General features: G+C 38.3%; 11 protein-coding genes, 2 long non-coding RNA genes and 2 other non-coding genes across 15 annotated transcripts; 7 read left to right on the top strand and 8 right to left on the bottom strand.

Moving 5' to 3' along the window:
• Positions 1-1,356: 1,356 nt before the first annotated feature.
• On the bottom strand, positions 1,357-2,181 carry LOC116296180 (adenosine receptor A2b-like). Its single transcript, XM_031704156.2, has one exon. It carries the CDS (start codon positions 2,179-2,181, stop codon positions 1,357-1,359), a length of 825 nt encoding a protein of 274 aa, XP_031560016.2.
• A 6,258-nt stretch (positions 2,182-8,439) lies between these two features.
• On the top strand, positions 8,440-16,026 carry LOC116296183 (uncharacterized). The gene is made up of 9 exons (XM_031704160.2): positions 8,440-9,120; positions 11,837-11,951; positions 12,026-12,139; positions 12,207-12,320; positions 12,386-12,499; positions 12,568-12,681; positions 12,756-12,865; positions 14,333-14,469; positions 15,494-16,026. Exons 1-9 carry the CDS (start codon positions 8,761-8,763, stop codon positions 15,897-15,899), a joined length of 1,584 nt encoding a protein of 527 aa, XP_031560020.2. The 5' UTR covers positions 8,440-8,760; the 3' UTR covers positions 15,900-16,026.
• A 19,478-nt stretch (positions 16,027-35,504) lies between these two features.
• On the bottom strand, positions 35,505-41,586 carry LOC148904620 (uncharacterized). The gene has a single exon (XM_089025036.1). The coding sequence runs from the start codon at positions 41,584-41,586 to the stop codon at positions 35,950-35,952; it is 5,637 nt and encodes a 1,878-aa protein (XP_088881162.1). The 3' UTR covers positions 35,505-35,949.
• Positions 41,587-41,903: 317 nt separating this feature from the next.
• LOC148904619 (uncharacterized) lies at positions 41,904-45,000 on the top strand. The gene is made up of 2 exons (XM_089025035.1): positions 41,904-41,993; positions 42,343-45,000. The coding sequence occupies exons 1-2, from the start codon at positions 41,904-41,906 to the stop codon at positions 44,293-44,295; spliced, it is 2,043 nt and encodes a 680-aa protein (XP_088881161.1). The 3' UTR covers positions 44,296-45,000.
• On the bottom strand, positions 44,571-46,358 carry LOC148904618 (uncharacterized). The gene is made up of 2 exons (XM_089024854.1): positions 45,890-46,358; positions 44,571-45,595 (listed from the first exon to the last, which is right to left on the bottom strand). Exons 1-2 carry the CDS (start codon positions 46,099-46,101, stop codon positions 45,178-45,180), a joined length of 630 nt encoding a protein of 209 aa, XP_088880980.1. The 5' UTR covers positions 46,102-46,358; the 3' UTR covers positions 44,571-45,177.
• Positions 46,359-59,159: 12,801 nt separating this feature from the next.
• On the top strand, positions 59,160-68,757 carry LOC116303213 (uncharacterized). Its single transcript, XM_031712711.2, has 7 exons — positions 59,160-59,548; positions 65,365-65,482; positions 65,595-65,708; positions 65,775-65,894; positions 66,444-66,553; positions 67,814-67,938; positions 68,230-68,757. The coding sequence occupies exons 1-7, from the start codon at positions 59,195-59,197 to the stop codon at positions 68,642-68,644; spliced, it is 1,356 nt and encodes a 451-aa protein (XP_031568571.2). The 5' UTR covers positions 59,160-59,194; the 3' UTR covers positions 68,645-68,757.
• Positions 68,758-70,202: 1,445 nt separating this feature from the next.
• LOC116308147 (uncharacterized) lies at positions 70,203-89,702 on the bottom strand. Its single transcript, XM_089024852.1, has 34 exons — positions 89,303-89,702; positions 87,488-87,596; positions 86,961-87,185; positions 86,634-86,729; positions 86,473-86,526; positions 85,823-85,966; positions 85,495-85,745; positions 85,058-85,148; positions 84,523-84,782; positions 84,301-84,391; positions 83,832-84,221; positions 82,168-82,484; positions 81,572-81,716; positions 81,189-81,317; positions 79,099-79,333; positions 78,821-78,948; positions 78,276-78,503; positions 77,916-78,187; positions 77,677-77,788; positions 76,534-76,774; positions 75,690-75,796; positions 75,551-75,577; positions 75,334-75,442; positions 75,004-75,075; positions 74,509-74,580; positions 74,152-74,223; positions 73,992-74,063; positions 73,800-73,871; positions 73,387-73,458; positions 73,194-73,265; positions 72,940-73,017; positions 71,783-72,819; positions 71,289-71,401; positions 70,203-70,907 (listed from the first exon to the last, which is right to left on the bottom strand). Exons 1-34 carry the CDS (start codon positions 89,498-89,500, stop codon positions 70,755-70,757), a joined length of 5,844 nt encoding a protein of 1,947 aa, XP_088880978.1. The 5' UTR covers positions 89,501-89,702; the 3' UTR covers positions 70,203-70,754.
• Positions 89,703-89,805: 103 nt separating this feature from the next.
• LOC116308154 (uncharacterized) lies at positions 89,806-93,974 on the bottom strand. The gene is made up of 11 exons (XM_089025034.1): positions 93,954-93,974; positions 93,791-93,856; positions 93,590-93,679; positions 93,136-93,481; positions 92,711-92,904; positions 92,398-92,561; positions 92,146-92,315; positions 91,706-91,783; positions 90,282-90,457; positions 90,099-90,177; positions 89,806-89,981 (listed from the first exon to the last, which is right to left on the bottom strand). Exons 1-11 carry the CDS (start codon positions 93,972-93,974, stop codon positions 89,806-89,808), a joined length of 1,560 nt encoding a protein of 519 aa, XP_088881160.1.
• Positions 93,975-94,247: 273 nt separating this feature from the next.
• LOC148904617 (uncharacterized) lies at positions 94,248-94,630 on the bottom strand. Its single transcript, XR_016118837.1, has 3 exons — positions 94,568-94,630; positions 94,409-94,474; positions 94,248-94,315 (listed from the first exon to the last, which is right to left on the bottom strand). It is a non-coding gene; the product is annotated as an uncharacterized LOC148904617 (long non-coding RNA).
• A 29-nt stretch (positions 94,631-94,659) lies between these two features.
• LOC116303211 (CD5 antigen-like) lies at positions 94,660-98,139 on the bottom strand. The gene is made up of 6 exons (XM_089025033.1): positions 98,088-98,139; positions 97,502-97,828; positions 97,230-97,339; positions 95,064-95,129; positions 94,904-94,969; positions 94,660-94,689 (listed from the first exon to the last, which is right to left on the bottom strand). Exons 1-6 carry the CDS (start codon positions 98,137-98,139, stop codon positions 94,660-94,662), a joined length of 651 nt encoding a protein of 216 aa, XP_088881159.1.
• Positions 98,140-103,799: 5,660 nt separating this feature from the next.
• On the top strand, positions 103,800-110,068 carry LOC148904616 (uncharacterized). The gene is made up of 3 exons (XR_016118836.1): positions 103,800-103,866; positions 104,775-104,846; positions 109,666-110,068. It is a non-coding gene; the product is annotated as an uncharacterized LOC148904616 (long non-coding RNA).
• A 9,813-nt stretch (positions 110,069-119,881) lies between these two features.
• Positions 119,882-122,423, top strand: LOC148904615 (uncharacterized). The gene is made up of 5 exons (XM_089025032.1): positions 119,882-119,974; positions 120,707-120,782; positions 120,864-120,992; positions 121,358-121,608; positions 122,250-122,423. Exons 1-5 carry the CDS (start codon positions 119,882-119,884, stop codon positions 122,421-122,423), a joined length of 723 nt encoding a protein of 240 aa, XP_088881158.1.
• An 8,194-nt stretch (positions 122,424-130,617) lies between these two features.
• Trnay-gua (transfer RNA tyrosine (anticodon GUA)) lies at positions 130,618-130,705 on the top strand. The gene is given in 2 exon segments: positions 130,618-130,654; positions 130,670-130,705. It is a non-coding gene; the product is annotated as a tRNA-Tyr (tRNA).
• A 35-nt stretch (positions 130,706-130,740) lies between these two features.
• Positions 130,741-130,812, top strand: Trnad-guc (transfer RNA aspartic acid (anticodon GUC)). Its single transcript has one exon. It is a non-coding gene; the product is annotated as a tRNA-Asp (tRNA).
• Positions 130,813-131,039: 227 nt separating this feature from the next.
• Positions 131,040-132,337, bottom strand: LOC148904612 (uncharacterized). Its single transcript, XM_089025031.1, has one exon. It carries the CDS (start codon positions 132,228-132,230, stop codon positions 131,040-131,042), a length of 1,191 nt encoding a protein of 396 aa, XP_088881157.1. The 5' UTR covers positions 132,231-132,337.
• Positions 132,338-142,984: the final 10,647 nt, after the last annotated feature.

Raw genomic sequence — 142,984 nt, 5'->3', positions numbered from 1 at the left:
GATTGCTGAAAATTTTAAATGTCTGTCTTAGGATCAATGCATTATAAAGGTGCATTTTAAAGGAAAAAATCCATAGCTGCCAAAATATCTCATGAAATTAATCGAGTTTGTTGGTTAGACATTCTGTATTCCATTGGGAAAACTACCCGATTGTTGGATGGACACTCAAGATAGCCGGCTTGAATTCTGAAATTTGAAATAAAATTCTTAATTTCGAATGAATATTTTCAATAACTAGAGGCATGAAGGTGGGATGACCAGAGTACGTTGTTATATATTTCCTGATCTTTGCGAGACAGCTGCCGTGGTAGCGGATAAAAATATTGCTCTTATTATTGACGTGTAGTTTCACTGAGATGATGTCTTAAAATAAGTGTGTTGAACCTCTTGAGGGAAACTTGAAATTCTTGTTACAATAACTTACAAATTTCTCTCGCGCTGATTGGCTATTTTTTATCATCAATAAGAGAATAGACAGATAAAGCTGACGTCAAGGAGAGCGCGCTTTTTCAGTTTTTTATGTGTCTGTCCTCTTATTTACGATAAATTTCGTCATCACATTTTCAAAGTACTGTACTACTATGCAGATTTACAAGGCGTAGCCACACTACTTTGTCTTGCCAGTGCTTGACATGTTGATGTCTTTTTCACTGGCTAAGAAAACTGATAATGCTGTCAAGTTGAATGACAGATGATGTATTCATTCTAGCTCATCCAATCTAAAGATAGTATTTATAAAGATATTGAACTTTATCAAAATATAACGATTCTTTCGCTATAATTTTTCGATCAAAAGTTTCGAAAACACTGATTCTATAGTTCTTATTATTATAGGTAAAAAATTATCGTTGTGTTGTGATTAAAAGTTCAAAATCGGCTTTATTAACTTTTACATCCCAACACAGATGAATCATGTAAAGGTAATGATTTTTGTTATTCGTATTTTAAAAAAGAAAGAGAAAGGAACTTGCTTGGTGTGATGTTTATTTGAAGCTATAAAGCACTTGAGGATTTGCATAACGTTTGGAAAGTGTTAGAGAAGCACTCCGCTACGCGTTGTGCCTCTCCTAACACTTCTCTCTGTTCTGCGTAGGAAAACACTTAGCAGAACTGTTTCCCCTTTCTCAAGTGTTATCACAGCATCCCAAGTGTTTAGATGTATTTTAAAAAGGAAAACATTTTTACAATTTTGCAGTTCTGGAATCGATATAATGCATTTTCCCTAACCATTCTCTTCGTACTTGCTACGTTTAATTTCTTGTCGAATATGATGTTAGTCTGAGTTCTCCTAAAAGATCTTTGCGAAACATATCGGGAATGCACGCGGCTGATAATTTAAAAACATTTACGGTAATATTAAACGCTTTCAGTATCGCACTTCCACATCTTCTTCAATAGGTTGTATGCAGCCTTTCGCAGCTCTTCAATTCTCCAGAAATATAGAACTGGATTTAAGACTCCGTTGGCGAGCGCAAGAGATTCTGAAAAGGTATACATGTAGCGGGTAACTTTGGTGTCCTTTCTAAAAATCGAATGTACGACCATCGTGATGATTAAAGGAATATGACAAAAGAGAAATACACCAATCACATAGTACATGGTGTTGACGGATTTCTTGTATCTGGGCATGTCTATAGACTGTTGTACTGATTGCTGTTGGGCTTGGATCTGCAATGAGTGTCGCCGGATCACTCGAGAAATTTTAAATAAGAAAAAGGAGTTAGCACAAATTAAGGTACCAATGATAACCGATCCAGTGATAACCAAGGGGAACGTCTTGAAGACAAAGATTATGGTAGACACGGAAATTACTAAACCGATTGCCCAAATAAGTATAAGAACTATGCCATAGCGCTTTGTGGTGACCAGCTCTTGATATCGCAAGTGTAGTTCTACAGCTAGAAAACGATCAGCAGTAACGGAGATTAAAGTCGCAAATGATACGGGCGTGAACATCCACACACTCCACGCGTATACCTTTCCAGACTGGCAAAAGCGATGGACGTCATGTTGAATATCCGCGAACAAAAAGAAGCAATAAGAAGGCTGGGCCAGAAGACTGCTACCAAGGTCAGATAAGGCCAGACCAAGGATTAGGATATTGGCAGGTTTACGTAGAGATGGCGTTCTAGCGATGGTACAAATGACTAGAACGTTATTGACGCCTGCTACAAACGCCATGATTGAGTTGAACACGATGAGGCCGTGCAAATACGAGTAATAATGGTTATCGTAAGATAAAATGCGAAAATAAATCCTTACGGGCTGGCAAAACGTCTTGCTTTTCGCAAGAAACGTCGAGTTGTTCATGATTGCTTTGAAGGTACTAATACTAAGGTTTAGTTAATATGTATCCTTTAGTAGCTTGTCGTTTGACGTATGCTACCGTGGTAAACTCGACAAAAGGGAAGTTTCTTTCAGAGACTCTTACTCTTACAAGGACAGTTGAAAAAAATAAGTCATTCAATAGGCGACTTGCACTAAGAGGTCACGTGATGAAATCGGCCATTGTAGCTGGCATTCTACAGGATTTTAGCTATTCGAGAATGTAGTAAAAAAAAAGATTGCGGATTCGGGTAGTTTTTTCGTTGATAAAAGGTAAGTTAGCGCACTAAATAACTATAAAAATCCCCTTTTCTTGCAAGAAATATATTCTTAGTAGATATCTAAAGTAGATTTTTGCTATTAACTCGCCAGGAAGAGTAAAAAATATCGTATCTTTTACGCTACGATTTGTTACGTCTTGTTTTGCCGACTTCATGACCTCAAAAAAAAAAACGACTTCTTGTCGAAAAATATCAAGTATTTTTCAGATTCATTCTTGAAAAATGCATTTTTTCTTGCAAGAAATATATTTTTAATAAATACCTTAAGTAGATTTTTGCTATTTATTCGCCAGGAAGATGAAGAATATGGTATGTTTTGAGGTCATGTAGCCGGCGAAACAAGACTAAACACTTCGTATGGGATGGCATCCCTGATATTTTTTCAGAAGGCAGTAGCGATAGAATACTCTGATAGACAATTTTGTTCAAATAGTATTATCTCTGTGAGCTGCACAAATAGACAAACGAGCGTGCGCATGCGCACGTTATATTCACCTGTCACTATTCTTTCTTTTCTTTTCTCAGTTATTATCTATAATTTCATTATCTAAGGGAGCGTGAATCTGTCAGTGACGAAATATTCTATTATTTAGAAACCATTTGTGCGTTTAAAATCGATTACAGTTCTAGGATCACTTACCACTATTTTGTGCATAATGCATTATTGTTATGTTATAGTGCCAGAGAATGACAGATGACGTGTTCATTAAACTATTTTGGAAAATCAGTACATACACGATAATACATACAGATAATACATACACAGGTTAAATTACTAATACATTTTTGAGACTATTAGAAAGAAATGCAAAAGCTGGAACAACGAAAAAAGAATAAAATAGCTTTCTTAGAAAATGCAATGTTGAATCATAGTACTCATCAGAGTCAGTGAATGAGGGAAAAATATATTTATAAATGGGAAGGGGCTACAAATGCCACCTCCCATTCCCCCTCAGACATTACTGCTTCGCAGCAAAACAGTGTAGTTTAATGTTTAATCATTTTTATGTGTCCAAATATTGCGTACGTTATTAAACAATGCACTTCGCAGTTCTTTTCTCTTCGAAAAGTAAATAATGGGGCTCAACAAGCCGTTGGTCATAACCAGAGACTCGGTGATCACATACAAGCACAGCATCTCGTCGGTCAGTTTTCTGACGATAACTTGTGCAATCATAACTCCAAGGAATGGGAAATAGCAAAGTGCGAAAGTACCAATCACATAGTACATAGTATTGACAGATTTCTTGTATCTGGGCCTGTCTATAGACTGTTGTGCTGATTGCCGTTGGGTTTGCATATGCAATGAGTGTCTGCGGACGGCTCGAAAGATTATTACCAGGAAAAATACATCAGCCATCAATGAAAAAAATAATATTGAAATAGCTACAATGTGAATCCCATGACTGACAGCAAGTATCCTTAAGATCGAAACAATAACGAAAACAAAAACCAAACAAACAAACAAATACCAACCAAAAGTATTCCATACCGACTCGAAGTTACAAGTTCTTCGTATCGCAGGTGCAAAAATGCAGCCAGGAATCGATCGGCAGTGAGAGTTGTCAGGGTGAAAAAGGAGATCGGTCCAAAGGCACCATACGCTCAACATGTGAACTTTTCCAGCGGAACAGAACAAGGAAACGTTCTTTTTGAGCTCTGATAACCTTAGAGCACAGTATAAAGACTGCGAAAAGATACTTCCTCCGAGATCAGAAATTGCAAGCGCAAGGATTAGGATATTAGAAGGGGTCCGAAGAGACGGTGTCTTGGAAATTGTGTAAACAATTAAAAGACTACTGATAGCTGCCATGAATGCAACAAGAACATTAATGACGACAAAGACAAAAACAAAGTTTTTGTAAAAGTCTCACGTTGGACCTGAATGATGGAAGTTTTCAATGGCAGACAAACTGATCTTGAGGTCAAGGTTTGGTTTGAAGTGAGATTGGTCATCGGCTCCTGACAATGCTGTTCAATCAAGTGAGATATTGCGCGATAAATACAGACGAATCTACTGATTTGGATGAAGGGTGACCTTTCCACGCTTTCTTGGTGCAATCATCCCTTTTTTTACCAAACGAATCAAGGTCATGTTTTTTCGGGGCGATAAAGTACTATCGCGAGGAAGAAGAAGGTGTTATAGCCAACGCAAAGGAGGCTTTCAAGAGTTTATGGGTCATATTCAAATGGGTAGCTTCCCCAAGTAACACATGTACAAAAACATTCTCATTCTCGTATTCTCTGAAATGACTGAATATATTCTTTTTGAAAATATTTGATGTCAATTTTTGTTGAACATGACGATTATTCTATATGACGATAGTGCAGATCAATGATCCACTTTAATATTTACTTTGTCTGGACTACGATTTGGCATTGAGTGGCATAACACTAAGATTATTCGATCTGACATTTAATTGTTGCGTGGGATTGATTCTGAACTGAAAACATATCTATTTGAAATAAAGAATGAAGAAAGAAGGAAGGAAGAAGGAAGAAAAAGAAAGGAGAAAATATTTAAAAAAAAAAAAAAAATCTTAAACCAGTTCCTCAAAGAATCATAAAAAAAGCTTAAATTAAGGACGATCCATTAAGCAAAATTAGTGGCACCCGATTTCATATCGCCTTCTCTGCTTCCTTCAATTAAATCAGTGAAAATCCAGTGCACAATCAATAATAATATGTTAGACTATTGCCTTTTGAAATTCATTTATAGGAATCCTTTATCAGCCTTTCATTTTCTCATTCTTTCAACTCTGGATTTAAGACTTTGTGTTTGCCAGCACAATGACAAGAATAACTAGACTTCATGGCTTCTATAACGTGTACGATAAGCTCATACAACCTCACAATATGTGCTCTTTGCGCCATTGGAGAAAAAAAAAATGCTTTTTTGAATATAGGAATTACATTATAGAATAATTTATCAACTGCGGAAATTACAAATTGACTGACCTTAATGAGTTTAAGAATAAGCTTATATATTGTAATGGTAATGTATTCTAAGTACTTGAAATAAACCTAAATAGGAGATATACAGAGAAAATAATGCTAGTCCACAGTGTGTACAGTGGTATTCGTGTTAATGTGGGAGGTTGCTCCACGCCGTTGAGGTTGGGTAGAAAGTTATTCTTCTGTTCCAAGAGAGAAACCACCACATAGGACTGGGAGCGGTTTCATAATTACTCCGTATATTCTTCGCCACAACCTTTGCACAGGACCTCCCCCATAGTCAAAATTTTGAATGACCTATTGCTGGTATTGATTCTATGCTATATATTTACAAAAAAACCTTAGCATAAAGTCTACAAAATTTTAACAAAGTCTATTCATTTATTTATTTTTTAAATGAGTGATTCCTTTTTCCCGAAAATTAACTAAATTTTCTCTTGAAAAAGCTGTTAGTTTCATTGCTCATATTGGCAAGCAATGGACCTCTTTAACTAAAACTGCGTATGCAAATTGCCCCGGATCACGTGGCCTTCTCCTGAGAATTCTTTTATGATAAAAATGTTAAAACATATTAACACATGAAAGAACTATTCAACTCCCAAAAGTGGCATCACATGGTCTTTAATAGGGCAATAAACAACCAAGGTAAAAAGGTCTATTAATATTCCAATATACATTAGACTAGCTTCCAGGCTATCTCATCTTTTCAAATGCAATCCACGCCTGCTTAAGTTAAGCATACTTGTCCGCTACAGAAAAAGAATTCTAAAAACATAGCGGAAACGTTATGCTTGATTTAAAAAATCAACCAATATACAGTGTTATCTTGGTTCTTTTACAAATAGATGGAAATCTTTGTCTTAAGAGGTATATATCAATCAAACAACTTACCAGCTGAGCGGTGAACGCGGCGCGCAAAGCATGAGTGTACAAAATGACCGGCCCTAAGCATTGAAAGAGCTTAAAAGTACGAAGCAAACATGGCAGAAAAGTGAAATTGTTTTTATCTTATCTTTCCATATTAATGCTTCTTGTAGGCACGTGTATATTATATTTTAGTCAAAAAAAAAAAAAAAAAAAAAAAAAAAAAAAAAAAAAAAAAAAACCAGAAAAATACGTAAAAGTTGGGATACAATATCCTGGGACCGAGGGCCGGCAGCAAAACAGCTTAACGCGCTGTGATTGGCCGAAATAAAATTCATCACTTAGCTGGTATAGTTAAGAATGACGAGTGGTGCGATAACGTCTTTTTAATTAGTCTCACAATGGTCTTATCTGACCTCTAGATCGCAGTTACATCATACTTTTAGACAGATTTTTCAATATCAAGAATTGCACAAATTTATATTTTCAGTCATTTAGTGCCACTATGTGTACACCTTTAGACAGATTTTTCATATTAAGAATTGCACTAATAATTACGTTTTCAATCATATTTGTGACACTATCTATGTATACGTGCACTTTAAAAACTTGCTGTAAGACAGTACCGCACGTTCAGCAGTATCTCTATACTGCATGTATAAACAGATAAAGGAAATGTGTCAAAAAAAAAACACAAACAAAACAAAACCAAACAAAACAAAAAAAACGCCGTATATATTTACAGCCATTACTTGTGCTAAGGGGCTCATTTTTGGCCGAGGTTCCACATGCCATACCTGACTATATCCACTATTTACGCCACTCTCGTTCATGCCGCTATTAGAGAATTTACTTTACTTTACCTTTTACAAACCTTCTCACCAAGCGCAAATATTCTTTTGTTTTCTACTACTTGGACTTTTTTGCAATTCTTTTTTAGTAATTTAAAAGAATTTTTTACTGGTCAACTGACGTTTCACGTTTGCCGTGAACGTAAATCTAAAACTCTCTATTTTCGTGGATTCCCTGACGCGATATTAACTGTTGTTTCGATCTCAAAGGAGGCACACCAATAAAAGGTTTTCGTCTGGGATACTAAATTCTTCAGTATAAATCAGATTAGACCAGATTGAATTATTCCTGTCTCCCGTCATGGCGGCCATTACGTGATGGTGGTTGCTACGAGAAACAGACATTCTTTATTCGTATTCTATTTTAAGCACTCTGATTATTCGTTGTTTGTTAACATGAAAAGACGAAAATGTTGGTGAAGAAATACGATTTTGCCGCTTCCACGACGGGATGACATACACCTATTTCAATACACGTTGTCATCACCAAAGGCGATAGGCAACAAGCGATAGGCGAAGGGCAATAGGAGATAACGGGTCATTCCAAGATCTAACAATAGATCGAAATACTTTTATTTCTACATCTTATTCTCGTCAAGAGCATGGACCTTAGTGTTGAGACTGATTCAATATGTTGTTTAATTGTAGTCGACGAAACCCTTTCCGTCTAGGAATGATCTATCGCCCATCCCCTTTGGCAATGACAGCTTTTTTTTTTTTTTTTTTTTTTGAAATGGGTGTACAAGGCAAAGAAGGATCATAGGTCCCTTTTTAAAGTTTTGAAGGTTTCAAGTTACCCCCCTTCCCCCATTGCCCCATTTCTAGTTTTGGAGCTCTCGCTACGTCACTATAACACTTCTTCTGTAATCAATACGATCTGGGATCAGATTTCCAATTCCACTAATGGGTTACCATCGTATCCTTGAAACTTGCTGACAGTTGTTGACTAACGTTATTGATTCACCATGTAAGGTGTCACATTTATATCACTTTTCCACATGAAGTTTATATTTTAAAACATTTAGGCAAATCCTTGCCACGTTCATACAGATTGACGGGTTTGATAAAACCCCTTCAATCTCATATTTGATTTTGTTCGGGCTTTTTAAAGCCTCATTACGTCAAAATATCTTATGTACATAGAATACAACAGGTCTTTTATACCTTTTATACCCCGTTAATGCTCTTTTTCCGTCCATCTTAATTATTTTACCTCAATACATTCAAATTCAAATAGGAAACACTCGAGTATGAAGGCACAACTGAAAATATGATTCTAACTAAGCAACCGAATGACAAAGAAAACCTTGACAAATAAGAAGTTTGATCTAATAACATAAGCAAGAAGGCTTTTGATTTGTGAATGGAACATTTTCGAATCAGCTGCAGTTCAGACTCTTACAATGCCAAAACCACGTGATTTCAAGAGACTAGAAGTACTCTATTCCAGCCCTCATATTTAGGACTTCTACTTGCCTTCGACAATGTATAGAGAATTTATTCTTTTGTATTTTGTGTGGTTTGTCGTTCAGATCTGCACAGGACAAGATGTGCGAGATCTCATTTGTCCAACTCGAGATTCGGTAGGAGCCCTGATCAGCAAGACAGACATGGCACTCAAAGGACACGTTAGAAAAACCCTGGAGAAAACCACCTTTATTCAGTGTAGTCTTCGCTGTCTAAAGGACGATTGGTGTGTCTCGGTCAATTGTGAAATCCAAAAGAGAAAGGGAAAGTGTGAGTTGAATGACTATGGAGTTGAAGACGAGACAAGCGTATCGATAGAGAAAGGAGAATTTGAGAAGAAAGAAGGGTTTGTATATACTCAACTCAGACCAGCTGGGGTAAGTTCCATGATGTTGGTTTGATGACATTAGTAGATGGTGAAAAATAAATACACTGGAAAAACAAAAGAAAGGAAAGGAAGATGCAAATATTTAATCAACAATAACAACAAACAAAACGAAAAAAAAAAAAAAAAAAGAAAAGAAAAAGAAAAAGAAAAAGAAAAAAAAAGAAAGAAAGAAAAAAGAAAGAAAGAGAGAATAAAGAAAAGAAAAAACTTGAAAAAAGGCTGGCTGAACTAAATAAAGTTGATCAGTTCCTTAATATTTAGAGAAGCAAAACTGTTTTCTTTTCCATTGAGGGATATGTATTTACATTATCTAAACATTTTCTTATTTGGTTCAAAATAGCATTTTAATGCAAAGGCAAAGGAAAGGACTAAAAAAAATGAAAACTATATTAAGAATATTTTGAAAAGATTTCTTCAAAGGAAACTTTCGAAAGTAAATGATTTTTCGAATATCTTATATCTGAAAACTCCCGATCATTTGCACCAAGCCGAGCTTTCTGAGCATGAGGCTAACAGGCTCATGAACGAAGCAAGTATAAGAAAAACGGTGAAGTCGCATGTTTTCCTGCTTGGTCTGCGCGCGTGAACTAATAAGGAGATGAAGGACTTTTCGAAATTCTAACCCAAGGACTGAAATATATATATCGATGGAAAGTGAGATGTTAAGGGTGACAATAATTACGAAAATCTCTTTTAAACGGGGAAATAATTTACATTTGATGACATGAAGATGAAATATTGCCAGTTCAAAAATGCATGTTTAAAGTGTAAAATTCCATCTACAGATCAAATAGGTACTTTATTCACACATACACTGTTACTAGTTTGAAATCAAGATTGCATCTTGTTGTGAATAAAAGATGGATTTGGTAGAGAAATTCATTCAATATATGAATGTATTGACAGCTTCAAATTAATCAGATTTGTTTTGTTATATTTTATGAGTCGCAAAGGTCGAAAAGCACAATCGCTACTTTTTGTCTTGATGACATCTGAACAATGAAATGAAAAATTCGGTTCAACATTGGGGAAATAACAATTTAAAATGAATACAAACGCTACTAAATTACAGCCTTTCGTCCGATGTCATTTATCAGTATTCATTTTAAACTATTATCAAAAGCTAAACTTGTCGAAATAACAATTACTAAATCAATTAAAGAAGTTGGAATAAAGACAAAAAAACAACAACGAAACAAAATAAAAGAGCCGAAGAAAATTGGGGGAAAAAAACAATGACAACGTTATGAAAAGTTTGGCAAGTGAAAAAAATATTTGTGTTAGAAACAATGGAGTCCAATAAAGATTAGATTAAATGTAAAATATAAAAAATAATTTTCACATCAATAAGATAAATTTAAATTAAAAACTCAAATCAAACACGCAGAAGATGAACTTCAAGATTAAGGCAGAAGGGGGTTGCTGACATGAATGACATAATATAAGGGCAACCTGCGATGGTCTTTCAGTGCTTACCCTAACATACTCACGATCTGTGGTGTATGTATGCGAACAAAGTCCTACTAAATGTATGTTTCACTGGGGACTATTTTCAACTCACTTTCATCCAAGAAACATTAATTTAAACACAATTATAAAATTTTCCTGATTTCTATTTTCCTTATTTTATCCCACTGATTCATTCTTTTTAAAAGGGTCTTATTAGCACTGCATATTTTTTTATGTTGTGACTTAGAAATTAACATATAAAACTTTTTAATGTTTTGGTCTTGATAATCATGAACATGACACATGAACAAGTTATTGGCTGCTAAAGATCTGATTTTGGTAATAATCCTTGCTAACACGACGAAGTTATGGTGTTGACGGCGGAAATTTAAATAGCTTAAACTAAAATTTTCCCAAAGAAAAGTTTAAATCCTAATAAATGCCTAATAATAAAGGGACATGACGAGCCACGTACCTTGCTTGTTATGGTGGTCCAGGTGCTAATTAGTTTTAATGTTTGGCTTTGCACAATCACGTGTCATTGCAGCCATGACAGAAGGTACAACTATGAAGTCTTTTCCTTCTGGGAAACTGAACTACGATTTTTCATGTAAATAAGATTTAACTTATGAGATTCAATAGGCCCTTTGCAGCTCAGCAATCACGTGCTGATTAATTCACTGAGAGCAATGAATGATCATTTTGATTCCCATGGGTGAAATATACTGGTGAGCAAACACTTTCTACAACCTGTTTCGAAATATTTGATTGAATATAAAAATATTTCATAATTTGCTCAGTGAATAATCTCTATATATAATGTACAATAATGTACAGAGCAAATTATGAGATTTAATCTTTATCTGAAGCGATAGGAATAGCATTTTTCTTTAAATTCGGCAACAGAGGAAACTATAAAATATAATTATACTGAACTAGATTGTTATTGCACATTTAGGTTCGGTAAAATCACATTATTCAAATTTTCCAGTTTACCGTGAAGTCATATCGAATGGTTTTCAATTCACGGCTTTATCACACTGGCGCCGACCCTAAAAGTGTATAAATTCATATATATATATATATATATATATATATATATATATATATATATATATATATATATATATATATATATATATATATATATATATATATAGCTAGATGTTTCAGGCGAAATATTCTGTGTTAATATAGTTCTAATCTAAACCGTTGCTTAACTGACATATGTAAATAAATATGTTTTAATCATTTAGTTTCAATGTAACGTGGAAGGTTGCCAGAATGGCGGCTCGTGCAATGTGGATTGTAAAAGCTGGAAATCAAAATGTCTTTGTGCTAAAGGATACACAGGAACAAGATGTGAGTATGGTACGCATTATATTTCGTGGAATAATACTACTTTATAAAACGCCACGTAAACGTTTGGACTATTTATTTCACAGATATCAACGAGTGTTCTAGTAATCCATGTCTTCACGGTGGAACATGTACAGATCAGGTCAATGGCTACTCGTGTACATGTGCTGCAGGATACAATGGAGCAAACTGTGAAAATAGTAAGTTTGAAGTGATTATGTCTATTGAATAGAGTACAGATCAATATGGAGCCATTTTTTTTTTCAGATATCAACGAGTGTTTTAGTAATCCATGTCAAAGCGGTGGAACATGTACAGATCAGGACAATGGCTACTCGTGTACATGTGCTGCAGGATACATTGGAATGAATTGTGAAAATAGTAAGTTTGAAGTGATTTTGCCTATTGAATAGAATACAGATCAATATGAAGCCATTTGTTTACAGATATCAACGAGTGTTTTAGTAATCCATGTCAAAACGGTGGAACATGTACAGATCAGGTCAATGGCTACTCGTGTACATGTGCTGCAGGATACAATGGAACAAACTGTGAAAATAGTAAGTTTGTAGTGATTATCGTTTATTTAAAAGAATACAGATCAATATGGAGCTATTATTGTTTACAGATATCAACGAGTGTTCAAGTAATCCATGTCTTCACGGTGGAATATGTACAGATCAAGTCAATGGCTACTCGTGTATCTGTGCTGCAGGATATGATGGAGCACATTGTGAAAACAGTACGTTTTTCTAATTTTCTGATACCACTTTAAACCTTTTTTACATGGTTCTCTTTTCATCATGTGTCTCACAGGACGTGTTTGTGAACTATACTTCCCCCATGCAGATACGAGTAGCTACACGACGGGCACTTGGTCAGCATCCTCTTCCATTGATGAGTTCACTGTATCATTTTGGCTCAGAGTTAGTACATTCATTCTATTTCTTAAGTTGTGTGCGATGTAATAGATCAAAAACGAGAGCGAGTGTTTGATCAGGGCATCCAAATACCGAGAAACAAATGAAAACACGATGCCGTAGGCCGAGTGCTGTTATTGTTTCGAGGTGTTTGCATACCCTGATCAAACACGAAGCACGAGTTTTTGAACTTACTTCTCAGTCTCATCATAATTCATTTGTTCTTGAATTTCCTGAGACTAAAAAAGTGATCAGTGTTTGATCAGTGTTTTGATCCGTTTTTGATCAAGTATCAAGGTGCGTGCACGTGACTACAATGCAAAGTCGCATTGACTTCATGAATTATTATTGAGTTTGAGAAGGGCCCCTCAGTAGCATCACTGGTTATCAGCTACTGTCGCATCGGTCCTCACACATCTGCTTCATCTGGGGTCTCATGGGATTGCGCTTTTACTTTGTCGACAATTGGTGCGCTTATCTTGATAGATGCTGAATATTCTGACCCTGCACTCTCAGATGGATTTGTCAGCCCCAATCCACCCATACGCACAGAAAGTGCCAGCAGATCTCTCTCAGTCGGAAAACAGTTCTGTTCTGTGAGTGATGGTATAAGGATATCAGAGATAACGCGCTCCAGCGGTTCCAGTAGATCCTCAATGTCCGGCAAGGTCCCCATGAAGTACGTCCACTTATGCTTTAGCCCGAAGGCTTGTGGTTGAGATGTTGCAAACTCCGCTAGTGTGGTTACTTCACTGAACCACTCCTTTACTTTACTGCCAACATACTCCTCAAGATACGACCTTTGTCCGAGCGCAGCGCCAAGGTGTTTACGCCCTTCATTGGTGATGTTGATCCCAGTCCCCGCAAAGAAATCCTTTGCACCGTCCACCTTCTCCGGCTTTACAACAAGCCAACACTTCTTGACATTAGCATAGTATCCCAGAGCTAGACCAGCTTCTACTAGCTGGTCCTTCCCTTTCCTGACCTATCCTAGCGAACCCGCTCCAGTGGCATCGGCATAACAGCATTGCTTTGCAGAACTACGAACGCTCAAGAGTGTAATCAAAGGTTGGAAGCTGATTGCATATAATTAAGCTCATAGCTAATGGGTCCCCTTGTGTAGTTCCTTCCAAAGACATTAGCTCTTTTCCTCCGATCACAAAAAGGCTTACAGGCTCTATGTTGATTGCATAGATGGCGATAACTGGGCATAAAATTCTGACGTTGTGCAGCGCTGTCGCTCTGTTATGCGAGTGAAAAGCATTATTATTATTATTATTATTATTATTATTATTATTATTATTATTATTATTACTATAATATTGCGCGATATTAAAAATGATATGATCATATCAGCCTAACCAGTCTTGATTATATCTACAACATTTCTTTTGAGAATACGGCTTCCAAAATCGCTCCCGGCCACAACTGGCCGACTTAAGAAATTCATAACATTCCGTCGTGCAATTACAGGTGCCTTCAAGCTGCACAAAGGAACTAGTTGTCTTTTCGTACTGGACGTCATCAATTCCGATGGCCTTAATTGTAAATATAAAGGAGCATGCAACCGTTCATACAAATACGGAAATCGAAGTTATGGGTGACAAAAAGTAAGTATATAAGTCACAAGGCTCAGTTTGCACTGCAGTTTATCTATTTGACTATACCTCTTAACCCCTATCTCAATTCCCAAGTGTATTAAAGTTGAGGCGGCTTTTAAATCTTTATGAATTCTTCAAGGGATGATTTGGGGATAACGAGGTAATTAGATATGCAGGGGAAATTTATATTTAAAAAATTGGACTACGAGGTCGAGTTTTCTATTTTGTGATAACCGAGTTCAATAATTGCTTTTTATTTACATGTGAAGATAAAACATTTCAAGCTTCAGGGCCGTAACCAGAACTTTTACGGGGAGGGTGCACACCGAATAAAATCGGACCATTGATCGTTTCTTTTAAGAAAGCAGAACCAAAAAAACAAAAACAAAAACAAAAAAAAAGGAGATGGATGAGCGGACCTTAAGCTTTTAGGGGAGGGGGGGTGCACGTGCACCCTGTGCTCCCCCCCTAGTTACGGCCCTGAGCTTAGTTAGCAACAACAAGCAAGAAACAGCATGCAACTTGCACAAAAATATTAAACAACATTTTTTAAGAATAGCTGTATTAGCTTCTCCACTTCGAGTCTCGTTAAATCATTAATATATATTCACCGATATTCACTTAGCCTTCGAAGAACAAGTGTTAAATACTTCAAGGGCGGATCCAGAAACATTTTAGGGGGGGGGGGAGGGGGGGAGGGGCTTATTGATTTTCTTCCGTCAACACAACGGAAAACAATATATAAAAGCATCGTTTTTTTCTGCTGAAGGGGGGCTTCAGCCCCCCTTTGCCCCCCCCCCTGGATCCGCCCTTGTACTTCCCCCTGTACACTAAATTAGAAGGAAGTTGAGCACGGCAATGCTTCGGTTCAAGTACAAGCTTAGTAAACAAAAAGCAAGATGCAAGATGCAGCATACATCAGAAAAACAAACCCTCGCCAACCAATTTTTAAATATCTGTAGACAAAGTTTATATTTCCATATTGTATTCCGGTAGACTGCTCGATCGTGAAATATCTCTTTTATTCTATCAGGACAGTGAGATCATTTTTTAAGCGTGACAGCACCTGGCAACACTGTTGCGTGACCTGGGATCGAAACGTACCTAGGAAACCGGGTCAGGTTATTTTCTACCGTAATGGAGCTGAAACCGACAGAGATAAAGATTTAAGTAAAAACCGTGGCATCAGTACTGGAGGCATCTTTGTTATCGGTCAGTACCAAACATCTATTGGAGGAGGTTTTGACGACGGCAAACTCTTGGTTGGTAAAGTGATAGGTTTAAATATCTGGTCACGAGCTTTCACGGCCAACGAAGTTCTTGATCTTTCCAAAAACTGCACCACCCCACAAGGCGACGTGGTGTCGTGGGACAACATTGTCTCCAGCCAGTTACATGGATCAGTACAGAAAACATACCCATCAAGTTGCTCGCCTTGAAGTAAGACTTTGATTATATCGGCCATCTTTGTTTAGGATACTACCACAGAAAGCCCAAGCTTTTTTTTTGTGTCACTGTACTATAGTTTAAATGTATGTGGCTGGCAAGTAAACCAGATATTTAGAATATTTTGTTTTTATGTTTTGAGGCGTTGTTAGCATTGTTAGCATGTTTTCATATTAAAAAGGGTCATTTAATCTCTTACAATTTCGAGCAACTTTTTCAATTACTGGAAACCTTTTTCCATATAAGCAACTTTTTTAACATTGAGCAAATATTACTCTCTTATTTTCCTCGAGTTCTAGCAAATTAGTAAGCCCAATAACAGAATATAAGTTGTTTTCTTGTCGTTCAAAGTTTCAAAAATAGCTAATTTGTACAATTTAAACATTGGTTACCTGTGGTAATCTATGCATGCGATCAGAAAGTCAGCGGTTTTACTGTTAAAACAAAATGGCGGATACATGTTCCAGTGATTCGGAAGAAGAAAGAAAGAAAGAAAAAAGAAAGAAAGAAAGAAAGAAAGAAAGAAAGAAAGAAAGAAAGACAGACAGAAAGAAAGAAAGAAAGTAAGAAAGAAAGAAAGAAAGAAAGAAAGAAAGAAAGTAAGAAAGAAAGTAAGAAAGAAAGAAAGAAAGAAAGAAAGAGAGAAAGAAATAGAATAGAATAGAAAGAAAGAAAACAAATAGGCCCTTTGCAGCTAAGCAATCACGTGCTGATTAATTCACAGAGAGCAAATGAATGAGCATCTTGATTCCCATGGGTGAAATTTACTGGACTGCAAACAAACTTTCTACAAGCGGTTTCGAGAGATCGTAATAAAAGTGCAATTTGTAAGACACTGGATACACATGTTTTCATTCAGTCCTTCTTGAGACAGGGAATATATGACCACAAGAGAAAAAAAAAGCGTTTAATAAAAAAACATTTTAACTTGGCCAAATGATTTGAGAATACCCACCTATGTCCCCTTTTAGGGGTAAAAATGATTAGTTTCCACATGTACCTGCACAATACTCAGGTGCGTAATTAAGGTCATTTTCTAAATTTCCGACAAGCATCCCCGTCCTTCTACATATTCTCACTGAATAAATTAGCGCAGAGCAGTATAAATTAACCCGAAACGCGTGCTTCGTCGCATTACCTCGCAAGACATCGGAAGGGCAAGTTCGCCCACCCCCCTCCCCTGGTGACGGTGGCGTACCTCTTTCCCCTTGCTGTTTACCTCATCACGTCGTGGATCTTGCCCCATAACTTAATTACTGCCACGTGACAATGGTATTCAGTGAGGATATAGTACTATATGGTAGTACGCATCCACCATCCCCTCCCTGGCCCATCGCTAGCTACTAGGCTTGTTCATCCACATTATTTACACCCCGCTCATAATATACATAATCAGGGTAATGATATCGTGAAGGGCCTAGCAGAGAAGAGTAAGGACCTTTGTAAAAAGGATTTGAAATGGGTAGATGCATACGCATAAGGCATTGCAAAGATAGAACTCGTCACCCTCTGTGTTGAACATGCCCTAACAAAATACGTTTAATGGCATATATGATAACTAGGAAGTGAGGATAGGACACCATTGTGTGCTAACTAGGTAGGGAGGATAGGACACCATTGTATGCTAACTAGGTAGGGAGGATAGGACACCATTGTATGATAACTAGGTAGGGAGGATAGGACACCATTGTATGATAACTAGGTAGGGAGGATAGGACACCATTGTGTGATAACTAGGTAGGGAGGATAGGACACCATTGTATGATAACTAGGTGGGGAGGATAGGACACCATTGTATGATAACTAGGTAGGGAGGATAGGACACCATTGTGTGATAACTAGGTAGGGAGGATAGGACACCATTGTATGATAACTAGGTGGGGAGGGAAACACTGTATGATAACTAGGTAGTTAGGGGAACACTGTATGATAAATAGATAGGGAGGGGACCATTGTATGATAACTAGGTAGGGAGGGGAACATTGAATGATAACTAGGTAGGAAAAGGTCCATTGAATGATAACTATAGGTAGGGAGGAGACCATTGTATGATAACTAGGTATGGATGGGACATGTATGTCCAATACTGTCGAACTGATACGTATCGTCTGTGGCTCACGATCCGTACGGTTAGTGAAAGTCATTGATATGCATAAAACATGCATATCATTGGGTTTGTGCACTTAACCTTTCACAGTAACCCTGTGTGAAGTGATTTCATCAACGTCTGTGTAAAATGATTATGGTCACCCTGTGGTAGTTCCAATGATGCCATACCTGGGGCCCTCACCATTCGTGCCATAAAATCTGGGAAACGGATTTGCTCGTGAACGCCTCCTAAAAGATTAAAATGTGAGTTATATTTATGGGGAAAAAATTAAAAAAGGAAAAAAAAGGGCCAAATTAATATTATTGGAAAGACAAATTTAAAAATTAAAAAATTAAGTGTTCTTTTGAACTGGACAATAACCCTTTATTTTCTTCATTATTCTTTCTATAAACTTCATTCAAATGTTGAAACCTTTTTTTTACTTTTACTCGATCTTTGATTGGGCAAAGCGTTTCACAATAAGAAAATCTTTTTTAAACTTTCATTTTGTAGTGGCCATCAACAACATGACAAATACCATGCCCATATTAACTACATCTTCGAAAGTGCACTGAATGTTTTTGTTTTTTCAAAGTAAAGTAGCAGTTTTTTTAAAAAACAAAGCATGCAAAACAAACTTATTTGTACCTTCATAATAAGGCAATGGCAAAAACCAGGTTCAATAATTTATGGCACGTTACTCTCACATGGTTAATAAGAGCTATATACAATGGAACAACGAATCTTCCAGGACATTGCACATATAAGGTCTTTGGTCAAACTTGGCTCAGATCTACCGTGTATTTTAGGCAAAACTGAATATAGATGTCCACATTCACAAATTAGACATTACTATATATACAATTTTGCAGGACACATGTACACGCAAGGTACTTTGTCAAACTTCTCGTGTATTTTAGGCAAAACTAAATATAGATGTTATATTAACCACTTTATCACATACTATATATACAATCTTTTAGGAAACAGTACACATTAAGGTCCTTGGTCAAACTTCTCAGATTTACTGTGTATTTTAGGACACAATCACAAATTAGATAATACAATCTTCCACCAGCACTGTACAACTAAAGTCCATGGTTCCATTTTCTGTTGTACCGTGTATTTCAGACAAAACCAAATATGAATGAATAAATTCATAAATTCATCAAACATGTTCTATATACAATACTCCAATACAATTCTACAAAGAAGGTCCTTGGTAAATCTACTTTGTATTTCATCTAAATATAAATAATCACATTTAAAATTACACATTTTTATATACAATCTTCCAGGTCTTCCAGCACTGTACAATTAAGGTGTTTGCCCCAGGGGCTGTACTTGGATGGGTAACATGACGGGGAGGTCCGACGTATTTTTTTGGGTTGACAATTTTCGTTCCCGGTATTTTTTTGGGTCAAGAGACCAGCCACGTATTTTTTTGGGTCTCGAAATGAAACCCGTATTTTTTTGGGTGATCGTCACATCTCCGAGTTCGATTTTTGTATTAGAAAATTATTTGAAGAGCCTATTGAATTCAATGAATCAGTTTTGAAGTATTTAAGTTTTGAGTTTTTTTGAGTCAGAAATTTGGATGCCATGTATTTTTTTGGGCGTAAAATTTCAGGTTTGAGTATTTTTTTGGGGTTGCAATATGAAGCTCCGTCGGACCCCCCCGTCATGTTACCCACCCGAGTACACCCCCTAGGGCGTTTGCATGGCCAAATATTTTTAATCACTCATAGCAAAAAATGATAAGGCTAATAATTTAATTGATTTTAATGAATCAGTCAATAAAGTTGGAGGCAAATGTTAAAAACATTGTTCCATACTTTGTATTTATGCTGTTTTATACTTGTAAGTGCACCCAATGCATCACCCAGACGGGCAGGTAGTAGGGCAGGATCTTGTAGTACTTCCTTCTAATTGACCTTCAATGATATCAGACCAAGACACAACATTTCCTCCCGCTATTCCAACGCAGCTCGTGTTGTAGAGGTTGCTCACGTCCTGTGCACTAAACACACTGTCCCAGATATTAAGTCCAGCTAAGCTGCCAACCATCAATTTTTTATCGTCGAAGTTTCCACCGTAACTTCCTTGTAACTGTCCAATGATGAGTTTTCCTCCACTCAGTAGCTTGTCGTCCTTGCTCAAGTCTTTGGCTTGGTCTGACAGCAAACCATTGCGATAGTACAAAACCTTTCCCGAATTTGTTAAATCTTCTCCATTCCAAGTAAGGCAGTAATGTTGCCATTTGTTATCCCGAACAACTCCGAAACGAAGCGTCCTAAAATTAGAACATTAAACACGTATATTAATAGCAACCATAGTTAATGAATCGGAATGGTTAGGAAGCCTATTGTTCTATGTTTTGTTCGTCTTTATTCATTGTTATATGACGTTGACAGTGCACAGTGAAGGAAAAGTTTCTCCATTTGTTCACAGTATTAGGGAATATAAAAGTTTTTTACCCTTTAAAATCGTTCTAGGATATGTAATATTTGTTAATTAATCCTATATGATTAATATTAATCGTTTATTTAAAATAAAATTGCCTTTTTGCATACTTTCTTATTTATCATCTAGTATCTTAACTGTATCTGCGCGGAAATATTCATTCGCATGGTTTTTGGTCATGGAATGAAAGTTTTTATACATGAAAATAATAAGGAAATGAGCATTTTCAGCCATACTTGCTTTGGTCCATTGTGAACCGTCAGTAACACGAGATGGTACGATCCAACATCCAAGGCAAAACAATAGATTTGTTCTATGGAGTTTCCTAACCATTCCATTAACTATGTAGCAACATACTGCAAACGATCGTGAATGATACGCAAGCATACGCAACGTATGCACCTAATTCGAAAAAGCATTGTCATCGCCAAAGGCGATAGGCGATAGGTTTTGTTGAATACAAAGAACATTGAATGAGTTTTAGCACCAAGGTCCATGTTCTTGACGAGAAAAGGAAGCAGAAACACAAGTTATTACAGCTATTCTTAGATCTTAGAATGACCTATCTCCAGCTGCTTTTCGCCTACCTCCGTCTTTTTGCCTATCGCCTGTATCAAGGAGCTACCTACTTTTGATCATTCATGATTTTGACATCTGCATCTCCACTTCTTTTTATTTTAATGTTTAAAGAGTCGGTCTCGGAAACAGTGGCATACGAGAAAGGATATACATCATCATTGTAACTCGGGGGAACCTGAAAAAGTGTTAAAAATTAAGTTTATCGTTAATCACCACCGCAAGTTCAGCTGTGGCACATCTCTGCGGGAACGAAATGAAAGCAATGTAAAGTGCCTCTAGCAGCCGAAATACAGTCTATGTATTACCCTGATTTAACGCAGCATTATCCAGTTTGGCTTAGTTATGGATGCTTTATAAAAGGAGGGAGCAAAAGCCGAAAGCAGGAAAAACCCTCGGAGTCAGACTGAAATAGAACCAACCAACTCAGCTTACATGTTGCAACCCCAGGGAATCGGAACTCCAAATTAAACCGAGGCGAGAGGCTAGCCTCTAACAGGCAAGACATCGTGACTTAGAAAATGTAAATGTATATATACATTATTTAATAGATAATTACTGAGGCACGCAGTCGTAGGTATAATGCAGGCAGCTGAGGGCGTAGCCCTCAGCTGCCTGCATTATACCTACGAGTGCTGCGTGCCGAAGTGATTATCTAGTATAATTATTGTTCTTATCAAAATCCAATTGTTTTCTTTCTAGCTTGTTTATCATAGAAACAAAGCCAATAATGAATGAACTAAATTTTTGCTGATTTTCCTCTATGCATTCGTTGGGATAATGCAGACTGAAAACAATGAATTTTGATAAGATCAGTAATTAAAAATGTATATGTATGCTCGCAATATACCTTAATCCAGAATGATAGAGTTAACTTCGAAAGATCAGATGAAGTCGACCAGTTGGCATGAACAAAGTTATTGATGCTTGCACTTGGAAAGTAAAGGTCACAGGTAGCACCTTCAATCAGGTAGGTAAAATAAAATATGATTAGCATGAACTTCCAAGATACAAAAAGTGACGGAGTGCAGTGGGTGCGTGTCTATATCAGTGCACTCACTATAAAAACAAGGAGTGCAAGCACAGGTAGCACCTTCAATCAGGGAGGTAAAACAAAGTATTATAATAATATTATTATAATAAATATTGATATTGTAGTGTCGAGATCCCTGTGTAAGGAACACATTATGGGATGTGAGAGCAAACACATGGAGTGAGAGCTATGTGTGTGGGTTTGAGTCAAGTACAATGTGGGAAGAGAGCTTAAAGACGCTGTTAACTGGTTGTTTAGTTGCTGGAACTCTACAGATATGAATTCTATTCAATAGAAAAATAATAATAATAACTGCAAACTTACTGTTTTGAAATTCACAATTTGTTCCCCTGTATCCTACAGCACAGGCACAAGAGTAGCCATTGACCTGATCTGTACATGTTCCACCGTTTTGACATGGATTACTTGAACACTCGTTGATATCTGTAAATATATGGCTCCATATTGATCTGTATTCTATTCAATAGACAATAATAACTACAAACTTACTATTTTGGCAATTTGCTCCATTGTATCCTGCAGCACATGTACACGAGTAGCCATTGACCTGATCTGTGCATGTTCCACCCTGAAGACATGGACTACTATAACACTCGTTGATATCTGTAAATATATGGCTCCATATTGATCTGTATTCTATTCAATAGACAACAATAACTACAAACTTACTGACATTTCAACATATTAAGTAACCAGCAACACACTGTCAACACAGCACCAATTGGTACCACTTTTTTTATTCGAAGATTCCAAAGTTTAAAGTTAAGTCAAAGCTATAGATGGAGGCTCGCGTCACGGCTAAAAGGAACTATGTACATAATTTATATTTTCTATATTTCTAACGTTCTTACGAAAGGGCAAATACCCAACACAACCAAATCTGCTTTAATAGCTCTGCCAATAAGACTGAGTAATTGCAAATGTGCCAATTACTACAATGATGTTGGCTGGCTGCAGTGGTTCTATGTTACTGTTGATGCATTTCCTAAACCTAGATGGACTCAAGCTGTTCTAAACAAACCCGGCCCGTCTTAAAAATCGCTTGAATCTCCGCTGCTTTTCAAAACATTGGAATGAGTTTTGAAACGACCATTCAATGTGATGTGTTTAACCAAAATTAATTGGCTAAACTCTAAAAGGACGGACTCAGAACTGCACCAAGAAGGAAAAGGGATCGCGGGGAATCGCTGACAGGAGGGGGAAGCGCAATTCCATTGATTAGTTAGAAGTACAGGCCTCCATTCAAACCAAACGCCTGTAACGAAGGTAAGTAATCACGATTTAGAACGAAAAATGTTGCCAACAGAAAAATCTGTAGCATATTGATCCTGGACAATCGTTAACACAACACAGCGTTAGTTTTTCATGATTGTTGATAACCTGTAGCCTGCGTAGCGGCCCAAATGAGGAGGGGAGGGGGGAAGGGGTTGGGGGCCTGTGGAGGAGGGGAGGGGGGGGGGATTCCCCATTTGGGCCGCTACGCAGGCTAATAATAACCTGCAGCTATATTCACATTTAGACTTTGTTCGCTGACAGATTGGCTTGAGTTTCGTTCAAGTTCCTCTACTTTGTCGTGTATGTACATACAACAAATGTCATTCTAGAGTTTTAGAAAGAATGCATATGACTAACCATAACCCACTTCACAGCGATCGCCTTGAAAACCATATGCGCAATGACACTTAAGTGTGAGACCTGCGAAGTCTAGTTTACATGTGCCTCCATTTTGACATCTGTTTTGATTGCACCCAGATATCTGCGGAGATAAAAATTTTTTTTCAGTTCATTATAAACTACAAGAATTTCCCAGTGCTTTGTCAAGAAAGGTTTTTCTTGAAGACTTAGTCTTTCCTCCGGACCAGAGGAGGATGGTCACTTCACTTTCCGAAGCATCATTGGTAAACAATTCATTCTATTATGTCGAGGTTGAACTGTCGTAGAGCTCCGCGTTAACGTGATTGTCCTACTCAAAATATATCCATATTTTTTTGCGATTAAAGAGAGCAGTTGTGATTTCGAACGTAAGAATTTTAAGATCGCTGAAGTGATGTAGCTCTGTCATGCAGAGTTGCATTACTCACACCGCGAAAACCGAGTAAACGTTCTATTATTGCAATATTGCATTTATTCATTACATTTCAAAATAGGTTGCAATGAGTATTTAAGCCAAGTGGACAAAGAGGATATACCACAGGGAGTCCAATTTGGATCTGAGTGAAATGTGAAAATGAAATCGGGAAAAATTGAATAATTATTGTTTTTTAGTTTGAGGTCAAGATAATGTCCTCCGTAATAAGACAGTAAAAAATTCAATAAAAAAATGCACTATCAGTTTTCTTATATGATTCGCCTATGCTATCTGATGTCGTCGATATGTATAAATACTCTTAGTCAAAGCAGCCATCTTGCAAACACTACACACTTTCAACCACAATAAGCCTGAAGCGAGATGACGTTTTACCCTCGTCTCTAGACCATAATCCTTTTCACATGGTATAGAGTCGGGGGTAAAACGTCATCTCGCTTCAGGCTTATTTCACCGTCTTTTAAACCTCGAACTTCGAACTAATACGATCCCTAGGATGGGGGATTCATTAAATACTCTTTTGATTCTTTCTCTCAGGTTTCTCCATACCTAATAGAGGGAAATGGTTAGGAAACCGTTTTGGTATAGGTCTTTGTTCACTTTTTTCAAGCGTGACCGTGCACAATCCTTTGTTTTACCACTGTTTTGCCATTGTTGGCATGCGCAATGACTGAGTGAGCAGGCTAAAATCTTTCTTTTGACTGCTAGTTCAAAATACTTAAAGATTTGTAAGAGATATTTGAATATTCCTTACAACAATAGCAGCAGTAAGTGCGACTCGCGATTTTTGAAAAACCCGTTCGGATTCGCACGGGTTTTACCCGCGAAATAACGACTTTTTTTTTAGCGTCCGCATTTTAATAATTCCGAAATATTCCTTTGCGATAGCGCGTATTTGCACTTACTGCTGCTATGTTGGAAATTAGTAATGTTAAAATTAGCAATTTAAAAAATACTTCTAACAGTGCTTTTAATACACTAGGATATAGACGAAAACTAACTAAAAAAAGGTTGCTAAAAACTAACGGAGAAAAAGGAAATACTTCTAACAGTGCTTTTGATACACTAGGATATAGACGAAAACTAACTAGAGAAAAGGTGCCAAAAACTAACGATTTGAGGATAGCAAACAGTGCCTAAATAACACCTTAGATATAATGGACAACATTCCAAAGATCAAGAATAAGATTGTTAGGCGTTTGCGCGCGCGCGTCTTAAACAATCTAGATTGCGATTTTGCCTTTACGACTTACGCAGAAGACGAATTAGAATACACAATGGACGAAGAAAGAGCAGAACATATTCTAAACCTTATGCCGGAAGGCGACTATCGTTTGGAGTTAACTTTCATAAAGTATTCTGACGGAGAATGGCACATCGAAAAAGGACGTAGACCAATAAAGGCCAGCGGTAAGCAATCCTTGTTCATCTTGAACGAAGATACGCCGCCAGGAGCGCTAATAGGAATCGACAGCCTCTTCTATGAGGTTGCTTACCCTGTCTCCGTGGTCATTTATGCTGCGTACCTTTTGAGAGAGCCTAATCCAAAGAAGCTACAACCAATGCGACATCCTGGAAACTGTGTGGCCAAATTGGTCCGCGAATTCTTCAAAGATGCCGCAAGGGGCGGTAAGTTAACCCAGCAAAGAAAGGACGCCATAAGAAAGTGGGAAGATGCCACCCGCAGAGCAGGAGGAACCATCGAAAACATAAAGAAGTTAGAAAAACTCTTAGAACGGCGCATTTGGGTGAAAGATATCACCGACGGCTTCATTTACCCCGGGACGCACAAGTACGGCGGCCGCGGAGGTCCTATTGTGATATACCAACACAATGGGCACGCGTGGAGGGACGTAAAGTTCCCCCGTAGGAAGGAAGTCAAGGTGTACAAAGATTACCCGCTGCCTGATTTGCTGAAAGAGAATTCAGTTTGGTTAATGGACGAGGATGGTAAGCAGTTTATCACGCAGGATGGAACTTTATACAGGCCGGAATTAGAACACCAGAAAATACTAAGCGTCTGTGAAGATTTAGGGGAAGATCTTTCTAACGAAGCCATGACTGCAAGATCACTAGACTTCTTAGCTGCGAAGAAAAGAAATGGTTGGCGTCCAACGCCTAAAGATATGGAAATACACAAAGCATGCGTAGAACACGGTCACGGAGGATTGTGGAACATGGAATACGACCAAGATGATTACGTTTCTTTAGATATGAAACATTGTTACCCTGCCAGTTTCAAAGGCCAAGGAGATTGTAAACCTTATTATGACCGTTATGGACACCCCGATTCCCAATTCTTCCGAGTATCCTTAGACGGTCATTATGACGCGCCTGCGACAGGATTCGTCCGTTTGACCAGCTGGAGCTTAAAAGAGAACTTACATCCTATAATTTACGCCTGGTATGGTAAGCATTTGCAGGAGAAAGAATGGATTCCTGTTCCTTTGTTAAAGTTCTTAGAAGAGAAAAAACTTTTAATTTACACGGCGCATGAAGCAATATTGGCGCATTCCTCCTACACGAAGTGGTTACCTAAAGACAACACGACCGCCAGAATAGTAATAGGAAAGTTCACACAGGGAGCAAAAGAAGGAGGCAAATACTTACAACGCCGTTTGGTCACAGACGCCGGAGAGCTGGAATTCCTTATCAAACGCGCCCACGAAGAAGGAACTATGGTGTCTGTAGAGAAATGGGATTACCTCGTAGATGATAAACTACACGACTGGAATGCTTTGTGTTATTACCAGGATTACAGGCCGCAATATTACCACCTACGTGCTAGCATGTTGGCTTACGCGCACATTAATTTGTTAACGATGCTTCTCCGCTTCGACAAAGAAGATATTCCAAGGGTTGCAACCGATTCTTTATACGTGCGCCCGGAAGTGTTGGAAAAGGTAAAGGAATATTACACCGATGACGAGATAGCAGAAAGTGGGCAGTGGCGCATAAAAGACGAGGAGATAAAGTCATGGCGACAAAGAGTAACTTACGATGAAACCCACGCGCACGGAAGGACAGACCCAACTGAAGAGATTTACCCAACGGTTAAGGATCCATTATCTTACAACGCCATGTCTTACATTTACGGCGCGGGAGGAAGTGGTAAAACCACGAGAGTTCTTAGCCTTTTCCCGGGCATCAAGGTGCTCACACCAACGCACCGCCTGGAACGCGAGCTCCCGAATGCACAAACGTATCATAGCTTCTTTCGTTACAACGGTCAAAAGTGGGTTCCAGAGGCGGTCGAAGTTCCTCCCATAATTCTTTGGGACGAAGTTTGTACGGTGCCGCTGCATTTGCTTAAAGAGTTCGTAATATTCCTCAAAGGCAAGTGTCAGGTAATATTCGCAGGCGATCCTTGCCAACCGCCTCCTATAGGCGGCCAAATGCCGCATAAATGGCTCATGGAAACGGTAAACTACGTAGACGAAGCCAACGAAGACTATCGTAGCAAAGATCATATACGTCACTTTAAGAAAGAACTTCGCGGCCTTAACGACGAGAAGCAAAGCGAAGTATTACGTAAAAGAGTTGTGGCGCATTCTTACAAAGAGTTTTTAGCCGCTTGGTGTCCTACCGACGTTGTTCTTTCCAGCCGCCGCGCCAGTCAAGCCAGGATAGAAAAGGACCTGCTGCAAATACATCGCCACAAATTCCCTAAAGAGTTAGTGCCCGTTTGTTACCGGCCGCGAGATACCCGGGCGCAAAAAAAGGACGTTACCATACCAGGCACAAAGAAGGTGATGAGGAACGCAGTAACGCACGACAAGGCCTGGGTGCCCATAGAAAAGGTGGAAAAAATAACCTCCCATCCAGATTGGAGGCTTGGTTATTGCATGACAGTCCACAGCGCGCAAGGGCTTACCATAAGAGAAACCTTATGGATCATAGACCAGCGGCTGTGTTGGAGCAACCTTATATACACCGCCGTAAGCCGCGTAGAATATGCCAAACAGTTGAAGAGAAGCTGGGGGCCGCAACTGCGTTACGATGAGACGCCAGAGGACGTAGCCAAAGAGAATATCGCCAAGAAACTCCTTCGCTACAAGCGGCACGACGAAGAAAAAAATATGACGTTCGACCTATGCGTGGACGACGTCTATAAGAAAGGCGCCCGCTGCGCAAAATGTAACATACCTCTACTATGGAGGTTTGACCCAAATGACGATCAGCAGTTCTCCGTGGATCGCATAAATAACAAACGCGGGCATTGCAGAGGCAACGTAAGACTGACATGCCTAGAGTGTAATCGGGCGCGTGGAGCAGCGCTACTTTGAGTCTTTGGGAACTATGAGCAGCTCTTCCATGACAAATCCGCGACTTGGGCCATTTAGGTAATACAACACGGGTTGCCCTTCCTTGGTGACGGACTTCGAAATCTCATACGTTTCCAAAGACCAGTTAGGATCCGTGGCTCTCTTACTGCCACCTTCGAGTTCCCCCGGCTGATAGAGGTATCTGACCACTATGTTGCGGGGGAGCTTTTTTTCCTTCAGTCCGACCGCCCTTGAACTTCTGACGTAGGACTTGTGCTCCACGTGTTTCTTCTTCATAGCATCCTTGGGTTTCATTCCCGTAGCCCTGGCCGCCTCGTTATTTAAAGCCGCGACGACCTGGGGGAGCCTCTGGGTCCATTCCCTGTTGCGTTTGGAGGGATCTTCCAGCTCTTTCCAATACTGGTACCCAAAGAGGCGCTCGGCCAAGGTCTTATTAAATCTTTCGACGATGCTCTGACCCCTGTGGTACTCTGCTTCGGCTCTCCTAATCTTGGTGTCGTGGTCTTTCAGGGTTTTGGTAACCACGCCCATAAACTCTGTCCCCGCATCCACTTGCAGCAGCTTTAGGCCATTTCAAAACGCGCTTATAAATCCTACCTAGGGCTTCTGCGACTTCCCCAGAATCCTTGCTGGTTATGGGTTCGGCGTCCTTGTATCTGCTTGCGATATCGACTACGGTCAAAGCGTATCTATAGGTCTTTCTTCTCACCTTGTCGTGCGGTAAGAAAAGCAAATCTGCCTGATGAACTTCATTGGGGGTATTTACGGTAAAGCTGGGTCTGGGAATGTACTTGGGCACGGGAAGATAAACCTGCCAGAGGGTTTGTTTTCTTAGCCAGTTCTTAGCCGTTTCTTCTGATGCCCTGGCCGCGGTCGCGAGTTTCTTGATGGCCGACGCTCCTCTCCAATAGCCTTCAGGCCCATAGTAAATCCTTTTAAGTTTGTCCTCTGTTCGACCCATTATATGAATTCCAAAACGAGATTGATCTTACGTCCGTTAAAATCCACCGTCTCTCCGTCCACTTTGATGGTGATGTTTATGCTTTCTACTAAATTAGACAAGTCATAGCTTAAAGAAATGGAAGTGTATTCTACCAGGTCAAATGGATTACCCTTAGGTGGAAACTTGGACATAAGAGAAGACTTTTCTCCATTGTTGTAACTATGGACTAAATCGCAATAGACTTCGTAAGAGGATGCGACTTTCCATTTCACATCATATGTACTGCCGCTATTTATCGTGGTACTAGTAAGGCCCAGGAGTTCTACCAATGGACTGCCCTTTAAATTAGCGCTCCCATTATTTTTCTTGAATGTCATTTCATGGGGTAATCCTGTGGTAAGAGTATATCCATGCTTTGCTAGCTCCTTAGCCAGTGTTATGGGGGTGTAATGGGAATCTGGTATTTTTGGTTTGGTGGAAGTCACGACGACAAAGCCATTAATCAAATTATACCAAGAATTGTACAAAGAGCAACTAACCAGCCGAACCTTACAGGCTTTAATGGGAGGATTCAGATAAGTGGTAAAGTCATTCTTGTCGCTTTCCAAAAAGACGATCATTATATTAGATACGCCAAGGCCACGCCTCCCGCCAGCCCTGCGATGCCAACAAATACTAGCTCATTGTCTTTTTGTTTCTTAGAAGGCTGATAGTAATTCTTAAACTGAGGCTTTCTCATTCTAAAGTCGGGGTGCGCCTGCGCATAAAGCTTAAAGGCGTAGTCCGTATTTTCGAAGTTCTTGTCTGCCTGCATTTTGTCTTGGTAGTTCTTGTCCAACCAATCCCTGTAAGCTTGTCTTTTTTCATTCCAAGCCGCCACGTCTCGCTGATATTTCTCCAGCGCCAAATCGTGTCTCTTCCTCTCAGCGGCCAAATCTCCGCGTTTGTCGCCTCTAACTAATCTATCCAAATATTGACCACCATAATTAGCTCCAGTGAATGCTAAAGCTGCAACAATTCCACCTATGACCACGCTAGCCATTATATATTACGCCGTAGGTAGGTACTTTTCCTTCCGTAGGTAATCCTTTAGCATGATAGCCCCACCCACGGCAGCGGTCATCTTAGCAAAATTAGCGAAGCTCTTGCTTGGGTCTTCAGTAAAGTCTTCTTTGAGCACTTTCTTGCCTACCCAACCAATACCCGCAACGATGGAAGTAATAATAGCTGCTTCTTCAACAGTTTTCAACAACGCGGTCGACATTATATTACAAAGCGAGAAGGTTATTCCATTACGGGTATTTTGCTTCTAGGCTCCTGCACGGGTGCGCGATATGTTGCGGCCTCCCACTTTACTTTTGGCTTCGTAGCCCGCCATTGTAAGTAGAGGCTGCCTGCTGCTATAGCAATTCCTATCGCGCCGATGACGTACCCAGGATTAATAAAGGATTCCTCTTCCTCTACCTTTTCCTCCTTTTTTGCCTTGTTCTTCCTGTTCATCTCTGCGAGCTTCTTTCACGCGGCAACTCTGCCTGGAGATTTAGCCTTGGTAATCTTGGTATCTTCTACGGGAGCCTTTTCTGGTTGTTCTTCAGTGCCGCTCATCTTATATTAAGGGACTTGAAGGACTTGACAATGACTTAACGGCGACTTGACTAAGTACTTGACAACGACTTGACTAAGTACTTGAGAATGACTTGACTAAGTACTTGACGACGACTTGACTAAGTACTTGAGAATGACTTAAGTAAGTACTTGACGACGACTTGACTAAGTACTTGAGGCGACTTGATCAGGTACCTCAGCAAGTGCCGCCTGGAAGACCTTTTCGACTTCTCTGTCCTTCTTGAAGTCCTTCCAAGACACCAGTACCTCCTTCAAGTCGACGTGCTGAGCTACGTGCAAAGCCGCAGAGGCGACTGCCATTAACTTACCACACTTCAAAGACAACCACCCGCAGGTTATCTTAAGTTCCTGGGCGATGACATAGTCCTCGCTTATGTCCTTCTGTAGTTGCTCCACGTCGTCTATGGGCAGCGCAAGTCCGAGGAGCTTGGTGGCAAGTCGGATAGCGGAGTCTGCTACGGCGTCCGTGGTCTTACTTGCAAGGGCGGCCTCGTATCTCTTATGGAACTTCTTAACCTCCTCTTCTGACAACTTATTGACCTGCTCATGGGTAAGTTCCTTGCCTATCATTTCTTTACACTTCCCAGAAGACACCAGGATGTTAAGTTGTTCCTTAAGGTTACTTTCATCTAGCTGTGTGGGGACTTCATCTAAGAGCTGCTCAATATCCATATATGTTAATGGAATACGGAAACCTCAAAGAGAAGATCATCTTGGAATGTTGGTGCGTTTTTAAATGCCGCATGTATTCGTGTAACTGTTCCTTGGATATCTCACCGCCGTAGTCGCTTAAGATGGTTTCCAGGTCAGACTTACTTGGAGTGTAAAATACTACGAGAGAGCCTATGTTTTCCCTAAAAGGCTTAGAGACGCTGGTAAGCTGCTGCGAGAGCAACCAAACGCTAATATTGTCATGCCTGCCGCTAAAGGCGAGCTTCACTAATTCGGAAGTGCGCTTTTTTACGTCGTCCCCGCAGGCAATGTCATCCAATATGAGTAGTGTCTGCGTGTCCTTGGGGAATTGTTTGTGCCAAAACTTCAAATGGCTGGATAACTCATTAGGGTCTAAGATATCTACAAAGAAGTCGTCATCTTTCACTCCTATGCCTTCCCAGGTGCGGTTATTCACATAGGTGGGACAAAGCAGCACTATGTAGTCGAAGCGGTATCTAAAGGGTCCTAATAGCTGCTCCACGACGAACTGCGTTTTGCCGCAGCCGGTGGGTCCTACGATCAGAGCGTTGCAGGGAATATGGTTCGGATCCATTATATATACGATGGACCCAGTGGACGCAGTAAGAAGGATTGCCGGCGACGCAAAAGATAAAAGAGACACCATAGAAATGCAAAGGGAGGAGATAGACCGGCTGCGGGAGCGCGTGCAGGAATTGTATGATGAAATGTGCGGTCTGAAGCGCGCGGAGAGGTTTGGCGCCTTGTTGACGATGGCCGGTTGGGCAAAAGAAAGCATTAAGGACTTCATGCGATATCCTATGTAGAGTCGTTTAAAAGATGTCTTAGAACGTTGAGTATAAGGTTGTTAAATTGTTAAGGATGTCTGCATGTGTCGTTTAAAAGACACCTTAGAACGTTGAGTATAAGGTTGTTAAATTGTTAAAGATATACGTATGAGTCATTTAAAAGACACCTTAGAATGTTGAGTATAAGGTTGTTAAGGATGTCTTGCATGTTACTTCTAAAAGACACCTAAGAATGTTGAGTATAAGGTTGTTAAATTGTTAAAGATATACTGCGTGTGCTGTTTAAAAGACACCTTAGAATGTTAAGCGTATGGTTGTTACATTGTTAAAGATATACGTATGAGTCATTTAAAAGACACTTCAGAATGTTGAGTATAAGGTTGTTAAATTGTTAAGGACTATTATTTCTTTTTTTAAGAAAATATACCTAAGAATAAGGATATTTCTTTTCTTAAAAAAAGATAATAATCTTTAACAATTTAACAACCTTATACTTAACATTCTGAAGTGTCTTTTAAACGACTCATATAAGATATCTTTAACAATTTAACAACCTTATACTTAACATTCTGAAGTGTCTTTTAAACGACACATGCAGACATCCTTAACAATTTAACAACCTTATACTTAACATTCTTAGGTGTCTTTTAAACGACACATGCAGACATCCTTAACAATATGATAACCTTATACTTAACATTCTGAAGTGTCTTTTAAACGACTCATATAAGATATCTTTAACAATTTAACAACCTTATACTTAACATTCTGAAGTGTCTTTTAAACGCAGCTGTATGCTCCTGCAGACCTATTTTAAAAGACACCTCAGAATGCTAACAATAAAGTTAAAAATACGTTATATTGTGGTTAAGATACACTTAAGTATAAATGAACTGTTCAATGTGTAAAAAGGTGTTCAGCACCAAGCAAAGACTACAATACCACGTTCGTCGTGGCGTTTGCACAAAGAAACCAATTAGTAAAGTTTGTAAGGATTGTGGTAAAGAATTCAGCACCGTTCAAAAGATGCGACAACATCAAGACAAACGCATTTGTGGGCTTTGCAAGGGCTGTAATAAGGAATTTCCTAACACCTCCGAGCACCTGAAAAGGGGCGTCTGTGAACAAAGCAGACAGTGTAGTTTCTGTAATAAGATACTAAGCAGTCGTCAACGTTTACAGACGCATCGGAAAACACATGAAGTCAACTATCGATTTCTCTTTGGGAGCTACGACTTGGAAGGCGTGGATTGCTACCAATGTGCGGATATGATGAGTCGCTGCCCGCATAAAGAGGATTACTTAAGGAATCGCATAGATTACCATAAGAAGATAGTCCGTACTTTCCCCTCTTTTGAACGCGCAGAAGGCGTTCCGTGGACTAAAAGGGAGTATTGGAGGCAGGAGTGCGATCGTTGTGGTTGCATCAGAGAAGAGGAACATATCTTCAACTGCCTCGACAAATAAACGTCCTTAACAATATAACAACCTTATACTCAACATTCTGAGACCCTTTTAGAATGGGGTTTGTGCAAAGAGTCTCAAATCCCATTCTTATTTTTCTTGTTGTTTGTTAAGTATCATCAAAAACCCCTTTAAAGGTATATGCTAGCCTACTTTGTGGCATTTCTGGGCCCTTTCAATATATGGACTGTATTACGTGCGAACTACCAGCCGATTGCATTACGCCCCCAAAACCGAGTAAAAAATACACCTGCCTTCATTGCGGTAAGGTATTCCTGAAAGGATCCTTCGTTGGTCATTGGTGCTCCGCGGATCCTAAAGCGCAGCGGACTTTAGCAGACGCTAGTCTCAAATCTATGAAATATCTTTAAGTGTGTTGCCAAAGTCTCCGAGGTTTTAAAGCCCTTACAACACCACCTGCAGGGAATTCGTAGGTGTTCAGCATACGCAGTGATCTCCCTGCAAATGACATCGTAGTCGCTGCTTATGAGCACCTTATGGCCGTTTTCTTCATACCTCTGTAAGAGTAGTTGCTGATCCTCAGATAACCTGCCGTTGCCTTTTGGGGTCTTTAGCTCTATGCAGAATCCACAGTAATGTGTATGCGCATTCAAGATCATTAAGTCGGGTTGGCCGCGTTGATATCCTTTCTGCCAGCACTTTATACGTTTGCCGTCCGAATCCTGCAGTTCACCCAGACCAGGGGCTATGAGCATTTGGGGGTAAAACCTGCGGATGTAGTCCACTACTTTTTTATGCAGGTCGAATTCATTTTCTATTTTGAATACTAACTTGTTTGGACCGTCAAAGCGCCTTTCATATTTACCTGTTTTCCTTAGCGCGGGTAGGACTTCCTCAAAGACCCAATCTTGGAACTTTACGGCCTTTGGCATCTTCGAACTACATATCAGCTGATACAACCCAGGTTCGGAAATGAACACTGAATGTGGATGCATAGTAGAAGGGGCACGATTCGTTACCCTTAAAGGGCAACTTACCCCCCAAAATGACCCATTTTTAAGAGAAAGTACATCAATTGAGAAACACAAAAATTTAATTTTTAGAGGGGATAGAGCATCCGTGTTCCTAAAAAAATAATTTCAAAACATCGCATATATCGCTCTGGTGGCCGCCATCTTTGAGCCCGCGATAAATTACCGCATTCAGGTGTGACGTCACAACGTCAACGTGTGTTTGGATATGTAGAGTTTTTCTGTAAGCATGAGAGTTTGAAGTGGCTTTTTCGACAAAATGGTTAATTGTTGCGTGCCTGAATGCACTAACTATTCGACAAAAACAAAAGATGTTAGCTATCACAAGATTCCTAAAGATTTACAAATTCAGAAAGCTTGGATTTCTCGTCTAAGACGAGCAAATCTGCCGCCATTGAAGAATTGCTATGTATGTAGCGAGCACTTCGAGGATGGTTGCTTCGAATCCGACCTTATGGAGCAACTAACAGGCGAAAAAAGAAAAAGGAGGTTAAAGGCTGATGCAATTCCAAGTATTTTTAACTTTTCAACTGTTTCGTTTATTGACGAAATGTTACAAGCTACGGTTTCAGAACTAATTCTCTTCGCGAGTTATATACGAGTTGGTTCGAAATCTAAAAAATGCGAAGCAAAATAAAGCGTTACTTGTGTAGAAAAATATATATAAAGTTTAAGCGATCTGACTTACCCGGTAGCTTGCTCTGAAACTCGACGAACTGAATTTAAATTAGCGTCACTTACTTATATACAAATGCGACTTAATCCGAGGCAAGCTACTCGTGCGTGCGTGCAGAAAGGAATCTATTATTAAATTCATGCTTTTCGCGCATAACGAAACACTCCCCCCCGGCCTAAATAAAGAATCTTATCTTAACCTTAATTCTTGGAAAAACACTTAATTCTAACTAAACAAGATGCATATTCAATAAATAATTCTTATCTAAAGTTCAAACTAGGTCTTTCTAGTGTCCTTCTTTTCTTCATTATTCAGTTTCTTCTACAGGAATCAGAACTACCAATTTTTGGACTGCTCTCTCTACAGTGGTGTAGTTTCTTCCTTGGTAGGTTTTCCGCGGCTCCCCTTGCTTGGGTACTTTGTACTGTACTTGCACTCGTCGAACTTTTCCATCTTGATCTGATTCAGCCTTGGATACCTTTCCAAGCTTCCAGTTTCCTCTCACCAAGTTTGAGTCTTGTATCATCACTATATCTCCAACCTTGACATCTCGTCTGGCGGTATGCCACTTCTGTCTAACGAGCAGACTTGGGAAGAAATTCTGAGTCCATTTTTTCCAAAATGCATTCACGATACTTTGAACAAATTCGAAGCGGTATCTTGGATTGGCTGTCTCTTTAAATGGTCCACTTGGAATTCTTGAGGTCGATCTTCCTAAAAGAAGGTCATTTGGACACAAGTACTTGCCATCATCTGGTTGTGTTGGGAGTCTTCCGATCGGTCTTTCATTTACCAAATTCGCAGCTTCATAACAAACTGTCTGCAACTCTGAAAATGTCATAATGTTGTTTCCAATGGCAACTGTCAATGCTTTCTTGACCGACTTTATTAGAGCTTCTGATATACCGTTATACCATGGTGCATCAGCTGGAGTAAATTTCCATTGCATTCCTTCGGTGGCTCCAAATTCTGCTAGCTTGTCCCAGTCCCAGGATTGAGTCACGCTCTTTAGTTCTTCATTTGCAGCTACGAGCTGTGTTCCATTATCTGAGATAATTTGCTTGGGATAACCTCTCAGGGCAACAAAACGTCTTAGTACCATCAAGAACTTCTGGGCACTATAATCTGGCGAGACATCCACGTGTACCGCTCTTGACCCGAGACAATTGAAGATTACTCCATAAGCTTTTCCAGTGGATCTTTTCTTTACTTCATCGCGGATGCTAAAGGGTCCAAATAGATCGATGCCAATGGAACTCCAGGCTGGTGCAGGCTTTAACCTTTCTACTGGAAGTTTGCTCATCACTTGCTCCTCAGTCTTCTTTTCCAATTTCTTGCAGGTAACGCAGTGAAACTTTATTGACTTGGCCATCTTGTGAGCACTAATAATCCAAAATCGTGCTCTGACTTTGGCAACAGTAGTCGCGACGCCATAATGTCCTTGATTATGTACGTACGTTACATAAAGACGAGAAAAACGATGATCATAGGGTAGGAGAATGACTTCATTTTGATTGTAGCTCATTTGCATCCATTTATCTACTCGTCCGCCAACTGTTATCATACCATGATCCTTGTTGGTTGTAGGACAAAGGCGTTTTGAACTCTTGTTGTTCATGTTCTGTTTCAGTTGTACTTGTGCGTTTCTTATCCAAAACAGTTCAGCTTTCTCGATCTCTTCAGAAGATAGAGGTTTTGTGGCATTCTTGAAACTAGGTTTGCTTTTTGGACTTGCGTCCTTTTGATACATAGCCAGTACTCTTGCTGTCACTCTCAGCAATCTGATGTAGGATGAGAATCGCTCGATGTTGATTCTTACTTCTAACGTATCTGATTGGATGTTTTGTGCCATCATAACAGGTTGAACTGTCTCTGGGAGAATTATGCTTGTGGGTTTCTGGGTTATTGGCCATTCACTTACTGGTAACTCCAAGAATTCTGGTCCCTTTTGCCAGGCACTGTCAACATCTAGTTCATCAGGTTTCTTGCCACGTGTTAACCAGTCTGCGATGTTCAGTTCTCCGTCAATCCAATACCAATCAGAGGGATTTGTCTTTTCTTGAATTTCACCTATGCGCGTGCCAGCGAACGTATTGAATCCGTATGATTCTTTCTGGACCATAGCTTGCACAATTTGCGAATCCACAAGATGGTAGAATTTCACAAAGTTGTATCTTGATTCTTTCTCTATGAAGACCTTTAGACGCTTGTTTAGAACTGCTCCACACAATTCAATTCTATCAATTGACATCTTCTTTACTGGGGTCAGGCGATTCTTCGACATGATTAGATTACTCTCAAACGTATTTTCTGGCATTTCCCATCTGGCGTAGGCACATGCACCATAAGCTTCTTTAGATCCATCGCTGAAAATGACTAGGGAAGGATCACCAACAGCATTACTTGGCTTGATACATCTGTTGAACGATATTTTCTCCATACCAAAAAGGTGCTTGAAGATTTGCAACCATTCACTTTGGAACATATCTGGAATAGGATCATCCCAATCAAGTTTTGGATCATTCAGCCATAGCCTTCTCATCTGCATCTTTGCTTTCACAGTAAACGGACCAGCAAGTCCCAGGGGATCATAGATCCCGTTAACTTGTGACAAAATCATTCTCTTTGTCAACGGCTCTGGAACTCTTTCAGGAATCTGCTTGACACTCAAATCGGGTTCTGTTCTTAACTTCTTCTTCTTCGGGGAGAAATTTAGACGCACTTTAAAGTAGAACTGGTCTTTGACGGGACTCCATACCACACCAAGAACTTTCTCTGAACTTGAATTTCTTTCGTCTTGTAAAAGCGGTTTATCGTCACCTTGATTAGATTCACGTGAGAACGTCCAATACTTGACTTGAAATCCTCCTTTCCTCAAGAGAGTCTCTATGTCTGTTGTTAGAGATTTAGCCTCTTCCTTGCTTTTGACGCTGTCAATGATGTCATCCATATAGGTATTGCTTGTGATGGTCTTTGCTGCTTGAGGATACTCTGTTGATGACATCTCTGCGGTTTTTCTCAAGGCTACAGTAGCTATTGTACCAGCGGGTTTGTCTCCAAACGATACTCTCTGAATAACGTAGGTGTCGGGTTCTCTATCCTTCTCCATATTTCTCCACAAGAATCGATGAGTGTTCTGATCTTTGATGCCAATCTTGACTGTGTGGTACATTTTCTTGATGTCTCCAGTAATTGCTGTTTCATTTTCTCTAAATCTGACGAGAACTCCAAGCAAATTATTAAGCAGGTCAGGTCCCTTGGCCCAATACTCATTCAAAACATGACCCATGTAGTTAGCGCTACTGTTAAATACTATTCGTACAGGGGTGGACTTGGAATCTGGACGAAGAACCTCGTGATGCGAAATGTAGTGGACTGGTCCTTTGTAATGTCTCATCTCTTCTGCAGTGAGCTTTCTGGCGACATTTCTGTTTATCATATCATCTATTTGCTCTTGATAGACTTTAGCATGTTCTGGATTCTTGACTAATCTTTTCTCTGTAGACATCAACAATCCCATTGCTGCTTTCCTGTTATCTGGTAATTCAGCTGGATTTCTTATCCAAGGGTAATCTGCGGTCCATGTGTTTTCTTCATTGTTGAATTTCAAGTTTTGTTCAATTAACTTCAGTTCTCGTTCTTCTTTTAGCGTATAGTCCTTCGATCCAGGAGGGCACTTTCCACATTTACAGCCGCCACAACGAGGAGTACACTCGATCCCAAGATTCTCGATCTTGTAGAAATCTTCTAAGTCTACTTTGGGCTTTACCTGACTAACATGATGAACTCCTCCAAGTACGTGTTGGCTACGCGTCTCTTTGACTTCCTTGAGAAGTGGGTGTCTACCTCCAAGACATCGTCCAAATCTGTTTTTCAGTAACATCAAATGTTCCACCTTTTGCTCTGGTTCTGGATGAAATGCAGCATACTCGTAACCAATTAGAACATCTACAGATCCTTCAGGCCTTGCTATGTCATCTCTCTTGATATCTTTGAATAAATGTACTGCTCCTTCGACGTCGATGCTATGGATGTCCGATGTGATTCTGTCTATCCCGAATGCATCTATCTCTACCACACATCTTTGCTTGTCTATCAGATGAAGTTTGTACCTTTTAGAGTCGATCGTCTCCGTCTTACCCCCAACTTTGATAATAGTCAATTGCGCGTTCTTGCTTGGCAATCTTTGTTCTTCAGCTTTGGCGTTGGTAATGAAACATAATGATGCTCCACTGTCCCACATGACATTTACGTCTCCTTTAGGTGTTGGAATTTTTTGAAAAAGTAGGAGGCAAATTTCTTCTGCTAAGCTGTCACAGGACGTGGCACGTTTACCTTTTGGTGTCTCTTCATCTTGTGTTTTGCTGTGTTGGTTACTTACAGGTTCCTCAGTACTGTTCTGACTTTCTTCAGGATTGTGAAGTGTCTTGTGATGTCGTCTGGTACAACCACTTTCTCCACAGTTCTTTTTTCTCTTGCAGTCTCGGAACAAGTGTCCTGGCTTAAGACATGACCAGCATGCTTTTTTCGTCTTTATTAGATCTTTCTTCTCGCTGTACGGCTTAGATAAGTAAATACGACATTCATCTGTCCAGTGATCCGCGTTGTCATGTAACAAGCACTTCTGGGAAATCTTTCCATCAGAATAACGCTGTTGTCTCTCTCCTGGTTGGCGAGTATCTTGTTCTTTAGCTACTACATGATGGGCTGCTGATTTGTATGAAGTGTTGCTTGTACGTAATTCAGCTGCGTCGTATTCTATCGCTCTCTTCTGGCTTAGTAAAAACTGCAACAAACTAGGGAACTTGTTAACTCTTTCAACTTTACTGTCATCATCCGTCACCATCTTAGCCCATTCTTTTCTCACACTGGCAGGCAGTTTTTTCTCGATTATACTAACAGAACTAGTAGTTGTCATTTCGACTTCAAGGTCAAGTCTCTTAAGGTCTCTGAAGCCATCTTCCACGACATCAATAAATTCGATCAATCGCTTACTCTCTCCATCTCTTATCGGTCTTACCTTGCGTATGGTATCTATGATAGCATCAGCGATTTTCGATGGGTCACCATATTTCTCGTCTAGGCGTTTCCATATTTGGTGGATGTCATCATCCACGCTTTTAACCACGCCCAAAGGTTCTTTGCCAAGACAGGATCTTAGCGTATATGGAGCGGTTTCTGTTGATAAACTTGTCATAACTTGTTTCTGGAAATCTGCTTTAAATCTCGGATATTCTCTTAATTCTCCTTCGAATCTCGGCATCTTTATTTTTTCCAACCGTAGATTATTCATCTTTGCTGTCTCCTGAATACTTAGTTCTTCTGTCAACTTTGTTTCAACTTCCTCAGCAGCTTGACTGTACATATTCTGTATAGCGACTATCCACGTGATTTCTAGAGTGGCACTTTCTCTGGGTAGCAGGCTGAGATACTCGTTGTTTGCTTTCTTGCAGTCGGCAAAGGCTTCATCTAATTCTTTCTTGGCTACCTTGAGGGCTGCAAGCGACGAATATTTCACAATATTTATAGCTTGTCCAAAGACTGCTTTGGCACTACTCCTTCTCACATACGCTTGATCTAACATTCGTTGAAATTTCTCTTCTTCTCTAAGAACCGCTTGCTTCTTTTCTTCTTGTTCCTTGGCTTCATTATCGGTAGACGTTTTCTTCTTCTCGTATTGATTCTGGCGTTTCATAGCGTCGCTGAACAAATCTTGCAATTCCAGAATCCATGTGTCACCGGCTTCTACCTCTTCATCAGTCAGGAATGTGGTATAAACATCGTGCTTTAACTCAACGGTCTTCCAGGTTTCAACCAATTCGTCGTAATTTCTCTTGACTATTTCTACTCCACAATCTTCGTCGATAGCCTTCTTTACTTCGTTTAATTTTCTGGTAAACTTGCCTTTAGCTGCTCGTCTTTGGTTCTTAACGTCATCGGCCATGTTTCAGTCGTCTTGGTGAGCTCGGATTTCGAATGTTTCGTTTATTGACGAAATGTTACAAGCTACGGTTTCAGAACTAATTCTCTTCGCGAGTTATATACGAGTTGGTTCGAAATCTAAAAAATGCGAAGCAAAATAAAGCGTTACTTGTGTAGAAAAATATATATAAAGTTTAAGCGATCTGACTTACCCGGTAGCTTGCTCTGAAACTCGACGAACTGAATTTAAATTAGCGTCACTTACTTATATACAAATGCGACTTAATCCGAGGCAAGCTACTCGTGCGTGCGTGCAGAAAGGAATCTATTATTAAATTCATGCTTTTCGCGCATAACGAAACATCAACCATCCCTAGTAAAAGAAGAGCTACGACAGAAAACCGTATAAGACGACAACGACAAAAAGAGGTAGGTGATTTGTAGTTTGTGTTCGCACGTGCACTGCTAGATTGTCAGTGTAATATGTAAGTCTTATATATATATTAGAGCTATTTCGTGACTGGTCTGTGACTGTGCTCAGACCAAACCAATACATTAAATTCTTAATACTAAGTTTACCGCTGCGGGTTTAGTTATGATGAATTGCGGATGAATAAGTTATACGCTCTTTCATATGGAGTCAATGAAAGTCCTATAAACAATTAAAGCTTGAGTGTCGTCTCAACTATCGGAATCAGTGAGAACCCCAGTAACTGCCATTCATTGTTATTTGTATTTGTTCTATAAATGATTATGTTTACTTCTTTTTCCCCATAAGACATTGGATAACCTACTGACTCCAACTACACATGCACTTGATGAAATGGTTGAAGAATCTGATATGGAGGTTTCCTTCGATGAAACACCTTCCAACAAAAGGGACTTTGGAGTCCAGTGCTGTCTGGATGAAAAGCTTTCAATACGAAAAAGCACCTCAACCCAAACAGAAAATGTGGATGTTAGTGTTGAGACTTCTGATGCCTGCATTCAAGTAGAAGGAAATTCAACATTTGAGCAATTGAACAGTATCCTGCATGACCATCCATACAGCTATACTGCTCCCTCTGTACCCATGAGTGTGTCACCACAAAAGTCTTGCAAGAATGATGTATCACCACAGAAATCTGCAAAGTCCTGTGGGTCTTTTCCTTTGTCAGATGAAGAAGTGAATCTTTTTTCAAGTGATGAAGAGGATGAATACATTATCTCATCACAAGAAACAAATTCTTCAACAGACAAAGAGTCTGAACCTGAGTATCACTTTGACACCTACATCAAAGAGCCAAAGTATTTGGTATTTGCAGCATGCCTAGGTGAACTGTTCAGGTTTTGTATCAACTGTGGTTCCATCGTAACTGACACCAACATTACCTGCACAGGAAGCATGGTAACGGTTAAAACCATATGTATGAAAGGTCACAACTGCTTGTGGAATTCCCAGCCTCTCATCAATCGTGCACCGGTAGGAAACCTTCTAATCTGCTCATCTATTTTGTTCACTGGTAACACTTTTACAAGAATCCAAAACTTTGCCTCATGTCTTGGGTTACGATTTATCAGTGAAAAAGTTTTTTACCAAAATCAGAATAGGTATCTATTTCCTGTAATAAATGATACCTGGGAAAGAGAAAGAAGAGCCGTTTTACAAGAACTGTCAAGTAAGCCTCTTGTATACTTGAATGGGGATGGACGGTGTGACAGCCCTGGCCATAATGCCAAGTATGGTACATACACATTTATGGACAATGACTCAGGGAAGATAGTTTCCTTCTCTGTGGTTCAGGTCACAGAAACAACATCTTCAAATGCTATGGAGAAAGAAGGTTTCATTAGGAGTCTTGGTAGTCTTGAGGATGAGGACGATATTAACATCAAGAGGATAACTACTGACAGACATACCTCAATCACTAGCACCATGGAAAAAGATTACAGCCACATCAAACAGCAATATGACGTATGGCATTTGTCAAAATCTGTTGTGAAGAAACTCAACAAGAAGGCCAAGTTGAAAAAAAGTGCTGACCTTTCACATTGGATCCAGTCGGTCTCAAACCATCTGTGGTGGTGTGCAGCAACATGCAATGGTAGTGTGCAGCTGTTGAGAGAGAAGTGGGTCTCTATCTTGCATCATGTGACAAACAAGCATTCTTGGAGAGATGCAGAGATCTTCAAAAAATGTGACCATCCTCGACTAACCCGGAGAGAAGCTTGTAAAAAGTGCTGGCTAAAACCAGGATCTGCAGCTCATGTAGCCCTTGAAGAAGTGGTCCTTCAACCAAAACTGCTGAAGGACTTGGCAAAGCTCACTGACTTCTGTCACACAGGTGGGCTTGAAGTATACCACTCCATGATCCTGAAGTACTGCCCAAAGAGAGAGCACTTCTCCTACAAGGGTATGGTTGCTAGAACACAACTGGCAGCCATTGACAACAACCACAACACAGGAAGGAACCAAGCTGTGATTCAAAAGCCGGGGACGAGGATGGGAGAGGCAAGATACCGCCCATGTTTCCCAAAAATGCACAAGCGTTGGGTAGTTAAGCCTGTGTTGGAAAAGAAAAGTTATTCTTTCCTTCCTGAGCTTCAAAAGAAAGTGCTGGGATTGTGTGATGGCTCAGAAGTTGACCTCCAGGAAATTGAAGAAGTAGACCTACCAGCAAACATTGCAAGTTTGCCTGCACCGGATAAACAGGAATTGATTCAGAAACACCGGTCCAGGTTTTCAAGATAATCTAAATTAGAATTAGCCTTTGTGTACCTGCAGGTCATATGACCCTCCACTGTTTGGTCCTTCTTCCCCTCCCTCAAGTCCCAATCCCCCTCTGCTTTGCAGGCTATCTTTGGACAGTCGTGTAAAATACTGGTAAAAGATATCCCTTAATGAAAAAAGCTCCCAGATATGGAAAGGTACACGACAGACTCAAGTATAAATGCTATATACAAAATATGTAATTTTTAAAAATGACAAGGGGACCTGATGAAACGGGCAGATAAGTATGCAGTACCTTTTAGATGTTCAAATGAAAATTTTATTAAAATATTATTTCCATTTAGGTAAGAATTGACTGTAAAAAAGAGGTCTTTTCTTTACCTATCTACACTACCTTATATATGGGAGTCTCCCCCAGTATGAATATATTAAAGAAAAATATCCAATTGAATGGTGACATTTGCTTCAGCATATTTAACTTTTTTGCTGCCAGGACTCGTATAACTGCAAATTTTGCTTGGTTGGCTAGTGATCGTGTTCACTAGTGCTTTGTACACTAGGTTCACTATTCAGCTGGGTATTTTGTTTAGTGTGTTTTTAATAATAAAATATGTAAAACATTCAAAAAATGTTTGTACCAACAAAAAGCTTTTTATATAAAAAAGAAATTTATATAACACACCTTTCCGTGTACTGCATCCTAAATGAATACATGATTCTTATGCATATTGGTCTCAGCTTTTTCTAGTCTATGTTTTTGTTTTCAATTATCTTGCAATTAAATATGCCAAAAAATTGCAATTCCAGGAATTTTTCCTGATAGAAAAAAATCCACTCTGTATAGTAACTGAAGTAAGGAATAAATAAAATGTATATATTCACTCCATGCAACATTATATCAAGCTAATCATCTGCATAATGAAAACCCTCAAACTGAAAGTCCTCCTCTAGTCCAGGAGGAGGGAAGTGTGCTCTGATGCACATGACAGCACAAGAGGGCAGAACAACCCGAACTTCCTTTCCAAGAACTCCCCAGCACCATCTTGCTAGTTGTCTATATGCAATGTGTCTGTACTGCTTCTGCTCTGGGCCTTCATAAGCATCTCTGTATTGCTGTTTGTACTGAGCCCATGCGGTTCGAAGAACATACTTATTGCCACAAACAGGTAAGAATCCAGGATGTTGAGTAATGCATGGTGGTGGTTCATCAGCATCTCCATCTTCAACAACAGACTGGCATGTTGCAACTACTTTTTGGATTTCTTGGCAACAAATGCATTCAGCTATTGTATCCATAATTTGACAGCTACCACAGGTACACCTATTAACAAATAAAACAATCCTTAGTATTTTTGAACACTATCAATGATTGTCCCAAGTGAGAGTATATACACAAATTGTGACACAACTATATCCCTGAATCTGTGTCCTACAGTATATAACTTATTGACAACCAAGCGATGTTTAATTGTGACATTTGGTTTTGCTTTTGGTTGCAAAGGTCGTGAGGCAGATTAAAATGCATAAATATACAGTGCAAGAAAGTGGTAAACACGACTGTAAAAAATGGATACGTAGTTGAGTTTTATCGTGATAAGAAAGAAGTAAAACTTACCAATCTGAATTTGTTAGTCGATTGTTCTCTTGTTCATCGTCTTCAATAATGTCACTGTCAGATCCTTCTCTGAACTCTTCATCTGAGGAGATTTCTATTTCTGGTTCGAACTGATATGGCCGTAAAACAAACTCGTCCGTTTCTAAAAATTCTTGAGCAAAATCGTCTCTCGAGCTGTCCGAGTCTTCGGAAAAAGAATTAGACTCTGACATGCCTTTAATTGAATGACCAGGCCGTATTTCGTTCGTAAAATATTGAGTAAAACGTCTCAGAAACAGGGGAAGAAGTCAACCAAACGCTCGTAAACAACTTGACGCCGTGAACTCTTATGACGTTGTGACGTCATTACCTGTTTTTCTGAGCCCGCGATAAAAGTGCAAGATGGCGGCCACCAGAGCGATATATGCGATGTTTTGAAATTATTTTTTTAGGAACACGGATGCTCTATCCCCTCTAAAAATTGAATTTTTGTGTTTCTCATTTGATGTACTTTCTCTTAAAAATGGGTCATTTTGGGGGGTAAGTTGCCCTTTAACTCACTCAGCCTTTTCTGGTACTTCGCAGACACGTGGTCACTAATAGCCTTTTTGGTGTTCTCGTAATCTAACGCCAAAGCCACCTCCTTCGCTTTGAAGTACAAAGTTTCGCCTTGCACTATGCATTGCAGCTTGGTGTCGTTGTTTTCAAATACGCGTAGCATTGTATATCTAAGAAATATTTTAACCTTAATATGCAACACTTTTAAGTTGGTTCATTTCCACGCTCAGTTGCGCGTCTGAGACGACGAAGATGTAGCAGTTTATTTTGTCGCCGTCGCTCGCACTGGCGTTCTTGGTGCGCTTGATCTCCAATGTTATGCCATCCTGCGTATTTACTAGACGTAAACCCTGACCATGTAGGTCTTCGTCGTTAATGGTGCGCATGTCAATCCACAGCGCGTACTTATCATTAAAGAATTCCTCGGGACTTACCTGGTCGCCAAACTTACGCTTTACTTCTCTGTACACGTCTGCAGGCTTTATTCCCTGCGAGTAGACCTTGTTTGGAACCCCGTTAATATTCACGCCGACGTTAGTAATGTTGGGGTTGTGAAAGGCTTCGGAGTCGCGCTTACCGGCCTCATAGGGCTTAGCAAACACCAACATCAACCCCGTGAGACTTCTTCGTGGGAGGTTGATGCTTTGGTTGATAACCTCATCCGTCTTATCCAAGAAACTGAACGTCTTATACATCACTACGTGGTCGTAAAGGAATGCCTTTCCGGAGCTGTATTCCATGCCAGCGCTACGTGCTAAATCTTCGCTGTACACGGTTTCGTAATGTAGCTCTAAGTTGGTGATAGAATAAGGATCAACAGTCCCGCTAATTGCGCTGTCCATGCCTCCAATGACGTTCGTAGTGTCCGCCAAGGTTACTTCAAACTGTAACTCGGATAACTGCCTGGGGTAATACACGCCATGACTCGTAATCACTTCAAAGTCCAAAGGAATGACATACTTGCTACCATAAGCGGTCTTTACCCTTGTTGCGTCTGCTACTGCGGTCGATCCGCTGGAGTCCGTAGGCGCCGGGTCGGTGTCGCTGCGAAGCTTACGAAGAATAACGCTTCCAATTCCCTGCTCTATCTTTTGTGCACGGTCAAAGGCTGTTAACCATAAGTCTTTGTACGTGGTGTACAGATCGTACCTATTTAAGTCTAAGAGGGATTCCCCGGCAAACTTGATTCTCATCTTAGAGACGAGGTTCCTACCCACGTTATTGACGGTATAGCGCTTGTCTGCGGTATCTGGCTGCACCGCTAAGTCGAACCTTAGCGCCAGGGTACCAGGAACCAACACTAGGTTATCCGTTAGGCGGGGCACGCCTACGTACAGCGTTTCACCTGGCTTTGCGCTGCTGGGGGTGAATGTGACCCGGTGAAAGGTGCGTTCTGCCTTTAGTCCGCCAACCTGCTTAGGTAATACGTTGGGATTTAACTTTGAGCTTATCATATATAATGGAAGTAGAAGGAACGGATTTCGACCCCCTTACCGAAGAAGGCCAAGTTGATATTAATGACGAAGAATACGAGTCTTTACTTCCTGATGACAACGTAGACGGACGAAGTCTCTTTGAGAAATTGCTGAGCAAGTATGGCGTCAGGGCCCGCGATGCTATGCGTTCTTTGAGAGATAAATTCAAGTCTAAGAACCCCCACACGCCCATTCCAGAATACTTACAAATGGAATCCCTTGGCGTGCGGTCGGACTTAATGGCGGACCTCATCGAGGACCTAAGAGAGCGATTCCCAAGCCTAAACCTGGCTTTCTTAGACATCCAAATAGGAGACAAAGGGCAGGTTCAAGTTAGAGAATCGGGTAGGGAAAAATGGCACAACCTGTATCAAAGGAAGAATTCCCACCTGCTTAACAACCAGCTTCCAAAAGGAGTCACAAATGCGCTGGGAACGCCCAACTTGACGATGCTAAGCACTTCGACTCAAAGGGATACAGAAGTTGCCAGGGAGGCCTTTGTTAGTCGCCTTTCACTGCCGGGTAGCGAAGATGCCCTCAGATCCGCAATCAGACTGCAAGAGGAGCGTCAAGAAAGACTTAGCCAATTGGGGAGCGACGAGACTGCTGAAAAGGAAGCACTTAAGAAGGAAATACAGGAAAATAACGTGACCATCGATGACCTTACGCGACAACTCGACTACGTAACCAAGAAAGAAGGCGGTCTCGTCAGTCGCTTCGAAGCCGTCCAAGAGGAAAACCAAGCATTACATGAGCGCATAGAAGAATTGGAAGACGAATTCATTAAACAAAATGAACTAACTACTAAAAGCCATGCAGACGAAATCGTAGACTTTAGGAATAGACTTTCTAAGGCATTGGACGAAAAAAGCGACGCAAGGAATCAGCTAAGGGCTGCTTTGAATGAAGCGGCAGGAAAAGACGTAGAACTACAGCGCTTAGGACAAGAATTAATGGAGTCTGTTGACAGAGAAAGGCAAGTAATGCTGGACAAGGCAGTGGTGGAGGAATAAATACGGCAACTTCAACAGGTCGTCGAAGACTTGGAGTACGAAATAGATCGACAGCGAGTAATAATCGAAGATCAAACTCGCCCTGAAGAAGAAAGGGAGGCAGCCCAAAAGGAAGTAGAAACCCTTCAGGAAAGACTGGCGGAATTACAAACGCAAATAGAAGGCAAGGAAAGGGAGCTGGGGCTTACCACCAAGGAAAAGATAAAAAGAGCCCTTTTGAAGTATGGCGTCCCAATACTAATCGCGGTTGGTCTTAGCACCGTAATAGCTTCGATTTTCGCGCTCCTTAAGTCTACAGGTGCACAGGTAAAGAAATTAGGCAATGGGCTGACGGACTTGGGAAAAAAGATGGCAGCCGGTCTTCCTGGGCTGCTTGGTAGCGTTCTTAGCCTGACACTGAAGACCGGCGGCGAACTGTTAAAGTTCGTGGGAAATAACATTTGGATATTAGTCGTAGCTATTGGCGTGGTACTCCTGAAGAAGATGAAGGGCTAATCTTATCCTTGTGTATTACTGGGGGCTTATCGTCGTCGAGCGTCCGAGGCGTCCTCGACTGCGGATAAGTAAAGATAGTATTCGCGCCGCCTTGGTAATGCGGAACTAGCGGTATAGCAGTCATAGTAGAAATGGTCTTATGATTCCAGGCAGCGTTCACCACGTCACCTTTAAGCGTCGCGGTATTAAATACGACAAAGCCTGCATACTTATTACCTCCTACGGTGTCACTTGGGCGAAGTTGAAGCTTCGCGTATTGACAATTAACTATCATATGAAATGTCGCCGTCGACCGGTTTTCGTTGCTAGACTTTGCACTCTCATACGTAAAGTGTGATGAGTGCCTGTTATTTTTCTTTTCCCTATATGGAAATAGTGGGGTATCGTTTTCGTCAACAATTCTAATCCCAAGATTACAGCTATTACGTAGGTTAACGTCAAGGGTGCATATAAGCAATCCTAAACCACCAACCTTTACCCAAATTTCGGTATCAAACCACTCATCCCCTTGGTAAAAAATCTCTCCCGGATAGTAATAAAAGCCTTCTTCCTTTACGTGTGGGTTCATATACTTAATACCGTAAGAGTGCTAATGGTCTTGTGATTATAGGTACTATCTCTCTGATTTTCTATGCTGTTTATGCAAACACTCCCGGTGTCATCTATACGTATCTGCAGCTTTACCTTCCCATGGCAATCGGCGACCATGTGGAAAGTCCAAACCGATTGATTTTCGGCGCTGGCTGGATTGGGTTCTACGGAGAAATGCGCAGGCTCCCTGTTGTTTGTCTTCGCGCGCATAGGCTGCAGTACGTCATTCTCATCCATGAATCTGAAACCAATGTTAGCATGACTCACGGAGCCAAGGCAAATGCTACAAAGGATTAACTTCTTTCCTGAGTAGTTCAAATTCACGGACATCCCAGTGACATCAACCCAAGAGCTCTGGGTGTATTTTTTCTCGCCTTCGTAAGTCGTATAGACACAATCTACTCCAGCTACGTAGGGGTTGTTCATCGCCATATATAATAGCTCAAACCAATGCTTGCAGCTGCTAAGCCGGCCTTTAGTAAGTTGTGGTCATATTCCTCTTCTTTCTTAGGCGCTCGGTATGCTTCTTTTGTTGGCTGCACTTTCTTAGGTGGTCGCATATGGTGCACTTTTTTAGGCTGTTCGACTAAGTGCCTCCTAATGGTGTCAGAGTTCACGTCATTCACCCCAAACTTCATGTCCTTAGTAGCTCGTTGAAGTTTGTTGTTGTATCCTACTACAGAGCCAGTATTTATAGATAAATTACTGGGCATTAACCAACAACCCGGGGCTACAGCATAGTCCAACCTTGCCTTAGAATTTTGTATAGCTAGTTGGTAACGCTGTACGCCCTTGCTAATGTCGCCCTCCAAGATCGAACTTTCGAATAGAATCAAAGCTTCGGCTCGCGTCTCTTCTGCGGCGCCCGTATTTCCAATTATGCTAGATCGGGTGTTCACTTGGGCTCCGAGAATGGAATACACGTAAGCTTCTATGCTGCGGTTTAAACGGGCAAGGCCAGCTTTGGTTAGTACTTTACCTTCTGGGGGTATGAAATTAAAGTATTGCTTCGTTTGCTCGTCGTTGGTAATTTTGATAATCAGTGGATTGGCCCCTGCATACTTACCACCCTCGTCTTTAAACAAAGGTCCATCGCGAACTTCCTTAGTGGTCTTAGCATTTGGTTCAAAGAAGGTGCTACTGTCGTGAGTTTCTTTGTGATACCCAGTGTTCCATCGCAACTGCAATGCATGAACTTCCTTATCACTTAGCTCGTGTCCACCAATCCCCCAATAAGCCCAAATATGTCCCAAACCATTGTTAGCACCCGCGGTACACCTGAAATCCTTCCCTACAACACCAAACTCCTTACAAAGTCGGTCGTAAGCCGGCACGCTGTATTTATTATCTCTTGGATAAAACGTGGCATCTCCCGGCAGCGCAACCACTCCCATCTCATGTAGTATTCTTCTAACCGTGAAGTGAAAATGAAACATGAATATTGAATTCTTCATCAAGTTCGCGCTTACCCCACAGCCACTGGTGGCACACCAAACCGCAAAGTTTAGTTGCTGCGGCCAATAACGCATGTTAGGACACTTAACCATTCATGAGATTCCTTAGCGGTGGTATGATTAATGGGTACGTCTTTGAAGATATCTCGCACCTTTAACGGAAAGGAATGATCGTTAGAGATCCGCATGTTCAACGTTAGGTCCAAGCTTGGGTGCTTGTCAAATGACACCGCGGGTATCGGATAAGTACTGCTTCCCAGCAATAATTCCTTTGGCCAACCGGGTTCAACATGCGTTGGCGCTGGCGTTGGCTTATGCTTGACATATGTTGGCGTTGGCGAATGCTTCAGTTGATCGTCTATTTGCCCCACCAGCGTAGGCTTCAAATCCTCGTTGCTGTACATCCTGGAGCCGTTGAAGTAAATCCCATCAGGCCTCCTTTCGAACTTACTAGCATCCGCGTGCGGAAACATCTTCCTAAATGCTCTCCAGTTCCAGTAATCCCTGTTGTCATGATGTGGCTGCTCCTCTATGTTATTCCCAAAAAGCGTCGTACATTAGTATATAATGGATGTTATACCTTCAGCACCTCAGTTGTACCCAGATGTTCCCAATTATCACACTACCACTAAGGACATAGGTCCTACAGAATTAAACGCCGAGAACTTTCGTTTAAACAAGGCGAACTTAATCCTGGCTTACTTGGAAGGGCAAGCGAAACACTACGAAGAGGTTAGAAAAAAGTACGCCAGAGCCCGAAGCATGCTACATAAAATAGCGATAACTTCCGGCTCCATGTCCGTGGCGTTAACAGGCACCGGCGTTGCTACCTCACTCACCGGACCTGGAATAGTCGTTGGCGTTCCCTTGGCTAGCGTCGGCGCCGTCTGCGGCATCGTTTCCGCTGTTACGACAGGCATTATAAAGCAATTATCCGGCAAGATATCCAAGCACGACACTCACATAGCCCTAGCAAGAGCAAAGGCTAACACCATCGCCGACTTAGTCTCCCAAGCTTTGCGGGACCGCCGCATAGACGACACGGAGTTCTCTTTGATCCTCGCGGAGGAAAAGAAATACGGGGAGCTAAAGTCGGGTAATAAAAAAACCATCGTGAAAGATCTTTCCGAGGAATCTCGCAAAAAGATCTACCAGGAGGCAAAAGAGGAGCTCCAAAGAAAACTCGCTCAGTAGACATCTGCTTTGAAAAGAACGTAGGGGGATTTCGACTGCACATTTCATCTTCTCGGAATCCATTCTAATAGGGGGTGGTTGGAGTCAATTTTGTAAAATATTTCGTAAATTACGTCAGGGTAATAAGGAATATCCTTATCCAGCCGACAAAACATCCACTCGGCTTTTGTCATATCAGAAACCTCAGGAATAGACTTACCGGTAATTTCAGACAAAAGATAGGGAATAGCTTTGTAATATTTCCCTAGTTTTAATTTTTTCAATGTCTTCCGTAGACTTTGCGGGGTTGACTCTTCTAAGTGGTCTATGATTTTCTTCTTTACTTCATCGTCTAAATATACCGGTCGATAACCTTGGATATGACTCATCCAGTCTCGGAAGTATTTTATTCTTTTGTATGGGGTCTTCGTACGACCTCCATTGGCGTAATACTGCTCTTTGGTAGCATTTGGTACGGCATTACGAATATTTTTACCACACTCGTAACACTGTGCTGACGTGTCGTCTTCTATTTGCATTTTTTTACCACAACACCAGAAACCCCGAGGCTTGGGTATGTTAACTTTGGATCTTAGGCCAAATCACACAGAAATCATTGGTGAACTTTTTACATTCATGCATATATAAGACAAATATCTTAACCTCCATTTCCAACATAGCAGCAGTAAGTGCAAATACGCGCTATCGCAAAGGAATATTTCGGAATTATTAAAATGCGGACGCTAAAAAAAAAGTCGTTATTTCGCGGGTAAAACCCGTGCGAATCCGAACGGGTTTTTCAAAAATCGCGAGTCGCACTTACTGCTGCTACAATCCCATAGACAAAGTTTACGTTTACATATTTTGCAATTTTGGATGAGCATAAATCAAACATTGTGCATGGTCAAGACCAGTTCAACATCAAAAGCGAACAAAGACCTGATAACAATAGGTTTCCTAACCATTCCCCTCGCTATTAACTATGATTTCTCTGACCGAAATTTTTGTTCAGACAATTTTTCGCTCGCTCGTAGGTTTTCTGAATTCGTTCTGTCACATTTGTAACACGACTCAGGCGGGACTCGGGCCAGAACGAATTCTGATCTTACTACTCTCCGTGTACACGACCCACCACCAGCCACCCCACAGGGCTAGTTTTTCTTTGAAAAATCCTTCGACAAAGCTCTCCATGGTCGACATTTTCACGCTTTGTTGGTTGGTTTTACTTGAAAAAATGAAAGATAACTACACGTACAGACAATCCAAAACAATATCAGGTTTAGGTAAAAATGACCATGGACGTCTTTCATTCAACTCCAAAGTTTGGAGATTTCCGTTTACTTTTTCTGGACAAAACGGCATGAAAGTAGGTTAAAAATGGTAAGCAAAAGTCAATACGGAATATATTTTCTCCCAACCAGCAGACAATTAACCCGTAAGAGTGGCTTAAAATCGCAATAACTTATAATTATTGTAATTTTGGTATGAATTAAAGTAAGTGTTGGCGTTAATGAAAGTCATCATGAAACATCTGCTACACTTACAGTGTTTTTTTTTTTTTTCTTTTTTCTTTTCTTTTGAGCGGAAGAAAAATAATTAACCTGTATTGATTCTATTTGAATGAACTTCGACATTTGTTTTGAAAACTGACTAATGACTGATAAAATTCAACATCTGTTAGTTTTTAGCGAAGAAAAGGAATTTACCGGTATTTGACTTCATTTCTTTTTTAAAAATATGAATTTGAACTTCCACCTTTTTTTTGAAAAATGACTAATTATTGAAAAATTAATCATTAAAAATATCTGCAATATCTGCCAATTGTTATTTTTAGCGACAAATAATTAACTTGTAATGCAGGAGCAAAGCCGGAGGGGTGGGGGGGGGGGGGGACCAAGGGGCGCTATTCCACCCCACCCCCAACCTGCCCCCCACCCACCCACACCCATCCTGTTGGTAGCTTTATTTAGCGCGCTTGATAGCAAATAAAATGTGTGCTAATGCTGCAAAAGGCGCTGAATCCATCGTGTTCACTAAGCGGCTGTATAAACTCATCCACACGCTGTAGAGAACTAAATAACGTCCCTACACCCTCCCCCGGAGGAACCAAAATCCTGGCAACGCCTCTTTAATGTGATCGCTCGTTCTTGAAAATTAAAATTTCTAACACATAAGGCAATATTTGCTAACAAATCGGCGCATTGTGGCCTTTTAGAAGAAAGATGTCAATGAAATTAAAAGTTTATTGACCAAACTAGTGAACAGAACGAAAAATTTATGAAATCAAAAATAAAAAGAACGGGAAAGCTTCGGAGTCTTGAAATATTAGATATTCAATTTCAAAGTGCATGAAGCATGAAGTGGTGTTCTTTTCTTATAAACCATAGAGATAGAAAAAAGAAAGAAAAGAAAGAGAACAGAAACTGTAGATAAGCTTATTCTTTTCATTTTCCCTTAGTCTAGATTGATTTTTTTCTTTTCTTTTCTTTTCTTTTCTTTTCTTTTCTTTTCTTTTCTTTTCTTTTCTTTTCTTTTCTTTTCTTTTCTTTTCTTGTATGTTAATTGAAATATCCAAAGTCAGTTACCATTTACCGTACTAATTTCATCGTAGACTAATATCATGGAACTTACCCCAGCTGGTCTGAGTTGAGTGTAGACAAACCCTTCTTTCTTCTCGAATTCTCCTTTCTCTATCGATACACTTGTCTCGTCTTCAACTTCATAGTCATTCAACTCACATTTTCCCATTCTCTTTCGGATTTCAAAATTGACCGAGGACACACCAATCTTCCTTTAGACAGCGAAGACTACACTGAATAAAGGTGGTTTTCTCCAGGGTTTTTCTAACGTGTCCTTTGAGTGCCATGTCTGTCTTGCTGATCACAGCTCCTACGGAATCTCGAATTGGATAAGAAGAATCTTGTGCTAAAATCATTTTAAAAAAGAGAGGGAAACAAGACAGAATAATTTGGAAAAGTTTCATTTCTTGCAGAAAAAAATCGCGTGAGTTAGAGCAACTTTCCTGGAAGAATCGTTGAGTTATTTCAAAACTCTGATCAATCTATTTGCAGCGCATTTAATGTAATGAATGTACCTTTCACAGGTTAGGTTAAATGGACTTCTATGTGTTAAAAAGCCATCAATTTTGAATACATTTCTTAAATATCAAATATTGTCTTATTACTGACCAATTAAAAAACTCCCAGCCACCAAAAAAAGCTAATTACTTGAACTAAGTGGACCACGAACTGCTGATAACTCAAAAAATTAAAAAAAATTTTTTTTTTAAATATCCAAATAGAAAAAGACCAAAGGAAATAAAAGAAAAACAAAACAAAGCAATGTTTTTTAAGAATTTTAATTTCATTATGAAACATCTGCAGCTTAAGGTTGTTTATTTTTTGTCGAAAAGGGAATTGCACTTTGGTATGAAGAGAAGAGAAGAGAAGAGAAGAGAAGAGAAGAGAAGAGAAGAGAAGAGAACAGAAGAAACAGAAGAAAGAAGAACAAAGAGAAGAGAAAGAAGAGAATAGAAGATAAGAGAATAGCATATCGAAGATCAGAATACATATTTACCTCCTCCCCGACATCCTGCCTCTCCTATCCTCTCTCCTCCCCCTCTCCTCCCTCCTCTCCTTCTCTCCTCTCCCCTCCTCTCCTCCTCCCCTCCTCCCTCTCTCTCCTCTCCTCTCCTCTCCTTCCTCCTCTCCTCCCTCTCCCCTTCCCTCTCCTCTCCCATCTCGCCCCTCCCGCTCTCTCTCCTCTCCCTCCTCTCCCCCCTCTCCCCTCTTGTCCTCTCCTCTCCTCTCCGCCTCTCCTCTCCTCTGCCACTCTCTCCCCTCCTTCTCCTACTCTCCCCATCCTCTCCCCGCTCCTGTTTCTCCTCTCCTCTCCTCTAGCCTCTCCTGCTCACCCTCCCCTCGCCATCCTCTCTAATATCACCCTCCTCTCCTTCTCCTCTCCGCTCCTCTCCTCCGCTAGATAATCTCATTCCTCTGCGCATACCTCTCCATTCCTCTCGCTATCCCTCTCCCGTCTCCTGTCCCTCGTTCCCGCTTACCTAATCCTCTGCACTCTCTCTCTGCTCCCCTACTATGCCTACTGGCCTCTCCCTGTCCAATACTAAACTTAACCCTCCTCCTCCCATCTCACTCTCTATCTTGTAAAGACCTACTCCGTATCCTCCGTCTCTACTCACCCCCCTCCCCTCCTCTCCCCCCTCCCCCCCCCCCGCCTCCCCCCCCTTCCCCCCCCCTCTCCCCCTCCCCCCCCCCCCCCCCCCCCCCCCCCCCTCCCCCCCCCTCCCCCCCCCCCCCCCTGCCCCCCCCCTCCCCCCTTTCCCCCCGTTCCCCCCCCCGCTCCCGTTCCCCCCCCCCGCCTGCCTGCCTGCCTGCCTCCCCTCCTTCCTTCGTGCGTGCGTGCGTGCTGCCTGCCCGCCCCCGCGGCCGCGCCCCTGCGCCAGATAAAAGACAGAGAGAAAGAAATCGAAACAATATATTTTGTTCAAAAGTTTGAATGTCATTATGAAACATCTGCAGCTTCATGCTACGCTGTTTATTTTGTTGGCGAAAAGGAAATTGCGATTTTGCATGAATTTGTAAGTCATAAGGATATTTTTTACCTGAGCAAACAACTACAAGAGATAGAAGCGGTGTCTTAGGGGCCATTTACATGATACCGGAATAAGTTTTGTTCCGGAACGAGTTCATCCCGGTTGATGTACCTCTTTGTACTTGTTTACATGATACTAGGGAAAAATTTCATTCCCGAACGAGTCATTCCAGAACGAGTTCATCCCGGTTGCTATATCTCTTTGTACTTGTTTACATGATGCTAGGGCAAAATTTCATTCCCGAACGAGTCATTCCGGAACGAGTTCATCCCGGTTTTCATTCCAGAGCGAAACTCTCTCGAAAGTCTCCAGCCTTCCCATTATTTAGGTAGAGAAGAGCGGATTTTGAAAAAACCCAATAAACGACCTCAAGTCGCGCTGGAACGTCGCCAGAAGACTGAACAAAGTAAAAGCACGACTGCAACAAGTTTTGAAGCAAATTGTTGAGTGAAACATTTTATTTTCGTAACTTTATCATAACTCCCATACATTCCCTTATAAACCATACACAGGAACCTTGTTTGGGCTGCCTGTGTTCATTCCAGAATGAAACCGCTCTCTGCGGAGACTAAAACGAGTGACGCATGCGTATCGGACCTTTTCAAACTTGAACTCGTTCTTTTTTGAATTTTGTTCATGTATACGCGGTATAACATTTCATTTTCATTCTGGAACGAACTCATTCCGGTATCATGTACTGTAAAGTGTAATCGGTTCTTTTCTTTGAAGGATTTCCGAACGCACAATGCAATTTGTTCATGAGTTTTGTGTTATGGTTCGACTGTAAGAAAAAAGAATACGTTTTACAATATGATCGATGGTAGATAAGAGGAAAAGAAAAACGCTGGAAAAAATTGCCCATACATTTGGAATATTGGCTCTTTTCGGTCTTTTTTCTCTCTTTCCCAAGCAAAAGGTTGTTCTTAAAAGTAAAGTTATATAGCACACGTAAACTGCGTGACAAAACATCCTAAATGACCCGTAAATCTTCTGTTTTTTTTTTTTTTTTTTTTGCTAACTAGTAGTTAGCGTGTTTTCGAGGCTACGAAATCTAAGAAACCATAAGAGGCGAATGTATAGGCCAACAGATATAGTATGAGCTTATAAAATCAACAAAAATACGGTTCTAAATTTTAACAAATTCCTATGAATTATATACCAAAATGTTCAGGAAAGCCTGGGGTTTTCAAATCCACTTCTGTTTTTTTGACAGGTTCTGTTTTATTTCAAGGAGAGACGACTTTCTAGCTTGACCCCGGTAATGTCATGCATTTTCTCTTGTAAAATTCATCCAACAGCGTACATTCAACTCAAAAAGTACGGTGGTTTTTTTCAATAGAATTCAATCTAAACCATATAATACAGTCCGTGAATAGTTGAATTAACTGAATCCACTTAGGTTTTTTGCCTAGACAGTCATTATTTTGAGAAAAGATCCAAAAACCGTGTTTTTGAGACATAATTTGTATGAGCTCACATGAGGGGGCGTGAGCTTGAAATCGTAGCTGACCAAATGTTAACAGCACAATCGAAATATGGAATTGATCATACCATATATGTAGTGAGCTTTCTCTACTTCAACTTCGACACTAACATATAGAGTAAAGCTGATATGCATAACCGATTGGCCGGTAGACCATAAAGGAGACTATTACGATATTCTGGTCACTACTGGTAACTGCCCAAATCCATATTGAGAGAGGCTACAATGGAGTTTGGGTTAACTGACTGCGCTAAACGCTAATTGTTTTCCGTTTGGGTGAACGCTTTTAAGTTGTGCATGTTCACTTCGCGCTGATTGGCTAATTTCCTCTCAAAGATTCGACTAGTTCTTTTGAGAAAAAATCACGTGAAACATGACGTAATCGAACCTTCACCTGTGCTGGTCAGATATTTTTGGCAAATAATTCGAGGTTAAGAACTGATGTCAACTACCTTTTTTCGATCGTATTAATATGCCTTATCTTATCCTGTCTTACTTTTTGGTAAACTTATTTCACATTATCCACTGCGAGCCAACGATTTTTTCATGTCCAACCGATCGTTCTGCCGGAGCCCTGATCCGCAAGAAAGACATGGCACTCAAAGGACACGTTAGAAAAACCCTGGAGAAAACCACATTTATCCAGTGTAGTCTTCGCTGTCTAAAGGAAGATTGGTGTGCCTCGGTCAATTTTGAAATCCGAAAGGGAATAGGAAAATGTGAGTTGAATGACTATGGAGTTGAAGACGAGACAAAAGTATCGATAGAGAAAGGAGAATTCGAGAAGAAAGAAGGGTTTGTCTACACTCAACTCAGACCAGCTGGGGTAAGTTCCATGATATTAGTCTACGATGAAATTAGTAGACAGTGAAAAATGAATATTTTTACCAACAAGACAATAACAAAGAAAGAAAGAAAAAATATAAACAAAGTAAAGAAAATGCGATAGGGAGAAGGAAGGGTTTACATGCAACCAACTCTGATCAACTAGTGCGAGTTTACTACTTTATCCAAACGCTCTCTACAATAATTTATTTATTGTTGCAAAGAATTAAAATCATAGGTCTAAAAAATATCTTAGATATTTACGACTTTGATCCTCTTGGCCAACAAAACAGGACAAAAAGCGAGTAGTTCTAAAATATCTATTTACAAAACAAACTGCACATTTTTATTAATAAGTGGAAATTGTATGCCATATTTGGAACCTACGTCTTCCTTCTTTCTCAGTTTTTTATGTTCTTTTGACTGTTTGATCCTGCGTGTTGACCCCAAGTCAATAATAATCAAATCCAAATCCAATATGAGGCACAAAAGTCCATTCAGGGTTCATAACAATCTCGTTTTTGTCATTTGTAGAATTAGGTTTATTTTAGAACTCACAAATTCATTTACTTTATCATAACGGGCGTTCCACTTTTGGAAGGCAAAAGATGTAATTTCTCATTGCTGCTAATGACAAATAACACCATATCCTAGCTTACGACTAAAAGGCGGAGAAGTAGATCTATTATCTCAAGAGTTAAAAGGAAATGCAAATATTAACAAAGGGAATAACAAATGATTTTTCGGCCTCTCTAATAAAACCAAAAAAAAAAAAAAAAAAAAAAAAAACTAATATCTTTGTGTGTGTGTGTGTGTGTTTTTTTTTTCCAATCTCTTTGTGGTTTAATTATCCCCAGAGAAAAAAAATCGAAATTTGCTTTTTCACTGATTTGTAGAACTTTCTCCAAACATTGTTTTGTCTTTTCGAAAGCATGACACTTGGCATGTATTCAAACTCTTGCTGACCAGAACCTAGTGACACATGGTTTTCGATTTGGCATGAATATTAAAGCTTAATTGAGTCTAGTGCAGGGTTAAAAATAATGAGCATACAATGAGGTTACTCAGACTTGAATGAAATTGAATGCAGAAAAAAAAACCGATAAAAATGGAAAAAATAGAGGGGAAATTGGCTCGGAAGTTGACCAAGGCAAGAGTGTAATCGCATTTCCGACCCTATTTGCTCCCGCCTTTACCGCTGTTTGCCTCGGTAACCAATTTGGTCAGGCTACAGCCGCCCTGCATTGCATTAAAAAACAAAACGGTATCTTAAATGAGTTGTCAAGAGACAGTACTTACATAAATTGCCGTTGTTAAACATTTTACAATGTACAAATACGTCAATCGTTTTTGTCAAAATGGTGAACTACTCAAACATTTTTGAAAAAGCAAAGAAAAACAAAGAGTGAAAGACTCATTGTGGTTTAAAGTGCAAATGAACCCTTCGACAATACTTTCAGTACTAGTTCTGCATAAAGTAAATAGTTGAATGGTAAAATATTTCTTGATTTGAGTAATGCGTCTCTAAGTTATGAAGGTTTATACTTCCAATATGCTAATAAGTGTGACGTCTATTAAGGCTTAATTAGATATACAAAATTGAACTGGTTTATAGAAACAGTATTAAAAAAGCATCATTATTTTACTCATGGTTTACATAAAAGCTATTTTAAATTTTTATTTTCAAAATGGCCAACATTTAGTATTACTAGTTACAACAAAAACACTCAAATACCTTACCTGACGTCACCATCATTAGCATATTGGAAGTATAAGCCTTCATAACTTAGAGGCGTATCACTCAAATCAAGAAATATTTTACCAATCAACTATTTACTTTATGCAGAACTAGTACTGAAAGTATTGTCGAAGGGTTCATTTGCACTTTAAATTTGTCACTGAATTATGAAATTTACATATTTTTAAGAAAGAAATTTCGTTCTAAATAAAGACATTCATCAATGTAACTGAAGACGTTTTTTGCACGCGCGTGTTTTAAGGATCTTATAGGGCTTGAGAGAGTGAGAGAGATAAAGAAAGAGAGAATATAAGATACTTCACTTAACCTCTCGGAGTAAATGTTTCCATCAATAACACAATTGTTTTTCATTTTAAAAAAGACAAGAGAGACAAGAGAGAGAGAAGCACCATTTTTAGTTTTTGTTGCTAGTAAATCAAAAATTTCATTATATTAGTTTTTAATGAGTGATAAAACATCGTATATTTTTATTTTCTCTGACCGAGAGGCTAAAGGATATTGAGTGCCCCCTCGAAGGTTGTTATATTATATGTTAACATCAATTATTATATTGAAATGTCGCTTCAAGTGCTTCCTTGCTTGTACTCTAAGGTGTTTATTTACCTTTTTTTTTTCCTCTTTTCTTTTAATATTCATAAATTTATTTATTTCGAGTTTAAGTTTACTGATATTTTCTTTGCTTGGTTTCCAAAAAAAAAGGTAATTTCATGATACGATGTTCTAAATCTTTAAAATAATCTTTCACGCATTGCTGAAAAATCAATAAAAATCTAAGTTATTTATGGAAACTAGTTTCGTCTTTACCGATCTTATCAAGTAGTTATTGAGATAAGGTGAGGAGCTAGAAACCCCTGACAGCCCTTGAGCTATAAACAGGAGATCATCATGCAACAACCAACTCTTCTCTACATAGCATGACTCTATCCTCCTACAAATGTGTTTACGCTAAGACACCAAAAGCCAGTTAGTGTAGACCGCGCTTGTTTCATTTACGAGTGAAGCTAAGTACGAGCAGCCGAAAATGCGGCTGCATTAACTCATTGGGCTCATTTCTTTTTTCTCAAAACCCAGCATTGGTCAAGAGTTGTCTCTACATTTCTTTTATGCATCATCTATTTGATAATGTTTAACGACTAGTTATTCGCTGAAGGCTAAGTGATTTTCGGTGAACATTTACCGAGCCGCGAGTCTTCGAGTTTTCGAATTAGTAAAATTTTAAACCTGAATTATATCAGAGAAAAGAAGAAATTCAGGATTTTAAAATGTTTTAGTATTACTTCCGCTCTGGCAACCTTTGCAAAACAAAAAACAAAAAAACTCATTATCACCCTTTTGAGCACTGATTGTCTGATCACTGAATCACTGGTTGCTCGACTAATCACAGCACGCGAAACTCTAAAAATTAATAATCATTAGAGAAGATATTTTATAGCAAATCGCTTTCGTGTCATCAATTCCTTGGGAACTGAATGAGATTTGGCCGTTTAAAGTCTTCAAATATAGGTATTCAATCGCACCCTAAAAGCAAGCTACTGCCCGAGGAGGTCATTTAATTTTACCTTATAGACACAAACACATTAAAATGAAGGGTTTTGGTCAAGCAAGTAAATATTATTGCTGGGGAATTTAGGACTAAGAGGATGAGATGACGGCCTTGAACTATAATTATCTTGGCCTTGAATAATACATAAATCTAAAAAATAACATTCGCCAAATAACCGAATTCGAACTCATTGTCGTATGTGGGTAGAGCGAGGTTGACATTTTTGATATTTCTTTATTGGTATACACCTATTTCGAAAAACGTCAGTCGGAAATCTGAAATTGGAAATCTGAGACCGGTTGGATTTTGCCCTTTGGATAACTAAACTTTTGTCTTTTTCTTTATGAAATTGTTGTTTATTTTGGTTATAGAAATATAGATAAGTTATAGTGCTTTGGAACGAGGTTATTCCGGGCGGAAGACCCTTGGAAAGACCCTCGGAAGACCCTTTGGTTCGTGAGTGGGAAGTAAAGTAGTGTCAATGATGTTGTACACCGAATGAATGAATGAATGGATGGAAGAATGACAATTTAAAGGAAGAAATAAATGAGTAAATGAATCATTCCATTTGTACTTTAAAAGGATATTAAAACCCGAATATTGACTGAGCTATGGAAGTCTGAAGGAGAACACTTCCATTAACTTTGTCCATTTTAAAACACTCTCAAAATAGTCTTTATAAAAATTTTCTACATTACGAATATGTCAATTTACTTCTTAAACATTCCCTGATATCCGTTATTTTGCAATGTTACTGTATATAAGCTGAGAGTATGTGGACCTAACATCTATTTCACCCCGGCCTGCTCTCAGTCTGACCTCTAGCTCAGCTGGTAGAGCATCGGTAGTACAATTCCGAAGGTCGTGGGTTCGAATCCCAGCGAGGTCGGAAATTAATTTTTCCGAATTTAATTCCAAGGGCTTTCGCCCGGAATAACCTCGTTCCCAAGCACTACAACTTACCTATATTATCTTCTGTATATAAGCTGTACAATTAACAATATACAATGATGAACGGCCGCTACATTGGTTTAGTGTCTCTGCTCTATAGGAGAAAAACGTCTAGTTATCGCCCTATCGTCACTGATTCCAGTTTTAAAATTCCGAGGACTTAAGAGGATTTTCAACAGGGGTCGTAGTCCGATCGATAGTTATGTTTACAGTGACTCGAAATTTGGAGTAAAATTGACTAAGGAAATTTTAATTGTATTTGGAAATCTTCAACGCTAGAGAACAAACTGGACGGATAAACAAAGGACTGATGATTAACTAATTGGTATAAAAATGGATACACAAAGTTTCGAAATTAGGTTGAAATAATTCATTTTTCGTGTTGTTTTCGTTTTTGAGAAACAGGATTGACGAACCAATACAAATGGCAAGAAAGCCAATATCCCTCATTAACTCCTTCTTATATAGCTCGTTATAAACAGTTAAGAAGAGGATGTATATATAATGAGAAAAGAAAACCTTGTTTCTCTTAGAGACAATATAATATGAAAAGAAATTTTAATCAGTGCCAATATCTTGAGTAACCTTTAGTTTAAGATCGTGACAATTTTCGTAGGAAAACAAAACTGGCCTTACAGTGCATAGTGGGAACGATTTAGGGACCGGTCATTATTTAAGTCGGAGGGGGAAATGGGGGGGGGGAGAAGAAAATGGTGGGCTCTCAATTTTTTTATTTTTTTTTTTGTGGAACACGAGGGGCCTTCAAAGTTCAAAAGGAGGATTGGGAGGATTAGGAGGATTTTATAAACGATTTGGGGGGGGTTACCCGAAAAACATCAATGCTATTAAGGGTAGGGGTCTGGAAAATTTTTTGCATGAAAACATTTTCTCCTCCAACCCCAACCCCCCCCTCTACCAAAGAGGGGGAAAAAGGAGGGAGTAAAAGTTAGAGATAGAATTCAGAAATAAAAAAATGGGCTCTAAATCGACCTACAATACATAGTGTTTCCTAATTTTTCTCATTTAGCGCTATTCATCAAGCCCCTCGAGATGGAAAAAAATAACATTGTCACTTTAAAGTGTGATTTAATTAAAATATAAAATAGTAATAAAGTTTGTTTCGTTTAATCAACAAAGATAAGACAGTCGAACTTCAATCTATGATATTGTTTCCCTGAAAAACACATTAATACTGAGTTAAAGGTGAGCGAGATGATGTTGATGACCATGATGATGATGATGATATGATGATGATGTTGATGACCATGATGATGATGATGTTAATGACAAGAAACATGTGATGATAATGAATTGATGTATTCCTGTACTATTCGATCAATTGCTAGACCTCAAACTCCACATCTTTAATAAACTTGAAGTTACAAGCGTTTTTGCAGCATCAAATTTCATTTGCCTTCGAAAATAATAAATTATATTTCTCAGTAAATACTCCTTCTACAGTATAAAACTAGGCAACAGTTAAGCCTTGAGAAGCAAACTGGTTTAAAAGTTATGAAAAACTAAAATAACAACAACGAAAAAAAACATTCTATTTACTCCATAGATATCTGGCTGCTATCAAAACCGATGTCAAAATGGAGGAACCTGTAAACTAAACTGCGCAGGTCTGACACCTGAGTGTCATTGTGCATATGGTTTTGAAGGCGACCGCTGTGAAGTGGGTTAGTCAAGAATCATATACATATTTTTAGAAAAAATAAAGCAATTTGTTCTGCAGGTTAGATAGATGACATACATACATACAAATAACTTTGTGGATGATTTAATAAACAGATATCAACGAGTGTTCTAGTAATCCATGTCAAAACGGTGGAACATGTACAGATCAAGTCAATGGCTACTCCTGTACATGTGCTGCAGGATACAATGGAGCAAATTGCCAAAATAGTAAGTTTGTAGTTATCATTGTCTATTGAATAGAATACAGATCAATATGGAGCCATTTATTTACAGATATCAACGAGTGTTCTAGTAATCCATGTCAAAACGGTGGAACATGCACAGATCAGGTCAATGGCTACTCTTGTACATGTGCTGCAGGTTACAGAGGAACAAATTGTGAATTTCAAGACAGTAAGTTTGCAGTCATTATTCCCGAGTGGGGGATACTCCCTTTGTTCAGGTGGTAGGGGTGATCGGCGGTCGATTTTTAAAATGGCCCCATATCATTGTAAATTAAACAGCGGCATAGCATGGATAACGCGCACAATAAATGATTCCAAAAGGTACGGAGTTATGTTACGTAATTGACTTTTGAGCCGGAACTCCTAAAAGGTCCACACAGGGAACATTTTCAACCCTAAGAGGGGCGCCGATCACCCCTACCACCTGAACAAAGCGAGTATCCCCCCCCCCCCCCCCACCCGGGGGGTTTTATTATTATTTTTCTATTGAATAGAATTCATATCTGTAGAGTTCCATCAAGTAAACAACCGGTTAACAGCGTCTTTAAGCTCTACTCTCACACCCTACTTGACTCAAACCCACATACATAGCTCTCACTCCATGTGCTTGCTCTCACATCCCATAATTTGTTCCTTACACAGGGATCCCGACACTACAATATCAATATTTATTATAATAATAATATTATTATACTTTATTTTACCTCCCTGATTGAAGGTGCTACCTGTGACCTTTACTTTCCGAGTGCAAACATCAATAACCTTGTTCATGCCAACTGGTCGACTTTATCTGATCTCTCGAATTTAACTCTATCATTCTGGATCAAGGTATATTGCGAGCATACATATATTGCGAGCATAAATTCATAATGTATATATACATTTACATTTTCTAAGTCACGATGTCTTGCCTGTTAGAGGCTAGCCTCTCGCCTCGGTTTAATTTGGAGTTCCAATTCCCTGGGGTTGCAACATGTAAAAGTAAAAAAAGTAAAGTAAAGTACCTATATTTAACGTCGGTAGTTCCTTCAGTTGAAATTCAACTGCTATCAATGGAAGCCGACGGTGCGCACTTTACCCCCCTCTCTCCATCAGTGCTCTGTTTTAAGAGTATTTAAAGCTGAAGCTACACGGATTAGAGAAAAGTCGAAACAGACGTGGATATCCTAAGGATCGAACCGTGGATCTCAAGCTCTGAAGGTCGCGCACTAACCAACTGAGCTATAAGCTGAGTTGGTTGGTTCTATTTCAGTCTGACTCCGAGGGTTTTTCCTGCTTTCGGCTTTTGCTCCCTCCAGATGATATGTCGGAAATCGATTATCCAAAATGCAAAATTGCTGAAAAAGAATCAATCCCAATAGAACTTTCCGCGCCTCGAGAAGTAGAAAAAGACAAGATATGTGTATAGGGATCGATAATAATCAAGAACACAACACATAAGAATAGCACGTAAATACAACACATTTTTAAATCAAAAAAAGGATTATTGTTATTAAAAATATTAATATACGTACATACACGTTACTACTAAATAGCAATTTGAGCATATTATCAAGTTTTCAATCATTTTCGAAGGTTAATTACTTTGTTTGCTATACCGCAATTACAAAATCGGATAAACACTTACTTAAAATAAGCTTTTCTTGTAAAATTGTACTTGTGCATAACTTGAAACATTACTATAGACTTCAAATGTGCAGCTATGACTTCTTTTCACCAATATTTCGCACTACATTTAAAGAGAATACATATTCAAATCTAACTTAAAACAAAATGGCGTCCTTCACGGCAATGTTTCTTGCAGGACTCTAGGCGCGCGGTCATGTTAGGAATTGATTCTTTTTCAATTCAGAAAATCATGCATTGCGCGCTTTCCGAGACCACCAAATTTGAGAGGACCAATTTGGCCCCAGAGAGCCATTTTGGCTTTTTCAAAGTAGTGCTATTTTAGCTCAGGCTAGGGCCAAAATAGAAAAATTTCGGCTGCGCTTTACATTGCTTTCATTTCGTTGCCGCAGAGATGTGCCACTGCTAAACTTGCGGTGGTGATTAACGATAAACTTAGTTTAATTTTTAACAATTTTTCAGGTTCCCCCAAGTTACGATGATGAAGTATATCCTTTCTCGTATGCCACCGTTTCCGAGACCGACGCTTTAAACATCAAAATAAAAACAAGTGGAGATGCAGATGTCAAAATCATGAATGATCAAAAGTAGGTAGCTCCTTGATACAACTTTCTTCTGTATCAAGTGTGATATGGGAAATACATTCAATGTATACACCTATATGTGCACTTATATACTACATATACACCTAATTCAAAAACGGAGGTAGGCGAAAAGCAATAGTAGATCGGTCATTATAAAATCTAAGAATAGCTGTAATGACTTGTGTTTCTGCTTCTCCTTCTCGTCAAGACCATGGACCTTCATATGCTTGCGTATCATTCACGATCGTTTGCACTATTTGCTATTAATAGATGTGTTTAATGTTCTAATTTTAGGACGCTTGATTTCCGAGTTGTTCGGGATAACAAATGGCAACATTGCTGCCTTACTTGGAATCGAGTAGATTCACCATATCCGGGAAAGGTTTTGTACTATCGCAATGGTTTGCTGTTAGACGAGGACAAAGACTTGAGCAAGGACGACAAGCTACTGAGTGGAGGAAAACTCATCATTGGACAGTTACAAGGAAGTTACGGCGGAAACTTTGATGATGAAAAATTGATGGTTGGCAACTTGGCTGGACTTAATATCTGGGACAGAGTGTTTAGTGAACAGGACGTAAGCAATCTCTACAACACGAGCTGCGTTGGAATAGCGGGAGGAAATGTTGTGTCTTGGTCTGATATCATTGAAGGTCAATTAGAAGGAAGTACTACACGATCCTGCCCTACGACCTGCCCGTCTGGGTGATGCATTGGGTGCACTTACAAGTATAAAACAGCATAAATACAAAGTATGGAACAATGTTTTTAAAATTTGTCTGCAACTTTGTTTCTGATTCATTAAAATCCGTTAAATCATAAGCCTTATCATTTTTCACTATGAGTGATTAGAAATATTTGACCATGCAAAAACCTTAATTATACAGTGCTGGAAGATCGTATATAAAGATGTGTAATTTTAAATGTGATCATTTATATTTAGTTTTGCTGAAACCTTAATGTGTACTGTTTCCTAAAAGATTGTATATATAGTATGTGATAAAGTTGTTAATATAACATCTATATTCAGTTTTGCCTAAAATACACGATAGATCTGAGCCAAGTTTGACCGAAGACCTTATATGTGCAATGTCCTTGAAGATCGTTGTTCCATTGTATATATTACTTATTAACCATGTGAGAGTAACGTGCCATAAATTATTGAACCTTGTTTTTGCCATTGCCTTATTATGAAGGTACAACTCTAAGTTTGTTTTGCAACTTAAAAAAAAAACAAACTGCTACTTTACTTTGAAAAAGCAAAAACATTCAATGCACTTTCGAAGATGTAGTTAATATAAGCATGATATTTATCATGTTGTTGATGGCCATTACAAAATGAAACTGTAAAAAAGATTATCTTATTGTGAAACGCTTTGCCCAATCAAAGATTGAGTAAAATTAAAAGCTTGAGTTATTGTCCAGCACAAAAGAACACTTAATTTGTTTATTTTTAAATTTCGCTTTCCAATAATTCCTTGTTAATTGGCTCCTTTTACAATATGACATGGGCTTTTTTCCCCGATTTTTTCCCCTATAAATTAAAATAACTCACAGTTGATTCTTTTAGAAGGCGTTCACGAGCAAATCCGTTTCCCAGATTTTATTTTCGATCAAATTTTGCATGGTTAAAAACGTTTATTACGTTAAATTATAATATAATAATAACTTTATTAAAACTTGAAATTTATAAGAGGTAATAAAATTGAAAAACTTTATTGGTGGAAGTCGTCGGGATTCTCTCGTGTTGTATTTTATCTGCCTTGGTATTGGGAGGAGGTCGGCCAATTTACTGTTTTCATGATTATTTTTAGGTGGAAATCCTTTGCACAACATTTCGCGCCTTTCGGATAACAGTAGTTAAGTTCTTTTAGTCTCTCTTTGTATGGTAACTGAGGGTAGATGATCTTCGTACCACGCCGTTGGATCAGCTCAAGTTGGTCACTGAGGTATTTGGGAAGAGATAAGTGCCACATAATTAAATGAGGGTCACCAAATTCAAAGGTATGAGATGATATCAAAGGGCAGCCTTTATCTCGTTGAAAACTGGCGCGCAATCCATAATAAGTCGAGTCTCCAATAATACATAATACTCAATCCTATATGAAATTGTTTAACTAGTTTTTGCATGTTTTCGTGGAGGAGAATTCCTGAATAACAGGTTTTTGGAAGACTGGTATATGAAAACCATTTACATTTTTAATAGTTAATTTTATTATATTTAAGAGATTTCACTCTTGGAATAGTTTTTTTGTTTGTTTGCAACTTATGAACTATCAACATCTTTTAAATAACCAGAAGTATCATATTATTATCATACAATTATCGGACATTTCTTCCTATTACTAGGCAATACAATGTTTTAGCTTAGAACATAAAAAGCATATTTACTCACTTCTTATCAAACTACAATTTTAGGTAAGTACAAGAAGCACAATGCCTTAATCTATAGCTGTGACCTAGTCATGAGCAACAGCCTTATAATGCTCTGTCAACATACAAAGCATTTTTATCCAATTTTTAGCAAACTACAATTGTTAGGCAAGCTGACAAGCAATGGATTAATCTATGGCTGTGACCTTGTCATGAGCAACAGCCTTATGATACTCTGTCAACATACAAAGCATGTTTGCCCACTTATTAAACTACAATTGTTAGGCAAGCTGACAAGTAATGGCTTAATCTGTGGCTGTGACCTCGTCATGAGCACCGAACAGCCTCACAGGAACAGAGGGAACAGTGGGTACCACATTGGATACACAGCAATTGTACCAACTTCTTATCTATCTACAAGTTTAGGTAATAAATGGCTTATCCATTTATGGCTGTGACCTCGTCATGAGTAACAACCTCATAATACTCTTCTTTTCTTCATCGTCAACCTTCACCAGTAACTGACGCTCGGCTATTACTAGCATTTGTCGTTCAGCAGATGACGAGGCTTTGTCTGATTCATTTATCTTGCCTTCATCCTGTAACAGAAAAACGATGATTTTTTAAAAGAAAAGTTTTTCATAAAAACAATTTAAAAAATAGGACCCTTGAACGAGGTTGGATGGATTTTGGTCCCAGGTAAGTGAACTTTGGAACCGAGTCCGGTTTTATAAACAACATACAACGAATCGAAATATGGCGGCCAATTTGAAAAAACTATTGTTCTGTACTGACTAGCGAGTGACTAGCCTCTCATACATGTGAAAACGCTTTTGTATTTCCACGTGAGCACGAGGCTAGTTAGACCAGAACAATAGTTATTCAAATTGATCGCAATTCGATTCGGTGTATAGCAACATCAATAAAACAAAACCATTATTGAATAAACCATATGATTTAAAAGACATGTTTGTACTCACTCCATAAGGTTCGTCGTTCGTTTTCAGAAGAGTTAATGCAGTCGTTACTGCTGAACTGCTTTGTTCAGACTTTCTTTTCCTGAACAAATGTTTTCCGTCTAAGCGAATACTCCCTTCAAAAGAAAGACAAAAGTGATGATTTAAGTCTCGGATCGAACAACTGTTCTCTTTTACAGAATGCAAGCAACACCAAATTCGCTGTAGATAATTAACGCGAGCCAAAAACTTCGTTTCCTCATCTTTTTAAATAATGCGCTAGTGCATTCGTGTGCTCCACTTCTGATATGCGCACGCAATCGTTTGACCTGACCTTTTCTCGCTGAATCCGTGTCAAATGTTTTTGATTACGGCAGACGGACAGGCCGCTTGGTTTTCAATATCAAATATCTTATGAGTCCTACTCACTAACCGTGTGCAGGAGGATACTGATATATATTGTATTATACACACATTATCCCCATTACCTCCCGACCATTTAGCTGTGGATTTAATACCTTTATCTTTCAACCACTTTCGTCTGAGTGACCTAATGTTGTTGATCGTTTGCGAGGAAGAGAAGGTGTACAGTACTGGATTGATGGCTGAGTTGATGGGAAGTACGAATACTCCTACCCAGATATACACAGAAGGGTCATTGAATTTACCCATCAAAGAGAGCACGCCAAGAACCATGATTGGCATCCAACAGCAGAAATCGGTCAGAATCACAAAGAAAACCCGCTTCCCCAATGAGGATTCCGCGTTATTTGATGATTTACGCACTTTTCGACCAGACTTGCGAACTTTGTCGAAAATCGCGATGTATCCAACAAGAATGAAGAAAAAAACTGCGCCATTGAAGCCAATGAAAACAGCAACTGAGTACTCCCAACCAGCAGGACGATCGGTGGACAACTGTAGCGGCAGACAGACAGTGGAACGGCCGTAAAAACTGAAGCCCGATATCTTGTCGTTGAAGTAGCTTGGAACAAGAAGGGGAGTGAAAGACATGATGAATCCAATGACCCAGATAAACAGACAGAGAACATGAGCCAGTTTAAAACTGGTGCGTCTGGCTGAGAATTTAAAGAGAATTGTGTTCATCCTATCTGCTGTTATGGCAGCCAAAAGCATGACTGAGACTTCGCTGGACAAAGTAGCAATGACGCCTGCTATTTTACACTTGACACCAGCTCTCCACTCCACGTCGTGCAGAAAGTATTCTCCCTTCCATATTTCATTGTAAGTTCCAATGAACAGAAGATATACTCCCATGAGAAGATCAGCAAACGCGAGATGGCAAAACAACAAAGATTGGACTCTGTTTATCTTTCTTCGCGATTTTCTTTGTCTTGTGAAAAGGAATGTCCACCATATTATGACAACCAGATTCCCTAAGGCAGCGAAAACACCTTCGATCCACATGCAGATTTGTACGTAAATGCTTTTGAGCATGTCATTACAACTTGAGAACTCGTTGCCAGGGGATTCGCATTGAATGTTTGAGATGGAATTGGTTGCATAGCAACATATGATGAAACTGTCTGTTGACCTGGGGAAAAAACCGGAAAGAAAAATACCGACCCAATTCATCTAGTAAATGATAAAACTTGCAGCATGATTTAGTCAAAAATAATAATTAAAAAAAAAAACACTGGACATTACAACTCACAGGTATTCTAGATCGCGCAGATCATTGAAGACATCTTTAGACACGGTTTGTTCATTGATTGAATTGTTCCTTAATGTCCTAGAGATAAATAATGAACAAATTAAATCAAAAATGCATTTATTAATGCGTTCTTATAAAACAACATCTACGTCATCATGGATTTTCTTGTGATGCCAGGTTAGTGGGGAGTAAGCATTACGCAGCTATGGCCGGGGACATCTCTAGCTATATATATCCCTTTGAAAATAACTTACAGCTTTCGTAGTTTCCCAAGGCCTTCAAAAGATGACTTGTCGATACGTTCAATTTTGTTTTTATGAAGAAACCTAAGGTATCAATTAAGAAAGAACCAACTTAAAGTAACGAAGAAGGTTGATTTTTCATGATTAGTATCAAATTCTTTAGTTCAGCAACTAATCGCATGATAAAAGAAGAGTTGTTACTTACAAAACATTAAGATATTTTTGCTGATGGAAAAGACCATAAGGGATCTTCTTGATGACGTTATCTTGAAGGTAGCTGATGAAAGTAATGAAGTAGAACGTATGCAATAACTTCGTTCTGCAATTTCACTCTACCCTCCCTCCATCTCTACGTCACTCAATCCCTCCATCTCTCCATCCCTCCATCTCTCCGTTACTCCATCCCTCCATCTCTCCATCTCTCCATCCCTCCATCTCTCCGTTACTCCATCCTTCCATCCCTCCATCTCTCCATCCCTTCATCCCTCCATCCCTCCATCCCTCAATCTCTCCATCCCTCCATCCCCCCCATCTCTCCATCCCTCCATCCCTCCGACCCTCACGTTCTCGATCACTCAAGACCCAAGAGGTCGTAATCACTTAATCACTTATACTTACAGATATCTTAAGTTTGTGTTGTTTTGGAAGGTGAGTTTATGCAGTTCCTTTATTTTGTTACTGCGAAGGCTCCTTAAACATATCATGCGACATTATTAACATTGTACATACTGCCCCGCTGTTTTAACTATTGATAATAAGTTGCGATTCTGCCGTTTACAGTCAAAACCTCTGAACTAGCTGAATACTTACAAAGCACGGAGAGCTGGAAAACCGGAAAAGGTATCCATTTCAATGCTTGAAATCAAATTTTGTCCCAAATCTCTGAAATGTTGTTAACAAAGCATTACCGTAAGGAGCGTTCTTTTTGTGTCAATATACATCCTATCAATACTTCTAGTTTTATACTTACATTACTTCAAGTCCCCCGACACCACTGAACATGTTTTTCTGCACTTCTTTGATGAAATTCCTATTAAGCCGTCTACAAGTAAAATAGGAGCTCAGAAAGAGGAATATTTTTCAAAAAATTATTACTATACAAAAAATCAAGACGTTTTGAAACTAATGGATCTGACTTAAATAAAAACGGTAACGGAGGTAAACCAAGAAGGGACTGGTAACAAAGGTGTCTCAACTAAGGGACACAAGGCGGCTCAGTTCTTTTCTTATCTCCCTTACCTCAACCGGCAAGCTCCACAGGTGGAAATTAGAGTTCATTATTTCTTTACACTTTAGAAAAAAAACTAGAAATTTAGTATTGACTTACAAGGTCTTTAACGAATGTAGGTTTACAAGAGACATTTCTCCAATCAAAAATATTCGATTATAGCTCAAGTCGCTGAAACAGAAAAAAGCAAAACAGATATGAATAATTAAATGAACAGAAATAAATAAATAGTGCATAGAGTGGCGGATCTAGGACAATTTCAAAGCGGTTGGCTGTTAACCAAGAATCAGGTACAGTTCACTGTATTTAAAGCGGACATCCTCGGGACCGTCAATGGCTGTCCGTAAAAGCAAGAAAGTTAATTAGGGTCTTTTCTTTGTCATTACTTTTCGCCGGGGATTCTGGACTTCCCGTAATAGCGAGGTGCCCGTAACATCGGGGTGTCCACAAGACGAGAGTTTACTGCATATACCACTTCCTCTCTAGATTTTATAGAATTTTTTATTTTCATTTTGAAATGTCCAAAGTTGGCGATATATTGCCAGCCACATAATCAACCCCTTATCCCTCTCCCTTTTGTAATGATATACTCACATCAAAGATAGATAACTTTGTTTTATAAATGCATTGCTTTCAACTTGGTAAATCTTATTCCCTCCAAATAATCTATAAATAAAAAATGATGATGAAATCGTACTTTATTATAACGGCGCCAAAGATGCGTGCGCCTTGACATGTATATATGGATAGAATGCAAACAGTTGTACGAAAATGAAACGAATTCGGTGCGACTTTTTGAGGTAGACAGACTTCACTGCACCGCAGTCTGATTTGATTTTCTTATTAAGGTTTTCACATTTGATTATTTTTTTCAATGTTTTGACATGAGAGTACAAAAGGTCTATGTAAAGACTTGATACTTACATAGCATTTGTTTTCTTGGGCAGACGCTTGGGAATAGACTGTAGTTTATGTGAAGTCATGATGATTCCGCCATCTGCTAGTCTCCGGCAGTTACATGAAGAGGGGCAGTCTGAGGGGAGAAATATTGGTCAAAAATCCATTGTTCTTTCTCATCTTTTTACAAACAAGAAAATATGATCTATAACCAGAAGGCAAGGGTCAACGCGCTCCAGCATACCTTGAATACAGCTGTCACCATTTGCACCTGTAGAAAAAGAAACAATGATATGAAAATATATCTTTACTTTAAATTTAAGGTCTTTTTTCTCCTCACAGCCTCCCTCGTGATCTCTAACATATATCTGTTGTACTTTTACCTTTTATCATCTGATAGTAAATCTTGAATCCTTGACCTTCACCGGATTTGCTTGATTGAAATACTATTTTTAACATGTTTGATTGTGACTGGATTATTTGTGGATATCTGCAAGTAAACAGAGCAGAATAATCATGCTTAAAATAAATCTTGACCATTTAGGTCATGTAATCATTGGACATTAGAGGTTTCTTAGTGGCAGAGCTATCGTCTCTCACGTGTAGGGTCTAGCTCGAGTTCGATTCCTCTGGAATAGGTAATGTCCATAGAAATTATTTGTTCTCTTCTTTGATTCGAGGCATATCTCCGGTTTCTCTGTTTTTTTTCTTCTTTATTCTTAATATATAAGTATTATAGCCGTGCCCGACCTTGATTATTCCAATTGCTTTGCAGGATGTTGATACCAAATTCGAGGGTGGGAATTGGAACGTGTCACATTGTATTTAACGGAGCACGTCACGAAAAAGCTTAGAAGCTGACAAGCAATGGGTTCTCTATTTGCAGTTTCTGTAAACTTGATACTAAAGTGTAAACACACAACTGAAGCCGCCGTTCTATATGCTTTTCGTAATTTTTACGGTGATCACGACCGTGTTTCCGCACTCTGACATAAACTCGGTGGCCAGTAAATCAGCGCGCATGTCCTTTCCAATAAAGAAATCAACTGCAAGCTATCCCACCCACATACGAACATCCAAACACACAAACAAATATTAACATTAATATTACTATAAATAATTACTATAAATAATCATATTACTATAAATAGTTACTAATTATTAAATAATAATTATAAATAATTACTATAAATATTGCTATTTTATATGCAAATACGAATACGATACCTCCTTCCACAGTAGCGACCAATACGAGAACTCGACAGGGCTACGTTTCCATCATACACTTCTACGTGGTCACCTAAACACCACGGGCTCAACTCCAAATCAAATGCTTTAAATTCCAAACGAATCACGTGACCTTTTCTGGCTTTGATTATCCAGGAACAGTTCTCATCATTTGCATGGAAATCAGGATAAAATGGTGACATAATGTAGCCTTTTCCGTCGGTAAGAATCTCGTTACAAGCTGTATTAACAAATAAAACATTACAGGGTATAAACAAGTTATTTAAAACATTTATCATGACGTAGTGGCTGTCAAAATGAAGGAAAAGTAAATAAAAGATCTTGACCTTTTTGCTCTGTTTTAGCGGTTATCGTATATAAGCAAATTAACCCTGTCCATACCTTAAGGTAATTCCCTGGTTTTGCGCATGCAACTAAAAGCATGGAACTAGCAAAGTTTAGGCATTTTTCTTTTGGAAACTAAATAAGAAACATGTCCAAAACCAATTTTCACTTTTTTTCTCTTTTTTGAGTAGAGAAATTGCGATTTTTATCTGACTCGCCCCAGTTCGTTTCCGACTATTTTGAGATTTTTTTTTCAAGATAAATCAAACACGAGAATGGTGACCCCCATTTTTTATTTCAGATTTTTGATAAATGCGATGTTCGTCATCATATATCAAAATATGAAGGAAAGTTTATTGGATAGATTTTGAAATATTTTGATGAGAATAGTTGACATGTGCAATTTTTGAACGTTCTTAGAGGCGCACATACCTGCATTTTTCACTAATAGTTCAAGAATCATAGTCATCCAATGACTTTGATGGATTTAATAGCATAGATGTCTAGTAAACTTCGAGTTATAAGTAGGTTTTGTCATATGATTGTCATATGATTTGTCAAATTGACATATTTGGAGAGTATCTAGCGAAAAAAACGAGAATGGTGACTCCATCTTTTTATTGCAGTTTTTCAATGTCCATAATGTAATTATTGTCTATGCAAAGTTTCAGTTCAAAGTTATTGGCATAATTTCTTTCAAGGGAATTATCTTAAGCTCTGTGCAATTCTTGCCTTGGAAGTGAAAGAAGTTAAAGCATTATATTAAATTTGTTGAACGCTTTTTAATAGTTAACTTACCTTCTCTCGCTGATAGTGGATTTAATACACATTCACTTGTACTCTCTGAAGTGTATAAAGCCCCTATAGACAGTAATCCTGGCCTATTTGTCATTTCTCCCTCGATAACAAGCTTCAAAACAATATTATAAAGATACTATTTTAGTTGCATATTTTATATTAGTAATTTTCTTAAGAAACAAAACCACAAATTCTTTGTCATCAGTTTTACAAATTATTCCTGGGAATGATTATTTAACCTTATATGCAGATACTGCTACTACTGATACTTGTCCATCCCTCCATCTACTGTCTTCAAAGTCTTTGACCATCCATATGGGTCTTTTAGTGTGTTCATTGTCATCCAGTTCTTGATATATCTTCAACGATCTCGCTCCAGATCCCCAGATCTTATACTTAAACTTTAAGCATCTGAGAGAGGAACTAGATGACCTCTCGTATCGCGGGCTCTCTATCGTTGCCAAGCTTGACGTCTCAGGAAGCAATGGACTAATTACGCTCTGAACAGATCCTGAAATTATTATCAATTGCCGATTTGTATCATACCTTCAGTATCAAATATAGTTTCGAATTATGATGCATAAATAATCAATGAATACCTTCCTTTCCTCGACAAGTTGATTTGTAAATCTGAATATCACTAGATTTAAGAGGAATATTCAAGAAGTCGTTCCATCGTAAGAGGTCTCCAGTCTCTGTTCCACATTCGTACGACATATAGAGTATATGTTGCTCGGACAACACATTTCTCCATATGTTGAGTCTACTGTACTTAACCTCGGTTTTCTGACCTTCAGAATCAAAAGTGACTGATATTCTGTTACCGCCTACAGAGAAGTTAGAAACATCGAATAAGTATTTGGGTTCCCTGTGTCGATTGAAAACAAATGCTTGGGCTTGGGCTTCCCTTTGTTTGCTTGTTGTTGTTTTTTTTTTTTTGATTTTTTTTTTTTTTGTCGTTATCTTTTTACCACATATTCTATATAATTAATAGTTAATTAAAGAATTTTCACACAAACATTTCAGGACTTTCCTTTTTTTGTTGTTGTAATTGTTGTTGTCATTTTTTGCCATGTACATGTTCGACAAGAATGTTAATTGTTATTTCAAACATTATTACGGAAACGCTTCAGACTCAACTTACTATACAGTTCTTCTTTTTCTAACACCCCCTTTCCATGATGCATTGCAGCACCGTCGATGTACGTCTGCCACACTCCAAAATTTGACATCCACGTGACACAAACGTGACGCCATTTATTCTTTACATTTCTAAAAAAAACATACGAAAGACAGAGAGAAATAGAAATAGACATATAAAAAACAGCTATTATTAGTTTTTCTGGATACCAGTACCATAATAGTATAGCATATCTGAAGAGCTGTTTTTGTAAAAGAACTGTTTGTGTGAATGTTTTTTACCTCGTAACAGCATCAATCTTGACAAACGCAATATTAATGGCAACATCCTTCGTTTTCTCGACTTTCACATAATCGACATTAAGTTTGATTGGTAATGAGATCATGATTTTGATTGACATCCAAAGACACAAAGTCAATTCTTCCAATGTGCTGCTTATCTTGATATTGACAGAGTAGTTTTTATGGCCAAGCGAGAAACCAATGTCTGACTCATAATTCTTGGATAAGCTGCCACCTGATTAAAAACACCATTTACATTTACATTTACCAGTTAGGTCATTCGCTCAATACTGAGCATTTTAGACCACGCTAAATAATTATTAAAATGATTAAATAATTAACATATTAATAAATAGAATAAATAACAATAAATAGTAATTGTCCAACAAGTTAATAAATATCTGCAACTGCATTCTTAAATGCTGCAAGTGAGGTTGCTAGTGTTGCTTTCTTTGGGAGTTGGTTCCATTCTGAAAGTGTTCTTGGGTAGAATGAGTACTTGTAATAATCCTTTGTGGCCATAGGCTGAGTATACACGTACTCCTTGTTGAAACGGGTAGAATAGGAATGACCAAGTGGCTTAATTCTAACATCATCTTGACAAACCAGCTTATTTCGTATCTTGTAAATCATAGATAGTCGTGCTATCCTTCGTCTGCTTTCTAGCGTATTCCACTTCAGTACTGAAAGCATTTCAGTTACACTGTCCTTACGATCAAAGCGTTTCAGGACCCAGCGTGCAGCTCTCCTCTGAACCATTTCAACCATGCGAATATTTTTTACTTTATACGGGTCCCAGACAGATGAGCATTATTCCAAAATAGGACGTACTAAAGCCTTGTATGCTGTTTCCTTGGTACTGGATGGACAATGTCTTAAGTTACGCTTAAGAAAGCCAAGTGTTTTATTGGCTTTTTTTGAGATATTTCTGGTGTGTTCGTTCCAACGAAGATCCTCAGCCAGATGAACACCAAGATAAACACCAAGCAGAACTTACAAGGCTTTCCCTCTAAGTTTATAATCAAATACGTCTGGATTCAGCCTTCTCGTAACCCTTATAACGTTACACTTTGAGGTATTAAACTCCATTTTCCAATCTGATTCCCATCTATCCAAGTTTAGGAGATCTCGTTGTAACTGAATACAATCATCCTTGGACTTGATAACTAAATAAATCACGGCGTCGTCTGCAAAGAGGCGCACTATAGACTTCACATACAGAGGAAGGTCATTAATAAAGGCCAAAAATAAGGTAGGACCGAGTACAGAGCCCTGTGGGACTCCCGACTCTACTGGAACTTGAGTTGACATCGTGCCTTCAAGGACCACACGTTGCTTTCTGTCTAACAAAAAGCTTTTTATCCACGTTAGATAACAGGTTAACGATACAGGCCTGTAATTCTCAGCCATCTGTTGTGACCCTTTTTTAAAAATTGGCGTAACATTTGCTAACTTCCAATCCAATGGGATAACACCAGATTCTATTGAGGCCTTGAAGATTCTATGTAAAATTGGAGCAATCGATGAACTCAGCTCTTTTAGAACTCGGGGATGTAAATTATCTGGTCCAGGAGCCTTGTGTGGGTTAAGCTTGGTTAGCACTTGTCTAATCCCATTTTCAGTAATATCTATAGGTGGCATAACCGAGTGGCTGACATGTAACCGGTGATGCTTTACGGCTGCATCAGCTGTATATTTGAGCTTCATAGGAGCAGCCTCTGAAAATGCATTCTTAAAGTGCGAATTCAGTATTTCTGCTTTGTCTCTTGGGTCACTTATTTTAGAAATGGAATGCTTTGAGATACAGAGGCGTAGTGAGTATACGGACAAGGTACCATTTTCCCGCCATATGCACAGGAATCCCCCATGAATTCATTCCATTTTGTTCCGAGAGCAACTCGCTCAAACTTTAGGGGGACACTTGCTCCTGCTCCCGTTCCTACGCTAGTGTTTAGATATTACATGACATCCCGGCCTTTGTGGGTGTTGAACAATATAATTGCGATCCCGAACTTCTGCCTTATTCCCGCAGAAAATTTAAACCTCCCAATGGTTTTGGGTACAAAGAGGAACCAATTACCAGGACTTACCTTGAGATTTTCTCGACGATTTTATGGCATTTGCAACCTTTTCATAAGAACTTTCATCAAGTACTTCCCACTGCACTTTCTCATCACGTCTTTTCATCCATCCTTTCCATTCGTTTTCTATATTGGTTTCTGAAAAACAAATGTGTCAGTGGTCAAAATACAGTAAATGTAAAACACACAGATGAACTGTTATTAGAAATGGCGCTCAAATAAATATATTATCATTAACAGGTAATACCAATCCAAAATGAGATCTCATATTTCAGTTTCCTAAGAAAATTTTATTTCCGTTTCATTCCCTTCAGTTCACTTTCAAAACTCAAACTTCCTTCCCTGGGTTTTTCCTATCGCCATTAGCTACATAAATAAGAATCAACTCTTACCTTTCATATATCCATACACTTCTACACGTAGTACTTTGAAATTGTGGTATCTTGTTGGTATGAATCTTATGAGCCTGGCAAGAGTTCGAGTATCGTCTAATGTATTCTGGACGATACTTTTTGTGTCTTTGTTGCCGAGAAATAACTGCAAAGACATACAAACAATCCTTCTGTTATAATAAAAAAACTTTGATTTTTATAGAGCTCGTTGGTGCAGTGCTTCCTTCTCTCATTCCAAAGCTCGTCCTAGCTCGCGCCCTAGCTGAGGGATGAAATTTGTAAGGGGTAAAACCTTTTTACCATTCTACATTGAGGACCGTGAATCCCTGGTAGAACGGATGACAAGTCGGGGACGTCAGAAAAGAACCTCTGACCGGCGCAGTGATCACCGTGAATGTCAGCATTTGGTTCGGTCTGGCGTTGCGCTCCAAAAGGTTACTAATGAAAAAGACCTTTACTTTACCCACATTCAAAAACAGAAATATTCTTTCAATCATCACAGTTAGTATACCAATGGAGGTAGATACATTTATCTTTGGATTTATATTTTTAGAAGAAGGTCCTAAAGCCGAGATGATACAGTCATAATATTTTACCTTCACTTTACCACCACTTTGATAAAGAGTCCAGTTTTTATTGTCAATAGATGTTGCTATCTTGTATTCGGTTGTCCACTCTTCATTTTTGTGTCCACAACCTTGTGTAGCTACAGAACATATGGTAAACACTGCACCTAAGTCTATCTGTAAATAGTCACTCGAGTCACTAGTAGTCTTTGGTGCCCATCCATATCCATTGTAATCAATTCTCGCATGGTGGGGCTGATATCTGTTATCATGATATGAAGTTGCTGTCAACCTGGTATCTGGTATAATACTGTTGTTTGATACACCAATGGCATTATCTTCGCACTCTGTAGAAACAAAAAAGGGTTAGTACAAGTCAAAAAAAGGACTGGTTCATCAACAGACTAATAAATGATGAATATGGGGCTATCTACTTTTGACTATGTGGGAAGCCAGAACTGGGAAGCACTGGTGGCGTGCGCTGCTAATGTGCCGCCTCTCACCAATGCAGGCCGAGTTCGAGTACTGCCGATCTCGAAGTCGTATGTGAGTAGAGTTGTTTGTTGGTTTTCTCCTGTGCTTCGAGCTCTGTTATGATTGTCCCATATCAAACATTAAGTGTTCTCAGCATCATTAAGGCATGGCTCTCAGATGAAAAACTGTTTAGCTATATCATAGCCAGTTTTCTACGAATCTTCCCCAAACTTGGTAAGTAAATGTCTTTTGTGAAAAGAAGGAACCTTAGAGCCTTGGTTACCATGGAAACTAAGTCACGTGACCACAAGGCCGCCATCTTGGATTTTTAAACAAGCCGTTTGAAAACGTACCGAAACATCTTTAAAAGTCATGAAAATGCAGATTACTATTCATATTTACAATGCCTATATGGATCTAATTGGATATCTTGGAAATTAATTTAAGTTTAATTTTTAGAATATTTTCTATTTTTTCCAAAAATTAAAAATATTCTAAAAATTAAACTTAATATAATTTCCAAGATATCCCATTAGATCCATATAGGTATTGCAAATATAAAAAGGAATATGGATTTTCAGGACTTTTGAAGTAGTTTCAATACGATTACAAACGATTTGTTTTAAAAATCCAAGATGGTGGTCTTGTGGTCACGTGACCTGATTTCCATGGTAACAGATATGCGGTAATTGCTTGCCTTGAAGAATTACTACTACGAGCCAAATTTGGGAAAGATTCATAGTAAACTGTCAAAGATATGAATAAATAACTGATTTTCCATCACTTCCTCAAAAGAGCCATGCCTTAATGGTGCTGAGTTGTATTTCCTTGTGTCTGTTGTCTGCGAGGCAGACCCACGAGTAAGCATCGTCCCCGTATCCTTCCTCGATTTTCCAAAGTTTTTCTTTTTTTACTCGTCTTTTTTTTTTCTTTTCTGTTCTTCTTCAAAAATGTTCATGTCGAATTCGTTATAAAACGACGACCTTTTTGTTTGCCGCTTTTCCGCACAATCCAAATATGGAATTGATCATATCATATATGGGGTGAGCTTTCTCTACTCCAACTTCGACACTAACATATAGAGTAAAGCTTGATATGCACGCTGTGATACGACAGCGAAAAGCTTTGTAGATGTTATAGGTACGGCCCTAGTTCTTTAACTGGTCATTTTAGAACCTGACATATATTTATCGCATGATCGACAATGATTCTCAACTCACTTTGTCTATATAAAGTACAGTACTTTGATGGACAAGATGGAACTTTTCTCGGAAACTGATAGACGAAATATTCTATGCAGTTTCTTATCCTTACGATAGTTTCCTTAACACAGCACTTGTCGCCTGTCGCAAAGCAGAGTTGACGTTCGACAACCCCTTCCTCTACTGAAGGAAGTTGGCCATTGATCCACCCCATATATTCAGTAGAGCAGGACCATTTCCTTTTTATACACGATCTTGCCAACTGATTTCCAGCGGAACCGACCACTCGGTACCATGCGGTCGTAGAAAGATAATCATCACAACCTCGGAATATCTCCTCCTCTGCAATGGCGTCTTCTCGACGATCTGAATAACTGAGAGTTCGGTATTCTTGACATTCTTGATGTACTAAAAAGTAAAGACTTTGATTACAGAATGCTCTTTAGGGGAGTCTTTTACTTAAGACTTCAAGACAAATAATTTAAACCTGGAATCTTCTGGCAGTGATCCTTGAAATAGCCAATCTGTTTTAGCCATCGGTAAGAGATATCTTGAGCTTTTCGTCTCTTTATCTTTATCTGCAAAAATAAGAAAGTGACTTCATGTCACTGATCAACTTGCATCACTGTAAGCCTTTCTTTGCAGTCCATCTATAAATTTATTCTAGTCCGTTTCCTTTATTTCGAGAACTACCGCCGCCAAATCTTACCTGTAAACTCTCTTCCTTTTCTGAAATTGGCAGTTGAATGAATACCGCATCATTACTCGGTCTACTGTAGCTCCATTGCTCTATAGTTTTATTTTCTGTTTGGAATTCAACTTCAAATTTGATTAAAAAATACGTGTTGCCGAGGCATAGGCTGTTATACCGAAATCGCAAGCACCGCCATCCTTCCGCGTTTGGATGAATAAGTGGACTCGTTAGGATATTTGTAGATACTGACGCAGTTTCACGCCAAGAAAGAAACACTAAAATACAACAAAAATCGGTAGAATTAAAAAGTGTCACTTCTAGAATGAAGCCAGGATACTCTATAAAAAACGTAACAGTTTCATGATCACCTCCGTCAAATTATTTTATACACAACTCTTTTAACTTTTGTTTCAAGGCTTTTCCCTATCCCATAAGGCCAGGGGCATGGTTGTGTTTAATTTTATTATTGTTTTATTCAGTATGAATATTTAACAATTCAAGGAGCTATGTTTATTATATTAGGGTCAATATAGCGTATTGAAGGACTTACGTTGAAAGTAAACCGAAGCACAGTCATCCTCGACAAATCCTACATCATCAAGAGCGACGAAGTGTTTACGCACAGATCCTATGATGATAATCTATTGACGGCAAGAACAGGAAAAATTGAATAACTGCATTGACATGCCTTTTCTTTCCTTCCACATATATGTTATTTAGCATCTGTACAGGAAAAAAACCCAGTAGAATGCTAACCCAAGTAAATAGGTAATGCATTTCTTTCCTTCCTTTCCTTTCTTCTTTCCCTTTTCCTTTCCTCCTTATTTCTTTCATTCCATCCTCTTGACCAGTTCTTAAGTTTCACCCCTTGCTTACTTCATTGCTTTCTTCCTTTCTTCAGTTGCATGTTTTCGTCCTTCATTTATTCCCATTTTTCATTCATATCAGTGTAATTCTTTTATCTAGTTTCCCCATTACGATACAAACCTTCCCTGTTGAGTTTTCAGGTATTGGTACTTGTCCAAATGCCCACTCGCCATAAGTAGAGGTTGAAGTTTTCCAGAGAGAATTAGTCCTAGTATTATTGTCCATAAAGATCTCAAGCGATGAGTCTGATTTATCAGGAATAAGATACCAGAACTGTATACAGACACTTCTTTGAACCATGTTCCAGTGTTTCAACAGTCTTCCTTGAACAGGTTTTGTATTTTCGTTCGACTTTAAGATAATGTAGCTTTCTAGATTTTGACAAAAATTATTAGTACAAAATATAAAGTAAACTTACAGACTCAACTTAATAAAATATAGTTGATACCTTTGTCAGTCATTGACGTATGGTCATTCTTAGGAAAGTTGTGTTTCCTTGACTTATAATCCACTGGTTTAAAGAAATCCCAAAAAATAGTGCTCTTGGTATCGTTTTGAAAGCCGCAGAGCTCGTTGTCAAAACCACAAATTCCTGCCAATAATATCATAGGAATCTTAGCTACGTCTGCAAAATATTTTGAAAAGGGGCTCCGAATGGAAGGCTCAGCAAATATGTGTTATATTCATGATGAGGTGGTGGTGTTGGCTGTGGTACTTGAAAAAGGAATGATAACGATGAAAATGATAGGTGATGATGGTGATGATGATTGTTGTGGTGTTTGCAATGGTAAAGTTGATGGTTGTGATCACGGTGATGATCATTATGATGACAATGATGATGATGATATGAACATGACAATGTGATGATGATGGTTGTGTGAATGATGGTGGTGGTGATGATGGTGTTGGTGGTGATGATGATGACGCTAAAGATGATGGTGATGATGATGATGATGAAGACGGTGATAGATGATCATGGTGGTGGTGGCGGTGGTGGTGGTGATGCTAGTAACGATGATGATGAAGACTGGTAATAGATGATCTTGATGATGTTAGTGGTGATAGGGATGATAGTTGTGATCATTATAAACCTGTTACCTCTTTGAACTTGACATCTTTGGGAGTTGACTGTTTGCTTGGTTACAAAGACATCTGTACGTATATAAGCAAAAGTTTTATGATCGATTTTGAACAGATGCAGCTCTAGTATATTATCAATAATAGCTAAATATCACCGTTATGAACATGACTTAGCATACCACATGATAGATTATGTCTCTCCTCTTCACAGTGCGACTGCTGGCCACACGAACTGCACGTCCCATCCAGACACTGGTGCTCTGAACATTTTTTATCTACGTATGAAAGAGACGAAAAACGGCTAAAAAGGAAAGGCTAACCAATAACTAGTACTGAATCTTTAATGAAGAGGAAAAACTCATTTCGGACTTATTCATATTTTGCTGATTGTTATCGTAAGATTTTCATAGAGCTGGTTAAAAACTCAGTTGTAATGTGATACTCCAAGTTGTAATTGTAATTTCTATTTTATAAAGTTCATAACCAACTCCGAGAACGTAACTCACCACAATGACGCTCATCCTCGCCTCCTGGACAGTGTCTAGTTCCATCACACAGTTTATTGTGATGAATACATTTTTGATTGGCACAGGTAAAGTAACCAATTTGACAAACACAACCTTTCTCGTCAGAACCATCCGGACAGTCACCATGGATACCATCACATCTTCGATGTTTATTAATGCACTGGCCATTAGCACATTGGAAGTCAGTTACTTCACATACAAATCCTTTAAAATATAATAAAGGATCCTTTAGTTGGTAATTTTGTAACCTCAATTTAACGTAACAGTTTATTTGGACGACTGAGAATATAGGGTGGCGTACGGCAGTGCCCTGATTCGCCCCTCAGGCAGAGTTTGTTAGGTCTCTCCCTTGGTTTAGGGGTTTTCTCAGCTTCTTCTTTCACAAAACCTAACAAGCTAAACTGCAATTCGATCTGTGAGCAAGCCGTGCCCTGACTTTGACTATTAGCTTTGAGGTAGTTTCAGATTGTCGATAAAGTTTCACGGGTTTTTTTCTGGACTCATACCCGGTTCTGCAAACTCTGGGCGATGCCTACAGGATCTGCTGGTTGCTTGAAAGCCTCTTATCGCCAACGAAATAGAACCGTTTGTCTTAGACACTCCTTTCAAAATGATCTATAAAAAAGTAAACATATTGCTAAGGATCTTTGTTTGTCTGGAGGTTCCTTGAGGAACGGCACTAGAGAAAATACGTCCCCTTAAGGTGATTCCCTTGAAAGACATTTTGCCAATAACTTTGTCCTGAAACTTTGCATTAACATTAATTATGTTATGGACATTTAAAAACTGCAATAAAAAGATGGGGTCACCATTCTGGTTTTTTCGCTAGGTGCTCTCCAAATATGTCAATATATGGGTTTATAGTGAAATGCGGTATCAACCGGAAGCTGTAATCAAGAACCTTTATTCACAGTTAAAAGTACTTTTATATAACAAAACGTACTTCTATATCTCAAAGTTTACTAGATAATCTATACTATTAAATCCATCAAAGTCATTGGATGACTAAGATTCTTGAACTATTAGTGAAAAATGCAGGTATGTTCGCCTCTACGAACGTCCAAAAAATGCTCATGTCAACTATTCCCATCAAAATATTTCAAAATCTATCTATTGGTGCGGTATTGCAGTAAAAAATACACTCGTCTTGCTCTTCGTTTCGTTTATTTGATTGCGTTAGGGAGTTCCTAATAATGAAGGAAAGATTACAGTTTAACGATAAGACAGAAAACGATTAAAGTAAACGGAAAACAAAAGAAATAGAAAAAAATACTTACAAAACGATGTGTAACTTAAGACGGTCGACGTTGAACTGAAAAATTACTAACTGAGCTTGAGTGAACTTAAGTTAGCCTAAATTATGCACATATTTAAAGTCTGAAAACAAAAGGCGAAAAATGCACACGGGAAAACGCGTAAAATTCCAATCTAGCACTAACACTATCCAATAAACTTTCCTTCATATTTTGATAAATAATGTAGAGCATCGCATTTATCAAAAATCTGAAATAAAAAATAGAGGGTTACCATTCTCGTTTTTGATTTATCTTGAAAAAACATCTCAAAATAGTTGAAAACTGACACTTTTCCGAGTGGAGACTGGGGCGAGTCAGATTAAAATCGCAATTTCTCTACTTAAAAAAGAGAAAAAAGTGAAAATTTTGTTAGTTCCATGCTTTTAGTTGAATGCGCAGAAAAATGCGAAGTGCAAAACAAGGGAATTACCTTAAGCGCGTTTTTGTGAGAAAATAAATGTTTGTGTTCTCCGAGTATAGAGTGAGCTTACTCTTGTTGAAACCAAAATACTGTATAATAAAGACAATATGAAAGAATTAGAGTTAAGTTTCTATAACTGACTTTAAATTTTGGCATTTAGTAAAGCAATTTGTCAAGCATGTTTGAAAGTAAAAATTGCATATTTAATTTCGGGTAAATATACTTCGTTGTCTAATACAAGTAAATGAAAAATGCCAAATTGTTACTCTGTCGATCGATGACCTGAATGGCAGAAATTCAACAAAATGTTGAACTCTTGAATGATAATTTTAAGGGGCTTTATTAGGGAGGAATTAGAATTTAATTCAATTTTTTACAACTGTCGTTCAATTCTTGATTTTTTTTTTTAGACCGGACACCCACTCTGAATGTGCCTGAAACCACACAAAGTAACAACTAACAACATTTTTTTCCATAATCACGCAAACACTGATGTTTTTCCCCCCAGCAAAGTATGACTGTGTGAGAGCCACGAGCGATTTATTCCACCATTAATCTCTTAGGAAAAAGCTACTTCAAAATGTGGAAGGTTATTTACAACGTACCTGGAAGTTTTCCTCTGACTTCAAAGGTATTTTAGCTCGTTGCCACTTTATCCCGTGATGGCCTTTCATCAGCCACAAGAGATCCTCACTTGAACTAGTTTTTCTATAAACCTCGAGACGGGATGACGTGTTGGAAGGAAGAAGATAAGAGAACTCAGCACACATGCTTATATCTTTATAATTAGAGGTCCAAGGCATAGACGGGGATTCCAGAGACGATATTCCTGGAGTAATTAGAGCTATAAAATCACCTAGAACAATCAAGAAGATATTCAAGCATAATAGACGCGTTTGCCCGCTAAAGTCACATTTTCCCCCTTTTTTCTTTGGTCGGTTCTGTAAATTGAATACATGAATGTTTGTTCTTCGTATAATTGATCTAAGTTTGTTCGATTCCTCCTTTAATAAGTTTGCTTGTTGTTGTTGTTGTTTTTTCCCCCCGTGATATCGAAGATTCTGGCAATAACCTCATAGCAATAAATTATATTTATTAGCGGTTCTTTTTAAACAAAATAATAATAATGAGAAGAAATGAATAAAAAACTCTTGCCTCGATAGATAATTTTGTCTTCAATTTTTCCTCGCTTTTCTAAACTCCATTGGCATGAAGTGTCTTGTGACGTAACGATCCATCCGGGACATCTTCCATCGCGAAAAGAGCACTGAAGTCTTGTAGAATCTAAAAAAGGCAAAATAAATAAATAATTATGTATTAATAAGTTGAATAATCAATTTTAAGATTCACTTTTAATTAGTCTATTATTATTATTATTATTATTTATTTTTAATTTCTTACCAGAAACTTGTATGGACTCTGCGATAGTTCTCATTCTCCCCCAATAATGTGTGTCGTCAGCAAAAAAATCATAGATGATCTTATTAATATGCAAAATATCAATATTATGAAACTGTATTTTAGTAAAAACTTACACTTAATTAGCTGTCGACGTTCAAATAATTCAACAAAACACATTCTTACATAAATACTGTAGTTGCCTGGTTGAACGACCGCCTCGATTTTGTGTCTCATTTTGTGTTCTTCACAGGTCATTTCTAGGCTCCTGTTGACCATTATGGTCTGCTTAAACGCTTCTAGCTTTAATACCAGGGGGCAGGAAGGACAGAGAATACCTTTGCAGCAGAATTTGTAGACAGCTGTGGAATGGAGTAATGATAAATTTCGTAATGACCGCCGATCACTGTAAGAACTAGAAGATAGTATACTCTTGACAAAATGAGGGATGATATAATGATCTATTAGTACGGTAATCTTTCTTCAACATAATACCATTAATACTATAATTAATATGTAGGATTTTTTTAAATGATCAGATTTGTTCCTTTCTCACTTTCTTCCCCTGTTTTTTCAGTTGTGTCCATACAGTGGAACCCCGCCTTACGGCCACCCGTTTAATACGGCCACCCCGTTATTGCGGTCAGCTCTTTTGGGTCCCGACGAAATGCCCATACATTTACTGTAAAATGTACCCGCTTAATACGGCCACCCGTTAATACGGCCAACGGCCACTTTTTTGTGGCCCGATTGACAAACTTCCATACTTTTTAACCCCGTGTTACGGCCAGGACAAATAGGTTACAGTTTAGATCTTAATGTAAATACTGTAAAGTTATTGCTGCAAAATCTGTGATTCTTTTATTCATTCGGTTAACATTCTACAGTAATGCTTTTTGTAGAATCAGAATCAACACAACAACTTCAAACAGAGAAACACGTACAGCGCGATGCGCTAAAGTATGTCCGCATTTATTTTATAGCGGTACAGTATTAAAACGAGCCATGCCGATAGCCTGTCTGGGGTGATATCCAGCCTCGAGTCAGTATGGCTTCAAAGGAAGCTTCATTTGTCTGTACAGAGCAAAGTCACTGCCAATTTTAAAAAGTAGTTGTTACTGTACTCAGTTTTCTCTGTTCTACTGTTATATCTACATTCCTGTACTACTGTATAATTTAAAGTTTTAAAGTACTACTAAAGTTGAGTTATAACTGAGCTCCAATAGCATCAGAAGTTTTAGAAACATTTAAAATACAATATGCATTATTGCACTTAATTTGTTTAGTAGTTTCGTACTGATTAATAAAACACGTTTTTAACATATTTTTGACAGCCCGCTTAATACGGCCACCCCGTTAAAACGGCCACTTTTGAATGTTTTTTTACCAATATACCCCTACGCAACTATTAGCCATTCCGAGTTTAAGGAAAAAACTGCGTCGAGATGTTATTGCAGTGAATTGTGGGGCTGTTTTAGAGGACGAAATAGCCAACATCTTAAAAACATAAAACGTATTCCCTAAAAAGCCCCACAATGCACTGCAATGACATCTCGACCCAGTTTTCTCCCTCAACCTCGGAATGGCTAGCTATTGGCGACTTTAATTACCTTCTAAGGTGATTTCTGAACCAAGTGCAATCTTTCTACTGATGTTGTTGGTTAAGTGAAACTCCAGAACTCTAGAACCTGTTGTTCAATTGACATGGTAATTAGCTTGATAATTAATCATGAATATTCATGATGCATCAGAATGGAAAAACCTTGCAGATGTTATGCTTTGCCAGGATCCAATAACACGGAGCTTACAACTCACGTATCTTCCTATAGATATTTAGAAAGGCTTTTCAATCCTCGAGAAATAAATAACGAAGCTATAGCCGCCATTTTGGTGGCATTAACATGAGGAATTAATGAGGATTGCTCTTCGTTCATTGCGAATCTAAAGAATAACCAGTACAAGAGAATGATAACTCGAGATAGGGGTACTAGACGGTTGTACGGTCCAGGTAATGGGCACCTGAAATAGCGTCATAAAAACCAGCACTTACCTGGTCTCATCCAGTACAGGTACTCCTGGGGGAAAAGCTGGATATTGTTTTGGCCGGGTAACCTTGTGACTACAGTGAGATAATCCTGGTTGACCCTCTGTCGCATGTAAACTTCCATGTGATATAAATGACATTTGCTGAAGTTTCGATGTTTGTATTGGCTTTTGCTCCTGGAAAAGTAAGGCTAAAAATTTTAAAAACCATACAATTTAAATTAATAAACAGAAAAAAGAATGCTCAGCGTTTCCTTACAATTTGTATCTGATGGGATACGTAGGTGATTCGATTTTAATCAACAACTCCTCATCGTATCTCTTCATCTCATCTTCCAGTCCTGGTTCTTCGGCTTTTCCTAACCATATTTCACATTCATCGCCACATGAAGCTGAGATGAAGTAAAGTCCTGAGGTATTGACCTGAAAAATGAAGATAGTTTTGTTCAATGGCCAAAAGATTCTTGCAGATGTTCTAAGCAATGAAGCCTGATGAATCAACCAAACTTCAAGGAAAGCGTTTGTAATTATTCAACGCTAATTTAGTCCAGTTTTTCTTAAATAATCCTTACCATAATATAACCTTTTCCTCGTAGACTGTAGTTTAAGACACCCGAAAATCCAGGAATAGCAAAGGTTGGCAAAACACTGGATATATTGGGATTACCACGAAACACCTCATTATTTTTTAAAAACGGGGTTGTTTTAGACGACATATACTTGTTCCATAATTCAAACAAAACTCCTCGTATGTTAGTGAAGTTGTCTGCAAGGCATAAATATAGGGATTCGTATCAAATGACTTACTGAGGTAAATGGACGGGTGGACGGGTGGACGGGTGGACGGGTGGACGGGTGGACGGGTGGACGGGTGGACGGGTGGACGGGTGGACGGGTGGACGGGTGGACGGGTGGACGGGTGGACGGGTGGACGGGTGGACGGGTGGACGGGTGGACGGGTGGACGGGTGGACGGGTGGACGGGTGGACGGGTGGACGGGTGGACGGGTGGACGGGTGGACGGGTCAAGTGGGAATTTAGAGGCGTCTTACCGAAAGCCGATACATCTGGTTCACTGCACAACTCCAAAATTACACTCTTATGTGATGGACGAATCTTAATAGTATTCGTTTTGAATTCAACGCCACACGTCGCTATTTGCTCATTTATTGTATCCATGGTAACAGTACACTCGATGCTGCGCCCAGAATTCGAGTCGTACACGATTACAATCGGTTTTATGTAACGTTGACTGTCGTTGTTGCCATGGCAGCTACGATTTAATGTCACAGCATAAATGTAGACGCTTCTTTTTAAACGTCGTTGTATCCAGGGACTTGATTCCTAAAAATAAAGAGCACATCACATCACCGTTGAACTAGTTAAAGTTTTCGTAAAAATATAACAATACTATTAATCAAAAGTTAAAGAAATTTAATCTCGATATACCACCTTAGCGTTTGTCGATGTTAACTTTCTATCTGCGTGGTTATGAACTCGGGAATCATAACGAGGGTGAAAGAGATTCGTCTGATATTGATTCTGCAAATCATTAACGAAATATTTTGTTAGAAGTATTTGAAAAAATCGGCCTGTTATTTCTTCCTTGAAAAGAAAGATTGCTTTAAGCAGAGATTGATAAAGTAACCTCACCTTATTTGTTGTTAGATTCGAAGGTGGAGTTGAGACGGTTGTGTAGAGATTCGTCTGATTTTCAACCTGCAAATTATTAACAAAGTGTTTCCTCAGAATCGGCGCATATTCATTCTTCATTATCGCTGATAAAAGACTACTAAGCTAGAAAAAGTAATCTCACCTTAGTGGTTGTTAGATTCATAGGTGGACTTGAGACGGTTGTGTAGAGATTCGTCTGGTTTTCAACCTGCAAATCATTAACAAAGTGTTTTCTCAGAATAGGCAAGTTCAATGTTCATTATAAAATGACTATAAGAAAAGATAGATAAAGTAATCTCACGTCAGCCTAAACCATGAAAAATCAACTCGATGGTTTACCATTTTTTCTTAAGTATGGTACTCCGCGCGCGCGGGCCCTCGGCCGCGCGGGAGCTCCGCTAAAATGACTATAAGAAAAGATAGAGAAAGTAATCTCACCTTAGTTGTTGTTAGATTCAAAGGTGGAGTTGAGACGGTTGTGTAGAGATTCGTCTGATTTTCAACCTGCAACTCATTAACAAAGTGTTTTCTCAGAATAGGCAAGTTCATTGTTCAATATAAAATGACTATAAGAAAATATAGAGAAAGTAATCTCACCTTAGTTGCTGTTAGATTCAAACTTGGAGGTGAGACGGTTGTGCGGAGACTCGTCTGATTTGCAACCTGCAAATCATTAACATAGTGTTTTCTCAGAATAGGCAAGTTCAATGTTCATTATAAAATGACTATAAGAAAAGATAGATAAAGTAATCTCACCTTAGTTGTTGTAAGGTTCATAGTTGGAGGTGAGACGGTTGTGTGGAGACTCGTCTGATTTTTAACCTGCAAATCATTAACAAAGTGTTTTCTCAGAGTCGACCTCCCTTAAAATGCCCCTCCTACGTTAAATGACAAAAGAGTACAAGCGAATATAGAGAAAGTAATTTCATCTTAGTTGATTTGTTGTTAGATTCATAGTTGGAGGTGAGACGGTCGTGTGGAGACTCGTCTGATTTTCACCTTTCAAATCATTTAAAAAATGTTTCCCCAGAATGGGCAACTTCATTGTTGATTATAAAATGACCAAAGAAAAAATAGATAAAGTAATCTCACCTTAGTTGTTGTTAGATTCATAGGTGGAGGTGAGACGGTTGTGTGGAGACTCGTCTGATTTTCAACCTGCAAATCAATAACAAAGTATTTTCTCAGAATCGGCGCATATTCATTCTTCATGATTATTGAAAAAAGACTAAGCTAGAGAAAGCAATCTCACCTTAGTTGTTGTTAGATTCCAATGTTTTGGTGAGATGGTTTTGTGGAGACTCGTCTGATTATGGACCTACAAATCATGTTCATTAAAATTTCTTTTTATCTATTGTCACGTATATAATGATAATAATTTATGATTTATATAGTTCCATTCTATGACTATGCATGATAATGAAAAGTAGTTACTACCATGAAAGTTAGTAAGTAGTAAGGCATGGACATTGAGGGTGTTCACTGTCAAGGTTTCTTTACATTCCCATATATGGTCAACCAACTGAGCGATCGGGTGTCAGTTTAAAATATGTAGCAATGATACTAAGGCACGAACGGGCCTGTTATCGCGCGGGTCTTTCATCGCGACAGCTTCGTATTACGAACTAGACTATTATAAAGCAAACCGTGGTTTGGGCTTCGTTTTGCATATCTGTCATCGCTGTGTAAACAAATTGCCCTAGTACATGCCCAAATAATTGGAAATATCTCAGTAGACCGGCAAGAGCACAAAAGAACCGCTCTTTCTAACCTACCCCAGTCTATTTTACTGTACTGAAGGTAAATTTGATTAACTTATTAAAGAAATTAAGCGACGCCGGCACTGCTTGGCACGGATAGTGCAGCGGTAAATACTGCTGATTCAAAACAGAAAGACCGTTGGTTGGAAAGGACGCATACTTTTAAGATAATAAAGTGAGCCCTAATTAGTATCTATTTAGAAACAAACATATATTAGTGAACTCTATTTAGTATCTACGAATAAGTGAAACAAACACAGTGATATATAACCCAATCCGTCTGTCCTAGCGCTCTTGGATTGGATTTTTAAGCCAATCATATGAGCAGATTAATTGAGCCATGCACTGTGCTTGTGATAAAAGTACATGAAATGAAATCCGATAAGCCACAACAATGCGCACGGACTTCGACAATTCCCGCCAAGTCCGCCAAGCATGTTTCTTGTTTGGATTAGAAGCCGTCCCAAACTACGGCAAAATGCTACTTTGTTTCTCTATGCGCGTTATTTAAAGACATTGAAAGGAAATTGAAATATTTTATTCGTGGTACAGCGGTCTTTTCTTTTCGTAATCAAGCTGCTGAACTCTGAATGCGTGGGTTCTTAGCAGCATATTGTGCGAGCACTTTATAGGGCTCGCTGACAATAGGTTTCGAGAATTGAGGACTGCTGACTTCGTTTTAAAACAAGTTCGAGTTTATGAAGAAGAGTTCAAAATAAATACTTTATATATATATATATACGGGAAGTAGACTAGGAGGTTTCGAAATCCAACATACAAGGGCGGATCCAGGAGGGCCAAAGGGGGGCTGAAGCCCTCCTTCAGCATAAAAAAACCCCTGAAGAATTACGTGCTTTTTATTGTTTTCCGTTGTGTTGACGGGAGAAACTCAATCAGCCCCCCCCCCCCCCAACTCATTTAGCCACCCTAAACTCAATCAGCCCCCCCCCCTAAAAGTTTGGCTAGATCCGCCCTTGACTTAAAAAAGGTGAGGTAAATATCTAAGTCATGATTGCAGTAGATATATGACCTATGCTAATACGCTACCTTATTTAGGATTTACGGCATATATTTGCTCACATTGTCGCGTTCCTGGCCTATCAACATCAAACTACAGTAAAGCACAACTTATTTAATTACATGTTGAATGAGATTTTAAGTTCAACTTGAAGTTTCAAAGACATCTTGCGGATGCGTATCCAGGGTAAAGGATCTTTGTGACCAAAAAGACAGGCTTTACTGTACACTTAAAGTTAAAGTAACATATATATATATATATATATATTTAGATATCGTGCATTTAAAAGCTATCTGTGCCTTTAATGAGGGCCTAGCTCGATACATAACTCCTAGTTTTCCATCATTCCTACTGTTATATTTCATATTTTTTCTTTCAAATTCAAATTATTTTTTAAGATAGCTTAGAGCTGCATCTTTATTTTACTTACATAAACTAGACATAGACTAACCAATATCGCTTCCAGCTAACTTTTTCCTATATTAGTCTTTACTTTAAGGAGATTTAAGTTTGATTAATATACAGATTTAAGTGAATTTAAGGTTTTCTTTAAGTTATTTAAACACACCATTTCATCCTGTGAAAATTACAATTCGCGAAAGTATTTTTTAATGAATAGTAGAGAGTTAATTTTTTTTACCTTTGTTGATGTTTGATTACTTGTCGTAATAGGTTGGGCAGATGTGGGTAAAACATGATGGTTTTGATCTTGCAATTCATTGCCAATGGTTTTCACGAAAGCAACGCGAACTGAATATTACAAAAATGGAAAACGATAAAGATGAGAACAAACTAGTAGACTAGATACGTATTCTCGTACTGATGTCTTACATAACCATATGAAAACACTCAAAGATTTGTGAAGTATACTATAGTATCTACAAGTGTGCATGACAACACGTTTGTTTTTACCTGTAGGATTCCCACATGAAACACCCCTAATCAAAAACGTATGACAGTATTCTCGTTGTGGATCTTCGAGTTGACAGTCTGCAAGCGAAGCTTCATTGCCGTGGCACTTCGTTAGAGTCAGAATGGTTGACATGTTTGCTATCAATGGTGGAGACCATGGACTTGGTTTACCAGTCATGCCGAGCATATTACATGCTATTCTTGATTCTCTAACGGTCCAGTATCTAGCACAAATCTTGCCCCAACGACCCTTGAGTTTAACTTCTACATAACCATGATTAGGTGTCGACCCTCCAGTTAGACGAATACCTTGAACTGCTACTACTTCTAAGCAAAAACAAACGCAATGAGATTTGTATAATACTTTCAAAAAAAGTCCATTTTAATAGTTATGCTTCTGAGCAGTAGTGGCAAATCGGGGGAAGGGTTGAAGGAGAAGAAGGAGAAGAAGGAGGGGGAGGGCTCTCGTAGTTTTCCCTCTTGTTCCAGAACACCCACGGACAAGTTCAGGAATTAAATCCTTTGGGGAGAACTACGGCTCTTCTGCTTATGTTGCCCATAGCAATGTTAATAAACAATCTCATACCTTTAGGGAGAGGTGGTGGGGTCGTTCGAATACCTCCGCTACCACCCGGCATACCACCACTACTTCCACTACCATCACTACTTAAACTACCACCACCACTTGTACGGCGTTTACGTTGCGTTTTATCGGACCGCCTTATAACTTTTTAAATTAAAAAAAAAACGAAGTTAAAGACGGAGCAGTTTTCGTATGGCTGTGAAAAGCTCAGTGCCGTGCCGTGAACGTTATGCTTTCTAGAATTTAAATTGGCTGAATTTTTTTCTCGAGAAATTTGCCGTGACCTTGGCCGTGTCCGCGCCGCGTTTATGCCGTTTTCTGGGTATTTGATTGGATGGAAGGTGAATTCTCTTGCAACGTGATTGGTCTGGCGTATCCCTTGCCGTGTCACGGACCGTGTTCGTGCCGTGAGCTTTTCACAGTCATACGAAAACTGCTCTATGTTATCATAAGTCAACTTATAATTCGCTTGCCACTGATCCTCAGATATTGCTATTGAAACTCGTTAGGAAGACGGATGAATAGACCGGAATAATATTAGATGGAAAAGACCACAAGACTTTACTTTAAATCAAAACGAGTCTTTTTTAATATTGTTAAGATGATCACTCTGAGATCGAGTTGATAACTCATGTGGCAGAATGTAGAACGATTAACAACCAAATCATGATACACGATACACTTTGATCAATTAGTTTTGTTTGAAGATATTTGTGAAGTGAAATGTTTTTTTCATTCCTAAAAATATAAAACGCGGCATGTCTCTGTATTGTGATATGAACTCGTTGGGAGCTGTAGATCATCATCGTCATTAGCTTCCTTCGTGCTTCGAGTCCTTGGGGCACGTTTGCCTTGAATATAGTTAATACCGCTGTTCCAATAAACGCATGAAGTAGAATCTCTAAAGAGCACGAGATAATGAAACATCCTTAGTACTTATGCGAGTGCTCTACAGCTCACAGAGTATTTATGTCACAATACAGAGACAATAAATAAAGATAGCTTCAAGTTTATATTTTTACCACCCATAAATCCATTTAACTGCAAGACACGTGACCATAAGATTGCAATCAATATCCAACGTAGAATCTTCATTCCTGTGTATGAATATATCGTTAAAAAGTTTTATTGTACAACATCTGGGCTGATGAACAAATACAATTTGAATTTAGCTTGTTAGGTTTTACAGAGGGGGAAAAAAAACCAGAGAACCAGGAGAAAAACCATTAAAACAAGCTCAATTCACATGTGATGCGGCGGTATAGGGATTGAACCTGAGACCCAGGAATTACGTGAGAGGTGGGTGCATTACTGCTATAGCTACGCCACCCATGCATGTGATTCGTTAGCTTTTGTCCTTATTTCATTTATTTGAGAAAGAGGATAATATGTAAAATATAGCTCTTATTAACCGAGTGCGAGGTCCGTGCCGTAAGTTATGTAAGCTAAGTTAGGCAGTTGGGCCATAAAAAAAGTTGGAGAAACGAGGAGTCATAACTTAAACTATAACTCGGTACGGAAAGAGCAAACGAGGTTAATAAGATATTTATTATATGGTGTGAACACTCGAACAAGAGCCCCAGTGGCGGATCCTGGATTTTTGAAAACTGGGTCCAGATTTTCCGCTTCTTTGCTTTTTCTATATGAGTGCTGTTCGTTTGAATACAAATTATAAAACTTGTCTCACCTCATTTTATTATATGATAATCAGTCTTCAGCCTAAACAAAATATAGCTTCATCTTTCGGGGATGTATTTAAAATCTACCAAAGATATCCAAAAATTTAAGCCTTACAGCAACAACAAAAAAAGAAAAACGGTGGGAAAAAAAAAAAAAAAACAAAAAAAAAAACGGGTGCAGCCTACCCCTTCGCACTACCCCTAGATCCGCCACTGAGCCCATACAATCACACGTGTATTCTCGACTTTTACATCCCCATAATGCCTTGCGTTTTTGGGGGGTAACCAATCAAAAAACTGTCCCAAATTGAAAGATTTCTTAATTGAATTTATACTATACATGCTTTTATCTGTACATTACTGATTATCAGTTTATTCCAAGTTATTTTTGCGTGTACAGATCATCAAGTGTTTTGGTCTTACAGAAAATGTATTGACTTACGAAAAAATGTTTAAAATTTACCTTAAACGTCATCAAGCTTCTATCTTTTTCTGTTTTTACTTCTTCATTTTATCTTTGGATACCAAACGAGGTATTTTCAACATTGTCTGATCAGCCTTCAGCAAAAGAAGTGGGTTTTTACCCTCTGGTTACCCCTCAAAGACGCAAAGTATTATGGGGATGTGAAAGTTGAGAATGGGCTGATTCAAGTCAGGGCACGGATAACTCAAAGATTAAACCCTGAAACGACCTCTGGGCTGTTCCAAGTCGGGGCATGGGTAACTCACAGAATAAATCCTAAAACAAACCAGGGCAAGCTTAATCAATTCAGTTTACGGAGCAGGGCGCCAATTAGGTAGGGCGGCGAAACGACTGGTCATTGTCTTGTTCGACGTGTGATGCATAGGGGGACTGGGAACTAGTCACGTTTTCACGCTCCGCGCCGCTACTCTTGTCCCGCTCGTCTGCTATCATCGGAAGCAAATTTTTAAAAAATTGCGACATTCAAGGTTTAATGTTCAAATCCTTCTAGTAAATCACTTTTAGTGATGATACATGGAGTAGATTTTGTCTTTTCAAAGTGTTCTCATATGGATAAAAGCTTTTGATTTTTTCATAAACTGCTGAGGTAACGGTTAAATAGAGTAGAAACAAGACGTAAGAAGCGCGTTAAGGAATCTTCTACGGTCTGTTTTCCAATAAAAACTTAAAGCACCTCTCCAAGATTCATATATGCTATATTATGATGAATCATCTTTCAAATCGTAGATTTTTGAATTGATATATTATGATATATTATAACTGTGTAATTTTTGTGTACGTCTATGTGAAATTTACAACACTATCTTAGTGCAGTGGGCAAATATGACTGATAAGAATTAAATTTCAGATCGTGCAAACAGAATTAAAGCGAGAAAGAAAATGAGCGATTCCTTGGACTCATTGTTGGTCACTGTTTCAGCAAGAGATCTTTCATGTTCAATGATGTTCGATTCTGGATGAATTAATGTCTCCAATAAGAAAGAAAGGGAATATTTTGTAACGTTTGTGAGAAAAAATCTTTCTTATCCATGTCCTTTTCTTGAATCATTTAATCGTCCTGTTCAGGGTTATGGTTATCATCATCGGTATCGTATTTCCTAGAAAATCGTGGTCAAATTTGCACAAATAAGCTCCAAACTATTACCCGCCATCATGGTTTGACCGATTTGGCCGAAAACAAAAGGAAACTCGTTCCCAGTCCCCCGCATCACACATTTTTTGCTCGGCCAGCCCGTTTCGCCGCCCTACCTAATTAGCGCCCTGTTACGGAGGGAGCCACGTGGGAGAGACAGGTTGGGCCTAGAGTTACCGAGATCTCTCGGATCAAGGGACGAGCATAACAAAGACTAACGCAGGCAATAATTGACTGCGAGTAACTGTGAAATATGTGACTATATCTTGCTCTAAGCAAGATACACACTAAACTACGTACCTTATATGAATTAAGATGCTACACAAAAGCTTCGTTTTGAGAGTGCCAGGTCGTTCCACTTCTGCACACCGCTCGACGACTACCCAACAACTTCAGCTGGAAGAACTGTACCTGTGTTTATAAAATGTACTTGTCAACATCTATAGAATAACATGATGATACAACTCATTAGTACGCAACCAGCATGCGTGAAAAGGCTAGTGAATAAACTCTACGGACGTCTATTATTGACCTCCTGTTCACACCATCAAAGTGTCTTAACGCTACTTTGAACCATTTATCAATCTATTACTAGGGCATCACTACATCATATCAAATTTTTTTTTTTTAAATTAAAAAATCGATCTAAATTATATCCATAATGAATATAACGAACAGAGTAGGCTGCGCCATTGATTACTTGGAGGGTGGGGCGACGTTTGTTTCGTTTACTCGAAGGAATGGCGCCGTTCTTCTATCTATTTGGAAATCCAGCCTGAATACCAAATAAAATAACGAACCGAGACAAGAAATATTCATATATTCCAACTAAAATTATTTGCCTTTTTGAAAATAACACTGTTTATTACGCCACACTTCTTCGCAGCTACTAAAAAGATAACAAAGTAAAACATGGTCTGTTTTTAGGTTTTATGTTTTATCTTGCAAGTGATAAGTAATTAAATGTTTTGATAGCTTGGTAAACTCGTTGTGGATGTTTTCCCTTTTTTAATTGAAAGACGGAATTACAGGTCATCAATTCTGGTTAGTTGAAAATTGCCTGGTCCATCTGGCCAATCGTCACAGCTTGATATCGATTCAGGAGCTGAATAGCCTATTTAAAACAAAGTTTCAATGCAAATTAAGATTGGTCTGGTTTTTGGTTTTGTGATCTTGGAAATGGTCAGAAATTAAAAACTCACCAATGTTTTAATCGCTTGATAAATTTTGATGTAGATTACTTGAAAGAACTATAGGTTAATTGGAAAGTGCCTGTCCAGCTGGTAAAATGGTCACCAGCTCGATATATAGATAGATTCAGGAGCTGTATGGCCTACTTAAAGGAAATTTCAATGCAACCGAGTGGTCTTTGATGCGGATGGGAAATAACGTGTTTTTGTTGTTGTTGTTGTTTTTGTTTTAAATTTCATGAAAATTCCTTGCACTTTACATAAACATTTACTTAGTATATTGAGAATAATTGAAGTATTTGAGGATAATATGACTCAATTACAACTATGAAAACCAGATTAGAGAAAATTGTTGCCTGGGCGAAGCCACTTGCAGCTGAAAAATTTTAAGGTTGAGTAAACGACGTCATTTACTCACAACTTAGATGCTGAATAAAATTGATAATTTTTAGCCGTGGAGAAAAAATGTTGCTCGTCAACTATTGGGGCCATATAGATAAGTTTAACCAATTTTCAAGGCATTTCCAATTTTTATCCATTTTCATCCAAGTGCCTCTTTATATATTTTGTCTTTCTGCTTGGCTTTTGCTCAGCTGATTCTAGCACATTTTTTATTTTTTTATTTTTGTCCAGCTCGTAAAAATAGAAACGAAAAACATTAGATTAGATGTGGTGTATTAATACATTCGAACTCAACAAGCGTTATGAAAAAAGAGGCAAAAATTTTATTGGGAATAACTCATCTATTCGTAACATGCGTAATCATATTTGGGATTTCTATTATTCGATCTGATATCAATTAAAATCCTATGGTTTTGAACACAGGACGTTCAGTCAATCTAAGCTCTGCGTCGAAAAATAAATACGAGCAATACAGGCTTTACCACAGTCAAACAAGAAAAACCCCCAAGGCACTATGTCATCTATGGCAGGTGAACACACCTGAACACAAGCCTTGGGTTTATCGACTAAATATGCTATAATGATGCCCTCGTTAAGGATTGATAAGTGGTTTAAAGAAGCACGATTACACATAGTCAAAATAAATGATTGGTCTTTCATATCTGAACAGCAGGTCATGAATAGACGCTCGTAGGGTTTTAGCCTTTTCTTAATGACTGCGTACTAATGAGTTGTAGCAGGCTGGTTATTCTGTAGAGAGTGACAAGTAATTTTATAAACAAAGGTTCAGTTCTTGCATCTGCAGTTGTTTGGTAGTCGAGCGGTGTGCAGAACAGCGAAACGCGGCGTGGCAGCTCAAAACGAAGATTTTGTTTAGCACATTAATTTGTATAAGGTATGTAGTTTAGTTTGTATCTTGTTATTATTTTTTAACAGTTTGTTTTTAATTTGGTATTTATTAGCATATGGTCATTTTTTCTTTCAACTTATGAAAGCTCTCAATTGTCGTAAGATATAGTTATGATTTTTGGTACCTCAGTCAGTCTTTCTTTTCTTTTTTGCCTGTGTTAGTTTAAATTTGTTAAAAGCCTTGAAAATTCAAATACTGTTGTTATCGTTTTTGATAGTTTGTTCGTTGTTGTTGTCGTTGTTGTTGTTTTGCTTTATAGTCCTATAGTCCCCCCACCCTTAGGGCTAAAACAAAAATTGTATATTCTAATTCAATCTGTGAGATTAACTTAGCTGTGCCCTGCCTTTGATAAGGCCATGGAGGTTGTTTCAGAAGTAGCCGTGCCCTGACTTAGATTAGCAAAGAGTTCTTCTTATACAAAAGTTTATATGTTCGACAAATGGAAATACGATTTGATTCAAGTTTCGAAGACATATAACCTTACCGTTCTTTTCGATTTGACTTGCTTGGTTTGCGTTGGTATGTTTGTTTTTCCTATTGACCAATCAGATTTCGTTGCTATGTTATTTTCAACAGCCAATGAAATTCGATAGAATTTCAGGGTTGCCCAGAACCTACCCTTTTTGTTATGAAAAGGCTTTGGGTATAAGAATGAGCTGAACTCTCGTCATCACAAGTTTTTTTTCCAGTTTCTCTTGTTTTATACTTACCGGCGTAAAACTTAATATTAAACATACTAAATTCCAATTCAATCTGGGAATTAGTTGTGCGGCCCTGGTTTTACGGTGTGACTGCACCAAACAAGGCCACCCAGACACATTTTCATACAAATTAACCAATCATGATTGAGTATTTTAACAAAAGAATCTAATATAAGATAATTTCTTATATAGCAATGAAGATGCTACGTTGGTTATTGATAACAATCCTATGGTCACGTGTCCCCCAGTTGAATGGACTCAAACGTAAGTAAGCATATACAACCTCAGTCTCCCTCGCAGCCGTCTTAGTGTCGTTCCATCCCTACGGTCCACTTTTCTCTCTGGACTGTAGGGGAATGGAACGAGACTAAAACGGCTGCGAAGGCATTATCATTCCGAGATCTTCCTCGGTTGTCGTTCCTCTCCGTCAGAGGCTCTGGGAAACCCTACAATCGGAAGCAAGGAATATTGCGACCACGTCCTCACTGCGCATGCCTGAACTCTTTCTAAGACAAGCCAAGACAAGCATGGACAAGCCTTTGGTTTTGTAAAATCTAAAAATGGCAAACAAAAACATCGATTATCCAATCAAAAGGTAGATCTTTTGTTTTTCTTAAAAGCCAATAAAATTGCGAGAATTTGTAGGGTTTTCCAGAGACTCTGACAGGGAGGAACGACAACCGAAATCTACTTGAAATCAGATGTTTTGCAAGATAACTATAGTAATACCATAGAAAATAGTATTAATTTTCAGATTGCCCGATTAGTAACGCTCTTCCCATGAGCCACTTCCTTTCTCGTGGATTTTTGTATTCATCATTTAATAGCTTGGAATTCACTGGCCCTCCAAATTCAGACCTATAAATGTTTAGTATATTGTTTTTATTTTATCCTTGTTTGTGGCGTTGATACTCAGTTCTATGTTTTGGTTCAAGCGAGTAGTATAACTGGTTCCCTTCCCGCTCTAGGATGACAGTTTTGAAAGTAAGTATAATTCCCTGACTGACGATTAAAACTGTCATGTCCTGACCCACTTCTTTTCTCGTGACTATGTTTGCTGTGCTCTGTATTCATTAGCCTGCTTTTATTGTATTACGTCATTTTGTGCGCAATGGGAATTAATTAGCAGCTCGGTTCAGCTAACTCTAGTTTTGTGCCAGATCACCAAGCGTAAACACAATCGAGTCTGCAAAGCAGGCTATGTATTCATTGTTCGGTTAGATTAAAATTCACTCTAGATCAGTTCAAATCAATACTGAATGTTTACTTTATTTATGTCTATTTTCTCCGTCCAGTGTTATCCACGCATCAGTCCCGGTTGTTTGATGTCAGTGATTAGCCATCGCACAAAATTGATTGACACACATCCGGGAAATTAGAGAATAAATTACTAGATTCCACTTTCCAAATATCAATCTTCCTCTCACGGCCAAATATTGAAAGTTTCATAGGAATATAGGAATATTAGAGAATGACAACCATACAATATAAGCTTACCATTTATTTTGGTGATTCAATTTGCCAACATGCGATTTTTTGTGGGTCAATTTCAGGTTTCGTAGTGTTTATATGTATGGAAATTTATCATTTCTAAACTTTGTTCGGGTCCTGCTGGTCGTCGTGAAGAAAATCATTCAAAGTAACAACTGAAATTGGTTTCCCAAGCATTGCTTAATTGCTTCCAAAATCCAGCTCTCTTTGAGGGCTGAAAGCAAGTAGCGATTTTTCAGGAGTTTTACCTTTGACCCAACAAGCAAAACAGTCCAAAATGACGAATTTCCAGTGATTTTTTTGATATAAGAAATCATCCTTCTACCACCATTTGTATAGCCCTAGAAACCTGGCCTCTATATTGCTCAATATCCATAATTTCGTCTCCAGATCACCCTTTAAAATGGACAAATTTGTTCGCGAACTCAGCATATATTTTGGTACTGGTTCGATACGCTATCCGAGTGGAGACTGGTACCTACATTGAAGAAAATGCCCTCGAATTTTGTTTTAAAAAATATTCTTAATCGTTTTTTCCAACTTCTTTCAAATTCTTTTGATAGTATGAAGATATTGCAGTGTGTCTTTAAAAAAGTGCTTTCCCATTCTTCACATAATCTCTCTCATTTGAAAATGACCAGAGTTGCTGGGCAATAGACCCTTTTCGAGTTCCAAAATACCGCTGTGTTTCCTGATTACAGACTCATTTACTCAGGCTTAGCCTCGTATCAGTGTCTAATTACTCGCAAATACCAATGGTAAAGTAAAGAATGCGCAACTTCAACAATACGAACACTTTGAAACTTGATGGATCTTGACTGGAACACGTGAATATTCTTCACAAAATCAAGGCTAAGCCTGTGCAAATGAGTCTGTAATCAAGAAACACAGCGGTATTTTGGAACTCGAAAAGGGTCTATTCTGTGCGATGCTCAGACTCCCCTTGTACAGCAGAGCCTTACTCCCAAATAATTTGTTTTAGTTTTGGTTTCCAAGCATTACCAATCAGCGATCGACAAGGATGTAAGTTGCGATTTTTCCGAAAACTCAGCTAAACTCGGTTTAAGTTTAAAAAGCAAATAAAATGAGCAAAATCAGTACGGCATAGAATAGAAAAAATATTATAAAACCAAACAAAAATGTATGTGTAGCTCCTTAAAGGTAGATAAACCTGATGTTCTTTTTCAGTTCTCAAAGGCAACAAACTAATTCCCACAGAAACTGCTTACTTAAATTCAGTTAATTTGAATCCTATCAAATGAGAATCCATACTTTACAACTCACTTACCAATGGGGTCTTTCATTTACCCGAAAAAACCGGAAATTCCATTTGGAAAAACCGAACAATTTTACCATTAGCAAACGAATTTCAACCGAATCGGTCCATTATCAAGAAAGTATTATATTTCAGTAGAAATTTCCATACAGTTTGTACTATATTCTAGAGTGTTCTTGCTAGAATATATTATATATAATTTCTTCCCAAACAAAAACACTGATAACAAGGGGGAAATGATTGATCGTTTCATTCCTTTGGACTTTAGACTGTGAAGGAAAAAAGATATGATTTAAGGTAACTGGCTTTTTTGGAAAAAAATTAATGCTGATTACAAATATGAAAAAAAAAAAAATGGGTTGACACAAGCTCGTTTTCGAGATAATCAGCAAGTAATGGTTGCCTACGGGAGAGTTTTTGAAGCAAAAATTGCGTCACCGGAAATTATCAGAAATAATTAAATTAAAACTAATAAGATAATAGTTATTTGCAAACTTTATAATTGCACAAATGCGGGCTAGTGAATCATCTCCTACAATACTACATGGACATTTTTAACAAAAGGACAAAGAAATACATTGATTAATTTGTCGTAATTTATCCATTTAGTGTTCATTTTTAAAATGCTTCATAAAGTCGAACAAGAATCCCTACAAAAATCTATTTTTTAGTTTTTCAAAAAACCGTGAAAACATTTGATATATTTTCGATTAAACTCATAAAAAGTATAGAGTCCGGTGCAAAATTTGAGGGTTTTGCCGCCTTGATGCCCAGAACGTGTATGGTCCTTCAATAAAATGTTGAAGGTTTTTCAGCAGTTTTGGTCCTCGCGCTTATCGTGGCATGCGGGGCTCAAACCGAACGTTCAAAAGTAGGCAGTCGCCTGAACGTGGCCCATTATCAGGGTAAAATGAAGCACTGACATAAACGCGACGAAAAAACTCACTGAAAGAATTTGGTGCTATGGTCATAAGCAAACAATAGAATATCCAGAGCATCAAATCGTTGGGAAACGATCAATGTTTTCTGTATTTTTCGTTCGCTTTAGATCGCTTTAAATGAGTTCAATAGTATTGCAGTTTTGTGTAATATTAGTTTAAAGTTCTAATTTGTATCCTGACGTAGTTTTGAGATTATCAGCGAATTTTAGAATAATGGAAGATCTAGTAAGATTGACTAGAAAACTGCAATGAAAAGTGCGCATCAAATGTTTACCCCGTCTTATGCAGTTTTCACAAGATCGCATAAGTCGATTACCCTCGAAATGTTCCTTTTAAAACTAGATACAGGGTAAAACTAAATGAGCAATGACTTTTGTGAATATATAGCTCTGAAATATAATTTCGGCCGTATCAAATCCATTGTTTAGTTTTGAGGTAAATTATGCACTATATTAAAAAAATCTCAAATATCTCATAATTAGCTAGATAGATTTTTTTCAAAAATCCATACAAATGGAGGCATCTAGCATATAATTATGTGGTACGAAGCATTTTAGTGTTGAACGCTCTGCAAGGCTAAAATTGTTCTCTATACGAAAACAAATATATCATCATAATCACGTGTTATGACGTCCGATCTCATTAAAAATTGCATCAAACATTAATTCAATCTTTATGTGACTTATGTGCAAAACAGATTTGCAATCGGATAAACCACGTTTACGCACCAGCGTTCCAAACGTGGAAGGTAGCGGTCAAGCGTGAGGGGGTCCAGCCACCTTAAACACCTTTGGAATTGTGTAATTATAATTATGAAAATGGCTTTTTTTAAAGTACTAAACAAAGCGCAATACACCAGTTTCACATTCGAAGCATACCGCTGTTTTTGAAGACTACAGACTCTTTTGCACAGGCTTAGCCTCGTTTATAAGTCAGCTATTCACAGATACAATTAAAATAGACCTTATTCCTGGTGTGAGAATGTTTTCCTAATTCAGCGTGACGAACTTCCAGGGGATTCATTTTCTTTTAGTTTTTACTCTTTGAAAAATTCATGAGTATCCCAAAGGATACGCAAGGAATAATGATGATATCCCGACGATTTTCAAAACAATAGCTCTTCATTCCCCCAGAGGTTTGTCACGCTGAATTGAGAAAACATTGTCACACCACGAATAAGGTCTATTTCGTTAGATTTCAAAACATTGGCATTGTTCAAGCTGCACAGTCTTTACATTAAAATTGACATTTGTAAATGATTTACTCTTAAGTGAGGCTAAGCCTGCGGAGATGAGTCTTCAGTCTTAAAACACAGCGTATTTACGGAATGAGAAAAGGGACTATATCTTTTGTTTTTGCTTTAAAATGGTAACAGTTCAAGGTATTCGTCTAACTGGAGGGTGGACACCTAATCAAGGATACATAGAAGTAAAAATTGAAGGTCGCTGGGGCAAGATTTGTGCTAAATCCTGGAGCGTTAAAGAATCAAGAATAGCATGTAATATGCTCGGCATGACTGGTAAAGCAAGTCCATGGTCTCCTCCGTTGATAGCAAGCCTGGAAGTAATCCTGTCTCTAAAGGAGTGTCACGGCAATGAATCTTCGCTTGCAGACTGTCAACCCCAAGATCTACGATTTCGGCAAATTCCACATATAAAATCTTTTCTTCATTTGCTAAACCGTAAATTTATTTGTACTTCGTTAGAAAAATGTAAACAAATATTTCATCTAAAGGAATACTGCTCTACGTTTTTAATAAGAGGAGTTTCATGTGGAAATCCTACAGGTAAAATCATCTTTTCATGTTTTCATGTGGTTATTTGGTTTGGTTTGGTTTGGTTTGGTTTGGTTTGGTTGGTTTGGTTTGGTTTGGTTTGGTTGGTTTGGTTTGGTTTGGTTTGGTTTGGTTGGTTTGGTTTGGTTTGGTTTGGTTTGGTTTGGTTTGGTTTGGTTTGGTTTGGTTTGGTTTGGTTTGGTTGGTTGGTTTGGTTTGGTTGTTGGTTTGGTATATTTATTTTTTGTTATATTGGCGCAGTTTTTTTTAGAAATGGATTTAAAGTTCATCACAAGATGCTATTCCACACATCTGCCCAACCTTCTCCGACAATTAATCAAGCACCAACAAAGGTAAAGACTATATATATATTTATTTATTTATTATCAAACTCATGAATAATGCATGAGGAAAACACAACAGAAATCACGACCGTGAAGAGTGTTGTAAATCTGATACAAAACTGTGTTCATTTGCATAAACTTTAAGTTGGATTTTCTTGGCCAAATTCACTTTAATTTTGAAAATTTTAGTGCAACACAAAGGAACTAACCTAGACGTTTGATAGGTCATATACAGTATTCGTGTCCGTGTTGTATCAGATATACAATCACTCGGCTACGCCTCGTGGTTGTATATCTTCATACAACATGACCACGCATACTGTATATATTACATATTGATATATGCATAAACTTTGACCCTTTTATATGTAATATATACAAGTATATCAAAAGTATATTTTTCAGAAAGCCATAGTGATAGGCAACTCGAAAAATATCAGCGATGATATCCCATAAATTTTTATATATCTTTGATATAGTATACTTGTATATATGTACGAAGAAGGTTCTTTTTTTTTTTTTGGATATGGCTGTATATATTATATACACTTGATTGCAGAAAGATTGTAGTATACATTTATGCAAATGTCTAATAAGAAGCAAGGTATCAAATGAGATGCAAAACTTAAGGTAGTTCCGGACCCGGCATCTATTTCGCGCATCTCGTTTTTTACCCTTTATTTGCGCTGTTTTGAAAATTGATTTAAATAATGTCAGAAGTGGAATCCTTTTCTATAACTTAACAAAGTATTTCGCTAATTCATGGAACTTTTGAGGCAAAAATGAAATGTTTTCAAAACATGCTTAGATTGTCATTGCCTGACTTGATCACTCTTTTGATTCAAAACAACACAACAAACAACAAACAACAATAGTTTATTTGCACTCAAGGAGGAAAGAATTACATGCAACATAAATTTAAAATTGCAAAAACACGAGCACAGCTACCTAAATAGCTAAAAAGCTAATCGAGTTAGAAAAAAGTAACAAGGATAAATAGCAAATTAAAAAAGCAGAAAATACAAATTTCATACACAAAAAATACACATGAGAAAATATACGCACTCACATGCACACAAGAGAATACGTCAATATACTAGATTAACATTCATCGAGAAAAGAATTGATCAGATGTTCTTTTGAAGCAGCCACGCCTACTAGATTTTGAATTATCAGGAATGGAATTCCAGACCTTCGCCCCTACATAGCGAATATTGAATTTGCCATAGTTTGTTCTAATTTTATGAAAGGAGTAAGTGTTTTTACTTGCTAGTCTGGTGTTCTATTGATGTACTCTTTTTATGCTAATAAAAAAACCATTAAAAGGACGAGTTAAACTATTAGTATGAAAATCGTACATAAATATAGCGTTATGAATAAAAATTAGGTCAACAAATTTTATTATATTTAGCTTAGAGAAAAGGGGAGATGAATGAGAGTTATACTGAGAAAAAGTTATGATACTAGTAATCTTTTTTTGTAGAGAAATAAGAGGTTTCAGATTAGTTAAATAAGTATTTCCCCAAGAAGTAATACCATTTGTTAACTGAACGGATAAATTAAAGTATAACACAGTTGTATTAAAATAGATGTATTTACATGACGTATTTTCGAGATGACACCAATAGAACGTCTAATTTTATGTGATATGTGTTGAACATGAGATTTCCAATTAAGACTAGAATCAATAAAAATACCAAGGTATTTAATACAATCAAGTTGCTTTATTTCTAAATTATTGATAGGTGAAAACTGGGTTGCTTTTTGAGGAGAATGGAAAATAATGAAGTTAGTTTTTTTGATATTTAAAGAAAGCCTGTTGGCAGTGAGCCAAGCAAAGATGAAGCCAAGATTTTCATTAATTAAAGATCCCAGACTCAAAAGACTTTTATTCGAGCAAAATAAATTGGTATCATCTGCAAAAATATGAAAGTCAAAGAATGTGCAGCAATTATGAAAGTCATTAATGTACAAAAGAAAAAGAAGAGGGCCTAAGACTGAACTCTGGGGACGCCATGAGTAATAACTGCATCTTCAGAAGTTATGTTACCAATTGATACATGTTGGACTCTACTATCTAAGTAAGAAGAGAACCAATCAATTGCGATGCCTCTTATTCCGTAATGCATTAGTTTCTTGATAAGGATAGTGTGATCTACAGTGTCAAAGGCCTTAGCAAAGTCAAAAAAAATCGCGCAAGACTATAGGCCATCTTTTATAGCTTTCTGAATTTTGTCAGTGATTAATAGGGTAGCATAAGATGTAGAATGGTTATTTTGTTAAAAATAGAGAGAAGGGAAATAGGACGATAATTATTGATATCAGACACTGAATCTTTTTTATGAATTGGGATGACATTAGCAATTTTAAATTGATCTGGAACACAGCCAGTTGAAAAAGAGAGGTTGTAAATCATTTCCAGTGGAGTTGACAGACAAGACTTTAAAATCTTTAACAAATACACAGGAAAACTATAGGGTCCTGCAGCTTTTGAAGATTTTAAATTAGAGATTTCAATTTCGATTTCAGAAGCAGTCACAGGAGACAAATAAAAGCTATGTGGCAAAGGATTACCTAAATACTCTTCAGGTGTAAAGTTGGTTAGAAGAATTTTATTTGCTAATGTTCTCCCAATATTAGAAAAAATGCATTAAATGATAAAGCAATGGTCTTAGGTCAGTAATAGCTTGATCATTAAGAATAAACTTTGAAGGCAGTGGGTTAGAGCCCTTTGCTTTTAAGGAGATGATTTCTTTAATACCAGACCAAGTTTTCTTGATATTTTTTGAATTTCTAGAAAAATAATCATGATAGTAATTTCTTTTACTAGTCCTTATGAGTTGAGTTATCTTATTACGATAAAATTTATACTTAGTATGGTAATATGCACTGCCTAAGTTAAGATGCTTTTGTAAAAGTTTATTCCTAATTCTCATTGAAGTTGAAATTCCAGGGGTAATCCAAGGTTTAGAAGAGATCTTAATTTCACGTCTAGTGACTTTGCGAAAAGGGACATGTTTATCAATAATCTCATAGGAAGTGTGAAAAAAGGATTGAAACAAGGTATTAATATGGGCATTAGCATTTCCTCCTTGGGGAAAGTAAAGCTTTTCATGCCAGTCAATATTGCTCATATCATTGAGAAGGGCTTCTATGTTCAGTTTAAAATAGTATCTTTTATATATATTTGTTGGCTTTTTACAGGTAGTAGAAAGCCTACACACGATTAAGAAGTTAGGGAGATGATCTGTAATGTCACATAGGATGTACCACTTATGACTTGATTTTTAAGAAAAAAAAGTTGTTATCAATAAGGGTTGCCGAGTGATTTGTAATTCTAGTCGGTTTAAGAATTTGAGGGTGAAAAGAAAATGAGCCAAGTGTATTAACAAAATTATCAGTATCAGGATGCGTTTGAAAATTTAGCAAATTAATATTGAAATCCCCCATGAGAATACAATTTTTGTTTTCCTTATCAATGTTATTTATTTTTTCGATATAAAGATGCTATTGTCATTATCCCAAGCATTTGCACCTTCGAGGTCTTTGGAGCTTTTGCCTTTCAATTGATTTCTAGCTTTGTACAGCTTTTCCTTGATCTCTCTTCGGACGAATTTCGCAATGATAATTGGTGGTTCAGGTTTACCATGGTTGGTATCAGAAGGTTGTCTTTTACTAACAGGTAGCCTATGGCTAACAGATATATCCTTTCTCTCGATGTCAATGTCCAGAAGATCAGCTATTTCTAACACGATGTCGTCAGTATCTTCTGAGTCTCGTAGAGGAATCCCTTTAAACTCTAAGCAATCTCGTCTTGAGTACTGCTCGATTTCATCGATTTGGAGCGATTGTTGATTGACTGTATCATTTACAGCTTTGATCTGACTATTGAGAGCGTTGTTTTCAATTTTAAGTGCCGAGTTTTGTTCTTCCAAAGCTTTCACTTTGGAGGCCATTGCTTCATATTGAGAGTTAATAAACTGCATTGACAAACGAACAGGCCCCAATTCTTTTTCGAGCAGGTAATGAAAATCTTCTTGTGTGAAGCTCATGGTATAAACAGACATCAAACGAAAAATAATAGGCACAAATAGAGAAAAAATACCAAAAATTCTTGAATTAAGCGCGGAGCGTTTCCACACACGTCCATCTCGGCCGATGACCGCTGACCACTCAACAAATTCATAACTTTATATAAATGAAGAAACAAAAAATGAATTTGGCATGTTATTCCAAAATCAATTCGAAATACGTCTTAGATTATCTGGAGACTACAAAGACGATTTGACATGCTTCAGACGAAGGTTAATGTACTAGAACCCAGTCCCGCGCGGACAGGATTTGTGTTTTTTGACCAAAAACTGGGATTTAGTCGCTCATAGCTCGTCTATTAGTAGGGCGACCCCCAAATTTTTTTCTTTTCATTCGAAGCTAGATATCATTTTCTTTGGATTTAGCGCGGGAAAAAAAGTTCATTGAAAGAATTGTCATAAATTTTCAACATATTTACAACTACACACGCATATAACTGCGCCGAATTACAAGCAATTTCGCTTCTAGAATTAACTTTTCACACTACTTGCAAAAGATTGGATGGATTTTTTATCTAGATATGTTTTCTAGACTCAACACCTATAGTTTAAAACAGTTTTCTGTTTTTTCTTTGTTAAATCGATTCGAGTAATTCGAATTTATTAGAAGAGGCAGATTTTCGGCGAAAACGCGCAGAAAACTGAAAAATCCCTCCTTTTTGAAGCCTTATATCTCGATAACCAATAGGGTGACCCCCTTCTCTTTTTTCGTTATTTTAATACCCTAACAATGAACTTCAAATGACAGAATTAAAAAAAAAAATTCATAGAAGAATTTTGGAGATCCGGTACTACCTTAAAAGATAACTTTTTTTGTCTTACTTATTTTCTATTGTATCAGAGACATAATGTATTGCACAAACGTTTTGGTTAAGCAAACATATTTAAGCATAGAATGGAACAGATTATGCATCGTGAATATAAATCAAAGATTATACTTATTCATTTATCTCACGATTGTGGCAGTTGGGAGAACCGCGACGTTTCGACCGCACTGCTAGTGTTCATCAACAGGGCGCTAATTTGACTGCGTATGTCCACGTTTATGTAAAGATTGAGCAATATGGCTGCTCTGTTGAGTCTATTATAAACAAACGTTTTTCGTTGCACTACTATCCTTCTAGGTAAAATATTTTTCTGCAGGATATATGTTAAGGACTACTTTTACAGTAAAACCCCTCTATACCGGACAGTGCTTGGACCGATAAAAATTTCCGGTTTTGCGGGGGTTCCGGTATACTGAGGTTTTTGGAAATTACTTTTGTTTTTGATTTGAATAGATGCGATAATGCACCCGACATAGTCATATACTATATACTTGGTTGGATCAGAATTTCTGCATATCGCTGCATATATATATAAAGTTGCAGAATTTTATTTGGTTGGGAGAACGACAAGGATTATGGGTAGATACATTTTACATGTTTCAACCGCTTGATAACTGTTGATGGACTTGCACATCTTTTACCGGTTACAGTCTCACCTCTTCTGAGCATCATCGAGCTGCAATTTGTATCAAAAGCTTTACTTGCTTGATATGAAAAGTTTCCCACGATCCTATTGATCTCAGCTTTCTATGTTTTTGGTGACTAATTTTATTGAAATAAGTATATATTATAGTCTTCTTACAATGAAGAAAGAACTCTGCGCAAACACTATGTTAATGATTTGCAGGTTGAAAATCAGACGAATCTTAACAAAACCGTCTCACCTCCACCTTTGAATCTAACAACAACTAAGGTAAGAATACTTTTTCTAACTTAGTAGTCTTTTTTCAATTATCATGAAGAATGAATATGCGCCGATTCTGAGAAAATACTTTGTTAATGATTTGCAGGTTGAAAATCAGACGAATCTTAACAAAACCGTCTCACCTCCACCTATGAATCTAAGAATATCTAAGGTGAGATTAGTTTCTTTAACCATGAACTTGCCCCGTTCTGAGAAAACACTTCGTTAATGATTTGCATATTCAAAATAATACAAGTCTGCACACAAATATCACATCTCTTAGCAATCAACAAATAGGTGAATCTTGAAGAAACATTTTGGTATCCAGACTTCCAAACTAATATCCTTCAATCTCTGGTCGTGTGAAATAGTAACAATCGATAAACTTTGATCGAGGTTAGCTTTTTCAAACTTTATAGTAATAGCGCGTTATTTTTAGTCCACAAAACCCTTCATTAGTTCAATGGTGATTTAACGTACTCTTTTTTCAGGAATCAAATCCCTGGATACGAATACATTTAGGAAGAAGAGTCTACATTTATACTGTGACATTTAATTGTAGCTGTCAGGCCAAGAAGGACAGCCAACATTACATAAAACCGATTGTAATCGTGTACGATTCGAACTCTGGGCGCAGCATTGAGTGTACTGTTACCATGGATACAATAAATAAGCAAATAGCGACGTGTGACGTTGAATTCAAAACGAACTCTATTAAAATTCGTTCATCAGATAAGAGTGTAATTTTGGAGTTGTGCAGTGAACCAGATGTATCGGCTGTCGGCAAGACCTCTAAATTCCCGCCCGTCCGCCCGTCCGCCCGTCCGCCCGTCCGCCCGTCCGCCCGTCCGCCCGTCCGCCCGTCCGCCCGTCCGCCCGTCCGCCGATACTTTTGCTATGAATCCTTTTTGTATGTCTCGCAGATAACTTCACTAACATTCGAGGAGTTTCGTATGAATTATGGAACAAGTACATCACGTCTAAAATGTACCCATTCGTTTGGTATAATGAGGTATTTTGGGGTACCCCCAATATATCCAGTGTTTTGCCAACCTTTGCTATTCCTGGATTTTCGGGTGTCTTAAACTACAGTCTACGAGGAAAAGGTTATATTATGGTAAGGATTATTTAAGAAAAACGGATTAAATTACCTTTGAATAATTACAAACGCTTTCCTTGAAGTTTAGTTGATTTATCAGGTTTCATTGCTTAAAACATCTGCAAGAATCTTTTGGCCATTGAGCAAAACTATCTTAATTTTTCAGGTCAATACCTCAGGACTTTACTTCATCTCAGCTTCATGTGGCGATGAATGTGAAATATGGCTAAGAAAAGCCGAAGAACCAGGACTGGAAGATGGGATCAAGAGATACGATAAGAATTTGTTGATTAAAATCGAATCACCTACGTATCCCATCAGATACAAATTGTAAGGAAACGTTGAGCATTCTTTTTCTCGTTTATTGATTTCTTTAGTTTTAATTTTTAGTTACTTTTTCAGGAGCAAAAGCCAATACAAATATCGTAACTTCAGCAAATGTCATTTATATCACATGGAAGTTTACATGCGACAGAGGGTGAACCAGGATTATCTCACTGTAGTCACAAGGTTACCCGGCCAAAACAATATCCAGCTTTTCCCCCAGGACTACCTGTACTGGATGAGACCAGGTAAGTGCTGTTTTTTATGACGCTTTTTCAGTTGCCTATTACCTGGACCGTACACTGTCTAGTACCCGTATCTCGATTTATAATTCTCTAGTACTGGTTATTTTTAGATTCATATGCCGTGGATGCCAAATAACAAAGATCATTCCTCATACTTCCTTATGTATATACCACCAACAAGGTGGCTATATATCTTCGTTCTTTATTTCTCGAGGATTGAAAAGCCGTTCTAAGTATCTATAGGACGATTCATGAGCCGAATGCTCCGTGTTATTGGCTCCTGGCAAAGCAAAATATTTGCAAGGTTTTTTCCATTCTGATCTATCATAAATATTCATTATTAATTATCAAGCAAATTATCATGTCAATTGAACAACAGGTTCTAGAGTTCTGGAGTTTCACTTAACTTTCAACATCAGTAGAAAGATTGCACTTGGTTCGGAAATCACCTTAGAAGGTAATTAAAGTCGCCAATAGCTAGCCATTCCGAGGTTGAGGGAGAAAACTGGGTCGAGATGTCATTGCAACGCATTGTGGGGCTTTTAAGGGACATATATTTAAGATGTTGGCTATTTCGTCCCCTAAAACAGCCCCAAAATGCATTGCAATGCCAACTCGATCCAGTTTTCCCCTCAAACGTGTTGTAGGGATATATTGGTAAAAAGCTAAATATGAACATAACTGAAAAAAAGGGAAAGAAAGTCGGAAAGTAATGAATATGATAATTCAAAAAATCCTAATTATCAATTATAATATATATATTCTATCCTAAGTATTAGATCCCTGTTTTAGCGTTAGTAAATTAGCCAGAGTAGTCAGTGAATACGACTTGCGAACAGAGGTTAATTATATAATTATTTGTTATAATGAATACATTATATAAAATATACATAATAATATAATATTCTTTCCAATTGAAAAATTAATAGTATAAGAGTAGTATAGGCCGCACCGCACGGGCCGGATTTTTGCGGAGATTTACTAATTTTGCGGAGGATTCGAGTATCTTATGCGGTGGATTTAATTATGTTCTAATACCTCATGCATTACGTTTATCATATGCGGTGGATTTAATTATTTTTATTACTTATTACCATGACAGCATTAATAAGCTTGAATGCCAAGGGAACTCAGAATCATTGTACTATGGTCCAGTATGAAATAGAACGATTGCTGTTTATATAATAAAGAACAAGATAACAGAACTAATCATTTTCAGCTGATTTTTGCATAATTAGGAAGAACTTAGTAGGTCTTATTGTTTATCGTTTATGAGTCATTAAGTGCATTGTGTTGGATACAAAAGTCAGCAAATTTTCATTAGTCCTTTGAATTCATTGACGGTAGCGTGATATCCTCGAGATCCTAACTGGAATAACGTAGCCATTGCATTTCTCAAAAGTCGACGTTTTTAGGTCTTGCTTGGTTGGTTGGTTGGTTGAGTTTTGGAGTTAAAAATTCAAAATCCCCAAGCTCTATAAATTGGATTGCTAAACAAAAGACTTGTCCAAACTTGTCAAACAATAAACTCATGGCGTCAATTGGTCGTCATGGCAACTTCACAATACCTACCCGTCATTTTATGGTAATAAGTAATAAAAATAATTAAATCCACCGCATATGATACACGTAATGCGTGACGTACTAGAACATAATTAAATCCACCGCATAAGATACTCGAATCCTCCGCAAAATTAGTAAATCCTCCGCAAAAATCCGTCCCGTGCGGTGCGGCCTATACTACTTATAAGAGAATATATCAATGGGAATATGTTGAAGAAAGTTTACCGTACTAATAGATTATTATAACATCACTCATTTTGTCAAGAGGATCCTATATTCTAGTTCTTACAGTGATTGCTTGTCATTACGAACTATTTATCATTACTCCACTCCACAGCTGTCTACAAATTCTGCTGCAAAGGTATTCTCTGTCCTTCCTGCCCCCTGGTATTAAAGCTAGAAGCGTTTAAGCAGACTATAATGGTGAACAGGAGCCTAGAAATGACCTGTGAAGAACACAAAATGAGACACAAAATCGAGGCGGTCGTTCAACCAGGCAACTACAGTATTTATGTAAGAATGTGTTTTGTTGAATTATTTAAACGTCGACAGCTATGAAGTTGCAATCAGAATTTTTTTAAAACTTGGCATAAACATATCCCAGCATTGTTCTTGTTCAAAAAATGAAAATAAAAAATATAATGGGGATCACCGAATTTATTTTTTTGCTAAACGCTGAGGAAATATAGTATTTATCGAGGAAAAATCGCGCACTATAGAGTAACTTAAGAGATCAAAGAAACGCTACGAAAACAATCAAAAACCTCAAAGAAATGCACAAAACTAATTCATAACCATCACATAAGACGTTCTTTAACATTTCGGAATAAAAAGCATGCAAGTAAAAGTTAGTGATAAGGATTAATGAAACTTTCAACACTTGCGGTGCAGTCAAAATTCGTACCATTCGAATTCGTTAATATGTGGATTTCCCCCCCCCCCCCTAAATTTAGTATCAACCCTAATTTTCTTTAATATTTACAAATTTTGTAGGTTTTGGTAGCATTTTGATTTTAATACAGAGTAAAATAGGGGTCACCCAATTGGTTTCCAAGATATTTTGCCGTAAACTAATTGGAAAATGGGTTTTCTTGATATTTTGCCCATTCTAATGACGTCATTACGATGAGCGCGCGCGCACTAAACTCATGCGAAGAAAGGCTGCGAGCGAAAAATGCTAGCCAACGTCCTAAAAGTGTAGATTTTATACAAAAATTATTTAATAAATATTAATCTATGGCATAGATCATCTATGATTTTCTGGCTGACGACACACATTGGAGAAGAAAAAGAACTATCGCAGAGTCCATACAAGTTTCTGGTAAGAAATTTGGCTTTAACCTGAATCTTTAATTGATTATTTAATCTATTAATCTATTATTATTTATTGCTTCTGTTGCAGATTCTACAAGACTTCAGTGCTCTTTTGGCGATGGAAGATGTCCTGGATGGATCGTTACGTCACAAGACACTTCATGCCAGTGGAGTTTAGAAAAGCGAGGAAAAATGGAAGACAAAATTATCTTTGGAGGTTTTTAATTTATTTGTTATTATTATTATTATTATTATTTTTTTGTTTTGTTTTTTTGTTTTTTTGTTTTTGTTTGTTTTAAAAGAACCGCTAACAAATATAATTTATTGCTATAAGATTATTGCCAGAATCTTTGATATCACGAAAAACGGACAACATAGACGACGACCACCACCACCACCACCACAACAACAACAACAAGCAAACATAGTAAAGGAGGAACCAAACAAACTTAGATCAATTATACGAAGAACAAACATTCAATGTATTCAATTTACTGAACCGACCAACGAAAAAAGGGGGGAAATGTGACTTTAGCGGGAAAACGCGTCTATTATGCTTGAATATCTCCTTGATTGTTCTAGGTGATTTTATAGCTCTAACTACTCCTGGAATATCGTCTCTGGAATCCCCGTCTATGCCTTGGACCTCTAATTATAAACACATAAGCATGTGTGCTGAGTTCTCTTATCTTCTTCCTTCCAACACGTCATCCCGTCTCGAAATCTATAGAAAAAGTAGTTCGAGTGAGGATCTCTTGTGGTTGATGAAAGGCCATCACGGGATAAAGTGGCAACGAGCTAAAATACCTTTGAAGTCAGAGGAAAACTTCCAGGTACGTTATGAATTGAACATTCCGCGTGGGTGTTTCAATAAGAGATTCATGGTGGAATATTTCGCTTGTGGATTTTACACAGTCATATTTTGCTGAAAAAGACATCAATGTTAGCATGATTATGGAAAAAGATAGTCGTTAGTTGTTACTTTGGGTGGTTTTAGGAACGTTCTGAGTGTGTTCTGTCCAAAAATAATCAGTCAAGAAATGAACGACAGTTGTGAAAAATTTAATTTAATTTCAATTCCTCCCTAATAAAGCCCATTCAAAATTATCATTTAAAAGTTCTACAACATTTTGTTGAATTTCTGCCAAAAATCAGACATTTTTCATTCACTTGTATTAGACAACGAAGTATATTTACACGAAATCATAGTAATTAAATATGCAAATTTTGCTTTCCAACATGCTTGACAAATTGCTTTACAAAATACCAAAACTTAAAGTCAGTTATATAAACTTAACGCTAATTCTTTCATATTGTCTTTATTAATACAGTATTATGGTTTCAACAAGAGTAAACTCACTCTATACTCGGAGAACACAAACATTTATTTTCTCACATGTTTTTCTCTAGTGCCGTTCATCAAGGGACTTCCAGGCAACCAAAGTTCCTTAGCGATATGTTTCCTTTTTTATAGATCATTTTGAAAGGAGTGTCTAAGACAAACGGTTCTATTTCGTTGGCGATAAGAGGCTTTCAAGCAACCAGCAGATCCTGTAGGCATCGCCCAGAGTTTGCAGAACCGGGTATGAGCAGTCCAGAAAAAAAACCGTGTAACTTTATCGATAATCGGAAACTACCTCAAAGCTAATCAAAGTCAGGGCACGGCTTGCTCACAGATCGAATTGCAGTTTAGCTTGTTAGGTTTTGTGAAGGAAGAAGCTGAGAAAACCCCTAAACCAAGGGAGAGACCTAACAAACTCTCCTGACATGTAATGTCATGTTCCAGAAATGAGAGGTGAATCAGTGCATTACCGTAAGCCACCCTATATTTAGACTTGCCCCAAGTCGACCTCTCTTGTTTTCTCGGCGTTTTTTTAATTCGAGCAAAGCGAGAATCTTGCGAGCGCAGCGAGCGAGCGACGAAGTCGCGAGAGGTCGACTTGTCGAACTTGCAGGATATTCATTTGCGTTTCCCGCCATTTCCGAATTTGATACGGGAGGGTCGGCTTTCGGGGGCGGAGCTAAAGAATTGTGGTTTTCAATTATTTGTTTCTTCATGTTATATCCGGAGCAGCAAAACATGTTTTATCAATAATAATGGTTGATGCTATAACTCCAACTAAAACTGTTGAAAGGATAGCGATATCTCCTGCGTCCAAACAAAAAATATGCTTTCTTCGCGCCAGTCAAGTTCCGAACAATGACTATAGACGGAAATTGTTTAGTCGTCTCCAACATAGGAAGCAGAGATCCCCTTTGATTTTAAAGACGTTACTTGGTCTTTCATTAAAGAGACCAAGGGGACAACAACAACAACAACAACAGTCTCGATTAAGTTTTCTCACCGAACCTCATAAAATCTAAGGCGAATGGAGCGATCTCAAATGTCAGGCTTTTTCCCGCTCCTGTAGGTGCAGATATCTCTGTCTGAAAGATACGCTTCTATACTTTGTTTCTGGTATTCTCTTATAGTTTCGTATCCTAATTTACTTTTACCCTATGATATGGCCTCAGATATTGATCTCATGTTGTCAGACAGATGTTGTGTTGACAGATGCCGATGGGAATCGTAGAGATAATCTTACTAATCTTACATTGTGATTGACAGCTTGGATTTCGAGCATTGTGATTGGCTATAATTTACCGACTGGTTTTTGGGTCGGTAAATTTGGCGGGAAGCAAGGTCGAAAAGTCCGTCGTGCGCCCAGTAAAAAAAAACCAAAGCGGGCGGCGGACTTTGCGAAAGTCTACCCTATATTCTAAGTCGTCCAAATAAACTGTTACGTTGAATTACAGTTTGATTGAACTTACAAAATTACCAGCTAAAAGATCCTTTATCATATTCTAAAGGATTTGTATGTGAAGTAACTGACTTCCAGTGTGCTAATGGCCAGTGCATTAATAAACATCGAAGATGTGATGGTGTCCATGGTGACTGTCCGGATGGTTCTGACGAGAAAGGTTGTGTTTGTCAAATTGGTTACTTTACCTGTGCCAATCAAAAATGTATCCATCACAATAAACTGTGTGATGGAACTAGACACTGTCCAGGAGGCGAGGATGAGCGTCATTGTGGTGAGTTACTTTCTCGGAGTTGGTTATGAACTTAAAAAATTAGAAATTACAATTACAACTTGGAGTATCACATTACAACTAGGTTTTTAACCAGCTCTATGAAAATCCTATGATAACAAGCAGCAAAATATGAATGAATGGGAAATGAATTTTGCCTCCTCATTAAAGATTCAGTACTAGTTATTTCTTACTCTTCCATTTTTAGCTATTTTTCGTCTCTTTCACGTGTAGATAACAAGTGCCCAGGGCACCAGTGTCTGGATGGGACATGCAGTTCGTGTGGCCAGCAGTCGCACTGTGAAGAAAAGAGACATAATCTATCGTGTGGTATGCTAAATCATGTTCATAAGCGGTGATATTCATCTATTATCATACGATCCGTTTTTGCCCTGGCGCGCGCTCTTAAAAAGAGCTTCGGGAAAATGGCGTGAGCAGGGCCGTATGGCCCTGCTCGAAACCTTCGACCGTATTGACATACTTTGCAACTTTTAAAATATCTTTTTCATTTAGGGTCATATGATAAAATGCTTATTGACTGAGTTAGGTCGGGCCGTACGGGAAAATATTTGGCTCTTGGTCATTTGCGATCGGTCCGTACGGCATCACCTCGAGCCAAATATTTTCCCGTACGGCCCTCCCACTCAGTCAATAAGTACATATTATTGATAATATTTTAGTAACTGTTCGAAATCGATCACAAAACTTTTGCTTACTTACGTACAGATGCCTTTATAACCAAGCAAATAGCCAATTTCACAAGATGTCAAGTTCAAAGAGGTAACAGATTTATAATGATCACAACCAGCACAACTATCACCACCAACATCATCATGTTCATCTATCACCGTCTTCTTCATCAACATCATCATCATCATTACTAGCATCACCACCACCACCACCACCATCATCATTACCACCACCAACTTTGCCATTACAGTCACCACAACAATCATCATCGCTATCATCGCCATCATCACCATCATCACCATCTTCATCGTTTACCTTTACCATTACCATTAACACAACCCACACTACCACCTCACCATAAATTATACCACATATTTGCGAAGCCTTCCATTCGAAGCCCCTTTTCAACATCTTTTGTAGTACGTAGCTAAGATTATTTTAATATTATTGGCAAGAATTTGTGGTTTCCACAACGAGCTCTGCGGCTTTCAAAACGATACCAAGGGCACTCTTTCATGGTATTCCTTTAAACCATTGGATTATAATACTGAGCTGAGAAAACAATATGACCACACTTTATTGACTGACAAAGGTATCAACTAAATTTTTCTCAAACGGACAGTCTAGCTGTAAATTTACTATATTTATTATATATACACCGAATCCCTAAAACTTTGACAGTTTAGCGATATATATACATTTATGCTACTTGTTCGTCTATAAGAATCACAAACGTTGCATTGGACTAGCTATGTTTGATGAGGACACAGCGCAGTAATAAGAAGCCAATGTTGGCAAACTTTTGGCCACGAGTGTGGCCGTTTATTAACATAACTAATACCACTGTATTTTGGGATTTTCCCAAAATGGTAAGTCCACTACTTACAATACAATGTTCTCATCAAAGGTGACTTTCAAACCGCCCAAGACCGATGAATAGACATGAATCGGGCACCCCACCCAAGGACAATGCAGTGTTTTGATCGCTATATTTTAAGTAATAACAGTAACTATGAATTATGTATCGTAAAATTCTAACATGGGCTTTATGTTCACGCGGAGTATCGTTACATCTTAAACCTAACGTACGACTTTCGCTCCTGCTGAAAGTCTTCCTAGACCTATTATTAACGTAAATGCGAACTTAAGTTTGCAACCTCGATCAGAACATGATATACTATCTTCGCTCCTGCTGAAGTCTTCAAAATATATATTCTATTATGTAAATGCAAACTTAATTTTCGCTGCATTGATGTCTTTTTATTGTTAACTACTGAACGGCTTTATGTTTTCATTGCGTATAATCACATTGTTAACGTTACGTATAACTTTCGCTCCTACTGAAAGTCTTGCGAAGTATTGTAATAATAATTTTAGTAATCCACTACCCGGAATATGGCTGAGAATCATTTCCTTCGCTCCTGCTGAAGGACGATTCCGCTATCTAAATGAGGGCAATGGCCTTACGGCAAGCGGCTTTAGAACTTACAGTGAAGGGGAACGTACGTATTTTAGGAAGGCATTCGACTTCCATCGGCCGAAGCGTCTGATTTGTGCGTCTGAAAATCCCTGGGCTACAGCCCAGGAGGCAGCTCCTATTCGAAAACTGGGTTTGTCTGAGCGTTTCTACAAACTGAGCGCGTTGAACTGGTGAATTATCTGGCCAGCAGAACAAGGGGCCGTCTCGAAGATGTCTTACGCTTAGGTATTCGGCGATTAAGGTAACCGGGCAGATGGGTTGTGACTTGTGCATTATCACATTTGAAGGGTGGTTTACATTGCTGTGTTTAAAAAATCTCAGGGTAAGCTGAATCGACATTGTGGTACCGTCTGCTGATTTCAAAAAGGTAATCTGATTGAGCTTAATTATATTTCTGATGTTTTGCCCGTGGCTGCATATCATTTCACCTACTCTAAGAGCAGCAAAAAATGCCGTAGCGCACATGGCTTTCATCAACCGCTTGCGGTAATCAAGCGATATAGTTTGGTCAAAAGCATACACTATTTGCTCTAGTAGCGGTAAGGTTATAGGTAGCCTAGAATCAAGAGACGGATGTATCTTCGAGTACCCTTTTAAAACCAATTTACAACCGGCAGATTGAGTGGGGTCTGACACCGATGCTAATCGATGTGTGTAGCTAATAGCAGAAATGTATGTGAAAACTGTAGAAGCCGCGTATTTTTGCTTTGCTAGATAGGCTACGAATAACGAGGGCGAATTTCGGTGTGCCAAAGTAGCAGTGGTGGAATTCTCTGAAAATTTTCCAAGACCTTTGGTAGGTAGGCAGTGAGGAGTGACTAAGGGAGCTATGCAGCAATGAAGTTAAAATATCTCCCAAATCTGCGGTAGGAGATGTTCGGGGATGGGAGTTGCAGAGGCTTCCTTCCCTGTCGCGAGATTTCTGAATTTTTGGATCTGAAAACGAGATAAACTGTCAGCAAGAGCGTTCGCTTTACCACGTATGTGTTTAGCCCTAAAAAGTATGTTGTGCTGTAGGCATGTGAGCACTAAACGCCGTATCAAGGCCAGCATGTCTGTCTTTGGATGTTTGTTTGTTAATCGCGAATACCCCGCTTTCGTTGTCAGACCGAAAGAGTACTCTTTTATTTATCAATTGCTCGCACCACATGCTGACACCTACAACGATGGGAAAAAGTTCCAGTATAGCTATGCTTTTCTTTTTCCAGTTCTCTGGCCATTTGCCATAAGTCCATCGCTTATTAAAGATAATACCATAGCCTAGTGATTGTGCAGCATCGGTGTAAAATTCCAAAGAGCATCAAATGAGCACCAGTTATCCTCTAGAAACATTGTTCTGCGATTGTGAGTTATCAAGAATTGCTTCCAAATAGCTAGATCTTTCCTTACCTCTATATTTAAGGAAATGTAGTGATGTGGGCGTTTTATGCCTAATGTTAGGTTAATAAGGCGAGTAGATATGAAGTGCCGGTTCTGCACCACTTAAGTGAGGTTCCAGTGAGGTTCCAATCCTACATCAGGTGGATCGTGGATCAGAGTGGATCGTGGATCAACCCCCCCCCCCCCCCCCTCAGGGTCCTTACAGCGGTGACGTCATGGCTATTCTTACTTCCCCGTGTTTTTAGTTGGCTGGATTGTATTGGATTTGTACTGGATTGTAAATCGCGAAAATTCAATCTAAAGATAATAAGTTCAAATCCTAATGTTAGGCAATTATCCAAGCTCAAGACTTAGGTAAATATTACATAGTTTAGAATAAGATAAATTAGATTAAGGCTAGCGCATACCGTCCTACGCTTCAAGCAGTCACTTTTGCGAAATAATATAACTTTTTATTATCATAACTAAACAAACCTTATATACAATGATGTTCAATACCAACACCTGCGACTTCGAACAAAAGAAATGGTTTCTGTATAATTATAAGAAAACAACTCATCAGATTTTTTTGAATCTTGATAACACAGACTCTTGCACTGTTGGCGTTAAATAAAGTTATAAGCATTCACGTCTGTCCTTTTTCTTATAATCCAAGTTGGAATAGATCTTTTTATTTAACCGTTTTTCTTACATGGTGCAGTTTTGAAAGATAACTAAACTAACAAAAGCAGTTTCAAACAAAATGGTTTTGCATGTAGTTCAATCTTAATCTTTGTAAACAATGGAAGACTCGACAAACAAAGTGTTTTGATTGATTTTCATAGTTCAGTCACTACAGCTAAACTCCGAACTACACATTTTGCCAGTCGGGTATCGACTTGGCTATCGCTCTCAATCGTTCTGATCGTGGCGGTGGTTTTAAGATTTTACCAAGATACTTATCTGAATCTTGATAGCTAATCCACTTCACAGATTTTTCTTTGCTTGACGGAGGAGTTGGTAGGAAATCAGGTGGAGGTGGCAGGGATTGTGTTTTGGGGGTGCTGAATGAGGCAATTGAAGAGGGTTGATCAAGACTAGTCGTGGTTCTTAATGGAGTGGAAGGAACCTCCGGTGAAGCTGAAGCTCTCGCTCGACTGAGTTCCAGAGCAGGAGTTCTAATTTTTGAGGTTAGGCGCTCTAGGAATGAAGGCGTTTTAGTTTTGGGTGTGGTGTAGCCGCTATCAGTGAGACTTGTTGAAGTAACATTTTCTGGGGATGTTAGACTAGTGGGGAGACTGGGACTTGTCAATGGTGGTACCTGTGGTGATTGCACCGTTTCCAGCATTGAGCTGTGGGGCGAACCACTTTGAATTTGCTGTTGTAGATTAAGGTATCGATCGTATAGCTGCGAATATTTTTTGATTTTTAGTTCCGCAGGGGTATTGGAATCCCTGAGAATGCTAGCCATTTGCTCCTCTAAGTTCTGCATTGTTTTTAATATAGGCAATTGTAAATAGCTTTGACGTTCGAAATAGTTAGCAATAGATTGCGTGACATCTGACTGTCCACCATCAAGTTGCGATATTGCTGTTTTTGACAGCTTCGTCTGCAAAGCAGGCAGATCATTGGGAAGAACATTCGTCCGAAGCCTGCATTCTTCTGGTGTGTTTGGTTTGAGATCCACGAAAAGATACCCATAAGGTCTTTGAATACCGGCTTCGTACTTTTGCACAAACTGTTCTGTTTTTCCATGGTACATTTGTTTTCCCAATGTCATCATTTGTAGTTTGTCTCGGGTTTTTAAAAAGAACAAGGAAAGCCGCATTCAAACTCAGGGTGCGCATGATTTTTCCTTGAAAGTAGAGATTCTGCATCAGGAAAATAACACTGAGGTTGCGATGATGAGATCCTTTGGTAAATAGGCTCATGATTCTCATGTCGTTGGATGTCTCTGTCATTTGATCGTCAATTACAATCACATTATTGATTTTGAGGTCGAAATAACCATCCTCGTCAATATCGTGGGGTATGCCTTTCACGAACTCGATCCCGGGAATGGTTGCTAACATGTGTTCGTAAGCAGGTTGCCATTGTGCGTAACTCCATACAATACGCTGTGGTGATGGATTTATGACTTTTGTTGCATGTTCAAGCAAATTCCCAACCCAAACCATTTTTCCAGATCCAGTCATTCCAGCTACCAGAGCAGTGAACGGATGGAGTAACTGAAACCTGTCACATTTCGTGTGATCTTCAACAGATATAGATATCTACTAAGAATATATTTCTTGCAAGAAAAGGGGATTTTTATAGTTATTTAGTGCGCTAACTTACCTTTTGTCACCCAAAAAACTACCCGAATCCGCCATCTTTTTTTACATTCTCGCATAGCTAAAATCCTGTAAAATGCCAGCCACAATGGCCGATTTGATCACGTGACCTCTTAGTGCAAGTCGTCTATTGGCAGAGCTTGATTTGGACAAGAATATTATTCGCAACAAAATACTATTGGCAGATCTGATTGCCAGGTAACCAGAAGATAACTATGATACGGATGTTAGCAATAGTGAAACTAAAAGTGACAATGATGCTGAAGAATCCCAAGAGGAACATGACAGCGAGGACTCAGAATCGGAGAGTGAGGACGAAGAAGAAGAAGAAGAAGAAGAAAGAGAGTGTCACGCTTGTCAAGAACCTAAATCGTTTTTAATGATATTAGTGGCACAATGCCCCAATTGCTGTTGGCACGAAGCGCATCACAGTCCTCAAAACGAATTAGTCGTGTGTGACGTTTGCATACACCCTTTTGCTATCAGTGCCAAAAATACAAAACAAATGTTTTATCGTTGCGAAGACTGTAGTTTAATGCATACGCTTTCTTTAAAATCAAATACGCTAAGACCTCTTGTTATGACTCAAAATCCTGAAGTGCAAGACGAATGATTCAAATATTTTCTGACGCAGACTCTGATGGCCTCCTATGATTGTAAAAACGGGTACATGCCCATATTGTAGCGGGAATTTCTGGAATTGCTCATGTACCTGGCCTGATAGTGTATACCTAGTTGAACTCATTAGTGAATAAGAAGCGTACACATTCTTTGTTTAAAACAATAAAGTATGATTTGAATACTGAGCAACATGTTTTACTATTCATTATATCTAAAAGCCCTCGTTTAGATTAACTAATTTGAAATGGGTAAATAAAGTTTTCTTGAAGAGTAATAGTATGATAGAACTCGCGGTAGCTCAGTCGGTAGAGCAACAGACTGTAGTATGTAATAACAGTTATCTGTAGGTCGTCGGTTCAATCTCGACTCGTGAGATAAAACTATTTTTGATAGAAAATAAAACATCCAGATCCATGATAGTATAGTGGTTAATTTACTCGCCTGTCGAGCGAGAGACCAGGGTTCGATTCCCTGTCATGGAGTTTACACTTTTGGGGCGTACAAATAGGTAACTTGTTATCGATTGTTTGGAAAAGATGTCGTTGTTTTTTTCAACAATAAAAAGGACAATATCCAAGCAGGTGTCGCGAGAACTATAATACAATCCACGACCTAAAAACAGACATGACTAAAAACACGGGGAAGTAAGAATAGCCATGACGTCAAATCTGTAAGGACCCTGAGGGGAGGGGGGTACCTCGCTGGAACCTCATTGGAACCTGACTGGAACCTCACTTAAGTGGTGCAGAACCGGCACTTCATGATATCTACTAAGGCGACGTAAAAAGACCCTTCCGGGAACCACGGTTGTACAAGCAAAATTGAGTAGTCCTATTAGTGATTGTAAATCCCTTAGGGTTACTTTTTTACGTGCCTTTGTGTTTTCAATAGCCCTGAGACACTTGTCTATTTTGTCCTGTGAAAGCCTGGCCTCAAACTCAATGCAATCAAGTTTCACACCTGCGAAACTCAACGTGTGTGCTGGCCCTTCCGTTTTCTCCTGAGCAATCGGCACACCCAAGTCCGCGCATAAGGCAAGAAATTGACCAAACTGGGCTTTACATAGGGAGAGGGATTCTGCTACGATCAAAAAGTCATCCAAAATATGGATCATGCTGTTAATGCCTAATTTGTTATGTGCTGTCCATTCGAGGGCAGAGCTAAATTGCTCAAAAATTCTGCAAGAGCTAGCACATCCCATTGGAAGGCACCTGTCGATATACCATTTGCCTTGCCACTGGAAACCCAGTAATGCATAGTCTGCTGGATGCACAGGGATAATGCGGAATGCACTCTGGATATCTGTTTTGGCCAAAGCACAACCCCTCCCTAACTTCTTAATTAATTTGATTGCATCGTCTACACTGGCATAATGAACCGAGGTAACTTCTTGTGGAATGCCGTCATTTACTGAATCTCCGGCTGGATAGGACAAATTCTGTATCATTCGATACTCGCCTTCTTTCTTTTTAGGAATGACGCCTCCTATGGGTGACACGCGCAAAGGTGTAACAGGAGGATAATCGAAAGGGCCAGCAATGCGACCTAAGTTTATTTCTTTCTTAAGCTTAGCTTCAATAACCAGGGGGAGTTGCTGAGCAGACAAAAGGTTGTGTGAAAATTTGTTTTTACGTTCTCCTTGGAACTCTAATTTGAAACCCTCTTTAAAACCTGTTGTTATCTTATTAGCAATCATTGTGTCATAGCCTTGTAAGTAAGAAGCTAATTTGGTTACATCAACCGGAGTTGGTAGGATTGGAAGTATCGGGGTATCTAGTAGTTGAGGGCTTTTGAAAATTATTTTGCTTTGGTGATTGTTTGCACTGTGAAGCTGCATGGCTTCCGTTACATTTATAACATTGGTGCTTAAAGTTGCAACCATGACAGGGGGCCCCTGCATGGAATTTGAAACAATATCCCTTTGGGGTTTGAAAGGAGCCTTGTTTTGCACGAAAATTGCGGTTATTGCCTGACTTTCTTAACTGATGTGAGCGCAGCCATAGCTAAGGGATCAGACTTTCTCAGGGCACGAAAAGTTTCGTCATAAAATTTCCAGTCTGCTGAGTTATGTGAGAGGTCCCGGATGACTGACATATACTTCATCATGCTGGCACGCTGAGCAGGAAATTTTTCAGTATATATGGCCACATACACTAAAAAGCCATTGGTCCAGCTATCTGTATTATAGATGGACTGCTTCTTTTGATTGGGAATCACCGACAGGGTAGGCTGCCCCCCATCTTTCAGTAACTTAATGCTATAGCTATCACCTACTGGTTGATTATTGAGCAATAATCCTAGATCTACATAATCATTGGCCCAAATTTTGCTCTTGATCTTGTCAGGCATCGCAGAGCCTAATGGAAGAGCAACTGATATGAAATTGTTCTTACTTGTGTAGGCTTCTTTGTTGTCCTTTAGCTTGGCTTGTCCAGTAATTTCCTGTACTGCATCTTGGATGGACTGCTGCACCACTTCAGACCCTGTTTGCAGTGATTGTCCTGTCCTGACCTCTGACACAAACTGTATGGGTGGCGGTTGGTTTGTCTCTCCGCCAACTGGGCTGTTCTGGTGTTTGAGGGCTTCCCGGACAGCTGTGTTGATTTGTTGAATCATTTCATTGCTGAGATTTGATGCTGTATTGGTAGCGGTAGCCTCATTACTAAGTTGAGATTGTTGGTTGTTATCTGTGTCCTCTGACTCTTGCGAATTGCTGATTTGCGTTGGGAGCCGGTGTCTCTTGGCCACTGTTTTTTTGAGATTATGTTTGAACCCTACGTTTTGGAGGCATCCTGTCCATGTCAAATAAAAATTATGGTAAAGTCAAGATACTGGTCCACCGTAATTTATATACTTGCTATTAAAATTAAACTTAAAACTTTACATAGCTATAACACAGGTGTGTCGGTCCGGCACCCCATTACAATATACATGAATAAGGGTGCTGAAAAGCCCCTCAGTGCTTAACACATGAATGGCACAAGACATTATGTATAAGAATGCCTGCACCGCAGGTATCATGCTACACTGCATCATATAATTGTAATAACATCTATTAATAATAACAAGGGTATAAAAACCCATCAACTTTGTGTCTGTGGAGATACAGACACCTTATATGTAAATACATACACCGGTGTGTCTCCAACGAGACAAATACATATACGTAAAAATATGTATAACTATATTAAGAAACTCAATAATAATTCATGACCATTTTGTCCAATCCGATGCTCTTCTCTGATCACGAGGACAGCCTTTTATACCACATAAATTACATTTGAAACTTAAAGCCCGGGGAAGGATTTGAATGCGGCCCAGGGGAATAATGGGGTATACAATACGTTAACAATGAATCTCTGATTACTCTAAACCTTTATATAAAGGTACGTGTGTCTTTATGATAAAGTCACATGTGTCTATATATAAAAGTTTATCGGGATCTTCACATTCAAAATTTCTTAAATTTTGCTAATAGTGCTTTTAATCATTTTTCATTTGCAACAAAACATTAATATCTATTACAACGTATGTCGTACTAAATTATCAAATCAATTTTTAAAGTTAGGCCCAACTTAACTCCGTCATCACATCGTAAGAATTTGTACTAAATTCCTTAACTACTTTCCAAAGTTGAATGTGCAGTTATTAAACAATGAACCTGTTGCACACAAAGCCGAAGTATCAGAGCTAGTTTCTGGCACATTCATCAGAATATTATCTGGTATGTCAAAATCTACCAAGTCAAGGTCAAAAAGATCCTGTAACATATCATCATTATTTGAACACTCGTTAACAGTTGTACTTAACTTAGGTGGTCCTACTGCTGCGCTTGCTTTTAATTCCTGCTCTTTGTTTGCTTTTTCGTAGCCTAGTAACGCATTTGAGCGATGACCAGTTCGCTCACGGATTAACTTCTCCTCCGTATGACTCTGGAACGATCTAGTTGCGCATGTTATCCTAAGACAGTGCGATGTTTTGCGACTTATCCCAGCTTCTGCACATAATTCTGGCAAGACTTTGTTCAGGGTATTAACTCCGACAGGCGCTCGGCAAAAACTAAATTCTTCTAAATTTGGATTGGGCTTAAAATAAAATGCCTCTATTTCATCACTTAGGTGTTTGATGTTTTCTAAGTACTTAGCATAACAATTTACAAGACAAGGAAAGTGGTTTACTTCTTTCCCTTCACAGCAAACATGTTTCACTACCCTAGGCTTATATTTTATATCTTTTAACCCCCCATGGTACGTCTTCGAAACACTTTCATCAAATATTACACAATTGCGTTCTACTCGAAAATTTGAATATCTAAAAGTGATCTATGCTCTTTTGCCCTTAGACCGAACCGTTTGCCATTATAAAAATAAATTGTTCGAAACAAAGACTTAGCTGTATGGCAACCCAAGAGGCCTTTATTCCACAAATGCAGCTCTTCTTCTCCTGAAATATCGTTTCTCTCTTCCTTTTTGCTTTTATTTGCCACTCCGTCCTGAGTTGCTTGTTTCATTTCTGCATCCAGTATTCTTCTGAACATGTGTAGCCTAAACAAAAAACAAAAACACACTTAATACAGTAAAACAGTGGTTTTATACAGTATATCGTATTACCAACCTTCCTTCGTTTTGTCCAAGTAACGAAACAGGGTTGCCACTTTCCTTTAAATGCCGTTGAAGGCCAGTTACAATCAAGTACAAGCAGCTAGGTGGGTATCGTTGGCCATTGGCCTTGCTCACTTCTTGTACAAATTTCGCCAACCACTCATATTGCAGATGTTAGTATCCAAGGACTGAACTTTCTCCAAATCAAACGTAAAAGAGCCCCTCTCGTTGACTGGGTCCTTGTTACTTCTTTGAGTTTGCCATTCAGAAAATATCTTGAAAACCCATTTTGTGGCATAGCGAGTTGACTTTGGAGTCGAATTATCTAGTGCTTTCTTTTCTTCTTCTTCTGTTATCGGCACTCTAAAACTCCGATTCGCTGCCATTTTTTAAATACCAAAGACTATGTAGAACGATACAACACTTCACCCGTACGGCGCTACATGCGAATAAAAATAACTGAAGCAAGTTCTATACATTTGAATTTCTAATTTTCTTTATCTATTGTTATACAATATTCCCAAATGGAAACAATCTAAAAATTTTCTATTGTTTTCTATCAATTAACTAATTACATTTTTCGGTTTCATAGTTTCATCGATATTGGACAAAATGGTCATTGAAAATTGATAAGTTTCTTAAGCCATTTAAAAACTCGCAGCACGTGTTTTATCAAGTATGAAAAACCCTCGGCTACGCCTCGGGTTCTTATACTTGATAAAACCCTGCTGCTCGTTTTTAAATACTACATATAACATGTGTAGGGTATAAATAACCTACAACACAACAAGTGATTGGGGGTGCCAATGGACCATGCTGTGGCAAACAGGTATTAACTTGGAAATAACAATTAAAATTTTGTTCTTCGAGTTAAGTAGCTACGCTTTCCTTGTTGATTTATGTAGAGACAATTTGTTTAAGTGCGAATAATATGGCACCCCGGTAGCTCCTGTACAATGCTTTTTGTCCTCGCTGGTTCAGATGTATACCATCTCTATGGTAAATATTGTAATAAGGACATATAAGACCGGGATGGCGCGAAAATGTTGTACGAGGTATTGTTTGTAGGCTTTCCGATAACCATGAGTTGAGTCGGTTCACTGCCTCGTTGTATTGTTGGTAGGGCTGCTTTCGCCGATGCAAAACTCGGCAAATCACAATATGTTGAACGCCTAATTCAACTTTCAATTGTTGAGCGATGGCAGTAATAGATGGCTAGTAATTCCTTTCCCGATGCTTTGAGGATCAGATTTGGGGTCACATAGATCATTTGATCCAATTTCCAACACGACAACTTGCGGCTGTATAATATTTAGCTTTTCCAGGTCGTGGCGCAGATACAAGTTATTAATTTTCAAAATCAGAGTGGTAAATAGCTTTAGGATAATCGATAATAAAAGTGGTTGTGATACATGCGTTTGTTGATTTCTTTGAGGGAAGGCTTAAGATATGTCGGCATAACTAGGGTGACATCCAACTGTTCGGTAACACTATGACACCAGTTACACTTGAATGTCTTGAACCTTCACGCCTTGGAACCTTTTCTTTGGCATCAATTACAATAGAGAACAATGATCACCATTGAACTCAAGTGTAACTGGTGTCATAGCAACTGTTAGTAACGTTTGATGGAAATATTCAAGCATTTTTATTTTATATTTTAGCGCATATTCTTACTTGGTACAAAACCCTCTTCTCAGAGAATATCATATTATTTGCTCCCCTAACAAGTCCGCTCATTAATCCAAAAGCGGAAGGATGGAGGTGCTTCCGATTTTACACCCTAGGCCTCGGCAAGACGAATCTTCTAATGAAATTTAAAGTTGTATTCCAATCAGAAAATAAAACTATAGAGGAATGGAGCTACAGTACTCCAGCTAACGATTGGGTATTCATTCAACTGCCAATTCCAGAAAAGGAAGAGAGTTTACAGGTAAGATTTGGCGACGGTAGTTCTCGAAAGGAAATGTACTAGAATAAATCTAACAGGTAGCCATTTTCTTTTTGCAGATAAAGGTAAAAGAACAAAAATCTCTATATAACTTTAACCGAAGGTTGCAAATTTCTCAGATTAGTTATTTGAAGGAACAATGCCTGAAGATTCCAGGTACGAATCATTTATCTTGCGGTCTTAAGTAAAAGAGTCTCGAGCATTCTATAATTAAAGTCTTTGCTTTTTAGTACATCAAGAATGTCAAGGATACCAAACTCTCAGTTATTTAGATCGTCGAGAAGACGCCATTGCAGAGGAGATGATATTCCGAGGTTGTGATGATTATCTTTCTACGACCACATGGTACCGAGTGGTCGGTTCCGCTGGAAATCAGTTGGCAAGATCGTGTATAAAAAGGAAATGGTCCTGCTCTACTGAATATATGGGGTGGATCAATGGACAACTTCCTTCAGTAGAGGAAGGGGTTGTTGAACGTCAAATCTGCTTTGCGACAGGCGACAATTGCTGTGTTAAGGAAACTATCGTAAGGATAAGAAACTGCATAGAATATTTCGTCTATCAGTTTCCAAAAAAGGTTCCATCTTGTCCATCAAAGTACTGTACTGTATATAGACAAAGTGAGTTAAGAATCACGATAAGTATGTTTTACAAATGATCAATGAAAGATCGAGTTAGAGGTAGATTAGCCAGACATAGAAATCCCCATATTTTTCACTTTAGTAGATGAGCTATTGTTGTTTGTTTGTTGTTTTTTTTGTTGTTGTTGTTTTTTTTTTTTTTTTTTTGTTTTGTTTTGTTTTGTTTTTTTGTTTGTTTGTTTGTTTGTTGTTGTTGTTGTTGTTTTTTGACTAACGTGTACGAATTCTTTTTTTGTTTCTACAGAGTGCGAAGATAATGCTATTGGTGTATCAAACAACAGTATTATACCAGATACCAGGTTGACAGCAACTTCATATCATGATAACAGATATCAACCCCACCATGCGAGAATTGATTACAATGGATATGGATGGGCACCAAAGACTACTATTGACTCGAGTGACTATCTACAGATAGACTTAGGTGCAGTGTTTACCATATGTGCTGTAGCTACACAAGGTTGTGGACACAAAAATGAAGAGTGGACAACCGAATACAAGATAGCAACATCTATTGACAATAAAAACTGGACTCTTTATCAAAGTGGTGGTAAAGTGAAGGTAATAAAGCATGACTGTATCATATCGCTCTGTAATATCAATCCAAAGATAAATTTACCCCTCAGCTAGGTCGACACGAACCACAGAGCTGTTGTGGGATGGGTGGCGTACGTTGCTAATGCGTCGTTTTTCATCGCTGTTAGTCCAACGGGTCCCCGGTCGCTGGTTCGACTCCAGCGGGACGCCAAATACGAATTGAGTTTGTTTTAAAGTGCAAATGAACCCTTTTACAGCACTTTCAGTACTGGTTCTGCATAAAGTAAATAGTTGATTGGTAAAATATTTCTTGATTTGAGTGATGCGTCTCTAACTTATGAAGGCTTATACTTCCAATATGTTAATGATGCTGACGTCAGGTAAGGTATTTGAGTGTTTTTGTTGTAACTAGTAATACTAAATGCTGGCCATTTTGGAAATAATTTTTTTTAATAGCTTTCATGTAAACCATGAGTAAAATAATGGTGCTTTTTAAATACTGTGTCTATGAACCAGTTCGATTTTGTATATTTGATTAAGCCTTAATAGACGTCACACTCATTAGCATATTGGAAGTATAAACCTTCATGACTTAGAAACGCATCACTCAAATCAAGAAATATTTTACCATTCAACTATTTACTTCATGAGGAATCAGTACAGAAAGTATTGTAGAAGGGTTCATTTGCACTTTAATGTGTATGTTGTTCTCTCCCTTGCCGTGAGGATTTTTTCCGGGTTCTCTGGTTTTCCTCACTCCGTAAAAATCCACATGTGAGTTGAGAGTCATGTGTATATAATATTCAAATGTAGCAAGCAGTGTGTATGGAGAACATACAGTTTAAAAAGCTTACAGCTTTGAAGACAACCGCATACAAATAAAAACATATTTATTTACAACATAACTGAGATATAAAGCGCGCTCTGATTGTCTCTGCATCTATGAAGAAAAAAATGTATGGAGCACTCGTATGGAGCACGCTGGTGATGTCAATTTGGTGAAAATTAGGTATAAATTGCAAGCATTCAAACAAAATAACAAGACTACTAACTGGTCTACCTTTCTGTACCGATTTAAAGGTAAAATATAACTATTGATTTTCTTTCCATAAAAAGTTCATAGCGTTTAGTTTGAGCTCAAGTTTAGCTCACTAAAAATCTCGCCCTTCCACCGGACAGCTCACTGCAGCGAAATCGAGAAGTCTTGCAATTGAGAAGGCATTAAGTTCAGTTTTTCTTTCTCAATACGCCGTACAGGTTACCACAGCAGTCCATCAAAACACAACGATGGTTACTGGAGTCCATGTAAAGCCACTGATGTAATCTTTCTACTCAGTTTTCGAAAATGATACGGTTCAAAATGTTCAGATAATTTGTGATGCAGCCAAGCTCCAACAAATATCACTAATTTGACTTCTCCTCGGTCACTGAAAAACTTTCTTGTGAATGAAAACGATTAAGACTTCATTTATAAACTGCTTCCCTTGCATGATTTTTCCGCAAAAAGTTTTGAAAATTAAGTTTACAATACGAATTTAGCTTTTTTTTTCCCTCCGAACACGAGAATCTGTGCTTTGATCAGATCCAAATAAACAGTTTTTATCGTGTAAAGTTGTTCTTTATGTTATAAAAACGATGGTCAATGCTCTAGCAGTGCGTAAATCTATTTATGGTGCACTTGGATAGTTGGGATAGTACGATGGTAGCTATAGAGTTGCACTCGGCTCCGCTACGCTTACGCTACTATCGTGCGCTATATTGACCATCAATTTCTTAATTATTATTTTATTTTGGAGTGAAAGCAGGAAGCACTTACTACTGCGCCACTGAGCCCTCATGGAAACATCTAAAAAAAACGAAGTTTTTTTCATTTGGAAAGACAGATTATTTGTATGCCTTTGCAGATATTTCCCGGTAACAAAGACACAAAAAGTATCGTCCAGAATACATTGCACGATACTCGAACTCTTGCCAGGTTCATAAGATTCATGCCAACGAAATACCACAATTTCAAAGTACTACGTGTAGAAGTGTATATATATATGAAAGGTAAGAGTTGATTCTTTTTTTATGTAGTTTATGACAATACGAAAAGGACAGACAAGGGAATTTAAAAAGAAAAGAAAGGGAAAGAACTGAAGGGGATGAAACGGGAATTTTCCTAGGAAACTGAGATATGAGATCTTAGTTTGGACTGGTACTATTTAACGATTAGACAATTAGGTCGAGTTTTCTATGAGTCAATAGAAAACGAGAACGAGTAGTCTATTTGTTTTAGCATAAACCTACTAGCTAATATTATAATATTGAAAACTAAGAAGGATACTGAAAACTTTACTGAGCAAAACGACGGTCAACCGGCGGCACTGTTTTCATTCATCTTTGCGAACTCGACTCGATGTCTTAACGCGCATATAAGCTTAAACTTGCTCTATTTCTATAACTTTTTGTCTATTATTACGCTCAAAATTCTCTTTCCAAGATTTTTTCCCTTTTTATCAGTTCTTGGGATCATTTTTCTAATTAATGAGTGATAAGCTGAACGGATTTGCTTACAAATATTTTGTTGTCAGATCATTCAAAGCCGTGCCATGTTTACAGTTCGCTTAAGATTATTGTCAGTTAACTTGCACTTTCTTTATTGTTTCGTCTGTTCTTACCGTTTTCAAATTCTTCTTGAATACATGTCAATAAGCTTTCTTTTGGAATTTTTCTGTTCCTTGAGGAAATCCTCTTAAAACAACATCGTTATCTCAGTAGTCAGTTGTTTGTCCGTCGTAAGTTTTGCTCTTGAAAATTTCAATGAAATCTGACGGCCGCTTTTTCGTGTTAGAATTGCTATAATTCTTCAGTTTTTTATTTATCTGTACTGTCCAAAACCTCCATTCCTTTAATTGATGCAGTCTTGTACTTTCTACAATCGATTTTTAAAGATTTTTTAGAGAACAAGCAGACATTTCCACGAAACTTGACCATGCACTTGTTTGTTTTTCGCTACTCGCTATCTATCACAGGATAGATTGTGAGTACATTAGCCAATCAGATTGTAGGATTCGTGGGAGCATGCTAGTAGGTTTATGCTAAATCTTAATAGCGGAGCTCCCGCGCGAGCGGAGCACCATACTTAAGAAAAAATAGTAAACCATCAAGTTGATTTTTTATGGCCTGGCTGACGTCACTTGCGTCCGTCCGTACATACATACATGCATACATACGTACGTACGTACGTCCGTGTACACAACACAGGAATTCCGCTTGATGTCAAAGCAAAACTACTCGCAAATGCGGCTCTCAAATGCACAGAAAAAATCGCTTAAGGATAAATTATAAACCAACAACAACAAATAAAAAAACTTCTATGTAATCAAAGATGGATCGAGAAGTGTTCTTCAAGAATTCAGGTGTGTGATTTTTAGCAAACATCGTATTATTATTTTTTATGACAAGCATTTTATTTTTTGACGAATCGACAAATCGAAAATTTTCTCTCAAAACTTTTAATATTTCTATAGATAAGCTAAATTTATTTTAATGCTGGAAGTAATATAACACGGAGAGCAAATTACCACAAATATTCGTCCTTTATTCAGCTTTGTAAATCTTTAATAATTTGTCTGTTTTTAATAATAATAATAATAATTTATCAAATTTATATAGCGCAAATCTCAATTGGGGTATTTTCATTTGAGCTGCTTTTAACCAACTATCGTATGTTTTTCGTTTCCAAAAAGTGCAGCTTTCTTCGACTCCTATCGCAGGCACCATCGGCAAACCATTTATATCTTTCTACAGATAATCTATTTAAATATGGAATGAAATATAAAATTATATCAAATATTCAACTGTCTATTTATCTGTTCGAGCTAGTATAATTATACAAATGAGCTTAAATTTGTGTTGTTGAGAGTTGTTGCATTAAGACCATGTCTTTCACTTTAAAAAGCTAAAAAATATTCAAAAACATTTACAAATGTCAATTTACTGACAAAGAAATTCGTTACTTTGTATTTTATATTGCAGTTGTTCTTGTCAAGTTTAACTGAATGTAAACTTTGTTTTTCGAAAACTTTTGTCGTTCTTGATTTCCGTTATATCTTTCTCACACATGAAAACAGATGAAAACTGGTAAAATCGAATCTCAAAATCTAGTAACCCTAAGTTTTCAAGCTTCTCGAAAAGTAGTTAAGGGTTTTATGAAAGGAACAAAAATGTTTTAATGAAGAATTAGGATAAGAAAATTATTTTTTGGTTTTGACGTTCAGGGGCTATCATTTTACTAGTTTAGTTAGTTAATGCTACCAAAGTATTTATTTTCTTAATTTCATTGCGGTAAAAATACGGTTCTTTTGCGAAAACATAAAACACTTCATATGGATAACCAAACATCGTTATGAAAAAAGTAAAAGTAAGCTTATATTTTGCTCACCCTTTTCTAGCCAGTTTTCAAGTCCGTCTTATAGTGCCCGTGTTGATTTGGCCATTAAAAAGTTCGGAAATCTCCAAAATTTCGATTTCAAAAAAAGATATCCAAGGTAAATTTCACTAAACCTGATATTGTATTGGATTATTTGTAGTTATCTTTCGTCTTTTAAGTAAAATTAATTAACCAGGAAATTCAAAGCTTAAAAATGTCGGCCATGAAAAACTTTGTCGAAGAATCTTCAAGAACAAAAAAAGTCCCCTAAGTGGGACAGTACACTCGCGCAAAGAAAACGATGTGGTGCATTTTGATTCGATTTCACAGCATGATTTTTATTATGGAAGACTTTATCTTCATCTTGAAGAAAAATTAATTTAAGATTTTTTTCCCGATTTTATCTTTTCCTTTTCAGATTTATTCAAATCGTGCTCTCTGTAAATTGTGTTTCGGGAGCTCCGCTTTTAGGCAGTGCCTAAATATATATATAAATAATTTATTTATTGA

The sequence above is a fragment of the Actinia tenebrosa genome, unplaced genomic scaffold (genome assembly GCF_029948245.1).
Source record: "Actinia tenebrosa isolate PJP-AT-01 unplaced genomic scaffold, QUT_ActTen_1.0 PGA_scaffold9__36_contigs__length_13948895, whole genome shotgun sequence".
NCBI lineage: Eukaryota > Metazoa > Cnidaria > Anthozoa > Actiniaria > Actiniidae > Actinia > Actinia tenebrosa.
Note: the sequence above shows the minus strand (reverse complement) of the source record. Positions and strands in the feature narration are given on the sequence as shown.

Bases quoted from the DNA above. Each gene is read 5' to 3' on its own strand.
- LOC116296180 (XM_031704156.2), bottom strand. From the start codon at position 2,181: ATGGCGTTTGTAGCAGGCGTCAATAACGTTCTAGTCATTTGTACCATC.
- LOC116296183 (XM_031704160.2), top strand. From the start codon at position 8,761: ATGTATAGAGAATTTATTCTTTTGTATTTTGTGTGGTTTGTCGTTCAG. The intron at 9,121-11,836 runs GTAAGTTCCATG...TTAATCATTTAG, and splicing joins CTCAACTCAGACCAGCTGGG to TTTCAATGTAACGTGGAAGG. The intron at 12,682-12,755 runs GTACGTTTTTCT...TGTGTCTCACAG, and splicing joins TGGAGCACATTGTGAAAACA to GACGTGTTTGTGAACTATAC.
- LOC148904620 (XM_089025036.1), bottom strand. From the start codon at position 41,586: ATGGCCGATGACGTTAAGAACCAAAGACGAGCAGCTAAAGGCAAGTTT.
- LOC148904619 (XM_089025035.1), top strand. From the start codon at position 41,904: ATGCTTTTCGCGCATAACGAAACATCAACCATCCCTAGTAAAAGAAGA. The intron at 41,994-42,342 runs GTAGGTGATTTG...TTTCCCCATAAG, and splicing joins GACGACAACGACAAAAAGAG to ACATTGGATAACCTACTGAC.
- LOC148904618 (XM_089024854.1), bottom strand. From the start codon at position 46,101: ATGTCAGAGTCTAATTCTTTTTCCGAAGACTCGGACAGCTCGAGAGAC. The intron at 45,596-45,889 runs GTAAGTTTTACT...ATTTGTTAATAG, and splicing joins CGACTAACAAATTCAGATTG to GTGTACCTGTGGTAGCTGTC.
- LOC116303213 (XM_031712711.2), top strand. From the start codon at position 59,195: ATGCCTTATCTTATCCTGTCTTACTTTTTGGTAAACTTATTTCACATT. The intron at 65,483-65,594 runs GTTAGTCAAGAA...TTTAATAAACAG, and splicing joins AGGCGACCGCTGTGAAGTGG to ATATCAACGAGTGTTCTAGT. The intron at 65,895-66,443 runs GTAAGTTTGCAG...CCCTGATTGAAG, and splicing joins AAATTGTGAATTTCAAGACA to GTGCTACCTGTGACCTTTAC.
- LOC116308147 (XM_089024852.1), bottom strand. From the start codon at position 89,500: ATGCCTTGGACCTCTAATTATAAAGATATAAGCATGTGTGCTGAGTTC. The intron at 85,746-85,822 runs GTATCAACTATA...GTCAAAATCTAG, and splicing joins TACGTCAATGACTGACAAAG to AAAGCTACATTATCTTAAAG. The intron at 74,064-74,151 runs GTAAGTATAAAA...ACAACATTTCAG, and splicing joins GTCGGGGGACTTGAAGTAAT to AGATTTGGGACAAAATTTGA.
- LOC116308154 (XM_089025034.1), bottom strand. From the start codon at position 93,974: ATGAATCTAACAACCACTAAG. The intron at 93,680-93,790 runs GTGAGGTTACTT...AATGATTTGCAG, and splicing joins CGAATCTAACAACAAATAAG to AATCAATATCAGACGAATCT. The intron at 90,178-90,281 runs GTAAGAATGTGT...CATATTAATAAG, and splicing joins CAGGCAACTACAGTATTTAT to ATCATCTATGATTTTTTTGC.
- LOC116303211 (XM_089025033.1), bottom strand. From the start codon at position 98,139: ATGCCGGGTGGTAGCGGAGGTATTCGAACGACCCCACCACCTCTCCCT. The intron at 97,829-98,087 runs GTATGAGATTGT...GTTTTTGCTTAG, and splicing joins CCCACCACCTCTCCCTAAAG to AAGTAGTAGCAGTTCAAGGT. The intron at 94,970-95,063 runs GTGAGATTGCTT...ATTGATTTGCAG, and splicing joins GGAATCTAACAACAACTAAG to GTTGAAAATCAGACGAGTCT.
- LOC148904615 (XM_089025032.1), top strand. From the start codon at position 119,882: ATGGTGAACAGGAGCCTAGAAATGACCTGTGAAGAACACAAAATGAGA. The intron at 119,975-120,706 runs GTAAGAATGTGT...TCTATGGCATAG, and splicing joins CAGGCAACTACAGTATTTAT to ATCATCTATGATTTTCTGGC. The intron at 120,993-121,357 runs GTTTTTAATTTA...TGATTGTTCTAG, and splicing joins AGACAAAATTATCTTTGGAG to GTGATTTTATAGCTCTAACT.
- LOC148904612 (XM_089025031.1), bottom strand. From the start codon at position 132,230: ATGCAGGGGCCCCCTGTCATGGTTGCAACTTTAAGCACCAATGTTATA.